Source organism: Pyrgilauda ruficollis, unplaced genomic scaffold, assembly GCF_017590135.1.
Source record: "Pyrgilauda ruficollis isolate IOZ18807 unplaced genomic scaffold, ASM1759013v1 scaffold11, whole genome shotgun sequence".
In the NCBI taxonomy this organism is placed as follows: domain Eukaryota; kingdom Metazoa; phylum Chordata; class Aves; order Passeriformes; family Passeridae; genus Pyrgilauda; species Pyrgilauda ruficollis.
This window is the reverse complement of record NW_024509210.1, coordinates 7,839,110-7,983,288: the sequence shown is the minus strand read 5'-3', so window position 1 is coordinate 7,983,288 and position 144,179 is coordinate 7,839,110. Positions and strand designations below refer to the sequence as shown.

At 38.2% G+C, this 144,179-nt stretch overlaps 1 protein-coding gene across 1 annotated transcript; it reads left to right on the top strand.

Moving 5' to 3' along the window:
• The first annotated feature begins 70,474 nt into the window (after positions 1-70,474).
• Positions 70,475-143,934, top strand: RET (ret proto-oncogene). Its single transcript, XM_041474661.1, has 20 exons — positions 70,475-70,731; positions 111,683-111,934; positions 113,529-113,822; positions 114,302-114,543; positions 115,582-115,783; positions 116,244-116,443; positions 120,636-120,894; positions 122,054-122,179; positions 122,958-123,068; positions 125,593-125,712; positions 126,337-126,593; positions 127,730-127,877; positions 131,056-131,163; positions 132,591-132,805; positions 132,906-133,028; positions 134,728-134,798; positions 138,689-138,826; positions 140,701-140,800; positions 141,743-141,890; positions 143,777-143,934. The coding sequence occupies exons 1-20, from the start codon at positions 70,686-70,688 to the stop codon at positions 143,932-143,934; spliced, it is 3,318 nt and encodes a 1,105-aa protein (XP_041330595.1). The 5' UTR covers positions 70,475-70,685.
• Positions 143,935-144,179: the final 245 nt, after the last annotated feature.

Below are 144,179 nucleotides of genomic sequence, written 5' to 3'. Positions count from 1 at the left end.
GGGAGTCCTCAGTTCAGTTAGGTGCTCTTCCTCAAGGCAAGCAGCCCAGCACAGCTCTCCTACTGTTGTGGGGGAAGATTTTAATCACAAAACACTTGATTTTACATCTGTCTCTCTAACAGATAGTTTTTGTTCTGTTTTTCTTGTTTGTGAATGGGAGGACCAAAAAAAAGTCCTTGGCCTTTTATGGTAGTGAGGTAGGGTGGGGTTTTTTGTTTATTTATTTATTAATCCATAAATACCAGCTTTTTTTCCTCCTATTCTCCTCCTAGTATAAAGGAATACATGGGGGTTCCCAGTGAAAGACCTTTACTTTAAGGGTAAAAAGACAAAAGATTAAGCCATGTCCATCTACTCCCCACAGAGGAAAGCCAAACTCTTGTTTCCAAGCTTTCATAAAAACACCTACAATGTCTTTATACAAAATGACTTTTTCATTGAGTTTGTATTGCTGTGACTCCACTAATGCCATTGAACAATTTTGTGTGTGTCCTCAGGTGATACATCCTTTAGAAAGGCAGTGGTAAAGATGAGTTAATATATCCTGTGACCTTTTGGTTTATCATTTCAAATGACCTGCAGCAGACTCTGCCTGAGGCGTGCAGTTGCTTTGTGGCACAGTGGCTCCAGATCTCAGTATCTGTTTTCATTCTGCGCCTATTTTGCATGTAGTAGTTTGTTAGCTTAGGTGAAGATGGGGAAGGCTGATGAGTACCTCGGGGGGATTGGATTTTAGGTGAGGCTAGCTAATGAAATAAATTGTATGGTGTTAATTGCTATGCAACACTATATATAATCTCTTCTATGGTGACTATAGGCAATGTCAAGGATACTATAGCAAAAATGACCCAGATTAATGAAAAATGAATGGGACAAGCCCAGCAGTGGTGGGACCAGAACCGGCTTCATGATGCAGCAACCCAAAACCACACCAATTTTTTCGCCCTGAACAACAATTATGACAGGTAGAACCCAAAGTCATGAAATAAATTAGCTCAATGGACTCTCACAGGAATGGCGCATAGCCTCAGGGAACGATACCTATATGTATATGTGTGTGTATATCAAAGGACCAAGAAGAATGATGGTAGCTAACTGGAGTGTGTTGCAAAATGTGGGACCTAGGCGTAGCATAAATGGTATGGAGCAAGGGGTGGATCCTGTCCTGGTTTTGGCTGGGATGAGATTAATTTTCTTCCTTGGAGCTGGTGCAGTGCTGTGTTTTGAATTAGTTATGAGAATAATATTGATAATGCATTGTTTTGGTAGTGGCTTAGCAGTGTTTATGTCAGGGACTTAGTTTCCCCTGCTCTGCCAGTGAGGAGGTGCACAGGAAGGTGGGAGGGAGGAAAGCCAGAACAGCTGTCCTGAGCAGTTCAAAGGGATATTCCACACCAGAGAGTGTCATGCCCAGTATGCAAACTGGGGGAATTGGCCTGAAAGTGCCAGTCAGTACTTGGGGAAGGACTGGGCATCAGTCAGCTGGCATGTACATTACCAGTTGTATTGTACTTAACTTGTCATTCTTAGGTTTTATTTCTCTCTCTCTCTCCTTTTAATTACTATTATTGTTATTGCATTTTACTTTATTTCAATTTTTCAACAATTCTTAACTTAAGGGTTTTACCTTTTTCCAATTCTACTCCCCATTCCCCTGGCTGAGAAATGAGGAGTGAGCGAGTGGCTACATGGTGCTTATTTGCCAATTGAGGTTAAACCACGAACTTAAAATGTGGAAATATTTATACTGGGTATTTTGGGTCTGCTTAATTGGTAATTTTCTGAAATCCTTTCATAATCACAAATGAGACTTGTTTGCTTTTTTGGTAGGGAAAATACTGTAAACTTTAAAAGGCTTTGGGGTTTTAATTTCTTTGCAGAAAAACCCTCAGAGTAGGTGAAAAGACTGTGTAACGTTCAGGGAAGGTCATTAAAGTTTTCAATTTAAATTGATTACAAGGAAATGATATGCCAGAGGAAAAAACAATAGATGAAAAGAAGTGTCCTGGATGGCAAGAGAAGATGAATGCTCTGTGTTTTCCCCACCTCAGATTGTCCATGACAAAGTATGATTGTCTAATATCTCAAGATGAGGAGGCTAATACAAGGCCATAAATCATAGTGAACAGCTTTTCAAATAATAAAGCAGTCTGCCTTCTTGCTAATAGGTCCCAAGGTAGGACCCTGAAATGTTGAAAAGAAGGCTAGCACTCACCTCCCTGTGGGTGACAATGACTTTTGCATAGCCTGTATTCACACATTGTCAGGGGAGACAGCTGAGAACTCAACATATTGAGAGTACAGCAGATTTGTAGCCTGCTTGTTAGTTACTTATATGTAAAGATTAATAGGAAAATTATGGAAGATGTGATGTTTTTGTATGGTTTAACTCACATCCATTATTTAGACTCATATAACCTACTTAAGTGTAGAACTGGGAATATTGTGTGTTGTATGGTTAGGTTTCCGTGCCTGCACAGAAAATTTAAAAGCTGGAGCTCATGCATGAGACATTGTTAGCGTGCCTCTCTCTTTCTCTTCTGACTCTTCCTTTGCCCAACCTCACTGACTAAGAAAATGTATTTTTTTCATATGAAAGCCTTGTACTGCATAAGATCACATATAAGCTGAAACAAAATATTCATTTAAGTCTTTCTTTCCATAGATAAAAGTTGAAAGAATCCAGACTGAGAACAGCACATTGAAAAGTGTGAGATAAATATATTTATAACCTATGGGCATTTTGAACTAGGAAGGAGATTAGGCTGTCTTATTCTCTCTAAAAGAATTACCTCAATGGTGGGAGAAAATGAATAGCCTTGTTTTAAGGAAAATCAAATATTTCATGTGATGACAATGTGCAAGTGTTTATGCAGAGCCATCACACTAATAGTTTCATTGATGGAAAGACAGAAGAGGTCCAAATATCAGATATTTGTTTTCTAATTAATTTTTTGTTGTTGTTTATTTCCATATAAACATCTAGTTAATAGGAAGCATCTTTGCTTTCTTTCAATTAGAGTAGACAACTGAGAAACAAAACATTTCCTTTTAATACAGGTTTATTTGTATACCTTTGTTTGCATTGGAACTAGAAGCTTGTGAAAAACTTGCTAAATATGGGATGATTTTTTTTTCAAATAGATTAAAAATACTGAAATATAGCAAACATAATTTGATTGTTTTTTTTTTAGTCACTGTATTTCTAAAGTTAAGAATTTGATTCAATTAAAAATGTTATTCTCCAAAAATCAATAAAAATGTTCACAGTTAAATAATACCAAGCAAAGGAGACAATTTACAGAAATCTGAAATTTTAGTACATCCTCACTGCAAGATTGAAAAAATGAAACACGTTACTGCAAACAAAACAAAAATGGAACTGAAACAAAGTGTCTTGGTGAATGTTGAACTTTACAGTAGTGTTGTCAGTTAAGATGCAAAACCTCTGAAATCTATCACTCGAACTGAAAAGTGTTTGATTCATACCAGTTGTTATCTTAGCAACTAACGACATTTGATTACTGTTAATTGGAATAATTTGGTGGACTAGTCAGTGGGATAATGGAGTCACTTGATTGTCTTTTGAGCCCTGCTCCTAAACTTCTTGGCTTTTAGTACTTTTGTTGCATCTAAAATAAATGGAATCTTCCCATCAAATCTGAGCTGAGATTAAAAAGCACAGTACTGAGAATTATTATTACTGAAAGATGCTAAGATATTACAAGAATAGATGAGCTTTTGTGCACCTCTTCAAGCCTCCTCACATGAATGAAAAAGTCTTCTTCATTTTTTCTACATTTATCTCTTAAATAAAACAACTCCCCCACACTTATTATAATTATTATAATTAAAATGAAAAAGAACACTGCATTTTGGCAGAGAAAGGAACTTAAGGGACCAGAGCTCTGAAGTCATATTTCCTTTGCACAGATTCTAAAACATGAGAAAAAGGAAATATGTACATAACTTTTTAACTTTCTCATGATTATCTTTTTATAGAAGAATTAAAACATAAATTTTGCCATTATATAGCTTTTGTGGTGCTTCAAAAATAATTTTTCACTCACTTTTCAACCTTAGAAACAGCATCAGCCTTTGGTCTCTGTTTCATGTCAAGAACATGAAAGCCAACTGTACAAACCCAAAACCTTTATCAGTGTAAATATGGAACAGTCTCACATAAAGTGAAACTACATTCAAAATAAGAACTTTATGCTAAAACTAGTTCAAAGAATTGACTCAATTGAGCTAAAACATTAGCTCTGTATTTCCCAGAGAAAGTAGCCTTAAACTTTATAACTGTCGTATAAACCAGAAAATCCCTATTGATTGTCTTGATCGATGGTGTCCTGAATTAAGAGGGAGTTCCACGTGTAGCTCACACAACATCAAAGGGAAAACTGTCTTTGCATGACATTTAAGTATCTCTGTCTTATCCTTGTGCTACAAGACAGAATCCTTTTCTTGTAAGAGGTACACAAGGGGATTAAGACAAAATGTCATTGATTCACAGCAGGTTAATCCTCCTACAAAGGAAGATTTATTTGGGTGTTGCTTTTTAATGTTGTTTCAGTTGGTTTGCCTTAAGTTTTAAAATGTTTCTCTGCTGGAGAAGCCCCTGTCTATCTTAAATGCAGGTTGTTCTGTAGACTTAGTTCTCTTACAACTAACACACTTAACAGGGTGCGGGCATCTTTCTGGAACAACTCCTATGCTCTACATGCACCAAAATACTCTCAATATTGACAGGATAATATAAGCTAAAATAGTATGGACCCCAAACCCACACCTTTGAACCACATTTGGTTTAGTACATGGAGTGAATCCCATTACAAACTATCAAATTCACTTCCAAATTTTAAATATTTTACTGAATCATAGGATTTGAGTTTATAAGAATTGGAAGAGGTTTCAAACTACAGAGGGGTAATTTAGAATGCAGTTTTCTCTAAGTCATCAAAGGAGAACCTGTGTGCCAATTATGTATAAAAAATAACTGTTTTCAGATATTTCCCAGTATAAAATTCATTTAAATTCATTTTTTGTCAGTGGCTAGCAGATAAAATTACTATTTTAGACTCTGTGGGAATGATATTACTTACAAAGTTTATTTAGGGTAGGAGAATAGGAGGACCAACTAGTTTTCACAGAATACTAGCTCCACTGAGAGCATGTGTAAAACAAGTATTGCTAGGACAAAACATTACTTTGTATTCTAATCATGTTCATATTTCCTGTTGTCAGTTGTACAAAAGCAGTGCATCAAACATCCAAATGAGTTGAGATGTGTTTTGCTGATTACTGGAGCAGATGGTACATCTCAATTAGGGAAAAATATTTTCTGTTGGCTTATTATACTTTTAAATTAAATTCAGTTGGAGTGGAAGATCAAACATAACAAAACAAAGGATTTTTTCTGATTCTTTTATTACCAGGCTGGGTATTGCACGAAATAGTAATGTATTACTATTAAGAAGTAACATGAATGGCAAACAAAGCTGCTTATTCTAATTCTTTCCCGCTGAAATATCAATATCATGATGTAACAGAATTGGTTAAGGATGGGAACTTGGCAAGTGAAATTAATTTAGTTTGATTTGCTCAGAAGTTACCCAGGATGATGGAAACAACATGGATTGTGCAGGAGAAGCAGCAGGTTGCAGGTGACAGTATCAGCCACTGCTTTGCATGAAGGGCAGCTGGTTGTAGAACGGATTATCGGAGTGTGAGCATTACAAGATGTGATTTATCTTGCCTCTAGTTTTTAAAAAACAACTTCTTCTTATAGTAAAACTTTTTAGGTCATTTACCAGATGTGCCAGGCACACTATCATGAAGAGAACAGTAATAAAATATGAAAATATTAACTTCTCATGTTTGCTTATTTTGCAAAAGAAATAGTACAAGGACCACAAAACTGAATAGAGGAGGTACACTTCCTTCTGTTGATCCAAAGCTGCTGTCATGTAGAATATAATTTTCCCTAAATTGCATTAAAAACTTTAGCTATAATAATGCAAAGTGAAGCAGTATTTTACTTTAAACTACAGTCTGGCAGAGAAAACAGAACACTAGGAATTCACTTGGCTAAGTCCTGTCAGGAAAGTAATTAAAGGATATAATGTTAACTGCTACAATTAGCACTGATTATACGTCAATGACTTGGATAGCCTTAGAGTTATAAGGAAAGGGTTTAAATTGTCTTTGATTTCACAGATCCAACTGAAGAAGTAGAAACACAAAAGTACTTGTGTTATTAATGCTGTGGTGTTTACTCAGAGAAATGTGTACTTTTGTGACAACCCTTTCCTTTGAAATAGATCCCTAATTAGTAAAATTGTAACACTACTGCTTCCATTTTTCTGTTTGGAAAGTTATTTTGTAATATTCTGAATTAAAAAGTAAAGGAGTTGAAGGGATTCTGAAGGAAATGGGTCACATTTATTCCTGATGCAATCGACCTCTTTGTCAATGGACAATGAATTATATAAAGAATGAGTCTTGCCTTACATTGAAAGAGAAGCTGACCTTCTTTTAAAAAAACCACTAATGGGCAAAAGTGGTTTTCTTAGTAATTTTCTACCTGAATGCTAAGTGTTTATTATGATAATTCATTTATCATTCTAAATATTTAATTGTAAGACAGTCCTTGAAGGTTTATACTTCCTGTTGCTATCAGGTCAAAGCGTTTCTGCCAGGTTCATTTGAAACAGGCAGTTTGACTTTTGTCTAATTTTTCATTGTCTTTTTTTTTTTTTTTGTATCAGAGTATCTTCCACTATCTTGCACAGGAATAATTATAAACAATTATTGGTCTCAACTAAGTTTGAGACTGTAAACATGGTTTCCTACAAAGTCTTCAGGTTGACCATGAAAATGACAGATTATTCTTTGCCCATTGTCCTTGGCTGTGAAAAATAGTAGTCTAAAGACTTCATATTTGCAGCTTTAATTATATTTTATTTGTTCAAAATAGTTAAATACTCAAATATTGTTGAAACTGAGATCATGGAATATTTTTCTTTAGGTAATTCAGCTGAAATTCCTTTGAGGTGCTTTTCAAAACAGCAAAAAACCCCGCTTTACTTGATCTGGTAAAAATATTTAAATTGTATCTGCAAGTGCTATGCAGTTGTGAGAACTGACTTTGGGGACACTGGCTGTAGTCATGGAAAACAGACTGTATTTTTCAGAAGCTTTACTGCACAATGTGGATATTTTGATGATAGTTAAAGGCTTTACTCAATATGCAGGTTTTTGCGAACCTTTGTGTATTAGCTGCTAGGCAAGAAGCACAAGGTTCAGACTGTGTAAGCAGCCAGCCTAGCGCTCATTTCTGGGAAACCTTGGCACTTCAGGTGGAGAAGTCAGTGCTTGAATGAGCTGGTGAAACTGAATTACTTCTGCAGTAGAGTTAAACTTTCTGGGTCAAGTTCAAAGAATGTTAGTATATCTAAATGATTTGCTTGTTTCTTGGAAAAGGAAAACACAATTTTTCATAATTACCTAAGTTTTACTATTTATTATCAGACAGTTCTGGTCACTCAGCTACTTTGTTTAGCATTGCAGGCAATGAATGCTGACTACAATGAAAGTAAACAAATTTTTGTCTTAGGGTACAAAGTAATTATAAGGTAAAATGTAGCAAGACTTTGCTTCTATAGAAATGGTTGTGTTGACAAACACAAGTTCTAGAAAAAGAGGTTATGAAAGTCACTAGTGGTTAGGACAGCAGCCAGAGCTTTTTCTCTCAACCATTTTCTTATGACAATATCAGTGGATTTATTTCATTTTCTTCCTAGCTTTTTTTTTTGGGAGATGAGAGCTGTTACTTTGTCATATTGTACTTAAAGGAAGCATAAAGGAATAGAAAAATCTAAAATGTAAAATTCAAAAGGCAATATTAATTTGCTCAACTATATATTTCTATGTATATATAAGAGTTATCTGCTATGTAAGAAGGATCAGAAAATTTCAGCAGACTTAGGTTAGCTGTAATCAATTCATGTTTAGTTTTATTTTTGATTTTATCAGGTGAAATTTTCCTTTTGCTTATTTTACTTAAAACTTTCCCTATATTTCAAGTACGTTTTTTTCACTTTACTCAGCTGGTCCCAGTTTAAATGATGTCAGCTAAGCCAGAGAATCTGAGTTCTGTCCTTTATGATGTCCTGTATTTTGGCCTTGATTAGTGGTGTTGCTTACACTGTCAATTATTAGTAGATACTGCTGGTGCTCTGCTCTTTGATCCTTTCAGCCTTTCATTCTGCCATGTCTGGTGAATAATGATGGTGGGGAGAGCAAGGTCTGCTTTGTTCAAGGATTGCAGGCCACTTGACATGCATTACTTCTTCAGCAGTGCTTTCTGATATTTACTGAGGTAAAGCCTGATTCCCAAGTAGCATAATGTCCAATGAATACAAATCCAGAAAGTACAATGGTGCTTGGAGCAGGCCTTTGTATCGTGTTCTCCAAAGCAAAAAATAACAGTGGATAACTTTTAACTGTGTACAATGATACTTTCAGTGCTGCAAGACTGGAAGCAAAGAATGGTCTTCCAGCTTTACTCAGCAGCCTACTGAGTTCAGTGAGCCATGAAGATGAATATTGATCAATAGACTGTGTCAAAAAGAAGGAAGAAACCCCAGAGTTAAGTCTTAATTACTATTGGATTTAGGGTTAAGCGTGGTTAGAGTTATTTTTCTGGCCCCTGCTTTGCTTTTCAGACATTTGTCTGAGAAAATTCTTGTGAGTGTGTTCTTATTTAAAAGGGGGAGTGGTAGTCACTGGTACACTAATAGCCAACAACACCAGTGAGCTTACTTGTCCCGAGAGGGAGAAATTTGGCCTGTGTCTGTCCTGCAAGTTTGTGAGCTCTTGCTGGCTGCCAGCTTGCCTTGCTTCTGAGGGTGCAGCTATACGATGGCCAGCATTCAGCCTTGGGCTGAGCTCTCCCAGAGACAGGGCAAAAAATGGGTCTCTACAGATCTGTTGTACAAAATACGGTAAATGTGGCCTTGGTGTTCCACTGCTGATTATCACTATTTTATCATGCTCATGTAATCTGGTAAGCAAACAATCCTATCCATTAAACATAACAATAACGGCACATTTTCTCCCATATTCAGCTAAAGATTGAACTTAAAATTTTAAATATATTTATATTATTGTATGAATTTCTCCATCACATATGTGGACATCACTAGATAATATGTATTCAGACTCTGAGGCATTTTCACCTGTCATTGAAACTAGTCTATTCTAAATTCACCTAAGCCTGATCCAAATTGGCTCTAGCTACTGCTCTAATAATTTGGCCTTTGAATTGACATGAGGGCTTTCAACCAAGGCTTATTAATTGCTGGTAAAAAGTTGATATATATGTGTGCAGAGAGTGCAGGAAGTGCGGAAGGTAAGTTGATATTTAAATATGTGTTCATGAAGTACAGAAGGTAGAAGAACTGGAAACTGATCAAATGCTTGCACATGCTTACTGTATCCTTTCTACAGCATAAATGCTTCTAACTGGCAAGAAAGTTAATGTTAGCTAAATGTAAATTAGAATGTGTTTGTGTCCCACTAAAATACTGAAAGTAGTGAAATCTCTGTGAGATAGAGTGAAGAAAAAGGAAAGGATATATTGAGGCAATGGTGTTATTAGAAAGAAACCTTAAATAATCTTCCATTTAGTCCTCCTCATTTTAAGTCTGTATGCAGATTTCACATGTAAAGGTGACCAAACTAAATATTTTCTATCATCTTTTGTCATTGTTTCAGATTTCAACTGCAAATTCATTGGTGTTTTGAATTAATGCAAGCAATGTGCCTTTTTTTTTTTTTTTTTTTTTTTTTTCTTTCTTCCTTATTGTGAGAACTGACTAGAACTACAGAGCCTTTTGACCCTGAAAGTGTTTTAGGTAGAGCCAAGTTATTTTCATTGCAGGTGAAGGAACCCGTTATGTTTCTCATTGTTGTTCCTATTCATAACCCTTTTTTAGGTAATCACAGTGATGCTTTTGCTTTCATTACTTCCATAGTTCTATATGCAATATGAAATTGCTATGTAATACTGGAAGTCTACTGGGAAATAAGGTAAAGATTTGGAAAACAGTCATAGGAAATGTTCAGTCATACTGAAAAACACTGATGGTCAAGTATCCTGTTTGCAGCATTAAAACAAAAAAAAAAAAAAAGTCCCACAGCCAGCCTGTAATGTATCTGGCCTGTAGAGGAAAGATCCTCTCCCTTTCCAGCTGGGTCAAACTTATTCCAAATTTTAGTCTATTGGTTTTCTGTGTGGCTATTACTGAGCAATAATAAATGCATACAGTTTCTACTGGTGTTTTTTCCCCCCTCATACTTTGTCTTGACTCTCACCAGATATATAAGAAGAAAAATATAAAAAAGCAAGGTATCTATTGGTCTCTTTTAAAGATATTAATGAAACTGGTGTAGAAAAATTGCTTTTCAAATTAAACACATTTTTATTTGCTGCTTCAAAATTATCTATCTCAACATGGGCCCAAATTATGTCAGGAATTAGGCACTTAAATATTGTGTTAGAATGTGATTTGAATGAATATTGGGGAAGAACATACCAAAATATAGAAATCTAGTCCCATGAAAACTTCACCTGCAGTGGTGGATCAGTTCTGAAAGATTTTCCATTAAGCCCGTGTTTGTGTGCTGGATTTTTAGCCCCTGCCAAGACTTGAATACATACTTGATACATTAATAATAGTTGTTTTCAGTGTTTATAAAGTGTACATACATGCAGCACGCTACAGGTATTTGTATTCCAGTTATGTCAGCAACACCTGGAAAGCTCAGAAGGACTAAAGACCGAAATGCTAGCAGGCAATTGTTATTTACGTCATCCACTGGAAGGGCCATTGTAATTCAATTATTGCTATAAACTAGGAGGAAGTTGAGTATATCTAAGGTTTAAAGCAGAATTGAGAAACCAGAATCCTGATAGAACAGCTGTGGATTTTTTTTTTATGTTTTCCAGCCAAACACCAATTTTTGCTTAAGGAACAAATAATATTATTTGGGGTAAAAGTAGTCTACAAGCCACCTGCTTACCTTCCCCCTTGTATGGGAGTCTCAGCATTAAATAATGTAATGTAATTTCAGGGACAGCAGAGAAAAAAATCTAGTGTTATATGTGATTTATGGGATCTGTATGTTTAAAGCTTGGCCGACTGACAGAGAGTTAAGAACATAATGGTTAATAACTTTCTGTGAAGGATAAACATTAAAAATTAAGAATAATTTATCTTCTTGCAGAAGAAGAACTTATAACATGGAATAATGTATTGCTGTTGAGAAAAGAGGAATTTAGGCTGAACATCAAGAAAAATTTCCTGACAGGAAGTTTTATTGGACAGTGGAACTGAATCTCAAGGGAAGACACAGGAACCCACTAGGTTCAGACATTTAAAACAGTGAGAAAAATGACAGAAAAATGGAAAGTCTACACAGGTATTGCACGGTTCGTTATTAACCTGATATGCCTCTTTCATTTTCACCTTTCGTAATTCCATGGTTCATTAGCCAGCAACCTCTTTCCTCTGCCCTCTGGTACATCCAGGACAACTTCCAGGCAATTTGTAAAAACACATTTCTTAAAAAAACATGTGTAGCTTTTGTTCTGTGGCAGAATATTCAACAGTGACCCTTCTCATGAGGTCACTTGTCTACCCAGACTTCTGCTGTTTCTGTTTTTTGGGGGTTTTTTTTGGGGTGTTTGTTTGTGGGTTTTTTTGGTTTTTTTTTTGTTTTTTTTTTTTTAATTTTAAAAGGTTCTGGCAACGATGCAGTTACTTTCAGTCTGTGAGAACTGGTTGGAGATATTTTTTATCAAAAAATATTCAACCCTAATTAAAATAATCCTAAAATGAGTAGGAGCTTTTAGAAGAAAAATGTGTGTGTTCATTCTGCTTTCAGGCATTTTAAGAGCTGAGCTGTTTAGCAGATGACTTGTTTATTGAGAATGGGAAACAAAAGACCTGTAACCTCTGTTGAAAAATTCAGAATAAGGATACAAAGTCTTAGAAAAGCTGTTTTAAGAAAACTTCTTGAGACCCTTACTCAAAGATGAGTTGCCAGCCAGCAGGACTCATAAGCTCCAAGTCTGTTCAACTTTTGGAGACTCTTGTTCATTTGTTTTGTAAGGACAGTTAATTTTCAGCCTTGTCTGAGGTGTCAGGGCTGTCTGCTGTGAGGAGGAGGATTAGCAAGCAAGTCAGAAAAAACCTTCTCCCCAGTGTGTCTCGTGTGTTGTCAGTGGCCTTTCAGCAGAGCTCCCTTCTGTACAGCTGCTGGGTGTGACATCATGGTGTGCTACAAATCCCTGCACACCACTGCTGGGTCATTTGCTGGGAAATTTTTCAGTCCAGCCTCATTTCAGCACTGCAGGTTTAACTATTTTATTGCTTTAAATACTAGCAAATGTTTAGAAACATGAAATATTGATTTAGTAGATGAAGAAACCTCTGAATGTAACATTTTTCCAAGCTGCTTCACCCAAGATACTCCAGCAGTATTTTATGTGAACCTGAGTTACTGGTTACTAGCAAACCACTGCTTCAATGGGAAGTTGAAGGAAATGTGGAACTGCAAGAACACAGTTCTTTATTAAATATGGCTTTTTTGGTTTTCTACTCTTCTGGAACGTGTATGTTTGATAATACAAGGTTTGCTACCTACAAAGAGATCAGCATAAGGATAGTTCACCTCTTCTTTCAGTCAGCTATTTAATAATGCTTACAGGTTACCGTGAGAATTGTCTGAGGACTGAGGCTAGCTTTGTGGCTTTTTCCCTGTGCCTGTGGAGGTTGGTTGGTTCATTGTATCTAAGTATTTCTTTGTTGATCAGTATCTGTGACAGCCAACAAATGGGAAGTCATAATGTCCGTGTTGTAGAAAATCAATTAAAAACCAACAGGTTCAACAAATTCCTTCATCCTCTAATCAATATTGAGATTAAAGTGTCTGATAAAATCCTTTGGGTAGTCGGTTGTACCTGAAGCTGAAGAAAAACACATAAGAATATTTTTTACTTTAAGGGTTTTCTCACAGCTTTTTACTGATACACAGTTAGGAGAAACAAGTCACTTACTAGAAATTAAACATTATTGCTGTCAAACTAAATTACCTTCTATATAAAATGTACATGGTAGTGCTCTAACAGGAATTCCAATGCTCTGAAGACTGAGTTATATGTAAGTTTTCTACTTTTATAGTGAAAAAAATTAGTATAAGCTGTAATTATTATTTTTTTAAAAGGCAAATTGATAATTCTGATTGTGTGCTATATCTGATCATATCCATATTAGAATGGTAAATAAAAATGGTGTAACATAGTTACTTCGTAATATGGACATTGAAATGGGAAAACTATTATGTTGCTCAAATAAAAGGACAATATTTTTTTTTCCTCAGTGCACTTACTGTTAATTTGCACCACTGAAATAAGAGTCAATCTGGCTGAGGTTTTGGAAACTGGAGGATAGTTTTAATGTCACTTTTAGATTTTGATTGTAGTGTTGAAGCTGCAAACTGCTGTAATGATGTGATGCAAACACCCTGCCTTTGTGCTTTAACTCCAAGGGGGAGGTGTGAAAGTTGTCCCTGCAGGTAGAGAGACTGCAGAGGAGACACTCTTAGGAAATACAAGAACAAAAAAAAGCAGCTCATAATCCCCGGTGACAGATGACTATTGAGAAAAAGATGCACATAGTGACTATATAGTTATTTAAAATGCTTCATGGGGCTCCAGAAAGTTCTGCTGCTGGGGAACTAGCTTGGGATAACAAGGAGCATCTTCCTGCTCCTTGTTATCCAAAGAAACTCGGCACAGCTTTTAAAAGATTGTGACTCCTAATTCCCATAGATGTCTCTCCAAATAGTTTAGGTTGGTCCCTGATTTGTAGGTAAATTTGAAAATGCAAAACTTTCAAATTCCTGTGCCAGAGTGTGTAAGTTATAAATTAATTTAGTGATTGGTGAAAGGTAAATCTTTACACTTAAACCAAAATACAGTCACCTTTCCTATTGTAGAAATTAATTAGTCTTTGACCAAAAATACAGCTCTCATCTTGGCTGTGAGATGTATTTTAACCATGACATCCATCTGGAAACAAAGGAGTCTGACTCTTCCCTGATGTCCTCCTCCCACAATTTTAATGATTCCTGTTTTATGAGAAAGATAAGACAATCCAGACCTTTGGCTCCATGCTTTACAATACACCTGAGACATTCATTAATGGTCCAGAAATTATTTGTGTGACATGTCTTATTGGTTAAATATCACTTACTTATTTATGGCTTCATGCTACTTCCCAGTGCTTTAGACATTTACACTAACCAGCAAGGGAAAGCTTAGTATAAGATTATTTGGACAAATCAGCTTTAAAGCGAGGCTATCCAGAAGCTCGCTCTAGTGACAGTCTGTCTACTCCCTACAACTCTTTTTCTTTTTTGGTGTTATATCTTCAGCCAAGTAGATTAATTCTTTAGAACTTATTTTAAATCAGTGTTTTCTCTCATTGATAAGTGTTGAAGGACCTGCCAGTGTTGTTAATATTTTTTTGTTTTTCTCCGCCTTCTATGGAAGAGCATTTCTATTTTGTAAGCTGAGGCTGGAGCACGATGGTTTAATGATAAACAGTTTAGCAGTGGCTCTGATACTGCTCAGCCTGAGCTGTTACTGGGAGATGAGACATTAAGCACCATTTGCCCTCTGCAGCTTACTGATAAGGGAACAGAGACAGACGTTTAAAACTAACTTTACACCCTACCGCAGGTGCTTGTCAGCATTGTTCATAGCCATTAGTAGTGCAGTACTAATTTTAGTACAGGACACAAGGAAGAATGCTCCTGTTTTGGAGCAGACAGGATTGATTCATGTGTATCTGCTCCATTTGACAAAACAGAGAGTCTGATCAGAGTCCCTAACTGCACACTATGGCATCACTAGGACAGAGATATGCCATAATTTTTTTGAGAATTTTAAAAGAAATTATTGAGAAATCTGTTTCTTCTACTGCTTTTATAAAACATTACACTCATGCAGTGACACTTTTTGGGACAATGCGGTTGTAAGTTATACAGAGGTGTTTGTCCACGCTCTGAATAGTTCATACTTTGAATTCCAGTAGAAGAGTGGTTTTTACTTTGTTTTCAATGAAAACATTTCAGAACTTTCAGTATACTCTACCAAGGAGATGAATTAGCTCCAAAGTGCTAAGTCTCTTGTTTGCGCATCTCCTTCATTTGAGAAAGCAAAATAACTTCTGAAACCTGTGAGCAGGAAAACTGTTTACCTTCCTTCAGAATATAAAAGCCCACAGTATTGCTGTTTCACTTTTTAAAGCAATGCTTATTTCAGCTTTTTGTTCCTAATATTGCTTGTTTATTCAAGTAGCTTCCTCTTTGATTGTGTCACTTTTCATGGTAAATATTTAAATGATTCATATATTTTTATCATTCTGAACTGTTTCTGCAACACTTCTTTTGATTTAACTTACTCCTTGCTAATGATTTGGCCAATTGGTTTAAAGTTTTAATTGCATAACACTGAATTTTAAATTAATTTAATTACATTTTACAAACTAATACTAATGTGATTTCAAATTGTTTTGTGGCTCCAGTTTTAAGAAATGATTCCATGTTCCAGTATATTTTAATGTTACCTTGTTTAGTCACAGCTGATTAAAAAAATCCCAAATGTATTTGGTTATATATATGAGCACTATAGTGTTGAGTGAGATTTTAGATTAGTTCAGTCTTTGTTACTGATTTTTGCTGCTCCAGTAGGAAGAACAGCTGATTGTCTACTGTCTTCACAGCATTTTTATAACCCAGTAGATGATTTGTTTTGAAATTTGTTATTGACATCAACATATGTGTAAAGCATTAGCCAGAGGGGTGGTTAGAATTTCCACTTAAATTGAAGCAGCAGTTTATGCCTTTGCCTTGTTTCCCTTGGACAGTGCTCAGCCTCATGGTGAGTGACTAAATAATAAATTATTAAGCTTTCTCCTAAAGTAATTCCACTGTGTACTTATTTCTTACTGGTTTTCAACTTGCTTGCTAGTCATTGCAACTGGCTCTGTTTTCCATTCCATCTGTACCAGATATATTTACAAGGTCTCGTCTCAAGAGTTTTAGGAAGGTATTTAGTCCTCTGAACCTCAGTCATCTGAAGTCTTTGAGTCATCAGGAACTTTGAGTCTGTACATGGTTCATATTTGTTCACATTTTTGTTCTCACAGTGATCTTTTTGTGTCCAATCTCTATTTTTGTGAAAACAATGTGTGTTCTCTTTTTATTGATATTTACTGATGCAAGGAAGAAATATCGGTAATTTACACTGCAAGCACACAGTATTTGAAAAGATGCAATTGAAAAACCTACCCTGTGTTTGGAGCACTGTGAAGCAACCTCCCTGGAAAAGCACAAATCTTCTGAAGACCCAAAAGCATAAACCATGTCCCTGTCATTTAAGTTACTTCCCAGATTTCTGAGCTGAGCCTACTCCTGCCCAGCTTGCTCAGTTTGTATCAGTGTCTGGCCAGTAGCCCTTCACCTGTTCTGCTGTTTAGAGCAAGTCTTTAAATCCTACCAACTGCTTCTCAACCAACATATTCACTTTGAAGATGGAAAACAGTGGATGCCCTCACTAGAAATTGAATGTTTTCCTTCAGTGTTACATGGAGGGCGCATAGAAACTGTAGAGCACTGGAAAAACAAACCTAGAGAGGATTAAAACAGTTTCCTTTTGCTGCCCACTGCTATGGATTTGATTTTGTGGTGATTTTCCCTTTACAATGTCAATGAGACAAAAATTATCGTGAGTTGTAAATGGAAAATCTGTTACCTAATATTGCAGAAAAGAGCCTGCAGGAGTAAGTTTTCTGCTGTTTAAATCAAAGCTGCCTCTTGCTTTCATTTTCTTGGAAGGATCAGTTTTGGTATATAGAGGTTTTGCCCTCCTGAATCAAATTATTGGAATGTTTGTTGGCAGTATTCAGGAATGTGTGCTTTAAAAGGGGTCAGGAGAATTAATCTGTAATCAATCTCTCAAAGATATTGCAAAGTTTAGAATACATTCAAGAAAGTGATCATTTGTGTTAAAAAAGAGCCATCCTAAACAAAAGCTGGTCTTGTAGGTGTATGTGTGGGGATGTTACATAGCTGGATTAAATGCCTTTGGTTATTATTGAAGGGGACTTTCAGGTGCTTGCCCAAATCTTGTTTTCATGCCCATATTCTGACTGTGACAGTGCAACCTCCTTAACACACAAATGCAATTTGCACACTTTTGATCTAATAATTCCACACACAGCTTCATTTAGTAGTTGTTTAGAATTAAAGAAGGAAGGGGAAAATGTTGCTTTTCAGGTTGGCATTAATTTCATGCCTTGGCAGTTTTGCAGGGACTTGGCAGGTAAAAAACAGAGGTGCTATTTTGAAGTCAGTGTCAGTGGTGGAATATCATCTACCAAGTGCTGAACCTTACTGTTTTCCTCTTTTTCTTCTGGTTCCTTTTTTCTAGGATGAGGGAAGTAGGGGAGCAGAGGTGAAAGCAGGCTGAAAACTGTCATTCAGCACACTTGTACTAAAAAGCCTATTAAACAGTGCCTAACAGCTGTATTGATTCCTGCTACAGTTTCACAGAGTGCCAAAAGGCTCCTGCCACTTGGTGGTTTGGCCTTCAGAGGAGCCCAGTACAGAGTGACAAACTGGTGCACGTGCTCCTGTGTCAGAGTGACAAACTGGTGCCTGGTGGGAGTGACAAGAGCCAGGTCACTGCATGCCGGACAGAGGTGAGTGATGCTGCAGTTCTGCCTGGTTGGCTCTAATGTAAGTTTTTCCAGAAATATGAATCTTGTTATTAATGTTTTGCATTGCTAACAGATAAGAAGGAAAAAACCCCAGAACTTTTCAAGTTATGCATTTTATCTATGTCAGTGTGGCACTGAATTATACTCTGCTTCAAGTCACAAACACTCAAGCTCCCATATATGTGTGTAAAAAGCCTTTCAATAGAAACTTTAGCATACTGACTTTCTCACCACATCTGAGACTATCCAAACAGAAATTCAGAAATGAAAGCCCTGGGCCAAAACTGCATTAATACTGAATGACTACCATACAGGCAGTTGGCAGCTCAGATGAGTAAAAATTAGCTGAGTACCACAACATTTCATTCAGTAATATTCACAAAACAACCAAACATTACTGCAATCATTTCTTCTATAAAGCCTGAGAGAACTGAACTGCTTTAAAGCTCTATATTGGTACTTCTGTTTCCATCCTCTTCTGCTTACACTAAACACACTAGCTGGGTGACTCTTCCTTTGCTTAGACTTTCCCCAGTTTATAGCAGGGCTGGTTTCATGACTGGATTCCCAGATTTTTGGTAACTCAAGCAGACATCTCTTAAAATGGTCATATTTCTTATTTTTTAACTTGGAAATTAGGTATTATATTCTGCATCAGTCATCCTCATTTCAATATGCTTCAATTTTGCAGGTTCTTTTCTTTAAATTTCTCTAGAATTTATAAGATTTATTCTCTTCCTGTTGAAGGTCCATGATAATTTCTATCCCAGTAAAAATTTCGTGATGGAATATCCTATTGTTTTTCAGTTGTTTCATTTGTTAAGAATAGAATCTTCTCAAATGTGACATTCTGTCTTTTCTCTGAATAAAAGTAACAAGAGTTCTTTATGCTTTTGAATCAACATTGCAAAAAATCTGATGCAGTTGGAAGCATTTCAGAAAAGCTTAATTTTTGAGTTTATTAACAAGTGAAGTAGAACATTTCTGGTGTATTAAAATATGTTCATAAGGAGACAGCTATAAATTTGTTTGTGAAATTCCCTCCACCTCTCCTCTGATCTTGTTGGATAAAATGTCCTTTTTTGTCTGCAAGTTTGTGTTCTCTAGAATTTTAGAGAATATGAGTAGAAATAAAGAAATAAATTAATATAGATTTTATCTTCTTTTAAAACTTATATAGGTTATTTACATTAATATCTGTACTTGGTGATTTTTCAGTAGGACTGGAAAATTTTAATGCTGTCTTGATTGCTTTCTATCCTGAGAGAACCATATTCTAAGATAAATTTGAGTTCATTTTTTGCCAAACACCATTTTCTGTAATTTTGTCTTGCAGAAATCTTGTCTAATTGCCATGTCCATGTTGTCCAATGACAGCTTCAAGCTGAGCTCATTAAATCTCAGAAATCTTCTTAAAAAGTCAGTTGGTGACAGGGTGTTGATTAAATTTATTAAATGTAGAAGTAAATTGACTCAGTTTTGGATTATGCAACCTGCAACTGAGCTTAGAGAGCTCATTTTCATTCCATTTCACTTTGTAGGGAAAATATTTTCTCTCTGTTTCCTGCTTCCCAGTAGATGTGGTTACCAAATGTTCAGGATGGTGTCTCAAGCAGTCAAAAGGTGAATGTCTCTATTTATACATATACATGTGTAAGAATATATTTTTTCTTGTGCACAGCTGCACTTTCTTTTAATACAGCTTTTTTTGGTCTATGTTTTCCCTGGGTTGTAAGTGGAAGAGGGAAAAGAAACACTATATGCCATGGGAAATGGATATCACCTGCTTGTATTAGCAAATATAAGGCAATTTTTATCACTGCCTTCTAAATAGCTCTTTTATTGCTTCTCAGTATTCTGTTCTGTCTACTGTGCCTCCTTATGTACCATCAGAGTCTTTGATAATACCAACTATTTCATTACTGAGAGTGCTCTGACATAAATTTTTTGTTACATGGAAAATCCAAATAACCTGCTGAATTGGTTTATGTCGCAAAATGATAGGTGGCATGTAACTGTCACAGGCAGCTTCTACAATCCTATAATTTGTGTAGATAAGAGGGCTTAATGCTGTAATTCTGACAAAAAAAAAAGCACAAGTAAGAATGAGGTCAATGCTTCAGTGTGCTTGTATTTTTCTTTATCACATTTAAAATGTAGTAAAGGCTTCTATTTTTATTCCTGTGAATGAAATTCTTCATGAAGTGTACCAGAGCAAAGATTACCACCTACCAAGTGACTGAAATCACCTTGCTCTTAAGGTATAAAGTTTTCAGTGTTTACATTAAAAGCCAAGCTTAAGCTTTGCATATCTGGTGAAATTTAAGCAATGAAAAAGCCTGGCAAATCGAGCAACTGAAAATTAGAGAAACTGAATCCTTATCTGAAGAACCCATCACCAATTCCAGTGTAGCAGTTCCTATGAAACTCCACATCTCTTCTTAAAAATGCATGTCTCTCTCCAAAGTTTGAGGCATAGAATAGAAGACTAGGGGAATTGTCTTCCATGCTGAACTCTGCTATGATCTTAAAATATTGGAGTTTTTCTTGATTTCCCTCAGTGACTCTGGGACGATGCTTAGTAATGCTTATTTCAGTTGCAGTATCCAAGAAAGCCAGGGTCACCAGACATCTGTGGACCCTAATCTGTTTATGTCAATCTATATATATTTAGGGTGCATCTGAAAGAAGAAAGCTTCTATTAAATTCTTAGAATTTTGGGAAAAAAAAAAAACCAAAAAAAAAAAACAACACAAAAAGCCTGAAAGTAGCTAGGCATAAAATTTTTATATTAACAGCATTTTTCTTGTTAGGAGCACAGTGCAAGCAGTACAGTGCAAATTACATTCTCAACTCTCTCTATCTGCAGAAAATGTCTCTTGGTGCTCTTGTGTGCAGAACACTTTGAATCCAAAACTGCATAACATGAAAAAAACATACTAGCAACCAGGACGAGGCTGCCAAAACTTGTGTTTTTCCAGGGCCTGGGCTCCAAAAAGGATATATGTTTTTAATTAGCTGTGTGATGACAAGATTAAGAAGGCAGGCACTTTTTTTACTTACCATAGTCCCACAGCTCTTTTGGGCAAAAGTGTAAAGCTGGGCTTTTTTGGGGGCAAAAAAAGGAGTGTAATACTTAGAACTGAATTCTCTTAGTTACAGCTAAATGGTATATGAGAATACTCAAGGCACGTTATTTGTGGGAATAAATTTATATAGATCCATTAGGTTAATTGAAGTTAAGGTAATTAAAACTTGCTGAGAATGTAACTCCTATGGTGAAAAACATGAAGGAAGGCAAACACAATTTTGTGTGATTCATTTCACTGGGGAAGGAATGATACCTTTGGGGTCTTTGATATGCAATGGGGCAAATCTGTGGCTATTTCCATGGCTATAAATTGCTCTAGGTTCCATTTAGGAGTGGACTAATATTGTGGAATACTCCTTTTACCCACTTTGGAGAAATAATCTTGGTTTGCCACAGTTATACATAATATGTAAAGAACTTGGGGATCACTGATTGAAAAGAGGTATGGAGAGGCAGATGATTTCACTTTAATATAAATATTGATATCATGTCAATTGCTGTTCTTACATGTTAGACTTTAGAAACTGAATCCTCTGTCTTTAACTGTGGAACAGGTCTAGATCTATTTCCCCCAGATAACTTTGGGTGGGTCTTTGAAACACCCATTCAAATATCTCATTATATGCTGACTACCCTGAAGTTCAGTTTCTACATCCTAGTGCTCTGCATGTACCCTTTTTACTTTCTTTTCTGCTGGGAAACTGTTGTAAATTATTTTCTTTGGCTGGGTCAGGAAGTATTTTTCCATTTGGCTACTCTTTATTCCTGCTTTTCATTTGCAGAGTAATTTCATAGTTAGACACTAGGCAGCTGGTCTTCTAATGTGTGGACTGGCTTAGCAAATAATTTTATTATGTCTACAGTGCACCAGGTTGCATTATAAAGTTTCAGACAAGGCTATCTCCTTCCTTTCTCATTCATAGCTTTTAGCTACGCCTATGCAATTAAATGAGGTAGCTGACTCTCTGCACATCTTAATAGATACAAAGAGGAATAGCCTCTTTAGGTTCTAAGGGTGTTGTTTCAAGATTAGTTTAAGCCAATCTAATTGCAGGCAGCTCCTGTTGACCCGCATTGTCCCTGCTTCTCTTCCTCCCCACCAACATTTTCAGCTGAATCAGGTTCTTGGCATGGTTATTCTTGTGTGCCAGTGGCAGCAAATGGGAAAAGTAGGAGGGAGGAGGAAATGACTGGCATAGTCAGGACCCAGTCACACCAAGCCAGGGCCAGAATGGTGCCCCCAGCAGTGCAGACTCACCAGGGTGATCGGTGAAATTTTGCTGTCGTTTGTGCAGGTGACGTTCAGCAGTGCTTTCATCTCCCATCCTCCAGTAGTGCACTGTTCATTAATGGCAGTGTTTGGTGTGCTTGTTCAGATTTGGAATCTTGTAAGATTCTGTAATATTTGAAAGGTGTGCTAAGGCAAAGGACACGCGTAGAGGTTTTTGTGATTTCCATGTTTATGCTGAGGACAGATTCAAGTGTTCCGTTTAAGATACAGTAGGTAATTTTTATCAAGTAGTATAGCAAATACATTTGTGATGCTACTTTTATTTTTGCAAATAGTGTAGATTTTGGACACCAGGATACAAAGACAAGACAAAGTAGTCATTATTATATTTCACGGCAAACTTTGCCTTGCGTTTAGAAAGGTCTGCTTCAGCATGTGTTTTCTCAGTGGCAGCACTATTTCAACAAGATAGTCATTTAGATTAAACAAATAAGCTTTAATTCTGTTAAGCAGACCTCAAACTCCAAGGCATGCAGATAGACCCATCAGATGTAAAGAAGCCAAATCCAATCTCCTCAGCATCAAAAGAAAACATTTTAGGCACATGTTCAGAGAAATCCTGCTCTTAGTCTTAGAGCCAATAGGAAACACTTGTCAAAGATATTTTGATTTATTTTCCACTTTATGAATGCCTCCTGATGACCCACTTGAAAGGATCCTTGCTAAGTATTTTTGGGCAATGCTGGAGAATAAACTGGAATTTGGTTTTTCTATCTTTGTCTTCAGTATGACTCCCATAACTGCATATATGTCTGAGCTGTCTATTAGTATAGGATTTGGGCAATATCTATGCAATTACTTTTACAAGAATGACCATTTCTGGCATATGTAATCTCAGCAAATTAAAATTTCCACTAATAAGAGCCAGAAAACAATTATAATAGCAGTCTGTTTATGAAGCTGAGACTTTCCATATCAAAGGGACAAATTGTGACTTTGTGAGGCTGATAATAGTGGAAAAAGTTTGGCTTTTTCTACTAGTGTAAGATAGGAAATTATGAGAAGCTGTTGCCATTTAGAAAAGTATTTCCTTTCTGTTCTTTACATGAAGAGCTGTAAGTAATCAGTATCTATAAAAATGGGCTTTCCTCTAGTTATTTGCCAAGGTGGTTCACTTGCATTGCTGTTGTACCTGCTCACTGTAGGTCTGTGAATACCCTTTCTGCAGCACCATTAGCAAAACATGCTTAACCCAATTAATTTAATCTATTTCCATCTGGAAAATAAGTAGATAGTGTGTGGAGGGAATGAACTTCTATCAAGGCATAATTGAGAAATGCCTAGCCATTTCCTCTGTCTATAATTCTATCACAAATTTGAAAAGACTGGTTTTGCCTTTTGTGCTAATAGAGACAGAACTAGTTGTCCCTGTGGGTTTGAGAAGTGCTTTGGGGTGTACACACAGTTGATGCATGTATGTTGTAGCATGTTCTGTTTGTCAGGACTTGTTTCAGAGTGCTGTTTGTCTGGTTGCACCTTGGGGAAGACCAGGTGTCCAGCTGAGCTTACACAGCCAGCTCCATCTGGTGTAGCTCTGTAGTGCCACACTCCATGTACAGTCTCTGTCACTGCCGGCTGCTCACCCTGCTCCTCCTGTGCTCTGGGTAAATGCCTGGGTCATCATGGCCTGAACGTAGAACAAGGGACCTCATTCAGCCTGAGAACTAATCCTTCTTACCTGGCCAGTTTGTGGTTGAATCAGGCTCCTGATCCAGCCATGTTATGGTGGTGTGGTCATCAGTGTCAGCCCAAGGTGGGAGCAAAGAACTGGGAACAGATGCTAAGGCCACATTCTGCATGGCAGCTTATAATGGTGTTTGAGTAAGATAACTTTATAATCAACTTCCTAATGATTAATTTTACACTTTCCTTAAATACTAACCATGTCGAGTACTCTGTCATTTTGCTTCCATCTTACAAAAGCATTTTATTATCTTTGTGTTAATGTGCATTTAATTAAAAATAATGATGCAGGTGATTGCTATGGAATTTACCATATGCTTCACTCTGCTTCACTTGAGTCATATGTTTCCTTCATGCTCTTTTCTTGCACTAGTGAGATTTGCTTTCTTCTGATGCTTAAATCCACATATTCAGATGGGTCTATTTCTTGCCCTCCCACCAATGTTATTTTAAATTTTTAATTCCACTGAGGCTGTTTGTGTTTATTCAGTGGTTATATCTGAAGTTACTGAATTTTTCCTTTATGAGTTCCAGTGCTCCGTTGTGAATCCCAGAAAGGAAGCAGGGATGGGCTGCCTCTATTCGGAACATACTGATTGTTTTTTAATACATTTTTCCCCGAGTGCTTTCCCTGTGATTCCATACAGAACACTCCAGCATTCAGCTGAAAAACAATTTCATATTTCCTTGCATTTCTCTGCCAGCACTACCCTGGACTCTGACTAATGCTAACCAGTGTAATTATCTGTGACTTTGCTCCTAAGCTTTCCATTTCCACTCAGGCCACAGAACGGTGTTCTCCAATCTACAGCAATTATGAGCGTGATATATGAGACAGCTGGAAGAGGGTATTGAGAATAAAAAAAATGAGATGGTAAACAACAACCACTGCTAAGCCAAATGCATAGCAAGTCTCAACTTACACTCTCTTTAAAACTGCTACCAAAATCATTGAGGATTCTGTTTGCATGCCCAGTGCTTTGATCTTTATTTTTTAGTTATTAATTCTGTGTTTGAACTTGGCCCACTCTGCTAAGATATTTGAAACACATAGTTCTGAGTTGTCTCTGCTCTTTTGCACATGACAACAAGGGCCAGCCTGGGTTTTTCCCCAACAGATGGAAACAAGGTCCATGTTTATATAAAGATGTGTGGAGAACCATGGGAAGGTTTTGTGTGAATATGTCCTGAAATAACATCCACATTTGATAACTGGGGATATAAGATAGAAGGGGTAGTGGATTTCTGCCAAGTCCCCAGGAAAACATGGTTTTGCACTTTTTAAAGAAGGAGGTCAGGAGTCTGAGTAGTTGGATGTCTCATGATACTGTGTTTGCTGGATGCGAAGTCATTTGAGAGCATCTCCTGCAGGTCCCCTTCAGCTCCTGCTGTTTCTAGCAAAGGATGTACAGATCCCAGAGGATTAATTACCAATCTCAGATAGTCAGTACTCCTTTTTGCTTCTGTTTGTGCTGAATTTTACAATTTTGCTTATCTATTTAATAGAAATATATAAGAAAGGTTTCTCAGTTTCTTTTGTTGGTCTCTGACCTTTGCTCTTGCTGTTACCTTTCCATGAGGAACCCACAGGTGGAAGGCAACACAACTGAGGTAAATAGGCTTATTTCCTGAAGAGATTGTGCATATACTGTATGTGCCAAACAGATGGGGTATAGTATTTGCTGATTTTATAGAAATACTGGAATTATAAGATATACACATTGAAAGAATAGTAGCAAGTTATGGTGAAACAAGTAATGCAAAGGCCACTGTTTATTGAAATAAATATGATTTGCATTATTATTTGGATATTTGTGTTGCTGTGGGAAATACAAAAAAAAGAAATGTGAGAAAAGTTGTATATTGAACAGTCAAGTTTGAGGTTTTCTTTTTTTTCTTAATTTCTTATGCAAAGCTTTACATTTTGATACTAATTTTGGTTTCTTTTACCTTTTTATTGCATTGAAATAGAAAGGGCTGCAGTAATTTAATTGTACTAATCCCTTAATTAAGCAACCTCATACTCAGTTTAGCTGCATATCTTCTTGATCCAGGCATACAAATATGCCCCTGAAAAATAAGATCTCTGTATTTTTGGCTGTTGAAGTAAGAGCATGATTTTCAGATTTTTTAGGTATGCTCTGCTATTATCATAAAAAACCTTAGAAGGAAAAAATATGATAAAAAGAGTAAACCTACAAACTCATTCTAGTTAAGAAATACAACTTTTAAAAAACCCAAATCCTAAAATATTTTTTAGAGTAATTTGTGGAAAGACCTGAAGCTGGTAGAAATATTCTGAATAAATAAGAGTGGTATCTCAAAATTATAAAAAAAAAAACCAAAAAACAAAACAAAAAAAAAAAACATCTGTTTTGCAGTACATTTTGGGGATTTGATTTTGCCATTTAAATTCCAAAAATAAATGGTATCTAGTATCAATGGCATTATTTTATATAATGTTCCAAAACATGAGTATATATGTGAGAGAAATTATCTTTTTGTATTTCTATTCTCAATTCCTTTTGAAACAAGTTTAAAAAAATTCAGACTTAGATTTTTTACACAAAATACAGGTTCTGTTTCTTCAATGTTTTTAATTTAAATCTTATTATTCACCCTAAGTCTGCAAGTAATATCTGCTACAACAGTGTCTGCCAGTTTGGACTACCTTCTAAGTTCTGCTGCAACAGAATCAAGTTTTTGGGAAACATTTAGGGAAATAATGAGTGGTTTCCATGGGCTTAAACTGTGACTCGCTATGATCATCAATTTAAATAGCTCCTTTTTTAGTGTCTAGGTGACACTGGTCACCTTTGTGATTCAAAGGAGATTTGAGGATGCTTATAGTGAGGTCAAGAGATACAGGATACAAAAAAATATTGATACTTTAAGCTCTTCACCCCAGCCCCCTCTGTGCACACACAAGTGAGTATTTCACCTCTAATTCTGTAAGTGTGCCCCCAGTCTCAGTGGAGAAAGATGTGACTTGAGAGCTGGTGATGGAGTGAGCACAAATGAGCTGTTGAGTGAGGCTCTCGAGTTGGAGGGGACCTATTCCCAGTTTTCCAGGAGGCTACTGATTTTGTTTGCCTGCAGAAACAGGAAGATTGCACAATATTTAGTCATGTTCTGAAAGTTGTTTTGCAAATGTTAAACCTAGGAACCAAAATTCTGCTGCCCTGTTTGTCGTGTAAGGAATTAAGTGTTAGTGAGCTGCAAAAACATCTACTGCTCAGAGACAGTATGAGAGTGTAACAGCAATAAAATTGAATTCTGTGTTTAATAGTTTTGGAGAGACAAAGGACCTACTGTGTTATAGTCCTAGTTTAGACCTATGTTCAAGTTCCACTTTTTAGCACCCTGTGAGAATTCTAACCCTGTGAGTTAGAATAATGTTGCCAGTTCCACTGAAGCTGAAGGTAGCTTTTGTGGGTTTTACGTGGAATTAATAGGGCACACAGAATGTCAGCATATGCAACATTCTGCTCTACATTTTATTATATGAAGAAATAAGAGTTTCTGCAAAGAAAAAAGAAAAGAAAATTAATCTTACAGCACTTTATTCAGTTACCTCATGTTTTCTTGTGTGAAGAAAAATAGAGCATACTTTTATGTCGATTATCAATTAGTTAACCCTTACTTTTTCTTGAATCATGTCCACTAATGTCTGCTTTAGACTTCTGATTTTATTTATTTATTTCCAGGCTGAAAAGGTTATCCTGCTGCATTGTAAACAACCACTGAACCTTCAGAAGAGATTTCTCATCTGGGCTGTTTTGCTGGTGAGTTGCTTGAAGCCTGATGCTATAAAGATAATAGAATTAGGAGACCTAGCAGGCCTCATTATTTTTAATTACTATTGCTGCTGCTCACACACTACATGTAATTCAGTAAAGCTGGAGTGGAGTGAGGGGGGGACGCAACAACTCTGCATTTCAAAATGGGCCATCAGAAGCAGCAGTTGTCAAATCTTTCTGTGAATTATGTGTTTTTCAGATGTATTTTTGTAATAATATTTTGAACAAATCTCAGAAATTCAGTAAAGCAAATAAGAACAGGGAATGTGGGCCTTAAATAGGTCAGAACCTAAGTACCTTCAGCTTGCTTTTTGGTTCATTTATCAAACCAAATCAATTGTTATTATTAGCCTATTATCATCATCCTTCCAGTGAGCTGGTTTCATTTCAATCAATATTTCTAATTAAATTACATCAAATGTGGTTTTAAATTGTAGCAACCTAGCATCATGTTGGCTAAATTTGTATGCATATCTTTATCCATTATTTTAATTCTCTCTTTATTAATAAGGTATTTCTTTACAAATAAGCAATAAGCAGCTGTGTTGAAACAGCTATACATCAGAGTTGATAGTAGACCACCTGCTATGCTGAAATTCTATTTGTCTTTTATTTGTATGGACTATATGCTTTAAATAGCTCTGAAACTGCCATTGAATTTTCCAGTCACAACCCAGTGAGTCTGAGGACCAGTGCTCTGGGCCATGGTTTTCACTGGCTCCTCTTGGCTTCTAAACTCATCATTTATGGACATGGATACAAATGATACAAATACCCTTCCTTGGTAGTTTTTTTCATCCTGCAAGTATCTGCTCTGCTCCTTCAGCTTCCCAGCTGTGTGTGCCTCAGTGCTCTGGTTTCCCGCGGTTTGGTACTGCTGCTTTGTGAATGCAGCTTCGTGAGTGCTTTGTGAGTGATGAAAGCAAAAGTGGAGTTAGTCTTGCTTTTGTATCTTGCAGTGTCCAGAGCAGGAATTTTACAGCTTTTGAGAGAATAACAAAAATGCACTTACTTAATTTGTTGGGGTATTTTTTATTATGGCTGCCCATTAGAAGGCTCTGTGCATTGTCCTCTTCTTCCCTCCCATTAATACAAATACAGTAACTGTGCTATGGTTGAGAATAATTGTTTTGCTTCCCTGCAGGGATTTAGACACTAGTTAATCATGCAATAGCAGTTTCCATAAGATGTACTTTCCAGGATGATAATGTGGTTCTAGTTCAAGCATTCATGCCTTGGAAGTATTCAGTAGCTATGTGTCTGTGCTAGTTTAAATCAGCAAGGGAAGTCTTAGTTTCATAATGTTTTTCATAAACACATGTGTGTGTGGATGGGTGTTTGCACACTTGTTTATGCATCTGAGTGTTTGCATATAAAAATCAGAAGCCTTTCTTTGGTGGCCAGTGGAGAGATTACTGGGAGAAGCCTAATCTTGTTGCCAGTGTATGGAAGTCAATCTGAACAGTGAGGTCTGCAAGGGCACACTCAATACTACATCTTTGCAAATAATTCTGTTGTAGTTAAATTGATATGACTCTAAGGCCATGTTTTGTATTTGAATATAATTCTAATCCTTAACTCTTTTACTTATGTAGCTGGTCATCCAAACATTCCTCTTAGCAACAAATGTTTAAACTTAGAACAATCTAACTCCTCGGCTCTGGTCTCCTGATGACATTCGTGCATACCATTTCTTAAATATGCAGTTTCTGTTTTTTTCAATTGACAGGCTATTTTGTCAGTTTTGAGTTTCATATTTCCTCAAATGTATATTCTGAAGGCAGATGCAGTTTTCAATAATACTCTTATTATAAGGGAACTTACATAAAAAACATAAAACCAAAGTGACCATTACCCTAATGGGAACTGAAGTGCAAGTAACTATATCACAATGTTATTATGCTTACTTCTGTGCCAGTCATATGCGTGGTCAGTGTATGTGTGTGGAGTGCAAAGGAGAAAGTAGTTTTAGAAGCAAAATATGCAGAATCTCTAAATCTTTCAAGACACATTCAATTCCTTCTTCACAAAGTTTCTCCACTCTCTTTCTTCTTAGGTTAATGTGCAATCTAAGATACCCACAGCCTGAACTAGGCAGGTCTCAAGAAGGAAAACGTATGGAAAGCTCCTGCTCCTGTTCCTCCCACCACCTCCTTTTGTGGAATGTTTTAAAGGATTTATAAAATTCTTAAGAATGCTTTCCTACGTGGTATAAAACAGTCCTTGCAATAATAACTTTGCCAGTGCCTACAGTTACTCTGCTATCACAGATGTTACAGGTGTTTGCTAAGGATTGATTCCTGTCATAAGAATTTTAGTGTTGTATGTATTTTAGAGTACTTTTTTCATCCATAGACATGAAATAATGGCACTTTCTCATCTGATTGTGCTCTGTAATTTAGAAAATTATGGTTATTTGTGTGTGAATTAATCTTAACATGCAATACTCTAAAACCAGAATAATCAAGTGTGCTAAGTGAAACACTTTCCCTTTAAAACTTGATTAATGATTTTATCTAAGCTGTTTAAACACATATTTTGCATATTCCAAACATATTCCTTATACTGTCTGCTATATTTAATTCAGCTGTTGCTGATATATTGCGTACACACCAAAATTCATCAAAATACATCAAAATCCTTCCAAAATATTTGGCAGGGTGGGGGGGAGGGGGTGTGGAAGGGATGAAGGCTCTATGAGGATGGAGAGAGTATATGATGAATACTTCAAGATATAATGAGTAGAATGCTCAAACCATAACCTTTTAGTCCTGATTTCAATTGTTGCTCCCCCTCATTTCTCCCTTTACTCTGCAGATGGAGTATGAGGTGACTTCTGTGATAGAGGAAACCTATGAGGCTTCTAATAAGTGTAAAACCAGAGTCTTCTCTACAGTGATAGCCCAGGAGAGTAGCACTTCACCTGCAGATCAAAAGAAGTATTTTGCCACTGGAAGTCAGTGGTGTTTTCTGCAATAGCTGATCCCTCTGACTCATGGCTCTCGATCAGGTACATGTTGTCCAGGTGACTGAATCAAATGGAGTCAACACAAAAACCAGTATTTGCTCACTGAGCAATTTTTTTTTTTTTTTTGTGAGTATTGTAGCTGTGCAAGATAAATACTTGATATTTTTAAAAATTAATTTTTGGTATATAGATCTTAAAGCACATTCAGAAGAAGAGTTAATATAACTTTTCCTGACTGATGTACTTACAGAGAGGTCATGGCACTGGGCAGATGTGGCAATGAAGACAGCAATATAAGCACCCTTGAAGTATAGGTTTGGCGTAGGACAAAGGACATGTTGAATCAATCTTTGTCCAGTTAACCATGTGGTGAAACTGGTGGCCTGTTGATGTACTTGTCACAGTATTCAAGGCTAGATGTGTCATTTGCTGTCCTGCACTTCACAGTGCACAGGCATGCTCCTGTGAGCACAACTGAAATCCTGCATTTGTAAGGCTGGTGATATGGAATATGGACTGGAGTTCATTTATGTGGTAAAGGGAGGTGTAGAGAGAGTAACTAAAATTGTAGTATTTCATGTGATGCATCTTTCTGGAAAATAGCCACACAGTGACTTCTGCAGCATTCCCATTCATATCACAGCTGAATAAAATCATGGCAAGGTGAAGTTTTATAAAATTTTTTCTGTATTGTAAACAGAATAAAATACTAGAAAAGAGTAGAGACAAAAATGAATATTAATCAGAAAAAGGATGTTCAGTACATGACAGTTTTCTCATTCCTTTGCTTCTGCATTTTTTTCCTTCCAGGCTTTCAGATGCTGAGGTGATTTTAGGTGCATCTTTATTTCAGAAGCAATTTAAATACAGATTTGCATGTTTATTTGTGGCTCAGGTTAATGAAAGGTCAATATTTTGGGAGGGATTAAGGGGTACGTGCAGTTTCCATGGGATAAACCTCAAAAAGATACCAGTGATTTATCTATCCATATGTGTGTGTATGCATATAAGGTATGGTACTTAAACATCTATTACAGAAAACAGCACCTTGGGGACTTGGGTAATAGATCATTTTAATGTATGAATAGGTTACATCCCTAACTACTAGCTGGGAAGGGTTACTTCTTATGGGAAGGGGGCTAAAGTAAATGGCCAAGAAAATTTATAGTGTTGCAATTCAACAAAAATATTGATTAGAAGATGAGGAACTCCATTTTTATAAACTTAATCAACACTGATTGTTTGATTTCAGCTAGTAGTCTGTCAGGGAGAAATAAGAGCTTTGAGCTTGGACTGGTGCAGGGGGGGAAAGGAGCTGGCAATATTCTAGGGAAAAAAAGTACCAAAAAGCCTAAATCCAGAAGCACTAATGTAACTTTCCAGAAGATTCAAAGACTAAATATTTAAAAGGGAATAGAAACAGCCTAGGTTTTGTTTTGTTTGCACTGCCATATATTTCCCTGACTGGAAATTATATTTCAACAAGCAACTGCTGTATTTATTGGCTTATATTTTATTTTGCTAATATTCTGCTAGTGTCCTGTATTTCCATAGTAATCATGTAATAATCTGTTCCACAGAATAGTAGGTTGCCAAGATCCATTTGGAGCTGTGAGTGCTGTGGCCAAAGGTCAGTGCCGGGGGAGCTCTGCTCCTCAGTGTGCAGGTGCCACTTGCATCACAGCCATTAAGCATGAAACTAAAATCAATTTCACTGCATCTTTGCAAGCTGGCAAAAGTAGGAGTCACCTCCACAGAAAGAAACCTGACCCAACTGGCACACATGGTGTGTCTTTATAAAGAGCTAGACAGGACCTGAAGGAAGTTTTGAAGAGCCTGTAACTCTGGTTGTACTGTCTCTGCTGCCACCATTCAGGTCTTGTCTGCTGCATTTTTATACTGTGTTGGAAGAGACTTGCCAACAACAGTTTGATTAATGCAGAGGTTTGCAGTGGTATCAGAAAGTGTCTCAGAGGGTGGGCTCCTGATCCTGGATTTAAAATTGCAACATGTGCCTCCTCCTCAGTATGTGATCCACTATGATTGTATGCTTTCACTGCCATGCTAGAGATTCTGCTCTACCTCCTTGCTGAAAAATTGACTTTTGCTCCTTCACTGGTGTCAGAGAGAAGACAAACTTTTAAGAAGCTTTTCCTCCTGAACTTGAGATGATTTATGAGAAGATGACAATGCCTTTCAGGTAATTTAGTGAAAGGACACCCAATTAATCGATAGCAGTTTTGAAAAATCAGTTGAATACCAATCATTTGCTGTAACAGTCTTGGTTACTTTAAAGTCAAAGTCTAATTCTTGGTGAATTTAACAATAGGGAATAAAAATCCTAAACCTGTTTGGCCCATGGGTACAGTTTTAATTACTATTTAAGGTTAAGTTGTGTTTGGTTCTTTATATGAATTAGGTTTTTTGGGGTTTTTTTCATAAAATTTTAGCCTTATTGCTTCCATTCATCAGTGATTTACAAGCACAGTGGTATAAGGTTCTGAAGTACCCGTGAATGGCTCAGCCTTCCAAGGTTCCGTCATACATGTCATAAGTACTCATCTTTTACCTGAGAGCCTCATGTGCTTTGAGGGCCCCAGACTGAAGGCTTCCTGCCTTGGCACAGCAATCTGGAGCAAGAAGGAAGCTGTAATTTTGCCTGGATGTCCTCTCCCTTTAAAATAGTCCTTGGCCTGGGGAGTGATCCATGGCTCCAAAGAGCAGTGAGCAGCTGCTGCTGAGGGGCACCCTGTAGGACAAGGGCACTCTAGGCTGTCCCTCACCCACCCTGGCTGCCAGGAAAGCTGCTCCCTGCTCTCATGGGCTTTCTCAGTTCCGGGGTCACTCCTAGATCACTTCAGTTTCTGTTTCCTTCAAACTTCTCTTGGGCAAGATGACCAATACAGAGTGCTTTTAATTTGACATTTTCTTTAGAAGCTATCAACATCCCTGGGAATAACATCTGTCAGGGAGGTGGCAAGCTGGGAATTGGGTGCCTGCCCAGCCATAGCATAACAAGGCTACAGGGCACAATTGACTGCGGTGAACAAGGAAATTTCTGAGCCATTGATCCACAAGCCCATATAATGTGTCAAATTGGAAATGTAGCCTGTCAGAAGAAGCTAGCCATATATTTTTAGATTATCTTAAAAAACCAGTACCCTTAACCATTGCTTGGTAGAAAAGAGTCTTTGTTTATTTTTTCTGAAGACCATTTTGAGGGGAGTTTTGGTTGGTTGTTGTCATTTGGGGGGATTGTTTGTTTTGGTGGGGTTTTTTTTTGTTTGTTATTTTGATTTTTTAAATTATTTTCTACTGGTAATAATTGCATGATTTCCTTTCAAAATCACTTTAGTAGACCAGCTTCCCTTTCATATCACATAGCTTTGTGTGAGCACATATACATACATAGTTAACATAAGTGGTTTTCAGAGGCCAGCACTAAGAAACATTTTCCATTATATTTCTGGATGGTAGAACCGAATACCTGGCAGGACAAGAAAGAGTGCTGAGACCTATTTAACTTGCAATGTCACCAAGATAAATGAATGTGTAACTGCATCCTTAGGAGAAGTCTAATCTCTTCCTACTTACTTTCTTACCTATGCTTGCAAGTATCTCTTGGCTTCAGTGAAATCATTTCTGATTAGCATATATGTGAAACCATCCTAGAGTCTTTTGTCAGTTTTTCCTCTTTTTGAAGGGTTATTACTGCACCAGTTCTGTAATTCCTAAAAGAGTTTTCCTAGTGGCTGTGAAAATTTTGTTGGAATCTGCAGCATGCCTGATTGAAGTAGTTTCTATTTTGGTAAGAATTAAAAAGTGCAGCAGCTCATAAGTGTATATAGATTTTTCTATCATCTCTTATGAGTTTCCCTTCTTTTGGTCTCTGAGGGCAAATGTTTTTAACTGGTAGTCCTGTAAATACTCTGTATTCTTGGTAGCAAACTAATTAACTAGAAAAATCTAGAAAGTTATGACCTCATGTCCCACTTTATTGCTTATCCAAAGCATATTAAAACCAGTTTCACAAGAATTAGACCAATCTAATTTGTGTGTAAAGTTTGCTCTGAAGAGCAAATACTACTGTTAATTAAAGTTAGTAAATTTATTAAAAAAAGAGAAGAAAAATATCTATGAGATAGCCTCCAAATACACTTATTCATTCAAATAGTGAACTTGTAATATATATTAAATCAAGGATAAATAATAGGAGAAAGAACCTTTGGCGAGAAAAGTTTTGACATTTTGCTCATTGTGTACCAGCAGTACTCATACTCCCTAGCACATGGAGGGAGAAAAGCTATGCTTCCAAACATAAAGATATTTACTGCAATTATAATCTAGATAGAAAATCAACAGGACACCAATGGAGTTGCTTGTAATTTTATTTAAACTTTATCTTCTAACATTTTTTAATATATGCAGCCAAGCTGAAGCTTATTTGTGCACATATCTACCCCACAGCCTTCAGTATTTCTATAAATGTTAATTTTAATACTATCTCAGTGTTTCCAGTATTGCTGGTTCTCGTAGCAAATTATGTTCTTCATAAATTACATCATTTTTGTTATTAGCCTTGTATAAATAAGTAGATTTGCCTGGATTTTAAGATGTTCAGTTTTGCTTGAGAAGTTAAGCGATAATAATAATTTTTATTATTTATCCCTTTTCCAATAACATATCAGACATTTTGCAGATGCAGAGCAAAACTGCTCCTTGCCTCAAATACTTTATAACTTAGGCTCCATTATTTTCAATGTTAAGCTTCTCAGAAAATATTGAAGTAATTTTTCTACAATAAAACATTTCAAACTTGTTTCACAAATTCAGCTAAAGACTGTGTCAGAGCTAGCTGAGTTCTGATAGTAAGATTATTTCTAGCAGGAGTTCAAACAAAAATGGTGATGCACAGGGCCATATGCAGTTTTTGTCGTTATCATTATCCATTGGCATTTTATTCAGGTGGTCAACAGGGCCCGTTGAGCCTTTTCTGATGCTTTTATACATACATTTATTGTTTCATCCTTATAATCCATAAGTTTCCTCTTTGAAGGACAGAGAGTCAAATTCCAACAGCCTTACAGGAAGACCATCTAATATATGTCAGATAGAAAAGTATGTGGACCCTGGCTAGGATATTAATTTACTGTTGTTACTATGATTCATCATACTGTCTGATCTTGCCCTCTTAGAGTCCATGTCATTAATGAACATTGGCATGACACAAAATCAAAACTAATTTCATTTTGTAAGGGACACCCACAGCTGTGACTCTTGCTGTAAATATGATCGTGTTGTTTTTCTGTCACAATGATGAGTAGATGTATGTAATGTTAATAAGATAGCCTTTCTAGCAGTGATGGGGGAGAAAGAGTTCAAACTGTATTGTGTAAAGCTTGGAGTTTATATGCATAAAGAGAGAGCTTTCTAGCTATTCATCATATTAAGATAGTTCACAAATCAGGTGGACTGTTCTTTGCTCAATTTGAAACTGTTGGATTAGGTATTTAAAAACCTAAAATCAATATTTTGAATCACAAAGGAAGCCTACTATAAAGCTTTTCTACACCAGAGTAGGAGGACAGCTCTGAAACTAAAATCATGTGCAGGATTTATCAGTTCCCTTCAGTTATTTTTTTCAATACTTTTGTAAAAGAAAGACAGAGAGCTCTATGATTACCCTGTGTCAGAATGGCAACACAAGCATCTGAAAGGTTTAAAGAGAAAGATGTCATATCCCCTTTGATAAAATCATCGTTGAAATGTGATGAAGGGAATGTATCGCTCAGTTCTCGAGGTAGTGTATTAATTTATGAAATCTCCTATCATCAGTGGTTGAATTACTATGTAATAGTATAGAGAGGGACAGAAAGTTAAAAATGAGCAGCCTCTCCCCTGATCCCACAATCAGCTGGCCATCAACTTTTCTTCTTTTCAGGGATTAATCTACATGGGACAGACTTGCTTTTTCTGTGCAAAACTTGCTCTCACATGCTGCATGACAGTTGTGTTAGCATTAAGCACTTCAGATAATGTAATCAAATTAAATCTGACTCTCCCTGTTTTTCACTGGTGCTTTTTGAGGACTGGTCTTGAACTCAAACCTAAATTAGGCTGCTTGGATTGTTTTCTAGTGGAAACAGATCAATTTTGGCTACTTCTTTACTCTTGAATATGATGTAGTATTATTTTTGGTTCATTTTGGGGTTTTGTTTATTTTTTATACTTCTGACCCTAACATGGAATGGTTTGGCACATAAATAGATCAGCTGACATACAGAAAACACACATAGAAGAAGGCAAGCAAAAACTCCAACAAGCAAGCAAACAAAAAAAAAAAAACCCCAAACTAATTTCCTAAAAACAGAAGAAGGCAAGCAAACAAAAAAAAAAAAAAAAAAAAAAAAAAAAAAACAAAACCAAGAAAAGCACCCCATCAAAAAACCTACAAACAAACAACCCCCCCACCCCCAAAACAAACACCCAATATCAACTCAACAGCAACAAAGCCCCTAATTTTTCCTCTTCATTAAATTAGTGACCTCTGTATCCCATTCTTGTGCTCATTCTCATTTGCGGTTTGTGGCTGATATGAACTGTTGGAAGCAATTGCTTCTCTTCATTCTGATTACAGCATTTCCATTCTTTCTCTCTGTTGTACCTCAACCAAAGGTTGGATTTCAAAACTTTTCTAACTGTTATCGAAAATGAAAGGGCATAATTTTGACAGGTCAGAATGAACTATTTCAGTCCCAACCCCTTCTTGTTTTCAGGTTATTGCTGCAAACAAAAACTAGCATTAGCCTCAACCCTCTATGAAAAAAAGAAAAGAAAAAATTCTGGGAAGGAAAATTTTACTGTTTTGTTCTAGAACTCATAAAGTTTAGAATTCTCTTATAGAAGCAACCCTCAAGGCATTTTATCTAGACCATGAAAAAGGTGCTCTTGTTAAGCACTTTCATCTTCTCTTCAATGTACTATGGTCTTTCAAACTGATTACATAGTTGATTACTATGATTAAGACAAACAAAACACCTCTTTAGCTTCTAATATAAACAATAATTACCTAGTAAGTCTGAGATCCGAAAATTGATACTAAAGAAAATGTTCTGGATTTGTAGTTTGTAGTTCTGGCGTTGTAATGATAGTGTTCATTAAAAGTCATTCTTGATCTTTAAGTGTTTAAGGATTGATTTTCTAAGTTTAAGCTTTCAAATATGCTTAATAACTGAGTAGGAAGACAGAATGGAAATTGAAATGGCGTAATGGCCTACGGAGTCCTAAAACTTTCAGAATAAACTTTAAGAGTATGATAGGAGAGGAAATGTGAAGGTAGAGTAACATCACGTAACTTGTTCAGTTCTGTACTGGCCCTGTTCTATTACACTGGCTTCTGGAAACCCTTAAACTTTCAGCCTGATTCTGGTCATAAGTGTTCACCTCAGGACAGATGCATTACTTCTCTTTCCAGGCTTCTGTTTTTGTGAACATTATGACTGCAGGTTGGGAAACTGGGAAGCGCTACGTAGTCCCTGTGCCCAGGCACCTTGGTGGGGAAAGAAACACCCATCTCTTCCCCCTGCAGCTAAAGCTGTGCCCATGCCCATCAGCACCAGCAAGGAGTGCTCTCAGTAAAACGGGGGAGTTTTCTCTGTCTTTAGTAGTTACTGTTTGGGCAAATGTTCCTGAGCCTGTTTAATATATTAACCACTGTTAATCCGCATTTCTAAGGTCAGTTTTGAGTGAGAAGGGGAGATTAATCCCAATCTTCTAGTGGTTTTAGCCTGTGCTCCACAGGAATCATTCTCATTTTTTGGACCATGGTACATAGGCATTTTTCAGATTCCCATGTCTTCCTCTCCCATCTCATTCATGCTTTCAAAATTACCTTTGCTATTCATGAAAGCTTCATACAATTTTGAGAGAGAATTTTAAAAAAACAAACAACAACAACAACAACAAAAAAAAAAAAAACAACAAACAAAAAACCCCAAACAAAACAACATAAACTCGTATCCAGCAATATGGAAAGATTTGCATTGTGTTTGGTATGCTTTTGGGTGAGACTATAAGTCACTGCAAGGGAATCCTATTTGATTCTTCAGCCTTGCTGTCCCCTGCCAGGACAGGGAATGACACTCACGCTTGTTTCCTTTGATGAGGCAAGTCCATTGCTCTGCACTGTCTCTTTTTAACCGGAGAACCTGAAGATGAAAACCAAGACCAAGAGCTGCATAGCACCCTCCTGTTCTCCCATGTCACTGTGTCGTGACACAGAGGATAAAGGGCAGAGCAAAGTCTGGCAGTTTGCAGCAGGCAGCTCCCCAGGCACTAAATCCACTTGCATGGGCCCATGGCTGAGGTGGTCAGCCTGCTCTGGGACCTCCACCTTACACACAGCTATAAATTGTTCCAAAAGCAATTTCTAAGTCACTTTTGTTTCTATTTGGGACATCTTGACTGTTTGAAAATATTTTTATTTCATATTTTTTTCCTTCCTCCTTGATCCCTTTGAAAGGTGTAAAGGTGAATTAAGAATATAAAGCTCTAGCCAGACAGTTTTCTGTTTGAGGAGCTGCTTGTCGTGAGAAAAATCCAGATTGCTTGTTAATACTGAAGCTTGAACTTCAGAGGAAACAATTACCCTTGTTAAAAGAACTCTGTTTAATGTACAATGCATAATGAGAGGACAACAGGGAGGATCATTTCACTACTTAATGGACTACAATTAAACTTAAAGCAAACTTTTGTCCTCATTTTCTCCAGTGTAACTCAGGCCAGGATTCTCCTCCTATGACTGAACAAAATATGAAAGGTATAGTTCTGCAGCTGCTTTGTTTCTATGGAAAGTTTCCTGACAGTGAAGTACTGTGCAAGAAGCAGCTGCAGAATCAGGCCCTTTGTACACATGCACTTGTAGTAATCTTTAAAGAAATAGAATGGGACCAGCTATATGGCACTTCAGCTCAAAGAAAAATCCAACGTCTTCCATCTGCTCCCTGATCTTGCAGCTGCATTGAATTATGATGTGCTGTCACATTTATAGGGTGATTTCATCAACTGATTTATTTAATTAATTTAGATTTAACATTGTACAAAGGGTATGTGATAAAGTGGTGTAACTCTTTCCTCAGCCACTGCACCAGCCAAGATTTATTTTGAGTATACTCTGCCTCACTGTGTCCTGCCTTGTGCTTTTCAAGCTGCAGCCAAGGGAGAGTTCAAAATAGCTGGTTGGACCTAAAGCTGTTTAACTAACAGTGCTGCCATGGAGCAGAACTGGCAACTTGAATCTTGTGCTGTGATGTTAGAGTTAAAACATCCATATAGTCTCTCCACCAAAAAATATCACCCTGGTGTATCCCTAGTGACTCCTGAATGTGCACAGTGTTTCATGAAGGAGAACGAATGCACCTGGGGCCAGGTGCATCCTTGGGGTGTTAACAATTTTAGGATATGATTCTTTAATACCCTTCTTGGATATAATCTTGAAATGGCATAGACTGTACTTTGTTACTTTGTTTCTATAGAATAATGAAATCGGTAGGTGCTAATAGATAAAATCAGTAGCATTATAAATACACAGTTGTGATTTGGTGACATGCTGGTTGCAAAAATAAAGGACTCTTTCCTGTGATGATTTCAATAATCCTAGTACATTTATAGAATGCTACTATATAATGCAGATATGGGGGAATCAGGGCACAGGTTTTGGCAACAGCTGTATGCAGACTCTGGAAGTCATGGTCTCTGTGCTGAAAAAAATAGTATCAAATAGGTGAGATAATAGAACAGAAGTATTTCTAATTGAATACGCTCTGGTATACATTTATATCTGTGTGTGTGTGTGCATGAGAGTGAGAAACAGGTGTTTAATTACGCTTCTTGTCTGGGTGGACACAACTCTGAGAAACCAGAGGAAGTCACAGTTTCAATTTTTTTTTGTCTTAATATTTGTCCAGTGCTCACTTTGAATGAGGGCAAGGGCTATGCTGAGTAAAACCCAGAAAAATACCAAGAATGGTTTAACTGAGTCAATGCAAAATATCTACATTTTTAACACTTATTTTGTAGTATTGATCATGCTACAGTTATGAGCCATAAGAATCCAATTATTCTCATATATAGGAAAATAAAATCAATTATTTTTCATGGATGAGAGAGTGAAAACAATCAAAAAGGGACTGGATATTTATTACAATGTGTACAGAGAAGTGGTCTGGGCATCTTTTTTGTACCCCTGCTTTATGAAGCCAGAGATGATGGAATTATCTTCTGTGTTTCATTTTCATTTGTTGTGCTTTGTTTTTCATAGTCCTGAAAAATATTCAGCCTTTTACACTGTATTTTGCTGGTTTATTTTCCTATAAATGAATATTTACTAAAAACATAAATTATTTCTACGGAATGAGACCACAGAAATAAAATGGTTTTTCGCTAGTAGCAAAACTGTAAAATAAAAGCTCAGTTAACATGCATGTGCTTCATCTGAAAAGCTTCAAAGTTCTGTTGGCTGTTCTAATTTCACAATATTGGATAAAATGAGCACAAAGGGAAAAGGATTATTACAAAAACTAGGCTTGTTTCCACAATGCTGCAATTAGGATTGTGACCCTAGAACTCTAAGCGGCATTCAGCAAATAAAATTGAGGAATACCCCAATAGTTTCTTGTGTTAGATAATCGTAAAAGGAGTCATCATGTGGTAGTTTGAAAAAAAAAAAAAGTCAAAACAATGTAAGAACTATATCTTAATTTCAGAAATGATCAGAGTAATTAGAAGTTGAGAATGTCATTGAGATAACTCAGACTTTTTGGAAGTTTATTAATTGAAAGGTGGAGATGAGAGGGAGAAAACAGCACAGCATGTTCAGTAGTACAGAATCATGGGCTACAAGTAAATTACACAGAAGATCTATTTTTGTAATAATACCTATTTCTAATTATTTTTTATCTTGTGTCTACAGCTAAAAGTGGGTGTTTGTGTTGCAATCAAATCAGATTTGCTTTCTCTGTCAGTACAGTTTATCTGAGTTAATAAAATTCTTCTTCCCCCTTCCCCCACCAAGAGTTTGTGTAATTCTCATGTTGCAACAGGCCCGTGTTTAAAATCAGAGTTGGTTCTCTGTACTACTGCACAGATTAACTGCTGTTCTTATTGAGCAATTCACCTTTTGGTTCTCCAATCAATACAAACAGCTTGGCATGGATGCTGCTGCCTCCCTCCATTGCTCTCTTTGTTTTCTGTGATTTCTACAGTAGATATTGCTTGTCATGGATCCATGTCCTGGTTCCTCTCACTGAGGGGATTATTTAGGCTGCTCTAGCTGAATACATGTACAATCAAGGATTCCTCCTTGTAAAAGAAATCTCTGCCAAGTGCTTTCAAATCTGAAGCAGCATCATGTGAGGTGGTAGTTATGGGGAAATATAGTAGAAAATACTGTGTTTAGCCAGAAATTTTACTTACTATTTTTAAATGAGGTGTTGACTTTTATGAACATATCATGTTTGGCAGATTCCTTCAGGACTGTGTTTAAAATTTTTGTAATTCTTTACTTTTTCCTTTTCTTCTTCCTCTTAATGTTCAACTTGAAAACTATCACCACTTGCATCATTTCCAGACTGAGCTGTGGTTTGTCTAGGAAGTGAAAATGAAATGCTTCTCAATCAGAAGTCTGATCTCCATATGGTTTCTCTCAACATTAATAAGAAGCTAACAAAAAATCATCCCCTTTTGTCAAATGCAGAATGTTTGACTTTCATATCCACTTTTTAATTAGAGAAACATGTCTAAACCTGGGAGATCAAGCAGTTCACAGATAACAAGTTAATCCATCACAAGTCTAACAAATTTGCATCTAAAAATAGTCTCAATGCTATCCCTTGGTCAGTAACAAGCATTATATTGTTATTACTTTATTATTAATGTTCTTTTCCCAGTAGTAGTCATCTGAGATGTCTTCATCAAACTGGACATGACTTGGTTAATGAAGCAATGGTAGGTAATATAATATTAGCCCTAGCCAGCAGAAGAGAGAAGTAACAAAGAAAAGTTTTATTTATCTTTGCTTACATTAGACAAAATAATGTTGAGACATTTTGTGAACAAATCAAAATGTTCTCTTTTAGACACGTTTACAGATTCAATTTTTTTACCCTAAACCACTAGAGAAGCTTACAGAGAAAAAAACTTGTTCAAAGATTTCTTTATTGGGTTTGTTGCTTGCTGTTTGCTTGGAAAGAAATAATAGATTGCTCCCACTTCAAAAAAGAATATTAGTCTGCTGAGATAGTCTTCTGCTATCCGAGCAGAAGAGTAGAGCATAGCTAAGAAGAATTTCTAGAATCAGTGCAGTGAATATTAGTGAGAAAAATAATTAGTGAGAAGCAGAAAATATTTGAAATCACTGCTCATTCATGAGAGTTAGCATCTCATTAGATAGCAGGTTAAGACCTTGGTCACAGTAATACTTTCCAAGATGAAGTAAATGACACAGTGTGTGCATACTGGGCAACTTCTTGCCAGACTCATGTGAAAACAAGCTAAGATCATTATCTGAGCTCTCTAGTGTGCCTTTTCTAGCAGCATTTATCTCTTTCCAGGCACCATTTTTGAACATCCTCACCACCCAGGTAGATTACTTTTTCCACTCCTAGAATTTTCATGACTCTCATACTCTTTATGGCTGTCTTCTGACTCCTCCTGCATTTCATGCCCTACATCCTTTCTCTTCAGTGTTTGGCTCTGCACTGTGTGGTCACATTTTTGTTCTGCATTCAAAAATCTCATCTCCTGTGTCAGGCTTTCTAATTCCACAGCTGTTTACATACCAGTGGTGAAGGGGCCATCGTATTTCCTGAGAAAAGTACACCTTTAATGGTCTGTAGCCATGTGAAATAGTAAAATCCTTCTTGTGTGCTTGTCTAGGCTGTAAGCATGCTGCACTTAAGCAAAAGGACTCCAGGCATCACATCAATAACAAGAAGAATGCAGTGAGTATTTTGGTTATTTGAAGCACATGAACAGATTATGAGAACAAACACCCTCTAACCAAAATCAAGAGTAAATGCTGTGAAAATTGTGAACCACAGAATGTTGGCAACTCTTGAATATTACAGTTTTGTGAATCTTTCTACTTGTTTGTAAGAAACACCACCACTATATCTCCAGAGATTTATGTGATCTCTTGTCTCTTTTTACTCTTACTGGCTTTTCTTTGTCTTTCATATTTGAGCCTTCAGAAGAGTACATAATAAAATTCATCCCAAATTGCTAAGATTTGCTTGGTTTCACATTAAATGACACAAAACCTCTGTGTTCAGCATGATTTCAACCTGAAATCATAAATCTGCTCACAGTCACTCAGCCTAGGATCATGGAGAAAATTTTAAAGGGCCCAAACGGAGGTTTCATAATTAACCTGTCAGCAGGTTTGGATTTCATTACAAACATTCGAACAGTTCTTTTAAAAAAGCATGCATGAGCAACTGGCCAAAGACTAATCACAACTGAGTCATACTGTCACCAGAAGACATGAATTTTGTCTACTGATAATGGAACAAAATGCTAGTAATATTCACCACAGGTCTTCTTTTTTGGACAGAAAAAGTCATTTTAGTGGTGCTCAAGGTTAGGATTTTGGCAACTAGAGTAAAAACTTGCAGAAACTTAACCAGACACAGCACGGATCTTACACTATATAAAGGCCCATGAGAAGGTAATAAATGCACCATAAGCTATCAAACCATGAGCAGCTGTCTGTGAACCTAAAGAAGACAGCAGGTTAATGTCATGTGTTGAGAACTGCCTCCTAGAGAATTAGCAGAAGCCATAAAGGCTGGAGCTCCTCTGTCCGAACGTTCATGGCTTTTTGATCGGTAATGAGAGGAGCATTAAAGAAAGAATAATTCTAAAGACTTTTCTCTGTTAAGAGCTATGCTGCCATTTTTTAAAATTAACTTTTTAAGAAAATGACAGGACTGTGAAGGCCAAAATAGCTGATATCATTTAAAAATGGGGAGATTATTAAACCCATGAATAGAATTTGAGAAATTGTCATGAAACTGCAGCATTCTTGCAGACATATTGTCCATGCTCAAGATATATGATAGGACTCTGGGCACCTATGTGTAATATATCTTAAATGACTTCCTAGAAAGGTCTTGCTAAAAATACTGCTGTCTGTCTTCATAATTGAATGGCTCTAATATGTGCCTTTTAAAATGCTTATGCCCAGAAATTGTACTAAGGCTACTATAGTTCCAGAAGTTTCTTACATGTGAAAAAAAATCAACTGTTTTAATGTGATATTGATTATAACATGATATATTAATTCACAATGTCCTTATGAATTTTTATTTCTTTAATGAATAAAGGGAATTTAATTTAAGATATTTAATTTCTTTTATGCTTTTCATGAAACGCAAGGAAATGTATTTCTCTCAATTGAGCATTAAGTATTCTTAAGACTTTATGAGCTTCTTTGAAATATCCATGTACTGTTTTCCAATCCTTTGCACTGGGTATTTAAGTAAAATATTGGAAGAAGGCGTGATGGTTTTAAAGGAGAAGGAAAAATCAATAGGCAGCTACTTAGAGTATTGCAGTATGCAGATAAGCAGCTTTGCTAAGTCTGAACTTTGCACAGCAACATCAATACAACTTGTAGAACAATGAACTTCAATACAAATGCTGTGGAGGGAGAGTGGGGAAATGTCTCTTATAAACAGAGCTGTAAATGGTGTTAATGCATGTTGACAAGAGCCTGCTTGAGTAATTTACTGTGTTCAAATACTTCGCAAACCAATTCTTAGCAATAACTGCTTCAGAAAAAAGTCATGGAACTGATGTGGCCTATTTGTGTGAAATGCAGCCTTCTACCGCTGCAAAACTGACATGTTTAGAAAAGCTTCATTTCTACAAGGTATAATAAGAGAACTGGGCTTTTTCTTAAAATTGTGTAGAATCTAAATGTCTGTATAAAAAAAAATATTTCACAGGTTGTAAATATTTTAGTATAATGATTTGAAGTATTTTGTGAATCATAGCTTCTTAAGTGTATGCTACAAGGATTATACTGGCATGTGTCCTGGATAACTGCATTACACTTATGAGTGGTGAAGGCATGACTAAGTTATTGATTACACTAAAGAAAGGATGTGGTGAGTGTAAGAGTTTTAAGTACCTACTCCTTATACCTCAAAAAATAATTCATTGCATACCTGGCTATTCATTCAGCTTTCTGAAATGCAGTAGTGACAATGATCTAGCCTTCAGGCTTTCCAAGCACTGAGTGGGGCTGAAACAGTAATTCCAGATGTAAAAGACAAATACTTCTGTCAAATTTCTAGGTTTGTTGGGAAGGCTGGCTTCTAAGAAGTTCTCAGGCAGCCCTTTGGAGAACTTCAAGGGATCATTTGTCCTCACACTTATGTCTGGAAGGTAGAATTAATGCTTTGCCAAAGTCCTGGTTTCTTATTTCTGGGGAACATCTCGTAGTTGTCTTACTGAGTTTTTCCTGTCTTTTCCTATGTGTACAGAGGATCAATGCAGTGCTGGAGACTGGCTGGTTTGGGTCAGTCAAACAAATTGTTAACATAATCACTGGTCCCTGAACTAGTTGCTAGAAATTGGCTTCAGAAAGCTCTTAGAGTCCCCATAGCTGCTGCCCCCTTCTCTGTAACTTGGAGTGCATGTCTGTTGCTGGGTGGCAATTGGGTGGACAATTGTTTTTCCTTGCCCTTGTTTTCTTACTCCTCAAGTCCACTTGCAAAATCAGATGAGAAATCAACCTCTGGTTGTAATACCAAGAATGAATTTTTATTGAAGGAAATCCTGGATATTCTGGTAATGTCAATATTTTTATTTAAAATGCATAGCTAGAAAATCTAAGGAAAAATATTATAATTAGGGTTAAAAACCAAACAGTGTAAGTATGGGAAGCAGTGATCTCAAGAGTATGCATCTTGTTTTGAATCCTAGAGAAGTACATCCCAGCAGAACCTTCTGACTGTTAATTAGATGAATTATAAGTGGAAAAAGTAAATATGTGCACTTTTATGAAAATGTACCTGCTAAATATTTTTTCTGTTTACCTATGTCTACATTTTATAACTATGAATATCGCAGTAGTGGGAAAAAGTGGAACTGAATGTCATTTTAATTAAAAAAATAATGAAAATTGACACTTCATTGCAACATAAGCAATTTCAGCTACTCTGATTTAAATGTTCAGAACAGTTTTAATATCTCATTTGTAGATAATTGTAACTTTCTAAAGATTGCATGATTTCATACATTGATCTTGACCCAGAAAAAAACCCACCAACTTTTAGCAAGCAGCCTTCAGTGTACAAAGGAAAAGAAAGGCTATGGTGATGTAAGATGCCTGAGATCAGATCCAGGAACACACTTTGGTAGTTTTTTCAATCCTTGCAGGTCATTTATTGCACCATGACCTCAGGGAGCACTAAAGATTACAGTTTTTCTGGCCTGATGTCTCCCAAATATCACTCAAAAGTTGTGCTGTTCCAGAGCACTTTTATTATGCAAGCCCCAACTCAAAATGCTGGAGATTTTTGTTTATTTGTTGGGGTGGTTTGTTGTTTCTGTTTAGTTTTGGTTGTTTTTTTTTAAATGTATTGTTGAGAACAATTTATCATAAGACCTTTTAAACTGCGATGATGGTATTACAGAATGGCCAGCTACAATTTCAGCTCTGTCTTTCCTATACTGTGATACCTCTGAGTCAAACATATTAAACCTACATGACAGTCAGGAAGTATCAAACTGTTCTTGTTGCCCTCTGTCTTTGCTGGATACTTAAAAGTCTATCCAAACTTTAATGCACTGAAATATTTACTGTGATATTTCTTCATGGACTTACCAAGAGCTGAAAGAGCTGGTATGTTAGAAATACACACTAAAATGGGCAAGATGCTTTTTGCAACGTTTGGAACCCTTTGTATCACTTTCTTTTGGGGATCTGAATTATGGGGATCTTTCTTTTGGGGATCTGAATTATATAATTAAATTATTATATCATTTAAGAGAATTTTAAAATATTTTAGTATTTCTGCTTCTAGTAATGTTGTATGAATATTTTTTGCTCATGGTATCTCTGTTAGCATGGAAAATGTCTAACTTCTCTTGCCTCAACATAATTTTTTCAGCTAGCTGCCTGAATTTTGGTACTTATATTTGCCTCACTGGTCTTTGTTAATGGCACAAGTTAAAGCTGACTGTATACTTTTTCCCTAAAGGTGAAGCATTCAGCTGCAAGGAAAACTTAGTTGTGTGGGAAAGCCACACAAGTCTATTTGCCCAACTGCAGCAATGCTGTGGTACTTCTGCTCAAAATTCCACTTCCATGCATTTTGCAGGTCTTTTCAATGACAATGGACCAAGATATTGTTGCTGTGCACTTTGATTGTTTCCTGCACTCTTCTCTCCTCTAGTGGGAGGTGTAAATCTAAATGTGACTGTCAACATTCCCCACTCTGTCTGAAGGGGATTTTTTATTTGTCACATCTCTGCCCTCTGTGACTACAGTGATTTGTTTCTTTTCTGTCCTTCTGAGACTAATGTTATGTGATGTTGATTTGAAGAACTGGCAGAGAGGCCAGTCGTCCATTTATCTCAGGGAGGACATTGGAACTAAATCATTACTCAGCTGCTGAAGTAAAGGAATTGTGCAGGAGCTGATCAGCAGGGAGGACTGTAAGCTTGTTCCCAAAACAGCCTGTCTTACTGAAAAGTAACTGCTGTGTGAATGAGGCCCTGTTCATCATCCAAATAAGTGAAAAGACTGTTCTCTGATGCATCTTAAGTGCTTACTAACATGAACCACTCAGAAAATAGGGTGTATATTTCCAAGGGAAATCAGGGATCATTTCTGATTATCATTTTTTCTTAATTCACAATCTCTGGACACATTTGGAAAAGCTCTACTTCATGGATATCAATTTGCAGTTTATGAAGCTGTGATGCCAAATGTACTGTTTCTGCAGTAGGTCATAATTCAACATTCTGAGTACACAGCAGCGTGCTGTTGATGCTCAGCCCCAAGAGAGGGGGTGGGCAAAATACGTGAATCTGATTTCCAGGACTGACTTCAGCAAAGGAAAATGTAAATAAACTGTGAGCTTTTATATCTTACACAACAAGGGTTGCTTCCCTCTTTATTCCTCTTCTTCTGTATGGGATATAGGGCTTCTTCTGCATATTGCTGCATGCCATCCTTTCATGTTTCCACTTCTAAAGATTTTTTTCTTCCAGATTTTTCATCTATTAGGTTTGCATATGCAGTATTATTTAATCCCAAGAAAGAGAAAAGTGTTTGATTTTCATAGTTTTGAGTTATGAGTGTTGTCATTTTGGGGCATCTACTTCCCTTTTGACTAGGAAATGAAATTTCCAAAGTTTACATGTTAAGTTCTTCTTTGCAAACCTACTGGGTACATCTATCTCAGATGCAGTTATATTTTGAAGAACTACTTTTTCATATACAGGAGAATAAACAGCAAATAGCCAATTATTTATTTTGCCTCTTGAGCTTCAGTACTTGAAGATATTTTTTATCTGGGAACAATGACTCAGGTAATGTAACTGGAATTATTAATGACTTATGGATGATGTTAAGCTCTTTCTATTCTGTATTAATAAGAAATAAAATGACCAATGAGACCTTTAACAACTGTATAAGCATAAGCTTAATTCCCTGAACTTCATGTGAATGAACAGTCATTCACAATTAACATATGACAAAAACATTGAAATTTGGAGTTCTAATGTTACAAGATTAAAAATAATGTTTCTGATAACATAATATCTCTTCAGCAGTTTGGAAAATGGACATGTAAACATGCTAAACATATTTAAAAGATGTGAGGCCAAAGGGTTATGATGAAATGCAAACCTAATGCACAGGCTTGGTTCACCAGCATTGGCTTTTGTATGTATCAGCAAGCTGAGTCAGATTTTGGAGACATTTAACTTTGTTTATTCTCTTGAGGTTTTGAGGGCTGGTTTTGGGAAAAGAGTGAAAATCTTCTTTTTAAATGTGGTCTCAGTACTTAAATTTTGTAGGATATAGTTATTTTAATTTTACCATCCACATGGTTCAGTAGTGTTTTCCATACTGAGTTTGCTAAGCAAATTCTACGTGTGATAAATGTAAGCAGTGAGGGATGGAAAAATATTCAGAATTTGAAACTTGTTCTGCAATGATTTCCCACCTAATCATCATTATGTTTTTTTGAGAACTGTCTCTGAAATGGAACTCCCTATACAGGCAGTCACTTATATGCATTTCTAACTCATGTTACTTGATTTTTGTGATTTTTTTCCCAAGATAAGAAATTGGGGCAGGAACATTGCTGCTCAAATTTTATTCAAACTAATCAATCAGAACAGAAAATGAAGACATTATTAACATTCAAACTGCATTTTCACATCCCACAGACATGTTTTTATTATTATGACTAACTGTGTCAGCAGTCAGACTAGACATAGACTCATTGCCAATTAATATAAAAATTCCTTTCTTTGATTTACTGGGAGAGACTGAAGGGACAGAATTGTTTTATTTTAGTTCATGCATTTCCTTTCCCCAGGCTTCACCTGATTGAGGTATTTGCTCTCTGTGGGTCAGTGTATTTTAAAGTTATTAATTACTTCACTCCAATCTATGATACTTAATTAAGGCTTTAAACAAAAATAAATTGGTTGTGTTTGGTGAAAGTGTTGTCAGTCAGATGGGATTTTAGCACCATAATAGAGCCGATACATTTGTTTTGTTTATAGCGATACTGGATGACCTTGAAGTGTTCATCTGGCCAATGTGGACTCTTTAAGATAAGAACCCAATTTCTTTTCTTCTCTTTACCTGGGTTAGGATTAACAGTCTGCATTATCAAAAGGATATTAGTACATGACAAGCCTACAGATATTTCTTGCTTTACTTTGCTTGCTGTCACTTAGAGCCAGCATGAAGGCACTGTTAACAGAACTCATGTATTTGACTGCAGCTCTGGCTGAACAAAGATGGTAGCTTTAATATTCACCCTTCAAGGTCTGTTATTGCATTTCTTAAAGTTTCATTGTGTGACTGACCGAAAAAATGTTGTTGTTCTGTTGCTCTGAGAGGCAGAATTCTGAAATGAAAAAGTTATTAGATTGAAAAAGACATTTCCCTGCATCCTTAGAACAGAGAGCAACCAGATTAAGAGTTAGGTATTAAGCTCTTCCAACCCTCTCTCCTTTGCTGCAATGATTAAAGTCCAGAGGACTTTGTAGCTGGTATCATGTAAAACCAGCTGGGCAAGTAAAGCATTTTCAACATGCCACAAAATATTCTGCCCTTTTCTAGACATCAGTGATAGCTACTCTATTTCTATACTTTTCAGTTGCCAGCCAGGACTAGGAACACATTCTTTCTGTAATAAAAATAGAAACATTTCAGTAAATAACTCTATTATAAACTACATTTTTATCCTAAATTCCACATTTAGGCAACATACCATGATGTCCTAGTTTTCATCCAGCTGTTTCTCTAAGGTTAAGTCCCTGTGAACAGAACTTGCTTTTGATATTCTAGAGAGACTTTTATACCTTTTGAAAAACATAGATGCTCTGTTTTCTTTGGAATAACTACTATGGTCTTGTATTGGAGGTGCTTCCTCCAATATTCTTCCCTTCTGTAGTACAAATGCACTCCTTTAAAGGCAGCATCTGGGCCAAAGTTTTCTCCTGCATATATAAAACCAAATGCTAAAAATGAATTTTAAAAAGGTCATTGTTTGGGCTATGAGTGCCAATCTGATATAGATGTTACTCAAAACTGAACACAGGCGAATGCCCTTTTGGCCAAGATCAAATTTAGCTCTGGTTTAGTATCTGATTTATCTTACATTTAGCATTTTCTAGGTTAAAGCTTTAAAAAATGGTACGTAATTTTCAGTAACTTTTTTTTGTGCTGTGTGCTCTTGAAGATCTGGGCACCAGCTTTTGAGATGTTGTTAGGTCTGTGTATTCACTGTAAGTTGAAAACTCACAACACTGAACAACCCCAACATTCACTAATCTGTAAAAAATTGTACGGTGCCGCAGCTTGCTATCCTGCTGATCCTGAAAGACAAACCTTCTCCTTATACCCTGATATTTTCTATGTGTATGATCTTCACACTCGGAACACTCTGGAGGTTCAGATTGTCAATATGTACCTTGCTGTTAGAAAATGCTGTCTCCAGGCTCCCGGGACTGCTAATGCTCAGGAAGCAGGCTGAGCTGAAGCACTCACAGGCACAGAGGAAATACAAGGCAAGGAGCTAAAAGAGGAAATGGAGAGACAGAAAATGCATGAAAATATTACCCTCCAAGTCATGTGTCATGTGGAGCCCTTTCTGCACACATTTGGCAGGCCCTTTAGTGGAACCTATAGCTCTCTGGCAAGAGGAGAGGCATAATGTCAATTTTTCTGAGTCAAAGAGCCAGTTTAGTGGAGCATGAATTTGCAGTGTACCTGAAAGGGTAGGCATGGATATACAGGCAGAATTTCTTGTTTGTATTCCCATTGCGTAAAAGAGATTTTCATAGAGATTTTGTTGCATTCAGCAGAGATTCCGAACACAGGAAAGTCTTGCACAAGGTATGCAAGTCCATGGCTTCATTGTATACCTGGCTGAGTTACTGAATATTAAATCTTGTGGAAGCACCAAGAAAAGATGCACAGAGACGCATAAAACTAGGTATGTGTCTCTGCATCTGCAAATTTTTCTTCGGTGTTGAGAATATAGTCTGCTTTATTTTGTCAGACAATATAGGAAGTTGGAAAATAATATAAGCACCATACACCAAGGAAAAGCAGGCAGTATGCAGCCAGTCCAGAAAAATGAAACTTCTTACTGTGAGAACTTTTTTAAATTGTGAGATATTTGTAGTTGATTCAGCCTGTGCAAAACAGATCAATAAATTGAAAAGCTGTTGTTCAGCAAAAGCTTGATCAGTTCAGGTTTGCAATTATCTTTGATTTAGTAATTACATAACTCTGGATCCTTTCTACCTGTCACATCCTCTGACAATTACTTTTTATCCCTTAGTGTCACAACGTCATAAATTAGTTGATAATGACTTTGCTAGGGTCCTACCTGGCATTTTATAACCTGCTTCCTATTTTGTATCTCTAGTGTGGACCTCATGACAGTGTGTAATGTTAATAAACTCCCTTCAAATTTAGAATCTCTACCTGTTTGATATATAACAGTGGCATTTGGGTGTTTATGAACATCATAACCCAAGTGACATGTAACAGGGAAACATAACTGAGGCTGTAAAAAATTTGGTTTCATTAAATATCTTAGATATCACTGGGACTTTTTATTATTTGATGCAAGACCTTCAGATGGCCTAATTTAAACTGCACCTAGGTAAATTTTCTTAGTCTTATTCATTTTCCCCATGTCCATGCAGTCAATGCTTTACCTTTTCAAGACTCTCAAACCAGGGAAAGAGTGATGAGCTTATGAAGATTAATAGCCTCAGCATATCTGAGAGAGTCACATGCAGAGGGTCTCAGTTATTTTAAGTCCATACTTTTGTCTAGAAGTAGTAAACCTACTGTGAGGAAGTTGATTATTATGGGAAGTGGATGCCAGTGGACAACAATGTGGGTAAAGGTGTTAGCAGAGCAGCATGGCCGGGTATTTTCTCCATTCCCAAGGTGCAGGAGCAGCACAGTTGCTGGCCAAAGGCTCAGGTGAACTCTCTGGTGTTAACCATATTCTCGTTGCTGACTTTACAAATCCCACTGTGTTGACAGAGGGGTCAGTCCTCTGAAGGTGCTGACATATGATAGGGGATGCTGACATTACCAGTGCTCCCCTAACAGAAGGCAATATGTGGGTGTGAAGTGGGCTTAGAGAACATAAGCTCTGTACAAACACCGTGCGCTTTCTGCAGGTTAATCAGGTCTTTAATAAAAGACCATGAAAATGTCAGCAGTCTGAACAAATAAACCAGAATTGTAACTGAGTGTTCATTCAAACAAAGAAATAGAAACCCTTTTTTTATTAATGTTCTTTGCACGGAAAGAAAATGGATTACAATTCTACTTAGAAAATTTATATTTTAGAAATATTATCTATAAATTTCATAACAAAACAGAATATATATTACACATTAATCTTAAAGAGATAATCACACTTTAAGCCTGCAGTACTAATTTTTTAATGAAAATTTTTTCTTAGCAAACAGATTAAGTAAATAGAAGCATTAACTAATTAAGCAATGCTTGGTATAGGATTAATTGAGAAAAGGTAATGACAGGAGAGAAAAGATGATAATTTTTTGTATAAAGCAAAAAGCCAATAATTTATACTTTTGGTCAAAAATATCAAATGCTCTTTAGCCAACCTTTTCTTGCAGGTAGTGGTGAAATACAGAAATTCAGAAATATTTTTCTGAATACTGGATGATGAAACTGAATGGTGACTGGCCTTAAAAGATCCTACTATTTTATCCTGAATTCTATATTAGATATAACTAATTATCTTTCCAGTCAATATAATCTCCATGATAGTGTTCTTGAAGGAGCTGGGGGAGGTTAATGTGTGTTGTTTTTTTGTGAAGGTTATTTTTTAAATAATATGGAAACCAGCTGACAAGCCAGTTTGTTTCCTTGCTCTTCTTATAATGCTTCTCTCACTATTTTTAAAATACTGTAGTAAAATTTCCTTGTGCTTGATTACCTCTAAAATAAGGTTAATATAATGACATATAAGCATTGGAAAGTAAATTGAAAAGCAGGAAAACTATACACTTTGTACACTGCAGATAGGTGGAAATACAGTTGGTAAAGCAAGATGGATTAAATTGCAGTGAGGAAAATTTGCATTTAGTATAAGGAAAACATCCACTCTTTAATATGGAGGAGATGAAGCATTGGAACAGAAAGCCTAGCCAGACCTTGTAATTTTTTTTTTTTTTTCAAGAATTGGTAAGACAAATATTAGAAATGACAGTCATGTCTGATCTTTCTCTGGAACTGGGGATCGACTGTGTAACCTTTGTACAAGAATGAGTGTGGAAGGAATCATGCATCACCTATCTAAAAAGACAGATGAGAAAGTCAGTATGCACTTCATCATTTTTCACTGTATAAAATGGTTTCTGCCTTTTTTTTTTTTCTTTCTTTCCATTGTTTCCAGATGAAATGGAACTGGGTTTCCTAGATTCTATCATTCTATGGATGTTGTCAAAGTGATCACACCTGCAGAACCATGACCACATCTTCTGGATCCCCCATGTGCTCTCAGATTTGCCTCTATTTGCATTGTTCAGCTGGAGATAAGGTTAAAAAGAAGATTTATACTTAGTAATGCAAGGTTAAGTCTAACTGACATCTTACTTTGGCAAGGCTTCTCCTCTTTTACATGCTCAGCTCTAAACTCTGTTTGTTTTGGTGTTTTTTGACACAGGTGTGGTGTAGTGCCATCGTGTGGATTCAGGATGGGTGGAGGCAGAAAATTGGCTTGAAAGACCAAAGCAGATGTGGGGTGAGTGTGCAGGTAGTTTGAATCACCACAGCCAAAGAAATGACAGTATTATTCTAGATTATTGAGTTCTGAATAGCCAGTTCTCCAAGATTTCTTGAATAGTGAGCATCATTCAATCTAGTAAACTGTAGAAGTAACAAAATGCATAATAGTAATCCAGAATTTGTCACAAGCAAAACTACAGGGTAATAAGAATTCTTTGTAAGTGCTCTTCTCCTTTCCTAAACGTCTTTTTTGTGTATATCTATTATGCTTATTGCATAATCAGTATAAGTTGGTATACTTGCAAAAAAGTTTTGTTCTTTGCATGTAAGTCTCCTAATTAAGCTCAGCAGCATAAATAGTGTTTGATTATGCCAGGACAGTGGAGTCCAGAATGGGACAGAAAAAAGAGATACACAGAACAATTGTAATGGAGACTATCAACTGCTTTTTACATGGAAGCAACTAAGTCTGGAATGGGGCTGGACCATATTTTGCAGAATCTATTAAAGAAAAAGACATAGAAGAGATCACCAAATAGGATGTGAATTAACATATAATGTGATACATTGTGTTGTAATTGCCCATGGAAGACAAATGCTTTATTTTTTGCCATGTAGAAAATAGCAATGAATATTTTGAAACTTTGTAATGAGTTAAAATAACAGTCTGGAATTCATGTAATGACAGCTTAAAACCCTTTAATGCCTACATGGTTAGATGGGTAAACTGCTGTTGTGTAGCTAATTCAGCTTGCTGAGTTTGGACCAAAGCATAAGAAAGTTTTCATCATCATTAGTCTTTGCAGAAAGGTGTTTGAGTGTCTAACAGAGTTCCTGTTGGGTACTGTCACTGTCATTGAACATATTATCCAGACATTAATGTTGATAGCTTTGCCAGTGTGTTTATGAGAAAGGCCAAAATCTGAAGAGGCACAGACTAAACTAAGTCCTTCCTTCCTTCCTTGTTATGGCCTTGATACTGTACGTGAATAGGAAACCTATTATTACCTCTGCAGTGCCTGTCTTATGGATTAATAGCAGAATTTAGCCTCCCTGCATGTTAACATGCACTACTCTCTCAGCAGCAATAAATTCACACAAAGGTACTAGCGGTTCACCAAAAAGATTGAGTCCTGTGCTCTTTTGTTTCACCTGAGGTGCACTATGCCTGAGATTTCATAGGAGTGAGTCTCTTGATGACTAGTACATGAGAGAAGCCACATTACTGCTTTAATTACTTATAATGAAGGATCACGGGATGGTGATGTCATCATTTTAAGGCTGCCTATGTCTAAGTGCACTGCCAGGAAGAGGAAAGTTGAATGATGATTTATGTACCTTGGACAAAATTCAGGTAAAAACCACTTCAAAAATGTTAATTATTTGAGGTCATTTTCTATTATATAGGATCTGTTCTTTAGAATTTCTTCCAGGTTAATAGTGTTCAGCCTGGTTTCACAAGAAAAAGCATCAACTGTGTGGGGGGAGGGAAAAGAAAGAGACAAAGGGTGTGATTTATTGATGTGCACTTTGCTATTTGTGACTAACAAAGAGATGGTTCACAAATGTCTCAGACTCAAAGCTGTGATCTGTCAGAACTGCTGAGCTGGGGAAATACTACCACTAAGTAAAAATAGATTGGTCAGCAGTTGCAGACTTATCTGTAAGCAGGTCATCCCATACTATCTGCATGTGCAGCAGGCAGACCATTTTTCTGGGTTAGGAGTAAGGTAACTTTGTTGCTGTGTTGTGCTTATCAATTAATGGTTTTAATTAGTTGACTAATAAAAACCCTCTCTGATTAATTGATTTTTTTTTTCTGATTTGGCTTACACTTGCTTTACTATGAGATGATTTTTCATTTGAAATAAATACTTTATTATCAAAGTGCAGAAGGTTTTTGTTGCTTCTGAGGGAGTGGAGGAGTAAAAGTGTGCAGAGGCGAAGGAATACTGACATCTGTCTGGAAAAAAAGATATTAAAGGTACTACTGATCAGTGTTAGTCCGATAAAAAACATTTGAAGGCTCTGTGAAATAGTTGTGAGAGTCCCCACATTTTTTGAAGTCTACTGCCACTTGCAAAAAAGCAACCTTTTTCAATGATGAAAGTGATTTGGTTTAATATTATAAATATTTAACACTTCTCCTATGCTTTGTGATGATGTTGATTGCATAATCTGTAAATACTCTTATATTTACTAAACAATAAATCTAATGCTTATTTGCAGTTTTCTTAACACCTCAACTCCAATACAGTTATATAAACATCATGGAATCAGAGACTATTCTGAATTGGAAGGAACCCACTCTTAGCCCTACACAGTACCATCCCTAAGAGTCACACCATGTGCCTGAGAGCATCAACCAAATGCTACTTGAACTCTTGAAAAAGCAAACTGTTATCACAGGAAACAAGTGATGGCATTGACTTGGCTCATGAGATTCTAATCCACACATGTATGTCATTATAGCTCATGGTAGTATCTCTGGAGTGGTAAATACACTGCACGTGTCACAGAAATGAGCTTGTAGAATGTCTGGAAACACTGGAAGAGCATCTTGAGTGAGTTGACCAAGACTTGCAGGGGAAATGGACTGAGTTGTATAGTACATGTTGGGCTGTGGGACTTTGGAATGCTAGGCTGGAAAGCATGAGCCTTGAATAAGAGTCTAAGCAAAGCAATTTCTCCTGGCATATGGACTAGGATCTAGTTTTATTTTTCTTCATCTCAGTGGCTTTATACTGTTCTAGCATTGAATAGCTTTATGTTCCAGCATCTGTCATTGACCATGTTGACTGTTTCCCTTGATTGAGAAAATGCTCCTGCTTGCTTCTGTCTTGAGAAAAACATTTTATTAGACCAGTGACCCAGAGTGCCAACACAGTAATGTGACTGAAGCTCTCCAATGACTATTGTGGGTTCATCTGCAGGCCTAGAAGTCTGACTAACACCTGCAGGATCAGAGTGAATTACACATTTGTGATTTTCAGAGAATAGAGATTTAATGAGAAAACATCAAACTGCCTTAAGATGTAACAGCCCGGTAACTGATTGTCAACCAGGCCATGCAGTGGGTGTTTAGTGGTGACTGTACATAGCAGGGAATGAGGAATGTACACAGCTAAGCTTAACTAGGGCTCCCTGCCAACTTCCAGCAGACAGGTAAAACTTTCCTTTGTCTCCTTCTGCCTGTCAAATACTGTGGTCCTGGTCTGTATTTACTGACTCTGAACTCTGCTCCCAGCTAGTGACTCTGGACACTCACTTTGTATCACAGATCACCTTTGGGGTCTCTAATTGCAAATGTGTTTTTCAATGACTCCCTTTTGAGAAGAATAATAATAATGATAATGGAGAGCATGTGGTTAATGTTCATGCAACACTAAGAGAAACAGACATGAGTTATTTCCATGAACAACTCTGTATTTCTGTCACAGAAAGATAAATCACAAGCTTATTTTGCGCTGGAGCAACAAAAGCAAACTATGAACTATTATGCTCAAAAAGACTATTATGTTCTTCTAATACTTGCAGTGAACTTTTTTTCTGGCATCTAGATAGAAAGTAGTTGAAGTGCTCTTGCTGCAGCAACTATGCAAATAAGAAATACTCCATGCCTGCTAAGATCATAGCTCAGCTTGTTGGTACCTGATGGTTTAAATGCCTATTGTTAGCCAAAGGTTCTTGAGCCAGTAGCTAATGAATTGCTTTCTGCAAAGGAAGAGCATTACAGTAATTCTAATACGTGTGCAATATTTCCAGCTAAGAGTCTTTGCTAAGCTTTAGATCACCCTTATGCAAAAGCAGTGAAGCAGGTGATGTGCAAAAGGGAAAACTGTCACTGCCAGATCCTGTGCTTCAGAGCATGTCCACTCACACACTGGAGACACTGCCTCAGCCAGACTCTGAGCTAAACTGGCTGGTGACAAAATCACTGGGTTTATTCACTGGAACCCAGCTCATGAAACCCTCTCCTACTAGCTGTGGAGTCAGCATTTTTACACTATTTAAGGGGAAAAACATTGAACAGGAGGCACATTCTATTTGGGGAAAACAATTTACTCTGTTGCCTTTGCCTTTAAACTCGGTCAAGAGTCCTGTCCCAAATGTTGCAAGCTCTGACACCTGGGACTGGCTTTAGATGCTGACTAAGGAGATTGCAGGCTGAGCCATATGTGAGCTGCTTGCTGATTTGTACTGTGTCATGGATGGTAGCAAAGCAACTTTCCCAGGTTCATTGCCCAGCTTGGAGCAATAAGGCCACTCCTGTGGGCTCTTATCAACAGCAGTTCTGGGCCACTGTGTCTGCCACTCTGCTCTGTGATTTGTAGCCAGTCTGTAGCAGCCAGTACCAAAGTCTAGATGTAATGTGGGCCTGGGACCCTAATTTCCTCAGAAAGCAAATCCTGGTGAGCCCTATGCACGTAAGACATCTTAAGTCAATCCTGACATTTCACTCCACATTTGTGCTGGAAAGGTGGCTCTTGGACAGGACACTGACAAGGAGTGAGCTTGTCCTGCCCTGAGGGTGTCCTCCTGAAGAGCATTCACTGCTCCCATGCAGTGATGCATGTCCTTTGTTCAGGTCCCTTCACTGTGCCTCATGCAAGCCCTTGTGCTTTTATGTCTGTGTTACACAGTCTTCAGGGAAGCACTTGAACACTTGGCTGCAAAAGGCTCATTAGCAGACAGAGAAATTACACAGAGAAGTATAACAAGATGTAGACAAGAAGAATGTGAACCTCAAAGTTCAGGGAGGAAGTTGGAAGTACAAACAAAAAAAAGTTCAGAGGACAAACCTTTAGTGTGATCTCATAGTGGAGATGTTTTGAATTCCGACTCATGAAGGATTGTGTAGTGACATTAAGTCACCCTGCTTAAGTTAAGTTCTGAGTCATCTTTATGAAGTCACTGAAGGTTTCTTATGGCAATAATCAATAAAAACTTCTTTACAGTCTTATTTCAAGCATTTTCTGGAGGGAAAACCATTTTCAGGGTTTCTCTCTCATGGGTTATGACAGGAAGTTTGAAGAGGATAGGTGTATTGCTGAGGCAGGTACAATGGCATTTCAGATGTATTTAAAAAGATTGGATTAGATTCACAACGAGTGCACACAGCAAATTAACTTTGTCTGAAAGCATCCAGCAAAAAGAGTTTGATTAATATTGTAGAGCAAGTGTCCTATGCTAACAGCCACAAATTTGGGATCTGTGGGACACTTAGGTAAGGTTAAATCTTTGACAGCCAAAATGGAAGCTGTTGAAGGCAGTAGGTGCTTTAAGATTACTTCTGGGTTGTGATTTGAGATTTTTTGTTTAATAGCTTAGAAGAAGCTATTACTCTTAACTTCACGCTCTGATAATGTGGTTCCAGTTGGTTTGTGCTAGAGCCTCCTGTCATTCTCTGTCTATTTAAGTTTCAAGTTCCCAGTGACTTGGAAATCAGTTCTGACAGAGCAGGCATTCTTGTTTCCCGTCTTCTACAGAACAAGATGTCAGCAGGTGACAACCAGTGTTTCCTTAATATAGTTAACAAGGTTCAAAGGAACCATGGCCCTTTCTTGTGAATGTCTTACTATTCTGACACTGTTTCCCACTAGCATCTTAGGCAGTGGGTATTGAGGACTGTCAGCTTAATGTCTGACATTGTACTTCAATGTAGACTGCTTAATTTCATGTCCTCTAATCTGTGGAATCTTGTTAAGAATTATTGTGTTAGGCATGCAAAATAAAGTAGATTCACCAAAGGCAGTACCCGCTTAGCTTCTTGGAAGACTCTATTGAGCCAGTCTCAAGTACTTTTAACCAGTGCTTGTCTCTTGTTTCCTGGCCAGTGGCATAGAAAGCTATGTATGCTTTGTTTCAAACAGGCAATTTTTTGTTTAATTTGATTTGACATTAAGCATCTTTTTTATGTAGATAAACAGCAGCCTCTGAAAACAGTGCACGCAACACCTCTACAACAGACTCCAACACACCTGGGATTGTGGTCAGTAAAGATAAATTCCCTACAAAATAATGTGTAAGTAGCTACTATTACATAGTGGGGACAAACAAAAAATGTTTTATACATTATCCCTTATCACTTTAGGCTATTTCTGTGACACTCCCACAAGTTGTGGGGGCATCTTCAGGAGACCCAGCTTGCCAGTGTGGCTGGGGACTGCACTGGCTGCACATGCCAACACCTTGTATGTCCACAGCCCTACAACTCTGCTCTAGAACCTTACTTCTTACAGTCTCCATGATTGTTAGTTAGAGGCATTGCTGTTTTTTAATGTACCAGACATCCCTTTCATTCAGAGATGCCTTATGCAAAGCATTTGCTGAGGAATCAGTATAAAAAACTTAAGACAAAACCACCTTCCCCACGGGAGCACTTCCTCAGTACATGTTGATGAAATATGTCAAGACTCTCTAAATTGACTTCTTAGGTTCACTGAACGGTTTCTCTTTCAATCACAATCTTTTGTCCTGTCTGTGCCTTAGTTGTATATATTTTGTTACTCCTTCAATGGTTGATTTATTGGTGGAGAGACCAGCTGTGCCTAGTTTACATGAGCTGTGATATAGGAGGCCTGAAAAGGTCTGGTTTAACTTAGAAATATTGGAGCTGTAAAATTGATGATTGCAGGTTGATCGAGTACTGATTTACCTGAGTTCTGTTTACCTGGATCAGTGAAACCAGTTTCTCTCAGGTGTTAACTGACCAGTATAGAAAGTGTAATGGAAAAAAAAAGGCCATTTCAAGTTGCATCTCATGAATTTTGTTTGTCAGAATCTAAGGGACAAAGGCAAATATTTCCAAGTTTTCTCTTCCAATTATTTAGTGGTGAGCCTGCTCCACAACTATTGCCCTGCATCAAACACCACTTTGTGTGGCCTTGCTTGTACTCACTGAGCTCTTAGTTTTAGTTAAATGCTGCTGTATGTGCTAACAAAACTGGAACAGCTGTGTTGAATTGCTCTGAGTTGTAGTGGTTAGAAACAATAACTGTTTCCATCATATGTGCAGCTCCAGAGAAACTCCAAGAAAGACAAATATCTCTGAGCTAAAATACAGGATGCTCTGCAGCCCAAACAAATAGCAACAGACTCTGAGTAGCTGAACTGACCATGATGACTTAGAAAAGAAACTGCCTAGCTGTTGGTAATAGGAGATATACAGACTGTCAGCTCATCTTGTAATACACATAAATTAAAAATATGATGGTAACCTACTTTTGCTTAGCTGCTTTAGGTACTTAAAGTTTCTCTTGTCTTTCTCCCCTGGGTTCTGATTCCTGCTCTTTAAGTTCATGGAAGTCATGGCACAAAGGAATAGTAGAATCAGCTTCTAAGGGTTTATATTATTTCTATGTAACGGTAAGCATAATTTCACTGAAACAGAAATCTATCATTCCTTCTATCTGAAAATGAGAACAATAAATATGAAACTGTCCTCAGTGATTTGATTGCAACACTAAAACAAAAAAAACCCTGTTACTTTTATAATCTTTGAAATACATGTTTTACACTGGTAAAAGTTCCATTTATTGTTATCTTATACTATTGTTGCTGTTTTTATTAGGGAAAGTTCAAGTCAGAGCCTTGTGCTGTGTAATGGGTAACTGGGCATAGACCCTGTCTCTCCTACTTAAATAAACCTTATGTAAGATTTTGCACTTTGATATAGGTAAGTGTGTCTTGTAGAAAAGAAGTGGTGTCAGTGTATACTATGGAAAGCTGTCGTGACCTGGCATTTTGAACAAGGACCTCAGGGAAGAGAGGCTTGTTCCCATTTCCTTGAAAAATCAATCCACATCTGCCTGTGCATTAAGCCTCTAACTTAAAGAACTTGCACCCTCAGCACTTTCTGAAGACTTTCTGCTAAATCTCCAGTGGTCCCTTTGACCAATGTGTCCTCCACTGTACAGAGCCTTAGAGCCATGCAGGATGTTAGAGGGTCAGGGACCTTGTACTACAGGGTGAATCCCTACAGGGCTGGCCAAGACTTAGCACTCCTCATTTTGCTTTCTGTTTGCCACGATGATTTTGAGAAATTTCTAATCCTTTTCAGGTTCAAATTGTGATCAAATTGCAAAGTTAAAGAACAGATATGAGTTATGGCATTTTTTTTTTTGTTGTGTGTTATTCTTGTTTTGTGGCTTGTCTTCTGTTTTTTGCTTTTTTAGGAAAACCAGGTTGTACTAATATGCTTGGCATCTTGGTCATAGTTACCTATTGCAATGAGTACAAAAGATTCTTTTCCTTTTAAATAGTTGTTTTCGGCCATTTAAAATCTTCTTGCAACTTATGCAGCACTCAGTGTGTGGCTCCATGTGGTATAATTCTGAAATTTTAATGTTAAAAAGTTTCAGGAAATTACATACTGGAAAAGCCTACATTAAAGAACAGTATCATAGTATTAGGCACTCAAAACATGAACAAGGTTTACCTTTTCAATCTGAATTCACCCCCTTTGTTCAGAGTGATTGTACATGTAATTGTATATTCTTGCATTTACTGGACTCTGGGCTTACTCAGTGCACAGGAAAAACAAGAATTCTTTCTGAGTCTCAGGTATGTTATTTTGAGGTTATATCTTTGGGTTGAATCCTAGAAATTTACAAGTTCCAGCACTAGTTCTGACACATTCCTAGCTATTCCTGAATGAGACTTGTAAGGCATATCAGTGAGCAAATAAAAAATGCATGGGGCAATCTCAGTCCTAACATTTCCTCACAGGCAAGCTCTTGATTTCATTTTTAATGTAATGTTCTTTAAACGTAGAGACCGTGTGCATGTGTAATAGAAAAACACATCCTGTTAGATCGATGGAATACAGGGGCAAACGTGCCTCTATAAACCATGGCACAAATGAAGATGTGTGACCTGACTATCTGAGTGCTCTCTTTTATGGCCATGATACCATATATTTAAAGTTACAGTACAGTGGGAATCCAGATCTCTGGAATTACCCTAGGATCATATTTCCTGGTTTCTAGTGATTACGATTTAGTAACATATGGTGCTGAAAGTAAATCAGATTATGTAGATCATTTAACCCAATACAGGTTAACTTAGAGGTGAAGTCCCTTATAAGTCCTGATTCTGATATTTTTATACTAATTCCTATAATGACAAAATTAATTGTTATTCCATTGAATGTGATCTTCTCTTCATTAACTTGGGTGTGCCTTCATGCTTATAACTGAATAATGGTCATGATTTTGTCGGTTCTTCCCTGACAGAATTTGACCTGATGATTTTGGAGACTGAAAACTCTTAAGTCACCATTTCCCCTGATGGCACTGAGGCTAACCCACCAGTAACACCAGTTATAGTGCCTCTATTCTGAACCTATGAAAGTTGGAAAAAAGTGAGGCCCTCTCGTTGTCACTACGGCATGTGCTGAACCTTGCTGTGGCTGGCGGGAAGAGTAGCACTGCTGGGAAGCTCTTGGCTCCCTCATGCAGAGACACTGGCACTGGCTGTGCCTCTTCTCAGGAGCACTGAGACACAGTTAAACCTGATAAGATTTTGGAGCTTAGTTGTTAACTTAAAGCATAGGAGATTTGATACTGCTCAAGAAAGATATACTTTTTTCAGTCCAATTTAACTGCTTTTCATACTGAAACCCAAATGTTTACATATTTTGAGTTAGTTTCTCCACCTTATTAGTTATTTCTAAAATGATGATATTTGAAATGTCTTTTCTACATTTGCTTTTTAGGTTTGAAACCTCTAGGGTGAAGTGTGGTTATGTTTTCAAGTTCTCTGCAGCCAAGAGTAATAAGGAATGAAAAAATAAAGTGAAGGCTTAGCTTCACAAATATTTACTGGTCATTTAGCATGTATCACAGCTTTATCTGGTTGTTATTTTTTTTTATTAAGTTGGTAATGGAGTGTTTTTTAAGGTCACCTGCAAACTTCAGAAATAGTTGTAGTGAGTAAATCTGACTGTACCTTGGACAGAATCACTCTCCAACACATTGACCTCCCCCAGGTCACTGTAGGGGTACTGCAGCTGGCAGGGAGCAGGAAGCTTGTCTTGGTCATAACCCAGGCTGGAACTTCATGAACTTTATGAACAAGTAGGGAATTGAGGTTACACATCTCTCATGTGGGCTGTTTTATATGACACCAAATTCCAAGAAACTAGGATGAAAATAATCTTTTATTGTTATGATCACAGTAGTGTATTATCTGCTGGAAATGGACCTGGAGAAGAGTCAACAAAGGATGTTTTCTATTTTGTTAGCTGGTTTTAATTTATCAGCTGCCAGTTTCAATATATTTCTCTAACTAGTTGTTGGAAAAGTATCTACCCCCTACCATTCAGATTCTGATGGAGGATGTGTGAATATCCTTGGGCGTGATCATAACATTTCCAGGCAGATCCCAAATATTTGTTTAAAAGCTAGAAAAATCCAGCCTTCAAAGTTCAGAAGAACTTTACTGCTCATACTGATGCGAAGAGATTTATCGTGCCAATATCTGTTAATATCTTGGGGAAATTAATGCCTCTTGAGTAATGGGATAAATGTTGAGCTTCAATGCCAAGGCGCCTGTGGGTTACAACTGTTGGGTTTATGTTATAGCATGGTTCCAGGCAAAAAGGATTGTCTCTGCAAATGAGATAACCATGAGTCATCAGCCCTGCTGATGTCCCCGATGCTAGCTGGGGATATTCCTGCGGTGGCGGAACGACAGCTGTGGCACAGCTCTGCTGGATGCCCTGCTACAGGCACACCAGGGCTGCAGGCTCTCTCACACGGGGCAGTGCTCATCATCATAGCCAGAGGTTTGCATCCTCATGCACTCACACTCCTGTAATCCTGCTGCTCCAAGAGAGTACAGAAATCACAACTTTGGATTTCACTGAGTTTGGAACTTACATTACTGAAAGTACAACAGTGTGTATCATGCTGACCTTCACTCCAGATGCCCTTTTCTGACATAATAGCTGCATCCATGGCACTTCCAGGACAATCTTTAGAACAATGACATGAAAACTGAGCTTGTATTTCCTGTCAGTTTTAGAGGGCTTCTGTAACAAGACAGATGACATGAGATTCTGAATAGAATTGAGACAAAAAAGCACCTGTTGTTTGCAAATATTGGGAGAATTTGTTTCCTCTCTGCATGGAAATGCTCCAGCATAGTCATCCTCTGCTTCATGGAAACCTGCAGCAACAAAGGCAAGCATTTGAAAATTTCAGATAAACGCTTAGAGACTTATTTTGGTACTGACTTCTGATGGCACCAGACTGTGATTGTGATTTATGATTTCATGATAGTTTTGACAGTTAAGTTTATACTTTCAGTGAAACAATCTGATGGCCAGGAAGCACGCAATTTTTGTGGATTAATGTATATTCAAAAAGGCTTTATATTACATTTACAGTGATATAAACTACTGTTGTTGGAGGAACTTACAATTTTATTGCCAAGAAGCAGCAGTGAGTTCAGATGAGGGCAGTCCTGGTGCAGCCAGCTCTCAGGAGGGACAGCTTTGTCAGGTCACCAGAGGACACTGGTTCTTCCTGGTCATGGTCCTGGCACAGGCTCATGGTCTGTTCTGCTTTCCCTCATACAGCATCTTCACTTATGCAGTCCCTTGTCACTTTTTTCAGAAGAATCCTGGTTTTGCCTTGAAATCTATTTCTTGGACAATCCTAAGCTCTTGCTTAAACTTCTTGTTACCAGGAAAGTCTATGGCACTTTCTCCACAAGAATGATTTCTTTCCCCTTGACTTGAAAAAAATAGCTTCTTGGTTTCCTTCTCTAGGTGCCAAGATGGAGACATCTCTTAGCACAGGTTTGCTGCTTCTTCATGGTAGTCAGTGTTTCTGACCGATTCATAGCACTTTTGGGTGAGTGTTTTGGGAAAACACACTGCTTTTAGCTCTTCGAATGCTCTCAAGTGGACAAAAATTAAATAGATAATGTGGATACTGTGCAGTTTATATGTTAGCAATATCTAACAAATAGAAAATAAAGAAATTGACACAAGGATAGGAAAATAAAGCCTAGGGATTGTGGAAAAACATGTATATAAGAACTTTAATTAAGTATGACATGCAGATAAATTCTTTGTCACTGTCAGGATCAAAATTTGATCTGTCCTTTTACTATTAAATCTACCTCAGGAAGAATATCTGTTCAGTGCCACTGTAGTTCTAATTGTATGAAAGACTTGACAGTTTGATCACAAAATAGCATTGACTGTTAATAAACCATTTTTGTAGTTTTAAAATATTTTTTTCTATATAATCAACAGCAGCACCTCAGACTGAGTTTCTACAGTAACCAACCTCATAGCATGGGGGAAAAAAGTATTTAAGTCCTGAACTGATCAAGAATTGGATTTTAAATACAATATTCTAGGAAGAGTTTTACCTGAAAATATTTTAGTGTTCATGCCTGAGTGTTTGGAAAACATGGAAAGGTGGAACAGTCCTCAAGTGTCCTGCCCTCATGCTAAATGAACATGATCTAAGACTTGTGATGAAACCAAGAAACAGTTATCAATCAGCATCAGTTTCAGGAAGCATTATTGTATCGAGACATCTCAGGGTGCCTTTATAAAAGAAAAACCTACAGTAATTTAATAGCTCAGCCTGCTGTGCCAAATAAATGAGTCAAAGTCGGGGAGGGGGGTGGGGAAGGGAAGGATTATGAGCCATAGTTCCACAATTGCACTAGCCTGCAGGAAAGTGTTGATTTACATCCAAAGTATTTCTGCTAGGAGAATGATGGGAGATGTCATTGCAAATCTTGAGCTTTTCTGGAAAACTAAGGACACCTTGCTTCTTTATATTCCCCATTTACAAGCACTGATTTTCATTCAGTTTTCAAAAGGCCTTCAGACAAAGAAACCAAGTGAATGACGTGAAAGTGTATTTTATGCATAGTGGAGCAGAAGTTAGCTGTTGGAAAGAGATGGTTGCTATAGGCTCGTATGGCTCATGTAAACTCAAGGGCAGATGGTTCACAGCCTGTGTTGGGCCTCTTCAGGGATGTGGAAACCAGGCTGGGCAGGAAGGGTTTAAGATTTTTCTCCTGAAGTTTGAATTTCAAGTGGAAAATTTTAAATGCCTCCATTTTGATAGGCTTTTGCATGGTTTGAGAGATGCTGCAGTTATGTTATTTTTGTCTTCTGTATGGCAGGCTATGTTTCCTGGATGTTTCCTCAATATACCATTGCTGACCATAAAGGACAACAGCTTCAGGAAGAATGGTCGCTACATTAACATGAGAGACATGATCACAGTAGCTGGAACACAGAAGACACCTGTGTTTAGTCCTGTTTTCATCCACGTTGGCCAGTTTTTTCCAGGTGTGTTGTGTGTAAGCTACAGTCTTCTGAAAACACATAAAACTGCTTAGCTTAAAAGCCTAGAAATCAAATGAAGAAATTATTCTGGTGAGACCTTACTTCTGTTCCTTGCATGACGAACATGATGGCATCTAAAACCAGTTTTAGTGTGCTGGAGCAGAGCCTGAAGCTGGCAGAAGAGTACAGCTTTGGCTTCAGTTGCTGAGATGCCAGAAGAGATTGTAAGTCCTTGAAATTCTTCCAAGAAGTCACTTTGTCCTGGATGAAAACTGGCATTTATCAGTGCAGATGATAGTGGTGTATTTTAGATGGCATCAATATTGATTTGTATACTGCACGAGCTTTTAAATATGATTTAAGATAAAGCTTAGCTTAACGTAAGACATTTCTCCACAAAGCATTGATTTAATGTTAATGTTTTATGTGTTGCTTTCTTTGGTATAGACTTTCCTTTGCTTCACAGAGACTTCCCAAGTAACCTTCTCAGTTCCCTCTTTCAGGCACTTGCAAAACCCCCACAAACACTTGACACGTAAGTACTCAAAAGTTTAATTTATACTATCTGACAGGCAGCTTTAAAAGCAATTAATTAAGGGTGGTCATTATTGTTGATCTCAAATTCATTATTGCCCTTCTAGTTGCTTTCACTTGGCTTATTGGTTTTCCAAGCCTTATGAAGACCATGGAAGATCTAACTTGATGAAGATCTAACAGAAAAGTTAAAATAGGTTAGTTCTTTTACCATTCCTATAGGGTAATTTCTTGTACTTTGCCTCCTAAAGAGCTAGGTATTGTAAGCAGAGTCCTTACTAATCTAGAGAGAGGATTTCCTATTTGACTTCTGTTTAAATAATCTATAGCAATTCTTGCTAGGTGCAACGGCACTGAGTGTCAATCTCCTCTGTGTGTCTGTTTGACCTTGCTTGGGCGTTTGAGAGTGTGAAGGCTGGGGAAGCCGAACGCTGTAGCTGCTGATCTGTGTCTGAATCCTGACGACCAGATCTGTGGAGCAGCGCGGCTGTGTGGAAGCAGCACCAGCTCCCGGGAGAGGAGTAGCAAATATCTCCTCGGCAGGTTGAAGATGCCCTGACAGGAGAGGCGCTGGGAGAGGGGCAGGGTTTGTATCAGCTGGCAGCCGCTGTGGCCCCTCCAGAGCCTGCGCGGGCGCGGTGCCCGCGGGTGCCGGGAGGCTGTGCCCGCCCCATCCCGGGGCTGCCCGCGGCTCCGGTGCGGCTGCGGCAGCCGGGGCAGGGCGCGGGCGGGCCGGGCGCTGCGGCGGGGCGGCAGCGGCGCAGCGGGGGGCTCTGGGCGGTGTTTGTGAGCGGCGGCTTTTTCGGAGTGCTTGTCTCGGCGAGCCCGACCTGTTAAAGCGTATTTCAGCTTTGGCTCGGTTAGATTTCCCACCCCCCTCCCGCCTGCGGTTTAAAAGTGGCGTTTCGCCGCTCAGCGGGACGCGTGCGTTCCGGGTTACTTTGGTTGCCTGCCAGGTAGTGCACATCTTCTACAGCATCCTCCAACCATCAAGCAAAAATTGTCTCCTCTCCTAAGGATTAATTATTCAACACGTTTAATGTGTTTCGGCTGACGGCGAAGACGGCCACTCGGGTACATCCTGGTGCCGCAGCGCCTGTCCCCGCTTTGTCTCGCACCTGGTGTGTTTGCGCGGCTCGCCTGTCTTCCTCCCCCCACGCCGCCGCCTCCCGCTCCTCCCGCCCAAGCCCCGCTCCTGCCCGCGGGGCCGGGGGACGCGGGCCGGTGCTCCGGGACGCCGCGCTGCCGCCGCCCGGCCCCGCACCTTGCCCGCGGGGATGCGCGGGGCGGGGCCGGTGACTTCGCTTCTCCCCGCAGAGCCCGAGAGGAGCGGCACAGCTGAGGGAACGAGGCGCTTTCTTCCCGGCCGGTGGCGGCGGGGCGGCACCGGACCCAGGAGGAGCGAGGGTAGCACCGGCGGAGAAGCATCCCGCCGCGGGCCGTCCCGTCCCGTCCCTGCCCGGCTCCGTGCGCCCCATCGCGGCCCGCCGCCGCCCGCCCGGGCCATGGGCCGGCCCGACTGAGAGCCCTTGGACCGTCCGGCAGCCCTGCCGGCGCTGCCCGGAGCGCCGAGGCGGGGCCGCAGCAGCGCGGGGAAGATGCGCTCGGCGGCGCGGACAGCCGCGTTCCTCCTGCTCTGCGGGGGTAAGTACCGCCGAGCCCGGCCCCCGGGAACTTTGCGGAGCTGAGGTGCCACCAGCGGCTCGGTCCGGTTCCGAAAATCTTGCCACAAATACAGACAAGATAAAAATAATCCTGATACGTTTTCTTCGTTTTTTAAAAGCTAAGTTAGAACAGATGTGAGTTTGCTTTTCTCTGAATTTATGATGTGTATGGGAAAATATTAAAGTATATTACCATTTTAAGTTTTTAAAACACGATTTCTTCTCTGCTATCCCACTCCCAGAGCTTTTTGTATCATCACATAAAATGCGTTTTGGATTGGTAGATGAAAATGACCAGAATATGAATAGTGATTGGATTGTAACTTAGATGATGCTATCCACAGATGTCAAGTTTCTAAAGCAAACAGAAAATCCATTATATCTCTTTTTCTTCCATATGGCTTTGTTTGCTGATGGATTTCTGACGTTTACATGAATAAATCAAAGTTGTATGCTAGAGAATGCAGTACAACCTTGCACATTAAAAATGCATTTATGAAAACTAAAGCCCAAACTAGTTCACTAGTTGGTCTAACAGTAAGTAGAGTGCAATATTAATTCTGCCGTTGTGATTCCCCATGACCATGTGATGTTTTCCTTCTTGTTATTAATTCAGATTAACTGTATTAATTTGCACCATTTTAAACTACTTTCTGTACTTGCAGAGATTACAAAGCTCCTATTTAATTTTAAAATTATTTTTCTTTGCTATGTTGTTAATATTTTTTTCTCTTCCTAATATGTTGTTGTTAAGGCCTGGTCTTTGTAAAATCTCACTACTATTGAAGTCTCGGATATAAGGGGATAAAATGTGTAGCATATACTGCATCTAAACACACACATCTAGTAAAAAAAATAAAGTGGGTTGTATCCCAAGACATTTCACTGTCAGGAAGAATTAGCCTTACTTGTATTGCTAATGGATGATCTATCATGCCTACTTTGCTTTTATCTTTGGCAAATCCATTTTCTTTAATGTTTTTGGCAGAATTAGGAGAAATGTAATTTACGTAAGTTATTCAGCTTGAGGGGTATGTTTTCATTAGCCAAAATGATTCACATGCATTTGCTTGAAGATGACTTCCAGTGATTTCTGTTTAAGCTGGACAGATGAGCTTTCGTCGATTCATGCTGTGCTACCCCAGATTATTGCACATCCTGAGCTAGCTGGTGTTAGGAACTCCGGAGCTGCTCTCTCAAATGGCTTTTTTTGTTCTTTTTTTTTTTTTTTTTTTTCCCAGCATTTCCCTTTCAGTTGGACCACCATTTGATTTTACTTTTAGTTGTATAACTTTACATGAATTTCATTCTGAAACTCTCAGGTGGGACAGGGGTTCCTTCTATTGAAGACAGATATCTAAACCTTTCTAAATATCAGACCTCAGCAGTTGGAAATAGTTTGAAAGACTTTTTATTATTAACTGTAGCCATAAATTGTTAACTTTTGGATCTGCCAAAAATATATTTGGAGGAATATTACAGGAGCTAATTTATTTGAGTAGAGTAGGCTGCCAAGTAGATTTTTTTTGTATACTGCTTGCTTGTACTTAAAGTCGCAAATATTTTGCTTGTGCTCTCAGCTTTGACTGCTGAGGCTTAATACTTGATTCCCCTTAGTTTCTACTAAAACTATGGGGAAGAAAAGTTGTGTACATTTATGCCCACACTTTATGGTAATTGTATTCATAGTTATTTCAAGAAGTCCAGCGTATCAGCGATGTTCTATGGGTGTCTGTTGATAGAGAAACATTGCTTCACATCGTTTAGATGTGTGACACAGCTTTTATGCAGTAAGAGCTGAGTTTACAGCAGGGGTAAGATGAAGTGTTGTGTCTTGGAGGTACTAGCAAAACCCCTGCATGCATAGAGTTCCAGTTTAGAAATACAGCTGTCTTAGCAGTGATGATGCATTCCCCTCGTGGGGAACGCAGTGAAACTTCAGTGGGCTCCATCCTGGGGGAAAGCCAGGGACTCTTCAGGGGTAACTGACATGCTCTTGCCAGGTGTTGTGAAGAAATCTCTTTCAGATGTGCAAGACCTCATCACAGAGGATTGCCACCCAAAGTTAACCTGCAGGGATACCCTTGCACTCAGTTGCTATTGGTACATCTTTGATTTATCTAAAGGTTTTGGAAAGCTTAAAACTGCCATAGTTCATAAAACATGTGCTCGCAACAAACCCAAAGGTATTTTACTGAGTGAGCTGGCGTAGTCAATCTGGTGAGTGTGCTGTTAGTTGAAAGGATTAGATTTGGTTATTTTGTGTTGGCGGGCTTCAGAAAACACACTGGACCATTTGTTCTGAAGCAGAAAGGCGCAGCCTTGGTGCTTTTGCACCGCAGGCAACATGTGGGTCTCCTGCAGGCACCGTCCTTAACGTGCAGTAGCCTAGAAATGGAAAAAATAAAAGGAATGTTTCTTCCCAAACTAAGTCTTCTGTCTCTTTTACCAGTTAAAAGAAATGCAGGATTTTATTATGGAGTGTGCACGTGTCTTTTTCAAAAGTTTTACATCTTGTCAGTTGTAGGACTTGAGGGTGTTTACTTGCCTGTCACACTGCCTGGCTGTTTGGTGCTGGAGTTTGGATTCTGAAAGCTCATTGATATCAGAGGAGGACCTTGTTCAGTTAAATGTAGAAAAGAATACCCGTGGGAAAGACTTGGTAGGATTGTCTTGTCTGGAAAGCAATTTTTGTTACTAAAGGGAATGCTTTTGATGAGAATTTCTTTTCAGTGAATAAAACACAGTTTGTAAGCATTACACTGCAATTTTTTTTAAAATTGGAAGGGAAACCTGCCCGTGGAAATAATAGGGATCCTACTTCAACAATGTGCTCTTGAATGCAGATTATTCAAACTTTTTTCCTATTTTATTGACTATGATATAAAACTTCTGGTGAATGTACTAATTCTGGTACTCGTTTATGGACTGTTTGGGATCGATTCTTAGAGTGCATTTCCCTGCTGCTAGGATTGCTGCTAATGTTTTGACTGGTTACAGTTTAGAGCAAGCCCAGGCTCAACTCATGCATCCAGATCAAGGACACACCAACTTCAGAAACCAACTGCGGATACTGACATTCTTCTCCCCCAAGTGTGGATTATTTCACATATTTGTATTTCATGATAGAAAATGGGTGCTTTCTCTAGGAAAAGAATACCTATGTGATTCTGTCAAATAAAAATCTCCTGTGCACTCATGCTTTTAGATCAAACCAGTGCTGATCAGGTCAAATGGTGGAGCACAGACCATTAATTGACTTGTGTCAGGAATTGGCTAAGACGGACATAATTTGTGTTTTGTTTTTTTTTTTTTTTTTTTAACAGCCATGTCTCAGATAATATATGATCAGGATTTTACATTTTAAAGTACATTTTAAAGTTGTTTTATTACAACCCTGACTGTGGGCAAAGGGAATCTGTGGAGGACCACGAGAGGCACTTCATTAGATCTTGGATGTCTTAATCAGGAAAGATCAGCGTTATGTGGGAATTTCAAACCTTGCTGCTCTTTTTGGTTCCTTCCTTCTTTGTTGTTTTTCTCTGCCCAGAGGTTCATCATCTTACCTTCTGGCTCCTCCCCAGGTGGCACTTGTCCTGTCTCTGGTCACCTGCTGCTGCCTGCATTGGACTGTGAAAGTGCTGCTTCACTCGCACAGCGCTCACCGGGGTTCATCCCAGCGCTCCTACCAGGGAAGGAGCCTGGCCTCTCTGTGTCCGTCTAGGCTTCATGTCTCCACTCATTTTACTCCTATTATCAGGTCCTTCACCTTCTAGTTTCTTCACAAATGAGATTTTGCAGTGAAGTTCCCCTCCTGCAGCGTTTTCCCTTTCATAGAAAGTAATTTACTGTGTTGGGTTTTTAAAATTCATGCTAATTGGATCCATATTTCTGTTATATTTAGTTCCCTTCTCATTGTTATGTGCTGCCTTCTCAAGGTGTCAGTCAGGGCAATATGTGCTATTGGCTTGATTATTTCTGCCAGTTACTTGCAGTCTTGGTCCTTGACTTCATTCAAGGATTTTGTTACTGTCATAGAGACAGTATGAAGGAAATGAATACGAAGATAACAAAAAGCCAGCATTTTGATGCTTAGCTCATTTGTTAGTCTTTGATTAACAGACAAGATTTCTCATAGCATTAACATCAGCAGTCAGTCTGTATGACAGTGTGGGTTCAGCACCTGAATGCAAGATGCACATTCAGTAGCATGCCCACCATCAGTTTTCAATCTGTATGTCATGCCATAGTCTCTTACATTTTTGTTTTTCTAACTGAAGTGACAGACACGGCTGATGCAAGCACATGTATTTTGTTAATTTTAATTTCTTCCCTTTTCCCCAGTTTGGCCCCTGGCAGGAGGGAGAGGATTTGTTCACTTGTTGCTGTACTTTCATGATTTGCTTGGCACTGCTGGTCCTGCTCCTCCAGGCTGCTTTCTCTCCCATAAAGCAACCTAGCAAACACAGATATGCCATGGGTTGGAAGAAATCCATACTGAAGAAGCTTGGTGTTTTCTGGAGAGCCTTGTTGTGTAAAGGTCATTTAGAGCCTGTCTGCGGTGAGGAGAGTGTTGCTTTGTTCAGACATTGGCATCCTTCAGCTTTCCGGCAGAGCTGGAAGTGGTGCCAGCTGGTGATGGACTGTAATTATCTCTTGGTTTTGAAATGTAAAAATTGTCTGGCAGTGCTTATTGAGCGTGGGTATTTGTTTCAGGAGCATTGCAAAACTTACCTGAAGGCAGGTGGTGGTTCCCTGTGGGAGCAGGGTGGAAGTTAAGAGCATCTTCTTCCAGGATTGAGGCACGTTCATGCTGCGGTCTGTTCTTAGCTCTTGCTTTCTCCTTTTGTTTGGTTTGGCAGAAGCAAAGCTTAAAAATTCACCAAAATGTTCTAAAGAAACTTTGGAATCGTTTATTCTCCACATGATTTTTTTTTTTTTTTTTGTAACTGTCTTATATTTTGGAAAGCAAGCAACTGAAGCATTGCAAGGATAAATACAGCAATTACTGCGGGAGGACAGATTTGAGGTTTGCATATTAGTTTGGTTAGATCAGGGTTCAAATTCAATTGACAGCTGTGCCACACATTTGCTCGCTGTCTCACACTCTCTCTCTTAGTTTTCTGTAAAGTACCACCACCAGTTACTTTATCCTTAGAATATCATGTGCATTGTTGATTGACTAATGCAGTTCCAAAACGGGTGATACTGGAGCTGATGCAAGGTAGGGAATACACAATGGGAAACCTTACAGAATCTCTAGTGATAATGCATCAATGAAAAATAGCATTGGAGAAGATGTAGAATGAAATCTATTCAAAGGCTTTATTTTTACAGTGTGTTTTTTTCTTTTATCAGTGAAATATACTGAGATAATCCACAATGTTTTGGCGAAGTCATTATGAGCCTTTTAAGAAGTTTTCATGTAGATATGTTGCTAATTAATAAAGTTATTAAGAAAGTTTTTGTTAACAAAACAGTAAGTCAGCTGAGGTGTGAAAAAACAGATGGATTTTGATCCTTTGGGAGCTCAGGATTTTTTCTAAATCTGTCTAAAGCCATCTCATTTTTCCCCACATAAGGAGAACACAAAGCTGGTTTTCTTAGAGATTACTTCATAAAAATGGCTAAATAGTTTCAGATTTCTGGATCTTGAAATGAGACCATAAACATACTAGGAACATTTTAACCTAAGAGATGCTCTGTAAATCTGCTGAAACGAAGATGATCATCAGCGCTTTAGAGCCTAAGGGAAAATTACAGCAATCACAGTCAAAAAAGGGAATTGGAAACTTTACTGGGGTAGTAGTGCCAGAAATGTTGTTTGACTGAATTAGTTTAGAAATTTGGCTGATTCTAAATCAGGTGATTGTAAAAAGAAAATGGATGTCTTACTCTTAATGGCTGTCTAATGGCTTTTCAGTGTGTGCATTTAGAAAACTAATTAAACAATATATTTAACTGATATAACAAAGTTGCTTGTGTTGCTGTAATGGGTGGTTGGGTTTTCGTTGTTTTTTTTTTTTTTAATGTCCATTATGGCTTTTTTCTAAGTGAGACAAATTTCAATCTCAGATAATAAAATTAAATCTAGCTTTTTCTCCTAATTCAAAGGCACCAAGTTTTCTGATACGGACAATTCCATTATCTGTTCTTTTCACTTGTGAAATGGAAAGACTCATTTTGACGTGAGTAGACCAGAATTTCATATATCTCCAAAGCCCCTTCAAGGCTAGTTTTGCCACTGAATTAAAGCAGGCATCCTGTGGTCCTGTCAGTGCCATTCTGAGGGTGTCTTGGAGATGAGACCTAAATCTCCCAGTGGCTTCAAGGCACAAGTAATGGTTTCTCTGGATTTGGGAGGAGTAGAAGCGTTACTGCAGGTAGTTCTTTATCATTCCTGCATAAAGAGCTGATGCTTTCAGTTTGGCCCCTGACAAGGATGATGCAGAGCAGCTTCCTTTGACTCCCTTAAGAGGTGGTACTTCTACACTGGTTGACTTCTGGAGATTTTTTGTCTTTGTTGTTGATGAGGTGCCCTTCCATACCCTATTATCTTAGACACCAAAAACTATTTCTGTGCAAAAAGAAGTAAGGATGCAGAAAATATCAGTGGTTCACAAGACTTTGAGAATGGATTTGATTCTCTAGGTTCTCTTTCCACCCCTGCCACTGTGTTGCTTGAAACTTGTCTCTTGTGTTAAAAGTAGCTCTGTGTGCTGCTGCATTTGGGAGGAAGGCACTGACCGCCAGTGTTCCAGCTTTTTGGTCAAGAAGTAATAATTTGCATTAATGCAAATAAAATGCAACAGAAAGTCAAAGAAAAGCTATTGTTTACTGAAATTTAGCCCATAACAATTTATGACTTTAAAAAGCTGATTAAAAAAGTTAGATTAATTATGTCTATTTGGCTGGGAATTGCCAGTATAGCATGATTAATACATACATTTATGGCAGTCAGTCATCTCAGAGGACCAGAGGGTTTGAAATGTATATGTACTCTAGGGCAGCAATCAGGCTTTCTTTTACACAGCATAAAAGTAGACCCTAGAAAATTATATGAACACATTTATATTGCCAGATTGTGGTGTGCAAGACTGTAAGTCAAAAGTGTGGTGTTCATGAAATCTGAATAACAGAGAGAGGAAAGGAAAGAATCCAAAGAATTCTCATCAAGAAAAGGCCTAAAGTTTTTATTTTAATAGGAAAAGAAGTTTGTTTTTCAGAGGAAAAAGACCCAGAAAAATTAAAAGAGAGTGGATTTGGGTCGCGGGCATTGGCTGCCATGTGAAATTTGCACTGTGATGACTGGGAAGTTCTGACGGGACCTTTGGAGAAAGTATCCAGCGCTGTTTTTTAACAAAACAGGGTGCTGCTTTGGCCCCTGCAGTGAAGTCATAATTCTGTAAAACAGTTCAGTGGAGCCTTCTTACATCTCTGAAGTATTTAGGCATATTTAGTTTTATCCTGCATCAGCAAGGCATTTTAGAGTGGGACAGCTGCATCAAAGTGCTGTCAAGGATTGCGCAGTTCCCAAAGTTAACTCTCTGGCAGTACATTCAGGGGCCAGATTTCTCTTTGCTCCCATTTCACGTCATGTCCCCCTTTTGTGGTGTGTGCTGTCTAACCATTGAAATGGCTCTGAGGTGCAGGATTTCCTGTTGTGGGACCAACATCCTGACAGTCAAAATAACATCTCCAATTATTTTGCTGCATGGACAATACAAAGATTCATCTAGTTTGGAGACTGCTGCATGTGTTACTGCTCAGGCATGTAAGTGAGGTTGGCTTGCGCAGAACTCTCTTTTGCCTTGGTTTACAATATCAGGGCTAGTTTGTTTCGGGCTGGATGTCTTTGTCCTCCCTTGTCACCTGAGGTTTAGGTACAATGTTCTTGACCACTTGGTCGGTATGGTTGGGCTGAGATAGACATCTGAGATACTTTTCGCTGACAGCATGAACCAAGTTCTGTGTGTATAGCAAGGGTGACTCTTTTGGTTGGATAGTTTTAGTGAGCAGCCTTAATAGTCTGACTTTCCTCAGTTAGACCAGGGGAGATGCCCTTAAGCCTTTCTGGCTTTCAGGGACTGTTGTTTCCCTGGGCTGTAGATTTTTGACAACAATTTCTGGTGCTACCTCGGCTTGCTTCTGCTACCTTTGAACTGTGCGTTATGTGTTGGGTGCCCCATTTGTATTTTGATAGTCACAGTGTCTTTGGAGAGGAATACAGAAACAAATATATATACTTAAAAAAAAAAAAAAAAGATGATTGCCTGTTACTGCTTTTCAGCAATTCTGGGTAAAGCTTTCTCTAGCTGAGCTCGTGGATGCCAGTGAAGTACAAAGGACTGAGGAAGATGATTCATGTAAAATGGCTCATCCCAATTGCTATTATGAAACAAAAAAAGGCAATGGGAATGTTTAGATTTTGGGTTTGAACATACATGTTTTAAAGTAATGAAGGGGAAATAATATGGCTGTAATATAAATTTTATTGCACATTTCAATTCAGCATTGCTGACATGCTCTAGATGAGAAGGCATTTTAAACAATTTTATTGCTTTGGTAAACTTTTGCCTTTGTGAAGATTAGAAAAGTTGTCTTAAATTGCTTTGCTGGGGACTTTCTGGCTAGTGAGAGGGTTTATAATATGTATTTTGCAGAGAATAAAAAGGAGACAAAACCCAAACCTTTAAAACTTAGTTTCTCTAGATTTAAAAACAAACAGGATCATCTTAAGAGACTGTGATAGATCACCCTTAGAAGCTCTTTGAAAACCAGATAATTTATAAAATTATTGTTTCTTACTGAGGCACTGATGTGAGCCTGTTGTTGGAAAAAGGGTGTTTTTTGACTGTTTATTTTCTTAGAGTCTAGTCTAATAACATTTGAAATGAAAGTTGGACTGAAGGTTTTAGGGCAGTAAATGTCTGAAGAAAATAAGCAGTAATAGCCCAAGGTTTTACTTATCTTTTTGATGCTACCCCCCACCTTTTTTTTTTTTCAATCTAGCTGCCATAGACTATTTTTATTTGTGTTTTTATAATTTTTCCAATGATTTCTTAAATCCTTGTTTTCCTGGCATCATGCAGTTGTGTGTCAGTTTTTTAGTTTATTGGGAAAATTTTATCCTCTGTCTTTACACAGGCAATTTTGGCATCATGGCAGAGCCATCCTTAGTACCTGGCAATTAGAAAGCAAAGGGGATGAATCTGTGCAAGTCTCTACTTTGGCCTTTCAGAATATGTTTGTCCTAAATACATCTTCCAGGAGACAATAAAGGGAATGTACATTATTTGTATATTTAGATTGGTCATCAAAAACTGAGTTTAGATTGATTATAGTAGTTACATTTGTCAGTGTAATAATATTGGTAGCAAGGACTTTTACTTATTTTATAAAATTCTGTTCTGTTGCTAAAGAATCCTTACGACAGAAGATTTTTTTTCTGCTTTCTCTGGTAGATCTTGGTAATGGTATGTAAGATAATGTAAGTATTACTACAGAGAGTCATACCTGACACAATAATTTATTTCCTGATGATGCCTGGAAATGTCCAGTTTTGAATGGTGCATTTTGGTCTTCATACTTCTTGAAATGCAAAGGATAACAACAAGAAATTTAGGAAATGCTGTTTTTGAAGAAAAATATAAATGAGTGGCAATATTTATTTACAAAGACAACTGAGAAAGCACAGAGTTCACATTTTTCAGTTTAAGCTGAAGTATTACAAAGGTGGAAGTGCTGGTGGAAATTGAGTAACAGTGCAAACTAAAACTTGGGACATAGCAAGGGATATAAGGGAAACATTTTGGTAGCAGGGAGCTGCAAGGGTTTTTGTCTGCAGTCATTGTGGGGTTTCTTTTAATTGGCAATATCTTAATAACAGGTGGGACAGCAGTGTGTTCATATTGGTTATATATAATCAAATCTACCTTGGATGAGTTAGATGTTGTCTCTTGGAAACTTTTGACTTCGTTTTCTTACAGTGCTCGGGGTGTTAAAAACAGGACAAATGCAGCCTTTGTATGGCTGCTGAAGCCGATGTCTGGTGTTTGGTCAATCAGGGATCCTTATGAGATCATGATAACTTAGTCTGCAGTTAATGTAACTTGAGAGTTAATATCAAAATACTTATATTGTTAATCATCAACAGCTGAATAGACAGGAGTTAGATGCCTTTGATGTCAAGATGAGTTTCTGAAGTTTCTGGTTTTCAGAATATCCCCAGGGATGTATTTGATATATGGTGGTCTTTGTCTTCTCAAAAATCAATTTCTAATTCCATGCTCAGCATTCTCAAATCCCAGGCAGTGAGTTGGGGACCTCACACTGCCACTGAGCATTTCCAATTAAGACCTTGAAAAAGGCTGTATACATATGGCCTAACCTTGTCACTGAGAAAAGAGTGCTGTTCTCTTCTGATAAAAAATGAAATGCATTGGAGTGATGATGTTTGTTGAAGTAGACACAGGATTTGAGGATCCATTTTCTCAAGAGTTAAACTGGATTTATGATTTGGTAGGCAGTTCTTGTTAAACGAGAATTTAATGAGAGCAGAGAGACCATGAGAAAAATTAACACTGGGATTATAAGTGTACTGTCAATATTTTCCACCCTGAATCCTAAATTGCCATTGCCTGGACCATTTACCTGTCTTTGACATCAACTGCTTAGAGCTCTCTCTTTTATCATTGCAATGCTTTGTTAGATTTTGATCTTTGAAGAACTACAGCTTGTATTTTTCTACTGTTGGTTCTGCTTCATAGTTAGCATCTTCCACTGCATCCATTATAGTTTCACATTTTCAGTTTAAATGTTTGTTTAAATATGCTTCATTTAAAATGGGATTTGGGACATGAGCTACTTTACTAGTGTTGGTTGGCAGCACTGGTCTCATGGAAGGAGCTGGTGATAAGGTGTTTTACAAAACTCCAGGGGAATATGGTACAATCCTATAATATTACCCTACTTCCCATTCCTAGAAGATTTTTGTTTACACTATACCTGCCAGCATGACATTATGCTGCTCTGAATGCTAGAAAGACAGAGGAGGTCACTATGAAGAAGAAAAAGACTATTGTTCCTCCTTTCCAAAGACTAAACTCAATCCTAGTTAGTCTTGATTTGAAGCAGAATTGTTACCTTGTCACCTTTTCTGGCATTTGGACAGTGAGCTACAAATGTGTGGAACTGCCGTTGAAAAAGAAATTGCCCTGGATGTGTAATTACCTTTCCAAATGTCCTGATAGAGAGTGCAGACACTGTCACAGCATCTGCAATTGTTTAGACATGTGATTTTGTCTGGGAGGAATGTTTTATTTGGATTTTTTTCCACTTTTAACTTTTGAATAGCTTGTGAGTCCAATCTGTCTCGCCACAGAATGAAAACATTAAACCTTAGCTCTTTTTGCATTTATTAAGATGATAGGAAGGAGCATTATCATGGCAAAGGTGATTCAGAGAAACTGCAGAACCTCATTTTTGCCTTTTCACACTAGATACCTCTTTCTAACAGCTTTAATTATGACTGCCCTTAGATACTGCCAGATAGTGGGTGTAGATATACCCCTGGATCAGGGAGTATATTGACAAAATGGTAACAGCACTGAAGCCTTTTGTGCAAAGACCTGCCTGCATCTTTTTTTGTTAAATGTCCACATGGATTTAGGATTGACCAGAATTCCAAAATGTAACCCTATGTAGAAAGAATGAGCTTTAGATTTGTCAATGAGATAAGAAATTAAAATAATGAAAAAACACAATGAAATTAATTCAGCTGCTACATTCCAGTTCTGTACCTGTTTTGTTTGCCTGGGGAAATTTCAGCAAAGTGAGTGTTAAAATGCTTGTTTGTTTTCTGTTCCTTATACCAGTTTTACTGGATGAGGGGAAACAGACTGAAGCTTAGGAAAAACCAGGAAACTGTTAATGCAAAAGTACTGTCAAAAGCAGAATGGGCAAGATTTTCTGATAATGGTTGGCTTCTATGTTTAGTGTGGTCATAGTTTTTTCTAGCATTACTTAATGAAGATGGATTTCTCACCTAGATTTCAGGTAACCTGGGGACTGTAAAATAATTAAAACAAGAATACAATTGTCACTGTTATTAATAGTGGGTTTTTTTTTCATTTAAAGATGCTATATTTGCTTCTGGAGAGCACAGTGGGTCTTGGTTTCTATTCCTTTTGCCATGGTGATTTTTCCCAACATGAAGTTACGAAAAACACACTTGGCGACAACTTCCAGAGTTTGCAACTCACTTTGGAAGAAACACTGTAGGAGTGAGGGATTGTTGCATTTATCTCAATGAGACATTAACACTGAAATCTTAAAGTCATTTAAGTGTGATCTTTGGCAGCTTTCTCACTGCTCATGTTTTTGTAGATCTCTCTGGGTAAACGATTTTGGATTGTTGTGGGAACAAATGACCAGTGATGGGCCATAGTGATCTCTGCCAGAGTTAGGTCAATATTTAACAAGGTCTTCAAGCCCTAGTTAAAAATCACCTGGCAATCCTACCAATGGAGTATCACACAGAAATATTGCATGGGCTCCTTGTTTTAAGTATCTATGCATATTTTTTTTTATAACAAGATGTTGATATGGTGATATATGAAGTGTGAAGTTGCAGAGTGACATAAAGTGAGTACCCTGGAAATTAAATAATCCACATGGACTGTTTTGCTGATTTTTATCTCCCTAAATAGTGTTCCTGTTATTTTGCAAATGCTGGTCAAGAATCAGGTGCATTTAAGGCACTTTGCATTTTCAGGAGTATGTGTTTCTCATTATGAAATTAAGAGCCTACTTACCGTCAAGTACACAGATAAATATACACAAGTTTATGTGGGTTTATTCTTTCTAGAGTGGTTCTTCTCAGACTATGGTTTCCTTCAGTACATGGCTGACATATGGTGGTGGTCTTTGTCTCAATGTCATTGTTTCTGTGTTGTGCCTCTGGCAGCTGAATATCCATGGGAAAATGTCTTACCTTTTGATCACTGGTTTTTGAGCTGTAGGTTTCTGATGGACAGCCGTGGTAGAGATCTAAGATGCCTTATTAAACAGCTGTTTCAGTAGTGCTTGCAATTAAAGCCTTGATGATAAACGTGTATTTGGTCATAAGAAGGGAACGAAGATTGAGAGACATACAGTGATACAAAATGCTGGGAACCCCTCTTGTGACAATCTTCCATAACAAAATTTTTCTTAAACAGTTCTGAATTTTGAATACACAACTGTTCCTTCCTTTTTTGTTTTTTTGAGAGGGTTTTCATTTTTTGTGGAAAAAACTCAATTATACATACATATTTATATGTATATGTGCATGTGTAAAAATAACAAGTTGAAGAAAAAAGTAAAAGCAAAAAACTTCTGACTGTCAAGTTAGCTGGAGGGCATTTCTTTAAGCACAGAAAAGGACTTGTAACTTTCTGCAACAATGGACATTTTCATTATAGGAGGCTAAAAAATATGCTCAAAAATAAGCTTAGAATCAAGCTTTTGTCAGAATATATCCTGTCTGCAGCTGTTAGGTTACTTGGTTTGTTTAAATAGGAAAGTTGTAAAGTCAGGATTATTCTGCTGGATCTGTAAGGTAAGGATTTCCTCTTCATACACTTAGGCCTGTCAGATCTGGTCTGGGCACTGATGTCATACTTAATATATTATATTTTAGCAGTGGTTGATGAACACCAATTCCTGTCAGCAGAGCTGGATGCATTTGTCAAGGGAGAAAGTGAGAAACTGCCGTTTTGCATCACACTGTCACATCTCCCAGCACTTGTGGTATTAAGCCCTGCTTCCCTCACGCTCAGTATGCAGAATGAATGAGGCTGTTTTAGTATGACTTCTGTTTTTATAGTTAGCTGAACTTTGAAATTGTCTCCTAAATCATCCTTGCCAATAGCATTAACTACCCCTTTGCTGGTAGTCAGAGATTATTCTGCAGTAAGTTAAAGGGTAACTCATCTTCTTTTGTGATGACAGGAAACATGGAGGGATGTAAAAGATAATGGCTAATTCAAAGCAGAGCACTCCACTCTGCTTCTGGAAATCCATCAACTCCATTCAAACACAGATCTGAAATTTTGCAACAAACTTGGAAATCTCTTTTCTTTTTGCTGCTCCAGTAAATTGTTATTTGGGGGAGGATGATGCAGATGCCTGTGAATTATGATGCCTTTCATTACAGGGGGGTGAATTGCACATTAGCCTGGCATTCAGAAACCTGGAGGTTTCAGCCACTGTGCTTTTGCTGTTTCAAAAAAGGTAAAAGTGTGATGCAAAGTAGAAGAATTATATAGTATTAAAGAAAGGTCTTTATCCTTCCTTCTCCTTTTGCAGCACCAAAGCCCTGAAAATAGATCATTTAGAAACGTTCTCGTGCAGAGATGAGTCAGCCCAGCTGCACGGCTGGGCCAGGTAGTGAGCGACAGGGCCAGGTGGAGCAGAGCAACAGCAGGTGAATTGATCCTTGGGTAAACACCTGTGTTTGCCTTTTTTAAATTTTCTTGTTAAAGACAGCTGCAGCAAGGGAACAAGAAAAATCTAATGTAATAACAAGCCATGGAAGGATATTTCAGAGAGTTACTTTTTTTTTCAGAAACAAACTGCATCTGTCTGGCTCTCTTCACATGGCAGTTCCATCCATGCTTCCTGTTCGTTACCTGGGGTTGCTTCTGCTAAGTAAAATCTTGCTGTTGTGGTTGACAGACAGATTGTTGTTCCTGTTATTAGCTGCTTCCAAGAAATTACATTATTTTCTGCAGATGGAGGAGTGGGATTGAGAAAACATTCCTGCTAAGTCAAGAGCATTACCTTTTCATTTACTGTGTTCTCCTGGAACAAGGCATCTTGTAAGACCTTGAGCAAAACACATGAAAATTCTGGATCGGTCTGTTTGCTCATGAGGAAACATGGACAGTGAAAAGACTGGGTGGAAACAGGAGCAACCCACTTTTTAAATGTTCTAAAAAACCTTAGGAGAAACACTGTGCCCAAGACAGATTTAAAGACAACCCTGTGTTCTGGGAGCTTTGGAGATGAAGGAAAAAAACCAGATTCTTCTGTTACAGCCACTCGTAATCCTTGAGTGTAGAAATAATTTACTTAGGCAGCATTTAGGTATGGCAGTCAAAAGCACTGTAAAAAATTATGAAGTAGATTGGTTTTGTTAGACTGTGATTATACTTATTCACAGCTCTTGATAGGTGTCATGTACTGTGAAGCATTTTTAATTTCCTGAGAACAATGTAACTTAAGATATCTTTCTTCACCGGGCCAGTTGATTTATTAGAAAACTGTGAGATCCATGTAGTGCAGGCTCTGGTAGTGATTGTTGTGTACCATTCCCACTGTGAAAAAGTGGAAGCATGGTAGCTTGCATGTGTCAAATTGATGCATGTTTTAACATGCTGCGTACAGTATATCTTATACATGCTACATACATTATCTATTTCTATATAAGGTCTGTCAGACGTAAAGGAAACAAATATTCAGTGCTATCCCTCCACAGTCATTGTAAAGGAGAGTAGGAGTTGCCTTACTGAAGAGGTTTTTCTTCCTACGCTGCCACATGCAAAAGAGATTTATGGAAAATAGAGAAAAAAACACTGATGAGAGAAACAGATTTACAGTGAAATCCACTATCACAATATAGCTGCACTGTTTAGCAAACACCTTATGGAAGACAATACCATGTGCCAGCAAGACTGCTTTTATTTTGCAGTATTTCTTTACAAGGTAATAGTGTGCTTGATAAAATTAATCTTGTTATGATAGATGTATTGTCATTACAAGTAAGTTTTACTAAATGAATTAATTAGTTTCATTTACTCCTTAAAAAATCAATATGTTACTGGAGAATTAAGCAGTTCTTTGCTGTCAATGTGTTAAATTCTTAAGGGGAGGGGAAGTAAATAAATGAGTGAACTAGTAGGAGATAAGATAAGCATCCACCAAAAAGTTTAAATTTTGTCCAAACATTGACAAGCACTGCTGCGTTCAGAGGGCTTGGATCAATCCTTATCATTCATACCCTTAAGAAAAAAGAATAAAATTTAAAATATCTGAATGTTTTAATTCACGAGCTTATTCATGATAAATCAGGGAAGGATATTTTGCACAAAATCAGCTATTGTCTGAAAGGTTTATAGCTGTTTAATAAAACAAGTAATTGGTATTATTTTGTTGCAAGGATGCACTTTTTTTTTTACAGATAGTAGGCTTGCATGATTCTGACTTGTATGGTTCAGGTGCTTTTATTGGCAGCTTTCATGATTTATGGCTTGCTGAGTGACATTTTATTTCCTATTCAAGGTAGTAACAGCTTAGAGTCTTCAATTAATCACTTTTATAAGTAAAACTGCACTGGGTATTGCTAGAGCAATGTTCAGGCCAGGTTCCTTGAGAGATCCAAATTGCCAAGAAAGCCATGTGGATGATCACAGCCTAGTGCATGCACATATATGTGAGCCAGAGAGGATTAAAGAAGGAGGCTGTGGCTGTAATGTCTAGACTAGCATTTGTGACTGCTAATACACTGCTAATATGGGTCTGTTTTTTCAAACAGAGGTGTTCAGAGGGAGCTTAAGGTCCATTATGGGTTTTCCTCCTGTGATAGAAGTGAAATAACTTTGGGTAGGATCAAGCTTTGTGGATTTCAGCTGCAAAACTCTCATTAAGTTTCATTTCACCTTTTGTGTTGGTTTTGAGACCCTGTCAGAATTGCATTTGGCACAGAGAGAGCAGTGAGTTCATTGTAGAAATACAGTTTTAAAAAGCATGATTGCTTTTACAGTCTCATGGTGTGTAGCCTGGCAGGACAAGTGTCTGTGCCCAGACACTCTGTAGTTCATATCCCTGTATTGATGATTAGATTTAATTTCTTAATAAAAACATTAACTGTGGTTTAGGGAAAACATTGCAATGACATGATTAGTGGGGGAAGGAAAAGACATGCTCTTACTGGAATTCAAGTGCCTTCCTCTGATTTTAAGGCACAAAGTGATGAATATGATGCTGCTAATGTGTGTTTTTCACTCTTAGCCTTAGAAGTCGAGGAACACTGAAGAGGGGTGAGTATAAAAGCCTGAGGAACTAAACTGGTGTAGATACCTGAAGGGAGGTTTGTTCATACTTGGGGGAATAATGGCAAGTTGAATGAACAGGTTATTGTCAGAACTTCTGCATTTGAGGATTCTTTATGTGGAAAAGAATAACTTCCATGATCTCATGGGATTTTGGCTTCTGAGAGGGCAACACACTGGCTTATCAAGAAGAGCTTAACAAGGCTGCAGAGGACAAAATGTCAGATGAGGAGTTAGGAAAAATGGTTTCCTTTTCATTTCAGTTCTTGGCCAAATTTCTTCCACTTTACCCGTTATTTCCTCCCCCGATTTATGGCGATGGAGATCCAGTATTGTAAAAGCTCTTTGTGGTTTGTGAATGGAAAAGTACTCTTAGTTCTAGTGACTAAATATTACAGTCTTCTTGTTTGCTAGTCTCAAGTATCGCTGTAATTTTTTAACTATCTCAGTATAAAGGTTAGTGAAAAAGGCTATCTTTGTTTCTTCAAAGAGATACTGCTGATCAGTTTCATCATGTGAGGCACTGCAACACTGAGGGAATGGTGGAAAAGGATAACTGCTGTTAATCCAGTCTTTTGTTGGTTTAAGTAGGATTCTCTCGTGTGTATTGCCTCCATTTGGAAGAATCAGGCAGTACTTTTTTTTATTGTAATATGGTGTTTGTTTAAAGGCAGGATTCCAAATATATTTGTTGGCTTTTCTCCTGAATCATGACTGTAACAGGGACATGGATACCTTAGAGAGCTAAATATCCTGAAGTCTGGTTTGCTACTGATGTGCATGCATAATTTCTACTGACAGTAATGGGAGTTACATGTGTATAGAAAACAAAACAGACCCCTTAAAAATGTTGGTCAAGTAATAAAAACTAGTCTAAAGAAAGGCTGGAAGTATAGAGTGGGAGGGAGACTTTTTTCTTTTTCCAACTTGCTTTGTCTTTAACTTAGCTTCACCCCACTCATGTTAGCTTAATATTATTTTTATGGATTCCATCCTGATCTAATATGGCAGGATGGGTAAGACAACATCCATGTGAAATAGGTAAGCAGATTTTAAAATACCTTTACTCCCTTTCCCAACTCCTATCCATAGGAGTGAGAAGTTTCCCTGTGTAGTGGTGGTGCCACAGAAGAGCCTGCCCTACCTATGTGCTGCTGAAACTCTTCTTTCTTATGCAGGAAATTGTAGCGGTGCCCCCGCAGCGAGGACAGGGCTGCAGAGCCCCCCACCACTGAGTGAGCACACCCCAGCAGCATCCAGCATCCCACTAAACACACTGGCATAGCCACACTGGCTGTCCCAGTGTGTTCATTGGGAACTCTGCTGCCCTTTGCATGCTCTGTGTTATTTGGAACTCTGGAAACGGGAAACGTAAATTCTTTGGAGGCTGTCAGGACTTTGAGTGTTTTCTGTGTGCTTCATTGAGAAGGGAGAAGCAAATTCCTGGACAGTTAGACCCACTGTTCTGCAGTCTATCCCTTAATTAAATTCTCTGCAACCTGTGTGTTTTCATTGTTAATCAATGGACATTTGTCCTTAGAAGTAACTAACTCTGGGGAGTGTAAGAAAGAAAAAAACTGTTCAAAACCCCAAATGTCACACAAAGGGCATAAAAATAAAATTATCCTTTTCCAAAATAGCTGAGCATTATGGCATCTTGATAAAGGGTGTGCTAGAATATGTCCTGCTAATAAACCTCAGTAAAACCTCTAAAAATAACTACACAGATATATTCTAAGTTGATTACCAGTAATTGAACTGACTTAATGTAGTTGGATGATGTCATGTAAAATATTCCTCTAAAGTAATTTCTGTAGACAAGCCATTTGAAGTCCTCTTGCAGGCAGCATAAACATCTTCATGTTGCTAAACTGAGCACTCGGACTAAAGCACTCAGCGGGAGAGCTCTGACATCTCTGTTTTATCTCCTTCCTTTGAGCCACTCTGGCTTGCTTCTTAGAGGCAGCTTTGCAATGACAAATGTCTCGTCCTTGTTTTAGTGAAAACCTGGAAACTCTGTAACAGTTTAGACCTGGTAGTTGTAGAATTAAGAGAGGCTAAAGGTGGAAAGGACTTTGGAAGTGTCTGGCTTCCAAGTTTCCCTGCAGTATGCATTTCCAGTGTTCTGTCCAACTTCAGCCTGCCCGAGCAATGGAGACTGTTCCATGGCCTAATTCATCTCATGAGAAGGAAGCTTGGAAAATGATTTTCCAAGGTTTTGGTCTTGTTTTTGCATTTGCTTATACATTTCCTTGTATGTTGCCCTTGTATTTTTATAGCCTTTTAAAGCTTTGTAGCTAGTTAATGCAGATAATCTTCCAAAATTTGTTTAGCTTGGGTTATTACTTTTGTGGAAGTGGTTAAGTAGCATGGGGTTTTTTAGTGTGTTTATTTTTTTCCTTTTATTATCTCTTTTATTGTCTGTTTCTTTATTTGTTTCTTTATTTGTTCGTTTTTGTTTGTATTTGGGTTTTTTGAGGGATTTTGGTGTAATTTTTTTGGTCGGCTGTTTGGGTATTTTGTGTTTTGATTCTCTGGGGGCCAAGACATCCATGACTGATTCAAGTGTTCAGGGTGCAAATGTAGATTCTACAGAAATAAAGTGCTGTGTCCCTGCTCTGAGATTTTTCTATTTACTGATCTAGCTTGGTTTTATGTAGGAGCACCTCAGAGTTTTTCTTCATCAGCTCTCTGTATTACTGACAATTTCCTTCTTCATGCCCTGAGGTACTGGCGTATCAGTAACTCTTGGGCAGTTTTGTTTACTGGGGCACAAGTACATCACTTACTGAGTAATCATTTTGCTGATACAATGGAGAAATTCAGTCCAAGGTTTGCAGATGCTGCTCAGCTCTTTACCACATCTGGAACAATACCCTGTGAGAAAATGTCATAATTTTCTGGCTTTTTTCCTAAGGCCACAAGTTGTTTTTCTCTCTCTCTATTTTTTGGTCCAGAAAGGTTTGTCAGTGTGGCTGCCCTTAATCAAGAGGCCTGGCAAGGCCAGAGCTGTGGCTTCTGTTCTTGTATTATTAAATATCAACAGCTAATAGCATGCTTAGTTAGTACTAGTTGATTCTTTGAATGATAGCTTATGGGGGAAGAGCACATCCTGTGTATGAGGGGAAGAGTCATTAACTTCCCCTTGAATAATGACATTTAGGAGCAGGCTTCAACATGCCCATGTTTTGCCCCTTCCCCTGTTAGCCTTTGAAGAGGCGATTTCCTCCTTCTCTCGTACATTGTTTTGCCAAGTGTCCTGGCTTGCCTGCCTGGAGCATTGAGTTCTTTTTCCCCAGAGGCCTTGTGACATGTTTTCCTGCTGGAGCATGAACCTAGCTGGCTGAATGAGTATCCTTTTTAAAACCTCTGTTCTCTGTGCACTGAAGGGACATGTCTGTTGTAACCTTTTGCAGAATCAGATGCTTGCCTTGCAGGTTTGAGAGTTGCTGGTGAAAGCTATTATCTTCCTAGGCATGGAACACCAGCAGGACATGAACTGACAGATTTTGGAGTCTTTCTGTCGCTTAAAGACAAGTCTTAGTCATTCAGCTCAGGATTGAACCTATAGTGTTTTGAGAGAGGCTGACAATGCCATTTTTATGTGCAACAGTGCACTCTCTATTCATCAAGGAAATGACCGCAGAAATGTGTACCCAGCTGTCTCTGTATCAGTAGCATCTATGCATAGCAGCTGCTGATGTTTGTGATCATTTCCTATCAGGCCCTTCTTATTTTGGTGGATAAGCCTCAAAATAATCAGTTGAAATCTTGGAACTCAAAGACACCTAAGAGCCAAAATCAAAGCCATTTCAGTAACACTACTGTTGCATTGCCGTAATCCGGTAAATTTAAGCCGACGTTGAAAGATGTTCTCTCAGGGAGTTTGTGGCAGTATTCCCTGCAGTCCTTGTCCTTGAGTATCCCCGCTGCAGCCCTGGTCTCATGCCTCTCAGCCCAGAGGAGCCTCTGGAGTCCCACAGCACCCTCAGACCCGGGTTAGCTCCATGTGCTGCGTGGGTGTCGGGTGCTCACATCTCCAGCTGCTCAGGACATGCCTGCGGCGCTGGATGCGGAGCATGCCTTGGCCATCAGCAGATACTATCTGAGCCAAGTCCTAGTCTAACACTTTGATTTCTTCTTGTCATTTTAAAATCTTTGTAGCTGTCTCTTGTTCATAAAGAGACCTTCTGGCCCTTCTAAAGTTGTTTTTAAAAGTTCTTTTTGTACAATTTTACCAAGAATCACAGTAAGAAAAGAGATTCTATCATGGCCAGGGCTTTAATCTATTATTTATTAGACTTCAGTTAAATGAGGTGCCTGTGACAAAGCAGGGTGCATGGTTTTGGTTAAGTCCTCTGGGTCCCTTGGTATGCAGTGCATCAGAACTGTCAATGCAAAGCACTCTTGGAGAGGAACTTTCTATTTGGACATAACCCCCTTACTACTTCCAGCTTCTCCTTGCAAAGGAAATTGTGTCCTTAAAAGCAGATTGTAGGTGGATTAGGTCTGGACTGGAGACACATCTGTGTTAGAGACTTTACCTGATGGACATAGTTTTGCCATTTAGATATATCCTTAACCTTTCTATGCCCCAGTTCCCCAGGTGTAAAACAGGGATAAGATTCTTGACAACTCAGAGAAGTGGAAATACATTAAGCATTGTGAGACCACTTAGTACTACAGTGATGGGGAAGAATTCTCTAATGAGGAGATACAATTTCACATTTATGTTTTTAAGGGCTTGGCAATACTTATCGACATAGCAACTATACCGCAAATTTGTGTCCATTATTCTGTGAAAAGCTGCTGCAAAGAGATAATCTTTTGCATCTTAGAATAGCTTAGAGCTGTTGTAGACCTGTGCATTCAAGCTGTCCTGTGATTTTCTGTTTGGGCCAGTAAATACTTCTCACCCTAGTGCTGGAACTTCTTTTTCTTGTCCTAAGTCAGATACTGTGAAAAGAGGGTAAGGTCTGTGGAAAGGATAGAAGAAATACACTGGTGATGCAAAAATTTTGTTTCTACCAGCAAACAAGCAGGAGTGTGTAAACAAACATGACTTCTTTTTTTCTTCCTGTTGATGTGATTTTAAACCAAATGAATACTTACCCATTCAGTACAAAAAGTATTCCATGACTTTGTGCTGTTGTGGTTTGGGCAGGAGGAGATGTGGACTGTGAGACTTTGGACATTGGGATTCTTTGTGGATATTTTGTTCCTCAGAGTAGCAGTCCCCATCAGACACTTCTCAACAGCCTTAGTTTTTCAGTGACCTTAATCATCTTTCAATGGATGTTACTTTGAGAGCAGAACTAACACACTGAGTACTTACAGGGGATGGAATGACATTTAAGATTGGGTTTGCCTTTTTTCCAACCCCTTGACAGTGTACACAGAGCTGATGTAGCTGACAGTGGTGTGATCCAGGATGCCACTCTAAGTGGCTGCTTTTCAACCACTTGTTAGAGCTCTCAGTCTAGGCTTTGCTTCCTGAGCCATTGAAGCCTTCTCTGTCAGATCAGTGACTTGGAACAGTGATCAGTGCAGCAGGTTTCTCATTTTGCATGGTTTCCTGACAGGAGGTAGACTTCTTTTATTTGCAAGAGTTGATAAAATCAGAACTCAGTTGCAAGGCTCCCGGTCTACATCCATGTCAGCTGTGTATTAGCAGGATACCTTTGTTTTCTAAGGTGTGTAGATTGATCCTAGACATCCCCAGTGCACCTCACATATTGTACTGACAACAGTTCTAATGAACTGCTCATTTACTTTGACTTTTTTTTTTCTCATGAGTAATACCAAGCCAATACCAACACAGTGCCTGAATGAATACTTCAGTTTCATGGTTGGTTGCTCTTGTTAAGAAGGTTTTCCCTCTAGTTCTTTGAACAGTTGTAGTAGTTGTCTTTACATGGAAAACAGGCAAATCTGTAGTCATTACAAATAGCTCAGAGAGCAGACCCTAATAAAAGGGAGGATTTCAGCAGTATGCTTCTCATGTTTTAAGAATGTGTAGAAAAATACAGACAAAAGACTCAGGGACAAGTTATACCCAAGTAGTGTATGCTGCTAAGACAGAGGCACTTTTCTATGCAGGCATACTCATTGATAATTTGTGTATGTGGCCACCTGACTATACATCAGTATCTTTTGGATGACACACTGTACTCCTTGCAATTACCCACAAGTTTTAAGAAAAATAAAACCCAGTTGAGTAGAATAGTGTGCAGAATATAGCGTTTTCCTGCTCTAACTGGTGTTTTTACTATCAATGAAGATTGATTTAATGGTATTTTCCTCATAAGAAGAGTCCAGAACACCAGTTTCCCATTTTTTCCGAGTATGTTATCCAGGAAAACAGAATTGGAGTGAATTCTGTTAAAGTTACTGGAAAAGTCATGGAGGCTCTCCTCCTGGAAAGAATAATGGCAAATTTCACTGGGACATCTGTTTGGTTATTTGAAAAAAAAAAAAAATTGGCATGATGTTAGCTTGACTTTTTTCAGAGTGGTTACTTCAAATATTATTTGGCTGGAAGTGAGTATTTTGGATTTTAGTTAAAGGTATATCCAGTGCTTTTCTGGGTGCACATGTTTATATACATGCCGAGAAATAACAATCAGTGTCTTATTTAGCTGCTCCTTTCTGACACAGTTTTCTTCCATTCATGGAAGAACAAGTAGAGAAAATGTAATAATAAACTTTATTGGGGTTAATGCCTTAAAGATTGGAAATCATCTGGAATCTGTGATCAAATTACCAGCTATTATTATTTTAAGTACCCATTTTCTGTTTCCATCTAAATAATGATGACTAGTAGGGAGCTGCTACATTGCTTAGCATGTTCATTAGCAATTTTTCCTTTTGAAGGGGCTTACAAAAAAGAAAGAGGGAGAGGTGGGAGCTGAGTCTGAAGGTAATGCTGATTTGGATTAAGTTAATAATGGTATTTCCATTTGGAATGTTCAGAGGAGCAAAATACAAACCCAAATTAAACTGTATGTGAATTCAACAGTTTTCAAGGCTGAAGCAAAACAGAAGTTAAGTTGGGGGTTTTTTTGTGTCTCTCTATTGAATTGTGATAATTTCATGAAATTACTCTGCAGCTGATCTGGGCAGGAAACCAAACTTCTCAGTCCAAAGTCTGATTCAGATCTGTAACTCTGAGAGCAAATTTATGAACATGGAACTCAGTATCACCTCTTCGCTCATTCAAAAAAATTTTAATTAAGACATCTTTTTTGGCTCACTTGTAATTTCAGAAGCTTATTCCCACTAGTTTGCTCATCTGCCTGTGTATCTTACTTTTACCAGATCTATGTAGCCAATTATGCTCAATATAAAGATACATTAAATCATTTAAATTATTATAGAATTCACATGGTCTGACCAGCCAGAATGTTTTTTAGATACTTAGAATGTGTTTTCCAAAAGTACTTCATAAAAATAATCTAACAATCTCCAAACTCATGCTACCTTGGAGAAGGAGATCTCTGTGTTTTCTGGAGTCAATGTTACTAAAACGTAATGCAGATAAAGGGATGAAACTTGTAGGAGTGCAGTCAGCTACTGAAATGCTCTGTGAATTCATCCTTAGATATTTGCTGAAAACTGCTACCTTAAGGTGAGAAAGGTGTGAGGTAGCTGTGTAGACTGAAATTTGAACAGCCTGTAGATGCACTTTCCCTGATTCAGTTTCTGCCTCTCAAGGTCTGTTGCCGTGGTGGAGTTCATTTTCGAAGAGCAACTACTTTAGTTGTTAAAACATGATGGAGAAGTCTTTATGCATTATATCCAGATGATGTTTTCGATTGTTTGTGCTAAAAATCTGTTTTACTAGTTGTGCCCACCCAGTTGTTGAATGTGCTTAACTTGGTTTACTAGTTTACAATATTTTGTTTTGCATGGTTTTCTTTATGTGTTTGACATAAAAGCACATTCATAAATTTTTTCAGTGCAACTGCCTGGTTAAATGTTTCCTCCATGTGCGATTTTGTAGTTATCCAAATGCACTGTAGAGGATTTGGGTATTTTTTCTGTTGTTTGAAGTATAAGAGATGTAGCTTGTTCATTAGGAGCATGAGTTTCAGGGTTGCAGATTAACCAGCTGCACTGCCTGCATTCATGTGGTCACAACCTTCCAAATTTACCCCATCATGAAAGGAAGAATTAATTATACTCCTAATTGACTGTTTCCTTGGATGTAAGCAGGAAGGAACTGCTAGGAGGCAAAGTGATTAATCAGTTAAGCTAGTTATATCAATCAAATGTGTGAGAAAGTTCATCATCCCAAAGGCAGAGTAAAGTAATGCCAAAATACAAAAGCCATCAACTCGTTTATTGGGGCTTTGCTGTGTTTCTTTTGTCAGTTTTCAGAGGAATTGCAAAAAAAAAAAAAAGAATAAATAAAACCACATGGTGATTGACCCAGTCTGCTTGACAATCTGTCTGGATTATGGTGGAAGAGGTAAAGCAGCAATCTGTTCTCTTATCAGAAATTGCATGTAGTCCTCATTAAAAGACCTTAGCATACGTTTTTCATGCAGATGGACAAGTCACACGTGTCTCCCAAACAAATAACTCGGTGCCACTATCTCACAAATCCTGTCAGTTGTGCCAGTGGAGTCTCTTGGTTGCAGTCTCGGTGAGGCACTACCCACAGAGCTTGATCTAGTGAAAGCCTAAAGCTTTAACTCTCAGTTGACAATGCTTCATAGTGTTCTCCCTGTGTCCCCTGGCTGCCAGCCCTTCCTCCCCTGGGGAACATGTGGGACCTTGAGGGCAAGTGAAAAAATTCTGGAAAATCCCTTTGAAGCATTTTCATCCTCAAGTAAGGATATTTTGAATAATTGTAATCGACTGGATTGTAAACAGCAGCTTTTAAAGAACAGTTAAGTCTTCCTTGCTTTGGCTGACAACCTCTGTCAGAAGGGAAGGGAGAAGGAATGGGAACCACGCTTCTCCTTTGTTCTGGAGAGCTTTTGGATCGGCGAGGCCCCATGCGCGTCCTTGTCTGTACGTCCTTCCTTCTGGGCACAGTTGGTTTAAGCCCAGTTTGCTCCTTTAGTCACACACAGTTCCACAGTGGGAGTCACATCTGAGGCAATGGGGTTGGAGAGGAAGAGACAAAACGTGGCTGAGAACAGCTGGCCTTGCCAGTGACAGCAAAGGTTGTGGCACGGAGGTCCCAGAGCCTCCAGGCACAGGCTCAGCACAGACTGCGTGGGTGCCTTTGCTTCACAGGAACCACTTGTGTGCTCATACAGCCACATGAACTGAACTTCCAGGACTGGAAACTTCATTGTCATGCACTGTTTTAGGAGACAATCCAGTTTCACTCCCTTTTCTCTGTCTATAGGTAGAAGCTGATAAATAGAAGGCTTTCAGTTTGCCAGAGCTCTGGAGAGCTGTGGGTGCCAATCGTGCGATGATTGAAGGAAAACTTGGGAAACAGAGCTGTGCAGGAGGTTAGGAGGGGTATGAAACTGTAAGAACAAACAGGCTTCTGTAAGTTAACATTGGAAAAACTCATTACAATTCTGTAAGGTTTACTGGAAGTAGTAATGTATTCAGATATAAAATTTGTACACAATATCCTATCTAGAAGAAGAGCATATGAGCATTTATGCTGAACAGTTCTTGATTGTCTAAAAGATTAGGGTTCAATGTGTGTGTGTGTATCTGTATTACTACTTTCATTAGATTTTCACAGATATGTATTTAGCTTATGAATGGGCATATACTAGTGCATAGTGTAGTTTGTGCATAACCAATATGAAACTCAAGTGTTGATACATAACTTGTTTAAATCAGAAGAGAAATATGAGCAGTATTAATCTTGATCTTGCTTTGTTTCTGTATTTGAAACATTGAACTTAGTAATAATGATGTGCTGAATGTTAGCTAACAGCTTCATTTATGAGCTTTCTAGGGTAAATTAATTGTTTTAGAACTAAAAGAGGGTTTTCTCCATACTTAAAAAGAGACAGATTTAATCCAAATTGCACCAGAAGAAAACCATGATTACTGGTTAAAGAAGCTATTTGAATTCTTTTTTGCGATTATAATTAAGGTCTAGGCAGTGCAGTTTTTATTAGCATATATATTTATTAAGGGTGGGTTCTATGTATATTGATTTTGTTTGCTTTTATAAATATCAAACCCATAACAACTTTTTAATGCAGCTGCTTTCAATCTTTTATCATTGTGCTAAATCCTTGGCAGATGGCTCTTACTTTGTAAAAGGAAAGGTTTCTAGGAAGGTCATCTTTCGCTTGTGTACAGCTTAATTTTCTTGAATCAAAGGTGAAGTGTATGAAGTGCTATTGTGACTGTAAATGCCTCAGTGTGATCAAAATGTCTTCTGGCTAGCGTACTTCTGGGCTTGGCATAAAAAAGGTTATCTTGAGTAATAGGAAAAGTGTTGCTTGAGTAGGAGCATTGGACCAGATGATCACCAGAGGTCCCTGCCAACCTCAAGCATTCTGTGACTCTGTGATACCTTGTTTTTAAGAAATCTATAGCACAAGACCACTGTTTCTAATCAAATACCATCTATTTGTGCCTTCTCAATTTTTCTTTAGAAGTGGAAAAGGTGCTGGTCACTGTATATGCTTCAGAGATGGCCAGGGTGTCTCAAAAATGAACTAACCTCCCATGATTAGGGTAGTGCTGAGGAAATGGAAATGCTGTCTGCAGGTGAGCAGGTGAATCCAATTTACAATGGATCCAGGACATACGGCCATGGAGGCTGCCCAGTCCATTCTGGACTTCAGCCTTACAACCCCAGGGGCCTGATAACTCTACTCTCTGTCTTCTGCTCCAGAAGAGAGTTATATTTTGCTCATACAGCTGTATAAGTGGATTTGCTCTGCCTTTTTTTTCAGAGAAAAGTGGATTAAACCCGTAATGAATAAATCTAATTTTAAAATTACATTGTTGATCTTCACTGCAGCAACATGTGAGATCCTTTCTGAGGTTTGCCAATCAAATGTGCAAAGACAAAACAAAATAATATATCTGAAGCTGGCATTCCCATTTGCAGAGTCAGAGCAATGTGATCTTTGTAAAAAGTCGTATTTCAGCAAAAATTGGGTCAGCCAAAAAGCTTTGAGTAGGTCCACAAAGTCCTTATGGCATCCAATAAAAAATAGTGGGCTTAATGATATATAGACTGACTGACTCCACTGGGCTTTTTGGTAAAGTAGCATTCATTCAAATGGATGGGGATCATTGAAAAATTACAATTGATGTGCTGCATTAATTTTGGTTTGAAAGGAAATATTGTCCAACCTTAAAAACAAAATATTGCTGAATTAGGGCTACAGAAAACCACATTAAACTCTTAGAATAGTGCTAATTGTCCAAATACTATTTTGAACCTAAATTCTGGACAAAGAAGTTTAAAATAACATATGCCATTACCCAGGGAATTGTAGATGAGACTTTTAAATATGTTTTCCTTAGCATAAGTTCTTAAAATGTAGCATTTTCTCATTCTTTTTGACAAAACATTTTTATGCAGTAGTCCCTAAGCATGCATCTTTCTCTCCTTAGGTGTAACCCATACTCTCACACATTTATGTTGCTGTGTATGATAAAATTTGTCTTCTTACCCTGTCAGCAAGCATTTGCAAAATGTTGCCTGTAGTCTCAAAGCTGGTGAAGTCTTACAGGGTTCTTGACCTCAGTAAGTTTGTGTGAGGCAGTGATTGTATTAAAAACAGGTATTTTTGTGAGATGTACCTGCAGCTGTCAGTTGTTCTGAGCCAGCAGCCTGGTGCAGGCTCAGCACTGCTTAGGCAGTAGCGTGAGCTGCTGTTCAGGAGCAGGAGCCGCATTAAAGCACGTGGTGTGTGTGCTCTGAATGTGTGCTCTCTGGGGAGAGCTGGAGCTCTGCACGGCCAGGTGCTGCTCTGTGAGTGTGGGCAGGCTTGGCACAGTGGTGCCAGCTGGGCTATCACAGGGCTGGTGGGGCTGGAAGGGACCTCTGGCCATCATCCAGTCCCGGCCTCCTGCCAAGGCAAGGTCACCTGGAGCAGGTGGCACAGAGACATGTCCAGGTGGGTTTGGAATATCTCTAGAGAAGGAGGCTCCATGATGCCCCTGGGTTACCTGTTGCAGTGCTCAATGGAAAGAATCTCTTCCTCGTGTTGAGGCGAAACTTCCAGCCATTTTACCTGTATCTCCTGCCCAGCTCTTCCCAGCTTCTTTTCAATCTAAGACACAAGACTGATGAAAAATACCTGGCCCTTAAAACTTTGAAGCATTTAAGGAAACTTTTGAGCCCACTGTCCATTGTTAAGTGAGACATAGTTGTCAGTCTGTGGTTTTTAAGATTCTTCCGTTTCAGAAGGACCAGTCAGTTGGTGAGCTTGAGCGTTGGTCAGAAGTGTTGGCAAGTAGTAGGTCTTTTTCTAATTGATATGTTGAGGTACTTGGAGGCAGATCTATGCAGAGAACCTCCCAAGGAATGTTCAAAGTGGCATGAGGCGGCCAGGCTTCACTGGAAGTCCTTTGTACCATAAACACAGCTGGAGTTTTGTTTTTGCTTGTTTGTTTATTTTGATTTTTAGGGGTTTTGTTTTTAATTCTACAGTGTGCTCCAAATGCACAAGCAATTGTATTAGCTAGCTGGGCAAAGTCTTCTCCAGTGCATGGAAAAATATGGAAGGTCAGGCCCTTTCTAATAACATATAAAAACTAGGGAATAGTCACTGGGACCAGCCTTGCCTTCAGAATGATTAATGTAAGCCCAAAGCGAGAATCTTCTCTTTCCTTGAAACCAGTGTTTATTAAATTGATAATTGCTTTTAATTGGAGAAATATGGAAAGGAATGACATTTATTTTCCTTCCAACTGCTTTCATCTCTGCCAGCCAGTGTGTGGGAACTCCCAGGGAGGGCCAGCAGAACTTGTCAATGTTCATTCCAGAGCAGAGCAGTTGGAAAGCCACAAAATACTTCTAAGCAACCCTGTCCTCACTTTTCTCAGAATGAAGTCTGGTTAGCAAAGTGAGCAGTTGCCCAATGGATTTTGCTGTGCTCAGAAAAATATTAGCACATCAGCAAAAGAAATGTGTGCCAAAAATATAAAAACATACACCTGTGGTTGGGTAATGCTCTTGGAAGCGGCTTTAATGGTCATCAGGGGACTTCTGTGACCTGAAGGTTGATTTATACCCTGGACCTTTTATTCTGTAGCCTGAAACTATTCCCAAAATTTCCTAGGTATCTGGCTTGGTTGTGATGTGCATATCTACCACATAGTGGTAGAATCTACAATCAATGTGGATTCGTGTTAAAACTGAAACAGAGTTTTTGAATATAAAGATTTATACAGATAATGTTTTGTTACGGACATTTAATTATATTATAGAGATCATGCTGCATTTCCTTCTTCTCTTTCTCAATTTTTCTAATTGCACCAGCAGGTTGGAACTTGATCTGAAATTTCCTAAACCAGTTCTTTTTAATCCCATGCAGCGTGAGAATCCCAGTTTAGTAGTCCAATAGATTCGGGGGGTTTTTTCCCATTTCTTGTCTTTTTGTCACACTGACTTCACCAATTCTAGGAACATTTAGCTTCAGCCTTGAGTCCTGAACCTGTTGTCAGAGGAGACTTATGAAAGGAAGAGTCCACTTTTCTGTGAGAGTATTCATGGTAGCTGTGGCATAGAAAGAAATCTGGAAGTTGTGAAGATTTGTATATTGTCATCTCCTTTTGGCATGAAACTTAACAGGTGTCATTAATGATAAAATGGGAATAGGTAAGTGTATGCTGTAAACTTAAGCCTTGTGAAGTTTTTCTAATAAAAAACATCAAGCCAGGCAGCTTTTTATTCCTCATGCGGGGAAACTGTTTCATGAGAAGCATTCACAGAGAAGTCAGTGCATCTGAGTCACGTACCATGACTTTAAAACCCAGCTTAGTTTGTTGATGACAATGTTTGTAGTGTGTGTGGGGGGGTTTTAAGGCACAGGTGAAGAAAGGCACATCTTAATGGAGTCACCCAAGTTTTTAATTTGCATTTCTGTGGTATTCAGTTGAAATCTGAACTTGTGTTTTCATTATATGTTACAGTCCACTAGCCTGTGAATATTGCTGCCTTGATCAGGAAAGAGGGGAAGCAGAGGAAATGAGGTTTTTTACTGACACTTAAATTTAAAACATGAGCTCTTGATGAAATAGTGCAACAAGCACCTTTGCAGAAGACTTGTAAAATCAAAATGCCTTGATAAAGTGTGTGTGGAGATACTGTGCTGTACCGAAACCTGATCACTTCTTTGTGACGGGAGATGCCCCTGGAGGTATTTTCAGCTCATGGACAGAGCAGAAAGCATCAGTTTCACCATCTGAGAAAAATGTAAATGTATAAACTTTGTGTTTCAATATTCTTTTTGGGTCGGGCTGCCTTGGAGCTAATTGCTGAAGGATGATAGCCCTTCTGTGTCTCTGGGTCTGTCACTTACAGTTTGTTTGTACATCAAAAACATGTAATCAGAATGACTGCTCTGGTAGTCTGAGTTCAGAAAAATGTCAGCATCAAGGACTATCTGTGTGCATCAGTGCAAACCAGGACTTGGTGCAGACCTTGATGTAGAAGAAATAGCTAATAATTAAAAACAGTAAGAAGTTACCTGACAGAGAAACTGCAGCCTAGCAGCATTGGCAAAATTATTATCAAAAGTGACTCTATGTATCAGAGAGAAAAAGAACTGTTGGCAGTGGAGGGTGTTAAACATGGGGCAAAGTTTTAGCTGTTACAGTAAAAATGTTTGTAAAGTAAAAAAGGCATTGAAATAGTTATGAAATATGTTAAGCAAATTCAGTCTTTAATAATCAGATGAGGATTGTTTTGTGTGTGTGCTTGCTTGGCAGTCCTCTAGCAAGGGACTGGGCTGGAACCCAGAAGTTCACTTAAAGGAAAATAAAGCTCTTGTAAAATCCTGTAAAGGCCCCTGCTATTCCAGATTTTACTGCTGCTTTTACTATTGTTTCTTTTAGACTTCTCTAGTTGATTCCTGTCCTTGTCAATGCTGTGATGTAGTTTGTGACTGTCTCAAAGGCAGTAGAGAAGAGCTGTCTAGAACAGGCAGCAGTGCCCAGCACATATCATTAGTGGTCTGTCGGCCCCTTTCCAAGCCTTGTCAATACAATTCTGCCCTTCTGCTGACAACATTTATGCTTTAAGACAACAGCATAATGAGTAGCTACTGTGTGGTAATGACTGAAAGTCCCCAAAGGAGAAGTTCTGTTTTATTAAACAGAGATGTTCACAGTTGGGAATGTATTTGCCAGAGTGTCTTAAGGAATTAAGAGATTCAAGTGAAGGTGTGTCTTAACAGTACTTTAGTTCTTATATGTATATGCATTAGAATGAGATAATAAAGTAAAAAAAAAAAAAATACAATAGCATAAGAGCTTATGTTCTGCATTTGATTTCACAGATTGCCTAAAATATAGTCATCTTAACCTAAAATACAGTGATTAAACCAAAATGCTCTGTTAATTCAAGACAAAACTAAATAAATCAATAAACAAATAAGCTTGCAATTGCAGTGAGATTTCACTTCCTGGACTGAAAAATTGAACTGTAGGCTCATAGCTCCCTTGAGTGTTTGGAAAGAGAATAGCAGCTCTTAATAACAGAGCACTTTGCTGTGAGGGTGGACGTTCATGTTGTTACCATTTTTCTGGCAACTTTTCAACCACCAGCAGCAAAAGTTTTCATTGATTGCCTCCTGCTGTAAGGCAGTAATTATACTGCTCTGTCTCTCTTCCATGAGCTGCAGGAATTGGAGAAAATAAGGGAAGCTAGAGATATTAGCTATGGATAAAACACAATTCAGGCTGAGCTATTTCCTATTTTACTGCATGGGGTCAAGCAGGCTAATTTTTACACATCTGCACTAAATACAGAAAATAGGTTTTCCAGTGCAACAGTGGAGAATCTGAAGTAAAAATTCGATCCATATGCTGTAAAGTCATCCACTCCCTAAAAAATGAGAAGGTATTGCATGCAACTTTTCTCTGAAAATCAGACTCCTCTGGCCACAACCCAGGGTCACTGGTGTTGATCAAGAACAATTAAACGTTGTGCAATTATCCCAGATTGGTCCTGTTACATTTGGCCAAGGTTCTTTTAATTGTTGCAGTCCAGTGATGCTGAGGAGAAAGAAGCTATTTGTGAGAAATATTGCTACTTGTTTCACCTGAGCATGTTTTCTCTCTGAAGGTGGCTTAGGGAGAGGAAATGGATGGAGGTGTTTGTGAACTGCACTGAGCTGTCAGAAAGTGATCCCTTATGTCTGACTTCATCTATTTATAATTGACAGGAAGACTTGTGTTCATTTTGGTGATGCAGAATCAAGTGCAGCTGGAGGAAGAGAAATGGGGAAATTTGAGCTTAAGTAGTAATGGAATGCAGGAGTTTGTGCATATACAAATCTTTGTCATAAATCAACAGTTAATAGGTTGTCCTTCATTTTCATGACTTGAGATTGTGAAAATGTAGTACTCTATATTTATTAAGGAATCAGCACAGTGATCTAGATCTGTATCTTAATGTAGGAAGTGTATTGTGATGCTGATATCCTTTTAACTAAGATAATTAATTTAAACTTATTTGTCTTTGCCTTTAAGGATCTTTTCATCTTATCAAGTATGCTGAACAATTTCTGCAGATAAGTGTCCTGTGATTTATTTTTATGTTTTATGAAACAAATCTATTTGGTTGCCAGTACTTTGTTCTCCAAATTGCTACTATAATGTTTACCTTCTGTGTGAGCTCAGCATTGTTAGAGTAAATACATGTGAAAGCTAATTAAAGTATAACAAGGATTTAGAGCATTTGTGTGTCACTACATTATTAAATGAGGATTTTATGGTTTTGATACAAGTAGTGTGTCAGTTTTAGCACAGAACAATGAGACACATGCCACCGGTCTTCTCTAGCTTCTCATTATAGCAATGTTTACATACGCATAGTACATAAACACGTTCTAGAAGGCACATGAGATCATACAGAGAGTAAATAAATTCTATTAAGTGTTCATTCATATAATTTGTGCTGCAATACAGTTATTTCCTTGTCTTACATTTCAGCTCTGTACTCCTACAGAGCAAAATTACATCCAGATAGTCTCTAACAATTAAGCCATACTGTAAAGAAGAAGTATTTAATCACACAAATGAGGAGAAGTGGCAGAATCAGGATTCAAAGAATTTTCAGAAACCCCTGCCATCTCTCACAAGAAGCTTTCCATGCATATTAATTTCTACAAGGGATATTTTAAGTTCTACTAACCACTGGTATTTAGAACAATGAAGCATCGAAAATTTGTCTTTTTGCTAAAGTGATAAAATACCCTAAAACAAACAAGATTTTGTAAGAATGCAAGGGGAAGGAAGCTTCTAGCCTTTGTGGCATTGAAAGAGGAATTTTTTCAAACTTATATAGAGGTACAGGCTCTGGAAGGAAACTGTAGGCGCAGGTTTGACCTCAATCTGATCTCACAAGTGAAGCTTCAGTAGAGGTGCTGTCCTGTTCTCTGGTAGGTCCTGAGCTGCACAGATTTTCCAGTCTTGAATTGAGACATAAATGAAAATCTTGGCAGTTCTCACAAATCAAAATTAATTTCTTTTTGATAAATTTAGGGTCTGTCTTTGGTCTGGACATTTTTTGTATTTTTGTTCAATATGCCTGATACAGGAAACAAACTTTTTGTCAGATCCATCTTTCTGCTTCACCATGTCTGTCTTATTTTCCTATACCAGAAAATGTTTGTCATTTTGCTGACTAGGGGAGTATTTACTACTATATCTAGTATAATTATATGTTGTATAATACTATATTTGATACAATATTTGATATAATATTTCTTTCTAATTAATTTCTATATTTTCAGTCTAAAATTCGGGGTTATTTTCAATATGAGTGTGGGAATCTGGTGAGAAAAATCACAAGAGAGGCAATTAAGTTAAAGCAGAGCAGTTTAACAGATCTGGAGCATATTCCAGCTAAGGACTGTTTCTGCTTACCATCACTTCATACGGACCTATTTTCCCTGGAGGTACCGTGTTCTGTAGAGCACATGTGTTTCACTGAGGCTGCTGGTACTGAAATTTATTCTGTTGTTCTCCAACTATTGTGCTACATGCAAATGTACACAACAGGTGACATTCAGCAATTATCCAGCTCCCTAAGTTTGACTACGAGCACTGTAAGAAAATTCTGGTATGAATCCCTACAGTGATCTTTCCCCAGTCCACTCTAACCTAAGCTCCAGATGCGAAGCTTTGTGAAAAGAAGGAAAAAAATTCATTTTCACTTTAATACAGTTTTGTTGTTCTTGGGTTCATACCACATCTCTTCCAATTTCTGTAGCGATCAGATAAAAAAAGACACATCTAAAAGTAAATGATGTCACACAGCTGAGCTGTGTAAATGGCTTGCTCGTCAATTGGGAGAATGCCACTTGCTCTCTGTCACTGTTGCAGTGACTCTCAGACCCATCAGGAGTTACAGCCGGGCAGGAACGCTGCAGCCTCAACAGCTGGTGGCAGAATTTGACTGAAGTTTTTGTATAAAACCAGGAGAAGTTCTGTGACTTGTGCTTGTGTCAGAAGCAGCATGCCCTGTGTGGTGTCTGGGAGCCTGGCTCACCCTGGGGCCTGGCTGGGCAGGCAAAGGCATCTCCAGATCCCAGTGCCCCCAGCTGACCATTGAATCCAAAGTGGTGTTTCTAGCTCTGCTGTTCCATACTGCTTTTCCTAAATTACAGATTTTTTGGTTTATGAGGGCGAGTTTATTTCCTAATTGCTTAGAAGGGAATTAAGTGGGCAAGTCCTTTAATTTAAAATATGAAAGTAAGTTTATTTCCTAATTGCTTAGAGACTAGAAGGGAATTAAGTGGGCAAGTCCTTTAATTTAAAATATGGAAGTGTATTACGGGCCTTGTTCTCTGGTGAATCGAACATTGGGTATATTAATACTAGTGATGGAACATAATGGCTACTTGTCAGAAGTAAAGATAATTATTTCAGGAACACAAAACTAACCTTGACAGATAATTGCCTGTTGAAATCTGATGCTGTGCACAAATGGAGGTTTATTAACAACAGACTCCCATGTTCATCTGTTGTATCTTTAAATCCTGTATGTTACATTGGCAGGGCTATCATTGCATTAAAAGCATCTCCCTCTTCTTGGAGATGCATGTCAATTCTGGATTAAAGATTTTGATTGCCTGGGGCTGTTCAGTTCTAAATAAACTATTTTGTTGTCCTCCAAAATGCTGAGAAGCTCTGAGTAAATTTTGTCAGATGTGGGTTATATAGATGTGTACTACTTGCTGAATGAAAAACAACCGTCATTTCCATTTTGCTGATTTTTTTTTCCTTTTTTCCTTTTAAAAAAACCAAACTGCTGCTATTGTTTTTAAATGTGTATTTATCCAGCAGACACCTTGAGATCTGTGAAGATTTTTATTTACTGGAAAAAGTATACTAACATGCACTAGTGACAAGAAGTTTGAAGGTAACAGACACTTGGGCTCGAGATAGTTTTCAATTGCATCAGTAATGAAACCCAAAATAACTTAGCGAGTAATGTTGTATTTCAGCCATTTGAAATTTTTAAGTCAAGAGTAAACTTATTGTTCAAATGCATCATGTAACCTAAACCAAGCAATGGTCACTCAAACTTTGAAGTTTGACTGTGAACTTCATAAGACATCTGCTAGTTCAAAACTATTTGTTTGAAGTCTGTAGTTGTACCTTGAAAAATGGTTACAGAAATTGTTTGGGAGAATGCCTTACAGTCAAGTCTTCTTCTATATCTAATAAAAATTTCCTGCTCCTTCTTTTTGTGGCTAAATGTTAAACAGTATTCTCTGTAATCAAGGTTGGTATTAAGAATATAATGTTGCTGTAGTCACTTTTACAGTTTTCATCAAGAGCCGTTCCCTAAATGCTACTGAAGACAATAGTGGCAAGTATAAAAAGCACTATAAACGTATAAAGTTTTGTAAAGCAAATTGTGTTCAGAAAAAAATCAATTTGTATCAAAAAAGGCATTATTTACCTAACCATTCATGACTGGAAAAAAGCCACATGAAAAATTGCCTTATTTCAAAAGGCAATCATGAAGGCTTCAAAGTACATATAATCTCATTTCTCTACTCTCATTTTACCTGCTTTCTCTCCCTGAACTAGAAAACTGCTGTCATAACTGTATCTATTTCCTGCAGGAGCTATTAGTTAGTAGCATTACATCCGCTTAAACGTGATCACTTTTCTCTTCTGTGTGTTACTGATATGCTATTATTATCCCATAATATTGCGCATCCATCAGAGCTTGCCATGTTTCCTGTGTAGTATGGAGAGCTGAAGTTCCTCTAAAAAAATATTCAGAGATGCCACAATATTTTAATGATTCTCTGATGCTACAGAGCACAACATTCTTGTGGTGCATTTCAGGCTTATAACTGAAAATTTTTCTCTGCTTTTAATTCCTAAGCAAAAGCACTTTAACCATCAGTTTTGAATGTAATCATCTCAATTCCTCTTCATTTAAATGGCAGATTCATTAAAAACTCCATCTGGCTTCCATAGGAAGTTTGCACAAGTCCTTGGAAATGGATTTTTTTTTTTTTTCAGGACACAAGGAGCTGTGGCCAGGATTAGAACCTCTTCCTCCACTTGCCAGATGGCAAGTTTATTGAATCTGGTTTTAACTCACTAGGGCCTAAAGGAATGAGCACACCTCTGAGAAGTGGGTGCTACATTTCTACTTCAAAGGTCTCCTTTAAAATTAGCCTCCAAAGATTTATATGCACAGAGTAGTTGTGACCTGGGCAGTCTGCTGCATATCTCTCATCTCTTTCAGTGCTGAGTCAGAGTGACACAAACCACTTTACAAAATCCCAGACATTTCACAACACTGTGTGAATCTTGCTACATCAAATTTTTATATAAATATATATATTTATATCTATAATTATTTATTTTACAGTGTTGTAAAGACTCTTACTTCAAATACTTGTTTTCTACGTAAAACATGAAAATTTGACGTACACACTGGTGTCACTTAAAACTGGCCTTGGGTATTGTCCTCAATATGGAAGTCTGCTTTGTACTAAAAACTAACACTTTTAATTGACATAATTTAGTTTAATCAGTTTTAGGTTTGAATTGAATGGAAAAAGAGCATGTGTCTATTTAAATATCTTACAGCAGCTTTTTCTAATTTCTTGAAGTGGCTTTGAAACTTGTGAAATACATTTTCAGCTAATTAGTGTGTAAGTGCTAAATTATTTTGTTAAGGAATCCTCCTCTCTTCAAAATATAAAACGTTGTTTTGCATTCCTGTTATATACAGAGAAATCAGATTTTTTTATATTGCAGCATTTTTTCCCTTTCTTTCTGACAATGGAGAAGACTTCTCCTGTGAACTGATGCCAAAGAACTTCAGAGTCTGCAGCATCAATATTAGCCTTTTCTTTCAAAAGCAGAGCAGTGGGGATGCTGACTGTGCTGAGATGTAGTTGTGTGCCAGGTTTCAGGCATTTAAGTGGCCATGTCTGTCATAATTACTTATGTGCTTGGTCGAACACGACTGTACCTGCGTGCAGGGTGAGCCCTCATTTGTAGATCAAAGCATATAAAGATTAGCACACTTGTTTAAGGTAAGGAAGCACATAATTGCGGCTCAAAATTCTCCATTTTTCTCCCTTTCCACTTCCCATGATACACATTGATATTGTGTATGTATACTCTGTATTTGCTCCTTCTGCTGGAGGTGATTTCGTATCTCTGCAGTGGTGCTGGTTCTTGTACTGCATGATGCGAGCACACAGGACTGTTCACCCCAGTCTTGGAAATAAGGAAGTAACAGCTGCTGTTGTGTAAGCCTCATTTGTATGCATTTGTGAGTTGAAAGTAATTTTTGTAGTCTTCAGTAGTGAATTTTCAGTGTTGAATTTTTCATGAAGAAATTTTCATTGTTTTAAAATCAAGTTTTTACACAAAATACCTCAGGGGTGTCTATTTACTTGCACTGGGACTGGGCTTTTTATTTGGATAGCACCTTACTCCTCTTGTTACTGTACCCATTTGTTAGGAGTTGTAGCAGCACATATTCCCCAGGTTTTCCTGCACTTCAAAAAAGACAGAGGGACTGAAAAGAATATTTGTAATTTAATACAAATATTCAGGAATCTTACTTACAAAGAAGAGAGGGTGATAGCGCCAGAATCAAAAGTAATAATTTTTTTCTGGATGGAGAATGTCAAGAATTAATGCTTTTCTAAAACTCTCAAAAAGACTTTGGTTTCGTTCTCTTTGAATTAATTCCTTTGGATCAAATTCGCCTACCATATTACTTTAACACTTTATTCATATATTGCAAAATATATGTAGAAACAAATAATGGGCCTCTGAAAACCTGATGGATGTAATTGCATCCAGGGGTACTGATGATGTCTGAATCATTGCAAGGTACAATGGTTTCTGTGGTATTTCTAAATGAAATTAGAGGTCTCTTGTTTACAGTTTGTTTGTGGTGCACTCCATTCAGTAGAACAGTGTATGGATCCAATACTAACGCAGAATAAATGTGTGCTACAGCCTGATGGTATTTTGAAGATGTTTTTATATCCCTGATTTTACTTGTGCTTACCATAATTTCCAGTTGTATCTGGCTTGATTTAAGCTGAGAGAGCTTCGTATTAGTAACATATGGAAGTTGTTATTGTTTACATTTGTTCAGCAGATGTGTGAGCTTTTTATATGCCTGACTCCTTATCAATTGGATTAAGTGATGCATGATTCTGCAGTATTCAAGTTGGATGAGAGCAAGCACTGACTGTCAGTGCACGTAAAGTCCAGGAGTGACAGTTCCAGTATTTCAGTCTGTGCGAACATCACTTTTTCCCCTCCTTGCAAATCAAGTGTTCCCCTGTAACCACATTTGCAAGAAGTGAAATTGGAAAGGAATCACTGCAAACAGGTAGAGAGGCCATTGCACAGTGACCTGGTGGGGTGAGATCAGCTGAAGAAACCAGCACCGAGGGGCAGTTGAGCCCTCCTAAATGTAAATGCCTTCAGTGCCAGCGTGGGAAATGATTGGGTCAGTCACAGTCATTGTACTAAAAAAGAAATGTACGTTTCCATTCTCCCTCACTTCTCAGCTTTCCCATCTGTCATATTTAAAATACTTAAAATGCTTTCAGTATTTTTTAAAGGACTACCATTTTCTGTACCAAAAGTATCATGCCTGTTTAGAAAGGGGGGAGCCAAAAAGACTCTACAAGAGGGGTTTTGTGTAACCTCAGGAAAAGTGTGCAAGCTGTTGATAAATTTTTTTGTTTTCTCTCAACAGAGAACATGTTTAAAGGCTTCTAAAGTGTGTGATTTCATCTAAGGTTTTTTTTCCCTTCTTTGAATATCATCTGTGAGGTGATGGAGTTACAACTGAGAGCACCAGATAGGAACTTAAATAGAATTTGTCAAGCAGAGCTTCCTTAAGTGTTCATCTAAAACTGGGCCTTGTCTACAACAAAGCAGTTTTGCTTTCAAAAAGCAGTTAATATTGTAATTGAGCATAAACAATAGGCCATATTTTTGGTGGCTATGTCCTTGGCTTTAGTGAAGTAAAACTGTATTTATTTACAGCAGATGAGGATCTGCCTTTTTCCACATATTTTTTTAACGGTTCTTTACTTCTTAGAGAGTGAAACCTTTGTTTCTTTGGAAACACATCTATTAAGAAAACACCAGTGCAAAAATCATTTAACTGGACCTGCCTCTTCCCTCGTGTGCCTTCCTTTGCAGTGGCCTTGGGTCTCTACTTCCCCAGGAAGGAGTACTTGGAGAATGTCTACATTGACGAGCCAGCGGGAACGCCGCTCCTGCGCATCCATGCCTTGAGGGATTCACGTGAGGAAGTGGCCCACTTTCATCTGTGCCAGAATCTCATAGTTCCTCGAGCAAGACCACAAGAAAATAATTTGTTCCAAATTAGAGAAGAAACAGGACTTCTCTACCTCAGCAAAAGCCTGGATGGAGAGGACTTTAACATGCTGTGTAAGTATGAGAAAGCCAGCTTTTCTTCTTGAGGTATCTGTTCTTAAAGAAAAATACATTCAGACAATGAGATCTCTCCATTGGAGTATGAGCATCAAATTCGAAAAAAACATATCTGACCTTTTAAAATGAGGAACCAGACCCAGAGAAATCCACAGCAGTATGCCAAAGCAGATGCTGACCTGGGACAGATCCCATTGCTCACACTGGGAACTCCAATAGGGTGGGACAGTTGCATTGCTGGAAATATTTTTTTCTGTGTTTCACATCTGTATAGGTCACAGCTTTACGCTGAAATTTACAGTTTGTTCATTTGCTGATGAAAGTTAGACCAGCTCCATTGTGTTAGGGATTCCAAAACAAATGCTGTGAGAGTGACTCAGATTCTTACGTAAAAGGTCCTTGAATTCTGGTGACTTGGTTCACAAATTACATTTGCATATAACACCAAAGAGCTCTTAGAAGAAATGGTTAATTGTACCTCTCTCCCTCTCTTAAGATTTGGTTTTGTTAGAGAAGCTTACTGTTGAACTACAAAAATTCATTATCTCAGGGTTTTTTTCTCTTCTTTTATGCTCTAGCAGCAAATTGGTTTTGGTGATTGTGATCTATGAGGAAATCAGTTATCATTAGATGGTAAAGGAGGAAATGGATGAGGAGTTAATGGCATACCACTGTGATCAGTTGCAGAAATTTTACTGTTGAAGAGAGTCTGTAGTAACTGTCTTCAGTTTGTAAGATCCATATATCAATACTACCTTCAGACTTAGGTACCTTGATGTTGGAATTTTCAACTTCAGACACTTAATGCTTTATTTTTTAAGTGCTGAGTGTTTGATATTTCATCCATTTTTGGTGCTTGGCATTCATGTATATCAAATATTTTGCTGAACAAAGGAGGAATAGCTACTTAACACCTGAGAGCCTTGTTTTGTTCATACAGATCAAAGTGGCCTAGAACTTCTTTTCAAGTGAGTTAGATCTCTGACAGAAATATTACTGTGCTGTCTGTAGTCAAGCCAAGGGAATCAAAACAAGGCTTGAGGATGTATTAGTAGATGCCACAGGTTGATTTTAACTTTGATTTTATCTTTTGTCCACCTCTTCATATTTGAAAATGATGAAGCAGTCTGTTCTCTGAACTTAGACAATTTGGTCCATACTGTTGGAATGCTGTGACTGAAATGTTCGTCCTGATATGGATTTGTCCTGAGTATCTGTTGCTGTCTCATGCCTTATTTTTCTTGTTTTCCACCCTGCTCTGCTCTAGTCTCTTCAAAAAGCAGTCCTATCAAAGAGCTGATTACTGACAGTGACGTGTTTTTATGTCAGTGTCTTACAGACAGAATGCTGATACTGGTTTTGAGAGTCTATAATGCAGAATTGGTGCCAAGCCCTACAGTTTTAGGCTTATTTGGATTATTAAGGTATAAGGTCTTCTCACCATTCATCTGGCATATTGAACAGCTGCTTTGCCACATAATAGGATTAAACAATCATTTATAGAATAATGGACTAGGGTAGACTATAAGAAAAAGAAATGTTGGCTTGTCTTCTGTAAAATATTTCTTATGGTGATTTCTTCCTCCTGAAGCTGTAGGAAATTGGATGCCATTATCCAAGGTGATGCTGTATGTCTTCCTTTCATCCCACCCTTTCCAAGAGAAGGAATGTGACTCTGCTACACGTGCCACGGTTCTCCTCTCTTTGATCAATGCCACTGCACCAGCTTGCAGTTCCCTGACAGCAAGGCAGCTTTGCTTCACAGAAATGGATCTCTCCTTTCAAATCAAGGAGAATAAACCACCTGGTACATTTCATCAGCTCCGGTTACCCTCAGTTCATCATCTCTGTCAGAATCTCAGCATTTCCTACAAATTGCTTGCAGGTAAAACTAGATCTGAGCTGCTCACGTACTAGCAGTAGGTTCAAACAGCTGCACTGTTAAAAGATCTCTTCTGTAGTAGATCATCTAGATTTGATTCTATAAAGGAAGTTCCTTTACAAACCTAAACTGAGCCTGAAGATTTGCCTTTGAGATATATAGAGGAAATGGGAAGGAGGACTATCCTCTTCCCTAAAGAAAAGATCAGTTTTAGAATTTTATATCTGCTAAAAGTAGACTGAGAATATCCTGAGCTTTAAATTGTGCTACTTCTAAACTGTAGAATCTTCCCATATATTCCGTGCTTTCTCCCTATGCTAATATAACCACACAAGTTCCTTCTTGTTTCACTTCTGAATCTGTCTTTTATTGTGCAGTCATGCTGTCCAAATGGGTTTACTGAACTGCAGAAAAGTATTAAGGCCATCAGAGCCCTATACTGGGAGGTGACTGTGGCTGTGTATGTTGTGGCTGTTTTGCAGCTGAAGGAGCTCCCTTTCGGTACAACGAGAACACCACCAGCGTGCGGGTGACGCAGCGCCTGGACCGGGAGGAGAGGGAGAGATACGAGCTCATTGCCAAGTGCACCGTCAGAGAGGGGCTCAGGGAAATGCAGGTTGAGGTGCCTTTCCTGGTGAATGTGTTAGATGAAGATGACTCTCCTCCCTTCCTTCCCAATGGCACTGATACTGCAGATGCTGTTGTGGAGTTCAACAGGAAAGAGGTAATGTTGGTAATGTTCTCCTTTACCTAGTCCCTGAAATGTGAGCACAGCAGTGGGAGGCAGGACTCCTGGGAAGCATCATGTTCTGCCTGGGTAATGGAGCTTGGCAACAAGCCCATCGCCATACCATGCTCTGCAGATCTGTGATTGTAAAATCCTGTTTGTAGGATTCCTTTGCCCCAACTTATGTCTTACTCAGATCCCAAAGAAAGAGGAGTTTGGGTTAGTGATTAAAGAGCGTGAAGAAATTTGAGGAGTTTCCAAGGTCAGGATGGACATTTGTTGAGTCTGTGATCAGTCTGGGTTTCTCCTTACTGAGCTGTGCTCTGTTTGTTATGGGGTTGCTTCCCCCAGGGGATTAAAATTGTGTTGTTAGAGCAAGTGTATGTGCATGCCTGTTTCATACTTACAAATCTATGTAATGTATCAGGACTATGTTCTGAACATTTATTAGGATGCTGTAGAAGTAGTGGTTGACTTCTACAGACAAACCGCTGTACCTGTGTAGTTTCCAGGCTGTTAATGAGAGCTCCAAGATCTTGGTTTAATGGTGTCCTCCCATTTTTCCCTCGCTGTGCCAAGCTGATCTGTCAAGAAGTCTGAATCTCTGGGTGTCTTTGGTGCCCCTGCACACACACAGCCTTTGCTTCAGTAGAGAAGTACAGATGTGGGCTCTTTGGCTCTTCAGAGGAACAGTGACCCTTTTTAAGTCAATGGTATAGAGAAGACTCTTTGTGGGGGGCATAAATGATGTGTGTTTCATGAGAGAACTTCTGTTTCCTAACAACAAGATCTTTTGGTAGTCAATTTTCCCTTCAAAGTACATTTTGAACGTATTTGTGTCTGGAAGGGACTGATTTTAGGAGTTTGCTGCCATCTCCTGACTAGAACAAGTCTTGACGAGACACTTATGAATATATTATCCTGGGTTTCATTGAAAGTTGTAAGGTCTTGTTTGACCAGTATTTCAATCTCCAAAACAGTTATCAGAAGAAAGCTTCAGGTCATTCAGCAGTGCCATTTATTGTTTCCTACCAGGGCACTGTTCTTTCCACGCTGACTGTGTATGATGCAGACACCACACCTATTTATCCCCTTGAAAGCAGCAGAAAGAAATACACAGGAACCATCATTACTGACGATCCCTGGATAAGTGAAACATTTCGTGTAGAGCACATCTTTGATGAAATCCACTTCAGCCCAAATGGCAGCCAAGTGAGGGGAACTCGGCACGAGTACAGTAAGGACTCTTTCTTCAAATAAAGGAGAAGTTGCTTTTTAGTAGTTGACCAATAAGCTCTTGAATTTTTCTGAGCATTTTGTAAGTATTGAGACAAAGCTGAGATATTTCATGTAAAGAAAACACTGAGTTTTAAATACGTACTGGAAAAGTGGAACTTGCGCATCTCTGCAATAGGGAGTGTATGGGACGATGATGATGATGTTTAAACTGATAAGCAAGAGGTTTCAATTGTAGGATTCTTGTCTTGGTAAATAGAAGGGAAGAAGGCCTCCCAAATATCTTGAATGACAGAGAGCATAAAAACATATTTCATATTTAACTTGCCTTCTATTTCCTATTAGGAAACTTGGATATGTATAATTAAATTTGGTACATCTATTTTTGTTGGGCTTGCAGTATTAAAAGATGCATTTGCAGATAATGTGGGTTGCTAATAAACAAATCTTTTCCTTTACAGAACTGGTACTGAATAAAAGCATTTCAGTCACAGAGCATCGTTCATTCCAGCTGGATGTTTTGGTGAATGACACAGAATTTCATGGCCCAGAAAGATCAGTGATGCTTCATTTCAATGTCTCCATCCTCCCTGTCAGCATTCAGTTTTCAAACATAACTTACCAGTTTACAGTGAACAGAAATGCTGAACGTTTTGCACAAGTAAGAACCATGTTAATTATACACCCCCTTTCTGATGGAGCTTATGAGCTGGATCACTGGGGCTAAATGTGTTACCTTGGTTTTAACTGTTTTAAGCAGAATCACTGAAAAATCTGTTATCATTGTGATTGTTGCTGGATGTAGGAGGTAGTAGTTAGGCTGGGCACTACCTCTCCCACCACATAATAACAGAGGAGGAGCCACACATGGAAGGACTAATGGAGAGAAATAACACGTTGTGGACAGGAGGACTTGCAGCCATGAGTGGCAAGGGCAACAAAAAAGGAATTTGTCCAGCTATTGGAGTCTCAGTATGTTAATGGCTTTTCTTTAGTAATGGCTAGTTAGTAATTCATGTGTTTCCTAATTTAACCCTTGTTTTAGCTTAATCACCACCATTGCCATTAATAATGCTTTCCAGAGACACTTTCTAACAGGTTGACATTAGTCAGGTGAAAATTACGATGTAATTCCTATGAAACATGTATATTAATAAGGAACTAGTTCAATGCAATTAATATTATGAAAGTAAATATTAAAAACATCAGTGATGAACCCTTTTGGGAGAGCTGCTGGAAAGCATGCCTTGTAAGTATTGTAGAAGAGAGGAGGACTGAGATTAAAATATGGTCATCCCAATTGCAGAGAAAACCAAATCATTAGAAGAATTTTTAAGGAAGAATTAAGCTTTATGAATCTTTAAGCCTCTGGCTAATTTTAAAAAAGAAAGAAAAAGGGAAGTTAGATACATTGCATGTTATTATATCTAATCTGATGAAGTGCATTGCAGCTTGATAGCTCTTCAGAGTACAGAACAAGCTGTTCTCTGACAAGGGACGTTTTGTCCATAGTCTGCACTGAATATACTAAATAAGAAAAAGGTACCACATGTGCTCATGTAGAGGCCTCACTACAAAAGCTACTCCTTTATGACACTTCATGATGCCTTGTGGCTGAAATTTTTCAATTTGCAGTCGGTTAGAAACTTCAGAGGATAGTCTGTTCCTTTTGTGCAGATCAAATTATTTCTGATGTTAGGTTTGAGGCTTTTGTAGCACCAGGCTGTGGAAGCTTTACCCTCGCCTGTTGCCTGGGGATAGGGTGAAACCTGGGTTTCCCCCAAAAGAAATAATAGCACAGGTGTGTAAGACACTCATAGTCTAACCCTTGCATCTAGAACTCTTGTATCTGTGTCACAGCATGACTGCAATTGAAAGAAATGTGGACACTTACCTGTGAGGTGTGTATGAATTTAGATTAATGAGTTGGTTGGGTTGTTTTCTGTGTGCATGTTTTTATATATAGGTGTATGCATACAATATTACCGTGAATGAATGAGTTCCAGATTAAATTTGGACAACCATGGTTATCTATGCGTACCCTGGATTGCTCAAATACTTCAGTTTTAAAATCTGGGAGTATGTGGATTTTTAAAGTTTTAAGGTGCAAAACCAAAAAAAGCCAGTTGAATTTTAAAGCTACTGGTGTGGAACATTGTTGTGAGAGTCAAACATCTGAAAAGGAATTTTAGGATCTTCGAAAACAGTTGCATTTCACACTAATTGTGCAGTTTCACTGGGTGGCAGTAGTAGCAGGGGTGAAACTGTTCCTGGCAAGAGCTCCAAGTCTCCGGGAGGAGATCTTTTTCTTTGTGCTGCTTAAGCACAAATTCACAAAGAGATTTTGTTCTGATTCTTGAGCAGTGAAGTGCAAAACTCATCCTGGCTCTGGAGGTGGTGTTCTCAGTTGGTTAAAGTGTCATCCACTTACTTCTGAAACTGGGTTTGAATTTACAGTGTGCTCAGCTTGGAGCACAAGTCAGTGTAAGCAGCTTAGTCCCCAGCACTTCACATTATTAAAGTTGGCTGCATAATTAGCCTTGATGTGCCAGAGCAGTCAGGGGAAGTACTGGGCCAAATCAATATGAAGGCTGAACTGTCTCTTGCCCTAAGGAAAACACAGGAGCGTGAAGGAATTATTAACTGCTGGGCTGATGCCATTTGTCTATTTGAGCAGCTAAATGAATTGAATAACAGAAGCACGGCCTGACAGTGCAGGCTTGCCCAGTGGCATTTAACTTATCAAAGGACTTAAAGCTCTATTGACATTTACTGAGACAAATGATGAATAACATTGGCTGAGATTTTTAGAGAGGTTATATGTCCAAATGTTCCTGGAATTCAGTGAAGAGGAACAGTATCATTATCCAGACTTTATTAAACATTGGAACTTGAAATATGGATTTTTCTGTTCTTATTTCTAATGGTATTTTCTGTGTTAACTATTGAGAGTCTTGCAAATTTGTAGGTTCCTCCCCTGTAAGCTGATGTTACATCTGACTGCCTTTTACCCTGGTTACTTGTTTTTTTCACCCTCATGGGAAGGGGGAAGTAGCTGCTTTTATCTTTTTCCTCTGGAGTTGTGCTCTGCTGCACCTGAGAGCTGAGCTGGCTCCAGAACTTGTGGAGCAGAGCAAAGTTAGGAGGTTGGGCTTTCCTCAGCAGAATCAGGCAAAAAGAGAAAGTCTATCTTCCTCATAGAAATTTCTTGAGGGAGGCCTTTATAGCTTCTTCTCTAATTATATGGAGGAAGCAAAACTGGCCAATGTGCTATTCTAAGGAATAAACTGGCTGATCTGCTCTTCAGATTTTATGGGGTCATCTGAATTTGTGGGGTCTTCTCCAACCCCAGTGAAGGAAATTGCTGTGATCAAAAAGGTGTCTGGAAAGAGCAGTTATGGCAGAGTAGGCAGAAAGGGCAGTTTAATGTGGTCTGTGCAAAGGTTAGTGCCATGGATCATCGCTGTGTTCTCCTCCTCAAAGGAGCACCATCTGAGCAGTAGCAGAGCACTGCCAGTTGCAGTGCAGCACCAGAGCTGTGCTGACGTGCTTCTGGAAGGGACATGTCTAGACCTTGTGTCTAGACAGAGTTTATGAACAGTGGAAATCTTGTCGTCTTCTTCTTCCTGCCAGTCCCAGCATGTTGTACAGAGGAGACAGCCAGAAAGAAATGTCCTTGCTTTTGATGGCTTTCATAGTCATTCTGTGTTATCCTGCCACCTAAAATCCCAACAGGAATGGTGCCAAATGACCCATCAGTGATGTGAATGGCAATAAGTTAGATGAAGTGGGATTATCCTATAACAAAGTATGCTTCTAGAACTGCAAAGGCTTCTTCTCTGACTTTCAATAGTCCAGGTTCATGGGAAGAGGTCTTAGTACACAAAAACGTCTTTGTTTTATAACATTCTTCAGTAAGAATGCTGGAACCAAGATGTACAGATATGCTTTTACCAGCAGTGGTGTTTCTTGAAAACATTTCTTAACTGCAGCATTTGAAAATAATCCATCACCAAGTTCCTTTCAATAACACCCCACCCTTCACATTGTGGTTTTCCCTGCAAAGAAAGCCAATGCCTCTGGGCCTGATTGAAATCCCACTCTTGTAAATGGAAAAACCAAAGTGAGCTTTGGATCAGTTCCTACAGGAGCTGGACAGGAGATGGAGCTTTACATTCCTATGCTTCTTAGATGATGTGTTTTAGACTGAGGAGTGTTCTAGCCTAGGTTTTCTGGCACAGAGAAGTTCAAATGTGGCAAACCAACATATTTTCATTTTTAGATTAAAATGTTTTAAAATTACAAATGAGAAACAATGAGGTTCTTATTCCTTTTAAGGCCTTCACAGAGCTCTTCTGGCCAGAAATTTTTGACTGTAATATTATAAATATTACGTAATAGCAATTTCTACGTTATTTGGAGAGAGTCTCAGCTTTGTTCATGCTGAGCTCTTTGATTTCTCAAGGATGACAAAAGTTTTTTTCAACGATCAGCCTGGGACAGAGCAAAGATTGAATTCAGAATTTCCCAAATCTCAGGGTCTTGTTCTCACTGAACACTGCTGCCCATCAGCAGTAGGCACCAAATACCACTGAGTATGTGTCAAGGCTTTTTGCATTTTCACTGCTAGTTAATGATTTACATCTTGTTTTTACTGAGAATAAATCACATTTAAAGGATTTACATACTGCATTTGTAGGAAAATAACAAATCTGTAAACCCCAAATAAACACTGAATTTGGCAAGGTTATAGTATGTTCCATTTTATTTCAGATATTTTTGAGAAGCACCAAATATTTTTTCTGTAGAGTTTTGTTCCTGTCTGCAATTTCTTTGTTGGTGTTTGAGCCTAGGTAGGAAAGATCTGCATTGAAAACTGCATGAAATTCCGTGGTGTAAACATCACCTACAAGTTGCTGTCCCCCAACTCGAGCTGCTATCCTGTCAACATACTACAAGGCCGAGAGGACAAATTTGGGAGCCTCTATGTGAACGATTCCTCTGTGCTGCGCAGACCTGAATGCAAGGAAATACAGTACACTGTTCAAGCTACAGACAAGCAGAGCAGGAAACACACCAAAACCCTCCTCACTGTTGTCCTGGAAGGGACTCGTAAGTACCCCAATCAGAACAATTGTTTTATTTATTTATTAGCAAGCGTTACTGGTAGGAGGTGATGCATTAGCAGGCTGATCTGTAAAATGATGGCATTAACAATGAAAACGAGTCTGAGCTACAAGGTAATGGATCACAGAGTTTGGATTTTGAATTTTGATTTGTGCCTTCCTGTAGTAGCTATTTGTTTGAAGAACTAATGCACAGAAAAGGGAGATATCATATGCAATTCATGATGACCTTTGATTAAGAAGAATCTTCAGTGTGTGTGTCTCTATGTGTGACCTTTATTTTGTATTTCACATATTCCTGTGGAAGAAGAAAAAGGGTCTATAGGTGTATGTGTGTATATCTATCTAATTGAAGAAAGAACTATATGACCTAAGTATGTTTGTTCACTGATTTTTCTCCTCCCTTCTCTCTAAAATTTTTTAATAGTTTTCTTAGTATTCTTGTAGCAATCACACTGAATTCAAGTTCTTAAGGGCAGTGTGATGACCCACCCTTATTGGGAAGGAAGTTAAAAGTATCCTGTAACACCCACAGAGGAGGATTTCACTGGAAACATACTCATTTCTCTGCAAACTATATTTCATTTTATGCAAAATCATACAATTGTACCTAATTAACACCTCTGTTACACTTTATCAGTTCAGAACTCCTATGCCAAGAGCAAATGGGTTGAACAAAAAGAAACAAAAGCATGCAGTGGACTTTTCTTTTTGTACAAGCACCTCATATTGTATGAAAACACATAATTCCAGCTGGTGCTCTTTGGGTTACTACTGTGTTAGCCCAAGAACGAAGTATTTTCTCCTAATTAAACATTCTGTATGAAGATGTAAGTATTTGTGCTCTCCATTCTTCTGTTATCAGTATGTTTGCACATATCTGTAGTTCTAGGCAATGACAGTGTGCTGTGAAGCAGACACAGCCATGCCTTCATGATCTTGCTGTTCATCTTTTATTTCACAGAGAAGGAGCACCTGGGGTTTTCTTTAATTGTTCCCTAAATTTACTGATAATTGGGTCAGTCAGTTTTCAGTCTTTCACTGCTTTCTTCATCTGTCCTTCCTCTTTATCCCTAAAATGTTTTCCTGTTTTGAGCTGACCTGCTTGTGTGTTCATTTCCCTTGTCCTGAATTTTTTCCAACAGTTTTAAAAAAAGAAGAGGACTGCCCTGACTCTTGTGCTATAAGTAAGCACCGTGCTGAATGTGAAGAGTGTGGTGGCCTGGGAGTGCTAACAGGAAGATGCCAGTGGAGACAGGGGAGTGGGAAAGGTACATTTATGTTGTGTGAAGTCAAACTTCTGTTTAGTTGTAATGGTGCATTTGGGTTCCATAGATACAAATTGATTTATTCTGGCTGGAAAACATGGTATGGTAAACTACACAGAAGTTGGGGCTAAAAAAACACTCATAATACTCATATGAAGTATGCACTAAAAAGGAAAATCAGGTGAAGTTAGAAGGGCCATTCTTCACCTTGTCCCTGGTGATGCTGAACATGATACATAAACCAGCAGGAAGTGAACTGACCTTGCAGCAGTGTGGCTGGAGCAGGTGCACCCAGCAGAGAGTGAGTGTCTCTTTCTGTGGTCTGGAGCACAGATCTGACGGGTGACAGCACTTGTCTCTTCCAGAACAACAATTCTGTGTCGGTGCTTGATCCCTTCAAACTGCGTTAGTGTCGTACATTCTGTGCAACCACTTGTAACCCTCGGATTCAAGTGGGTGAAATTGTGTAGAGAAATCCTCAGATGGGAAAGCTGTTCTTCAGTCTCAAAGTGGTCAGCCAGCTCTTTTTCAAGCAGTGTTCACAGTAACTGCAAGTGACATGACCAGAGGGCTGTCAAAATCAGAAAATATAGCAAAAAAATAGTTTCTTCCATTTGCCTTTATTTGCTGTCTTGCGTGTTACTTTAGCAGGTATTTGTAGTCATAGATGTTCATTTTAAAAGGCACCATAACCTGTGGTTTGGAGTGTTAGTGTGCCCTGAGAAAATGCAATGAACTTTCCTTCTTTGTGGTATTAGTGCAGCTGTTTCTCTGTTAACAGGGATCACCACAAACTACTCCACGTGCACCCCGAGCATCAAGACTTGTCCGGATGGCATCTGTGATGTGGTGGAGGGCAAAGACCCGGCTGTGTGTCCCCAAGACTGCACAAGTAGGGAATGTTTTAGGATGGGCTTTTCTGTTACACCTCTGATGGCTTCTCAAATGTCGCTTTCCCAAGCGCAGATACTTTCACAAGCTTAGCATCTCTGCATTGTCACACTTGCATTTGAATCATACAATCAAGTTAAGGTTATGGGGACTAATCTTGACCTTTTTTGAGCCAGGCAGGTGACACCCATTGGCCGACTGATGGAGGGATAAGGTGTTCTCAGCAATTCCCATTCTGCTGCCTGGTCATTCACAGGTGGTGATTTTCAGTGGAGGTACTTGCTGAAGAGGTGTAGGTTCTAGGCACGTTAATGCCCCACTTCCCAGCTCAAGTATAGTGTGACAGGAGCCAGGCCTATTTGAGCTCCTGGTAAATAAGTGAGAAGAAACAAATTTAAAATAAATGTGTTTAGGAAAGAGCATCTGGGGAAATGTACCTGCCCTTTTTTGACAGGTGGCCATCAGAATGATCCAATGCCTTACCTATTTGAAGATCCAGGCAGATATCCATATGAGGAGAATTTATGAAGGAAGAATTGAAATGCATTTGTGTTGGATCTTTTTACTTGAGCATATATTTCTACACTCCACTCATATACCTGTGAATACCTGCAAGTTCACAACTCACTCTGAAGATATACAGGGTAGAAAAAACAGTGTAATTCTCTTGAGCAATTTCTATCTTCTGTGAGATGATAATTTTTAAGTGGATCTTTTTTATCTGACAGTCTAATTCAGGAATAAAGACACATTTCTTGAATGTTTCTTCTGACTCTGACATCATATACTTCAAGCTGAGGTTTTAAAATGGAGTGTTAGAAGAACTAGCATTGTCTTAAAGCCTGGAACTTAATGTTCTTCTATAAAGTTAATTACTAAAGAGGCTTCTTAGTATTTTACATACAAGAATGGATTGTGTATTGTAAATTAGTGTTATCAGAAAGATAATTATTTCATCAGAGTGTATAGGAACAATCCCTTAAGTGGGAGAAATGCTTGAAGGAAGTGCAAGTAACTTCTTTAATCATCTGAAAAGAATTCTTTATTGGTAATAATTGCAATAATTTGTCGTTTTAAAAGTGGAAATATTTGTGCCAGGGGCTACAATACCAAAATATGTACAACATATGCAACATCACATGTTTTGCTCAAAAGAATTATAGTCTTTCTGGATAATAAGCAGGCGAGTAGGACAAGTTTTCAGGATGTTATGCAAGCCCTTTTAACGCCTAAGTTGAATAATTGTGTACATGACTTGACACAATTGAGAACCTGGGCTGATGCCCAAAAGCAGTATACTCGCAGACAAAAAAATGAGTGTGTTCTGGGAGCTCAGAGCTCCAGGGGCACCATTTTATCAGCTTTTACTGGCACAGGACATTTCTTTGGAAATGGCAAACAATAAATAGGCCAAGATGTGTTAAGATCAAGGATGTTCTTTAGGTTGTGAAAATACTTATTTCTGTAATTCATTTGTCATTATGATGGCTATGTCCTTGAGTCCCAAAATTGCTTTCTCACAGTAACACTTTTAATATTACATTCAAGGGCACTCAGCTGAAGCAGCTGGTGCTGTGGCAGTGCCTATAGAATAGATAATTGCATTCTTACCAAGAGACTTTCAGTAAGCAACTGCTCAAGAACAGGTTAGGTAGGACTGGCTCATTCCCTGCTTCCATCTGCTGCCGGGTTGTCAAACATAGGCAGATATAGATAAATGCATATGATTTTCTGTGGCAAATGGAAACTTTATTTCATCACCTCTTCATGATGGAGGAAGTTGGCTGGAGAGAGGCAGGGAGGATAATGAGGAATTTTTGGGAATACCAGTGCTTTTAAGTGTCAGCTCAGAGGGCCGTGACTCAGCAGAGTCTCTTCCAAAATTAACCACCTGAGCTGCCTGTAAAATGCTCTTTGTGATTAAGGCAGTTTAGAGATGAAAATGTCACTGCTAACAGTCATTTTTATAACATACACAGAAAAAAAAATTATTTGGAAATGGAGTTGCTGTTACTCTACATGAAGAACCACTTGAAATCAAGAGCATGAGTTTCTGCAATTCTTTTAGTAATATTAAATAACGCATTTTTAGATAATGCAGTTCATTTTTTTAGAACTTGCACTAGGCTTTTACTCTTAGTGCTTTGACTAGACTGTCCTGTGACGTTTTGCAGAGGTGGTTAAGTGTTGTTATCTCCATGTGACAGTGGAACCAATGATACCTAGAACAGTATGCTGACTTTTCCAAGGTGTGGGGAAATCGGCATCAGAAGCAGGAACAGAACTCAAGAACAGCTAATGAGGACTAATGTTTAAGCAGTGCAAGGTCCTCCCATTTCTGGATCTCAGAAATTTCAGAATTTAGAGTCTTCTATCTCCCTCAGGAGTCCTTGTCATTATCCCTGCACTGTTCTCCCTGGTTAAATTTCAGATTCATACTGGGGTAAACCCATGGAAAACTGAGTCTTTTTATTTTCCCTTTACCTGCTTGTAAGAATCTTAGCCTGTTGTCTGTATTTGATTAGGTGGAAACATTATTGGTGGCCATGGGAAGGGCATTGGAAATCTTGGAATTAAGTCAGGACATGGGATTTGTTACTGCTTCCCAAGACAGAACTGTTATTGTGAGAAAGATGATATCAAAGGTAAGTCCATCTGCTGTTCTGATAGTAATTTTTTTCTCTGTATACATCATGTGTACATATAGAGTTGTCTACACTTGTGGCCATGTTAATAAGCCATATGTTTGGTCAAAGACTGCTAATAAAAAACTAGTGGGGAACTGGCACCTTAACATCCACTATGGAGCCTGACAATTTCCAAAATGGGTTACTTATAGCCTTGGCTAAGGAGTTTTTTATTCATTACTACTTGACAAACAAGTCAGTCATCCTTTGATTTCCAGCAGCATTTGCATTTCAGTGAGACTTACCTGATATTTGCAGAGGCAGCTAGGAGAATTAGAATAATGATTTCTATTACTTTCAAGTAATTCCAGCTCCCTGATAATTTCTGAAAAATCTCAGCTTCAAAATGTCAGAGATAACCATCACCCATGGTGTCAGGAGGATGAGTGCATTTTTTTTTTCCTTTGTTTAAACAGAAAAGCTTTGTGTGGCTGTTTCAAACCGAAAATGGATATTTAAAATAATTTTTACTTTGGCTAATAATAAACATAGCATGAAATAGTTTGCATCTTTAAAACTGAATTATTATGCAGAAGTAAGAGGCCACAAGGACGGTACTAAGAAGCTCTTCTTGGTCCACAGAGCAACTGTGTGATGACTTGTGCAAGACGGTGATCACAGGAGCAGTGGTGCTGTGCTTCGTCATCTCCGTGCTGGTTTCCTTCTACTGCATCCACCGGTACCACAAGAACTCCCCGAAGCCGCCCATCGCCTCCGCCGAGATGACGTTCCGGCGCCCCGCGCAGTCCTACCCCATCAGCTACTCCTCCAGCAACGTCCGCCGGCCCTCCCTGGACTCCATGGAGAACCAGGTGTCTGTGGACACCTTCAAAATACCAGTAAGCCTGATGCCATTTTGCTCTGTTTGAGTGTCAGCCTCGTTTGTGCATGCAGACAATGCTACAGGAATGCAGTCCATTCATGGAAACACCATTACCTTCAATACACCCATTACCTTCACTTTCATTGGAAATCATATCCACTGAAGATATTTCATGAGTAGTTGGGTAAACATTTTAATTTGCTGTATAAGGCCTGTATGTTCTTCCTTTTTTATGCTTTAATACATTGCAGCATTTTAGGTTAATTTAAGCCAGTGATTTTTACTGATGTAACTGCATCTTACAGTACTGTGGTTTTACTTTTAACGTTGTCCAGTAAAGCACCAATGATCAGCAGGTTTGTACTCTCTATGATGTGCCAAAGTACTACAACAAAGCTAAGTTTCACACATTACCAAAAAATCCCTCCTGAGATCTCTTCCTGATTTCTGATATACACACTGTAGATATCAGTTGATGTGGGAGTTTTACCCACATTTAAGGACTTTTGCCCAGTCATGCTGTAATACCTTTACTCTCCTTTTCCTGCTTTGAATTACACACTACCCAGGATTTCTGTGAGATGGGGTGTTTTCATGAGCCAGCGTGGTAGAGAAACGCTGCTGCTTTACTATGGCAACATCAGATCTGTTTGAGTGTTAGGCAATGAGGTTTTCACAGACCTTGTGCTCTGTTCGCTTTAGTTTCTTGTCTGGTTTGTACATCTGTCATAATTTTGCAACCTTAAAGCATATTAGCACTAATTTTCTAAGAGGATGATTGTTGTCTCTGATCAGTTCTTAAGGGAAAGCCTTATTCTGTGAGTAAAACTTCTCCATGAAAGTCACATGTTCATAGTTATTCTGAAAGCAAGCGTTTATCCATTATCACTTCATTTTTCATTTGTACCCAATTTCCCAGACCTGTAAATATAATCCATTATCCATAGACTACCTGTACAGCCTGTTTTGAAGGAGTTTTTTTCAGGTAAGGGAAAATACATTTGCAAAATATCTCAATACCCAGAAGCTTTTATAAGAACTCATTGATACTGATAAAAAGAGCAACCAAACACTGCACACTGAAGTGCACCTGTTCCTGGGAAAAGCTCCTTTCCTTGCCTCATCTCACAGGGTTTCTTTTCTCTCCTGCAGGAAGATCCAAAGTGGGAATTCCCTCGGAAGAACCTAGTTCTGGGCAAGACTCTTGGAGAAGGAGAATTCGGAAAGGTCGTCAAGGCGACAGCGTTCCGACTTAAGGGAAGGGCTGGCTATACCACAGTGGCAGTGAAAATGTTGAAAGGTACCTTCCCATCAGGGCTTGAAATGACTTGCAAACTATTTGTGGTAACCTCTGAATAGATTTGAAGAGGGGCTTATGTGAAAGCAAAAGGTCAGCAGTGAAAGCTAAAAACACAGCAGTGTCACAGCCTTTCTTTCTTCCAGTATTCTAATACTTTCTAGCAATCACAATCTGCAGATTTGTGACTTTAGCAGTTAGCATCACATTGATCCAAGTAAGTAATTCTAAATCATGATGTGCAAGGAGCCTCTGTCTTAACAAAGCAAATGTATTCAATTCTGTTTGGCATTGATGGGAATATTGCAAGGGTTTGTTAAAGCTTTCTGATTCTTTTCCTCTATCCAGTTCCCTTGGACAAAACCTTTTAAATAAATCATGTGATAATCATATGAAGAGATAGAACAGACCTGTTAACTTCCTCTCCTGATTGAGAATTTTGTCTAGTTTTATACTTTGTGATCTGCTTTTCAATCACTAGGATCTCTGTCAAAATGGCTTGAATAACCCAGTGCTGTCTCCTGCTGCCTTCAGTTTACCCTAAAACTTTAAACCTGTGGGGAACAAAGTATGCCTAGATAATGTTAAGATGATAATATGAGACCTTGCACTGAACCATTCACTGCTGCTTACGAGTAAAAGCTTGTCATTACGGGAAAATGATATTCTTCTTATTACCATTTCTGTTATATTCAAAGCACATTTGCTACTCCTTGAGAGGAAAGATGTTGCATATCCCACCCCTTTACCTAAGAAGTAAATGCATTATGCAGTGCATGCTTTCATTGCAAGAGGTTCAGGTCACATGGAGGAAGTCTAGGAACTAAGATTTTTTGGAAGTGAAGATTAATTAACTGTTACTTGTAATACTCAAGAAATTACCTGTATTGTATTACGTTGTCAGTACAGTAGGCACTAGTTCATCTCATGTTTATTTGTGTGCTCAGTGGCATTGCTTTTTCTAGCACATTTCATCAACATGTGACTGAGTTTAGACTCTAAGTCATAGTGGTAAAAATGTTGCTTTTACTTGCTGATGGTTTGACATTCAGTTTTTCCTATCTATGATGAAGGAAAGAATTGACCAAATTGACAATGGGAAGGAGTAAACCTTTATTTTAAGCACCTTATTTTAATAAATTGATCTGACATTTACAGTAATACTTTAGGCTCTAATGAATCCCTCTGTAATGTAAATTAAATTGCAGATAGTCACCTGAAATTCCATTTTCCAGCTTGGCTGTGGAGAGCATTTGTCATTCTGCAAATATTTATATGTTATTATTGGCTTAACTTTACTGTTCACACATGACAATTGAAGCATAAGGACGAGTGCATTAGCTTCAGTGGCCTTTGCAATGCTGCCAGGAAGGACAAAGGGCAGTTATTTTGGATCAGGCCAGCACCTCCCATTCTTTCCCTGTACCAGATGCAGAGCAGGTCATTTGTCCAAGTGTTGGGGACTGTTACACACTGAGTGATCTTTAAAGGGCAGTGCTAGGCTCACCTGTATGTTATTGCCTCTTACTGCACGAAAGAGATCTCCTGCCTGAGCTGGGTAGATGGGCACAGTCTGGCACAGTTGTGACAACTTGGTGTTAGGTACTGTGGAGGGATCAGGGAGCAATGAGCTGAGCCAGAATAGTCTTGGAGCTATGGATGGAGGTTTAAAGGAACAGATTGATAATTTTTTTTCAGCCCATTATTACCCCTTTTCTCATATGAATTAAATTTGATCTCCTGCCTGATATGAATGCCCTCATTACAATAAAATTAAAGGCGAAAACACCAACCAATACATAAATACAAATTATTTACAGTTTGTTAAAATGAGTGGCCTAAAGCTTTAGAGCTAAATGTCTCCATTTGAAGTTAGGTTTTTTTTGGTAGACAGACAGGCATGGTACATGGTTAACTTTGCTCTGTTCTGTTTGTTCACATCACACAGCTCCAGAGCTACAAAAATAAGACTTTTCTTACAAGCATTAAGCTGACATTCTTGATTTTTGCTTTCATAAATATGTACTTTTTGTAGTCTTTACCAGTATTGAGAGACCAGCTGATATTGTTCTCCCTGCAGTGGAAGATTCTGTACTCCGAGTGCAGATTCAGACAACAGGATAATATGAGGCAGATACAAACATGTAGCTCTGATACAAACATAACAGTAGAACAGAATAACTGTTTTTGTACGGAGGGCAAACTGGTCACACGTGAATGGGCAAATAAATCCTTTGGTGATCACAGCCTTTATGAAAAAAGCACACAGTACAGTACCAAAGAGCAGAAGCCAGGCTTGTTTTTATTATCCTTAAATCAGGATGAACACATCCTTGTCAATGCCCAGTAATGACACTGGAGGAACTCTCCACGCCAGTTCTGTGTGTCAGAGAGATTAAGGATGAGGAAGAAGAAGGTTTGTCTCTGACCTATGGTGTGTTTATGACTAGGGATCTCCTTCAAGCCCCAGTGCCCTCAAAGAGGAAGTTTGTCAGTCTGAAGAATTCTGCAAAAAGGCAAAACACTTGAAAGGCTAAGAAAGCCTGCTGGGGCCATATGTTGCCACATGATTCTCACTGACATCAGTGAAGTCCTGCATACGTGTCCCCCAGTAAAATCCGTTTGTACTGTACATTTAACTTCTGAACTCTAAATCTGGATGCGTGCTACAAGAGTAAGCCAGTAGATTAGTGGATTTTTACTCTGTTGGAAAAGGTATTTAGGAGAAGAAGTGAGTGAGTCTATTTTTGTTTGATCTGCGTGAGAGCTTGGCTTTCATATGCTTCTGGAGCTTTTATTGCACTGATTTACCCTAAGAAGTTGCTTTAGAACACCAGAAAAGGTCTGTAATAATTTCATGGCATCTTTAAGACATTACAGACTCTGCTCCTGATTCTTGCCTGACCTCCTTGTTGTGCAGTCATTAGTATCAGGGCAGAGCAATGCCTAGAGCAGGCTGCTACCAAGCCAGAGCAGCAGCAGTCACGTTCACTTGGTTCTGATGTGAATGGCTGCAGGACACCGGAGATGGGAAAATTTCTCTCCTGTGGGGAAGTACAGAGTTTTCCAACCTCTTGCTAACTCCGGGAGAGATGGCAGATCTCATATTTCAGACTGTACATAGAGAACTCTTGAGTGATGCTTTCCTAACCAAAACTGTGTGTTTGGTCACTTCCTGCAGAAAATGCTTCCCAGAGTGAGCTGCGAGATCTCCTGTCAGAGTTCAACCTTCTGAAACAAGTCAACCATCCTCATGTCATCAAACTTTATGGAGCCTGCAGTCAAGATGGTAAATACTAAAAGCTTGTTACTAAGAGGAAACCATCCAGAAAGGAAATAAAATGCAGTTTGTTGCTGGATTTCAGCAACTGCTTGATAATTGCTGAGCATCCTTTAAATTTGCTGTTGGATGAAAAAAGAGGGATATATTAAAAAAGTACTTGAAAGAAAAGGGAAATACTAATTCAGTGTAACTAAAAATTCTTCCTGGGGTTTTCATCAATGCACATTTTGATTCTGAAGCTATTTTAAATTAACAAGTCTCCTACAAATTCTCTTCCAATCAATATATACTTTTATATTATGTTAATAATCAGGGTTATCAAATATGAGTTATATGTCAAGTTTAATTGAGTTTTCATTATTGTTGTTATTATTTATCCTAAAACAATGTAAATAGACAACTACAACCATATGTAGACAAAGATAGCTGCATAGTTAGGTTGATATCGAGTTTTCTTCCACTGTCTCAAAACTGTTGAAAACTCCCTCTGGCTATTATTTCAAGGGGTAAAATCTGCAGACACATGTATTATAAATTGCCAGTGAAGCGAAATTTGTTGTGCATAGGAATTGCTCATTTTAAGTGAAGTGGCACGGCTACATTCTCTTCCTTTGCATCTGCAGTTGTGCAGCCTAAAATCACAGCATGGATTCTGCTACCTTGGACAAAGCCTTGCCTTCTTTGCCAACCCAGTTCTGTAGCAAATGTCACTTTTTAGTTGTAGACAGAGAATGTAATTCAGGAGTGAGTCATCTCTGAGTCTTAGTAAGGTAATGAACCAGTGGGGCGGGTTAGTTTTTTTTTCTTTTCAGTACAATGTATTTTTCATCCCAAAGGAAGTGAAATGTTTATGAGTCACAGGCTTTTAATGAATATCAAGTTAATTCATTAGTGTATGAGGTAGGAGCACTTTGATACAGCAAACAAATGTATTTATCTTTAGGTAGGTATTATTGAGTAGGTATTATTCATGTGGGTAATGGGGAGGAGAAATTAATGGATTGTAATGCCAGAATGTTTCTAAGTTTTATCAAAAGGCACCTTAAACACAGTGCTGGAATTAGCAGGTGATTTGAGATCAGTATCACAAGCTCAATAAGATTATTTTAATTTTTAAGTTTCTCTAAATTAGGCTGTTTTACAGATCGAGTTTGTATGAAGGTTGTCTGGTTTTTTGGTCTCAGACTATCTAGATGAGGGATTACAGGCAAGAGCCAGCATTCTGCTTTGATTTAGCCTGAAACTCATTCTCTTTGCATAGAGGATCTAAGCTAAAAATACTCTTATTTCATGGCTGACTCAGTGCTTTTTACGTAAAGGGCAGAGGTGTCTGGAGCCTCTGACTGTTCAAAACAGTGTGCTGATTAGAAGAGACTTGTTTGAAAAAAAACCCAAATGAATTGTTTATTGACCTGTGCATTTGTTTATTTCAGGCCCTCTGTATTTAATTGTGGAATATGCCAAATACGGCTCCTTGCGCAGTTTCCTCAGGGAAAGTCGAAAAGTTGGCCCGAGCTACGTGGGCAGTGATGGCAACAGAAATTCCAGTTACTTGGATAACCCTGATGAGAGAGCCTTAACCATGGGAGACCTGATATCATTTGCGTGGCAGATCTCCCGAGGGATGCAGTACCTTGCAGAAATGAAGGTAGGGCAGGCAGGGGTGATCTCAGTGTGTGACAGATGTGGAGCAAGGAGCTGGTTCCTCCACCAGAAGCATAAACACTCCTGTTGTTTCCTTCCAAAAGCTGGTGCATCGGGATTTAGCAGCCAGGAACGTGTTGGTGGCAGAAGGACGTAAAATGAAGATTTCTGATTTTGGCCTCTCACGTGATGTGTATGAAGAAGATTCCTATGTAAAGAGGAGCAAGGTACAGTGTGTTTTAAAAGCAGTAGTGGAAATTATTGCCTGATCAAGGAAATTAATTTATACTGTGGCACTTGAGCATGGATAAAAAGGAAAGTGGCTTATTTTTATTAAGATAATTATTTTAAGGAAATAAAAATGACAGTGGAGCAAAATCATGAGCTTAACCAGTGGGATAGAAATACTTACATATATGTAAAATATGTATCATCTTTAAGTAACTATTGCCTCTTCCACTCCTCATTTATCCAGTCCTCTCATTCCACTCCTTATTTATCCAGTTCCTTATCAAACTGCATGAGAACACAAACAAAAAAAACCCATCTTTTTTCTTTCATCCAGTCCTTATCAAACTGCATGAGAACACAAAAAAAAACCCCATCTTTTTTCTTTCTCTCTTCCTATTTATAATTTTAAAAATCAACTAAAAATATGAAAGAGCTGAAGAATATATAGACAACTTAGATCAAGTTCCACACAACTTCCACAAGTCAGTCCTGGGCTAGACTGTGATGTTCGTGAGCACAGCTTCCCACTGACTGTGTCAAATGAGCAGTGGTGGTTCAGTTCCATCTCTTGCTTAATATGAAGGAGCTGCCAAGAGAATTTTTTTGCATGTGAAAATGTTAAAATTTTATGAGAAGATTTCCATAAATACTGTGAATTTTTAGTTTAGCTTTCTCTGTTTTTAAGGGCCAGTTTGTGTGAATGTTGCGTAAGTCAAAATGAGTTGTGAAGGAAAAAAAAACTTCTAGAAGGCCTGATATTATGTAAAAGGGCATTGCCATATTCATTTAGCTGTCTTGTGATGGCTGTGTTTTTACATTAATTTGTTGCTCTGTATTTTAAGAGTAATGCATTTACATAAAGGCAGTTTGGCAATTTAGTTTTGTTTGGTGGAGCATGATGTACTGAGAGTGGATATTTGCTCTCTACTTCTGAGACACTCATCACTGTAGTATTATTCTGAGCCTAACAAGCATCTGTCTGCTTGGGTGAGGAGACAGGGAAGAGAAGAATTTGAGAAGGAAGAGGAAGTTTCAAATCCTGCAGAAATACTTTTTACATCGATATATATGGATTTCATGAGAATGAGAAAGCATAGGAATGCTAATCATACTGTGAAGGTTATGAAACGTCTTGGAAATTTTGCATACCTAGACTTTCATGAATATTTGGGGTGGATTACTCAGATTTTCCCAGTGAATTTCTGCCAGTGAAAAATAGCAACTTGTAGATACCACTTAGAAACTTGTAACCAAATATGATTGTCCAGGTTCAGTTCTGAAACCAGAGGTATCTGTAACATTCAGGTGCTTCTATTTATGCATCATCCCTGGTATAAATGAAATAGTTCTTCCTCTTTAACCGTCATTCCTTATCACTTTTGCATCTGCACATTTTCAAAGCTCTTTGTTAAGAGTTGAGTTTATCTGAATTAGACTGGTGACCACCTGCAAAAAGCCACACCAGTTCATTGCACATAATTGGATTGCTAAGTGTGTGAGAAGACATGAACTAGTTTGTTTAAAAACTCTTAAAATTATTCTCCTCACTGTTTTTCTTATGAAATGCCAAATCATAAGTGCATTGGCAAGTGCTGTAGTATGGACAGACTCTGTCTTACTATTTTGAAAAGAAATGCCATGTTTTTTCACTTGGAAACTTATTTTTCTGACCATTACTGCTTTTTTACCTCCTAGGGTCGGATCCCTGTGAAATGGATGGCCATAGAGTCACTGTTTGACCATATCTACACAACACAAAGTGATGTGTAAGTGTAAATTCTTGAGTGCTTTCTGGTTTGTGTGCTTGTTTACGGACCTGGGGAGGGAGCACAGCAGGATGTGTAGGAGCCAAAGCCATTACTCTTGCAAAGAAATATGAAGGAAGTCTGGATGGCACCATCAACTGGCAGTGATGCCCAAGATTTTTGCTGTTGAATTAAATCTGAATAAAATATTAACAGAACTATTTATGTACATAATTCTTGTTGAAATCAGCAAGGGTTGGAGCTGTTCATGTGACATGATTGACTTTGTATATAGACATGAGTTAGTAGAGTTTGCTGCAGATAATGGTCATACCTGAACCTCTCTATTCTGTTCATCACTTGTTTGTAACACTAAGTGGCAGGTGAGGGATGGAGTGGAGGAAAGGAAGGGGAATTTAATGCCTGACCTCTCTCCTGTTGAAATCAATGACAGAACTCCAGTCAGCTCAGTCCAGTTTCAGTGCCAAGATACAAGCTTAATTTCATGATTAGGGAAACAGAGACCCTGAAGATGGATATGCTGGAATCTCCATCTGTGATGAAGAGGAGGCAAAGCAACCACAGCTAAATTATCCCTATGTCTGATAAGCTTGGGCCAGGCAGAAGAGTGTTTGTAGACATTTTTAATTCAGGATCAGATGCTTTTCATTTCTTTCTCTGTGGGGTGAATGATGCTTGTGACTAGTCACCAGGCAGACTCTAAAGCTAAAGATTATTTATTTAGGAGAAAAACCTCTTAAGGATTGTAAAAGCAGCAGTACATAGGCCTGATTTTCTGCTAGGTAGCATCTTGATACTTTCTAAGTTTGCCTTGAAAGAGAGCATCTGACCAAAGTAATGTTTGGGTTACACTCAAATGAAGTAACACGCCAGTTTGGATGGCATTGCACTTTGAGGGGAAAAACATTTTGATAATAGCAGGATGTCAAAATATACACCTTTAGATTTGTACTTCTAAAATTCTTACCATTCACTTTTTATTCTTCTCTCTGCAGATCAGAGCAGTTTTAGTGAAATAAAATACTTTGCGTGCCTTGGAAATTCCTTACAAAGTGAATTTCCAAAGTATTTTCCTTTACTTTGTATCCATTGGAGTAAGAAAAGGAAAGAGTAGGGATAATTCTTGAGAGAATGTCACTTTTACTTAGGTCAGCATTCAGGTTTTTCTGGGTCTCTTTTAATCCTCCTCAGAGCACCCGTTGTGCTGACTTGCTTCTCTAAAATTACTTTTCCCAAAGAATCGTTAAAATTCCTTTAAAAACTTCTAAGCGTATTTTTAATTTCTTCAGTTTTGTCACTGTGGTTTGGGTCCAGAACAGATTGTGTTGTCATGTAACTGCCTCTTCTTTGATTGCTGATGGATCATCTGGATCCAATAGCATTCCTCCCATTCCGTTTTCCTGATGGGTGCTATTAAGTAAGCCCAGGAGCGTGTTTCCTGTCAGTGGGATCCAGCACCATGCAGAGATCACCCAGCTGGCATCAAGCAAGCCAGCTCAGAGCCCTGTGCAGCACAATGGGCTAGTGCTGTGTCGCTTCCCTGCTTCCCAGGGCTGGCTTAGGATCTCCATGCAGAGCTGTGCTGGTTGCCCAGCTTTCCTGGAGGTGCCTCAGCAGCACAGCGTTGTGCTGTGCGCCTCTGCTCCCATGTGGTGCCTGAAAGGCTCCAGGTGTCTGCTGTGCTTACACTGTGCCTTTGTCTCACTGTTGGCTCACCTTTGCTGTGTCATTGTACATGAAATAATCCAGGAGTGCTGTACAGCAGCTCCTAATTTAGCCAGGTTCCTGCAGAGCAGAACCGAGACACACACCACACACCCAGAGCTGCAGAGCAAGTCCTCTCCAGCACCAGGTTCCATGATGGCATTTCAGAGCAGCAGACTGATCAGTGAAGTACTCCTTTTGCTACATTGATTGATGCTTTAGATAATTGCACTCACTGAAAATACTATTTTATGGATATTCTCTGTTGTTTGTGGTGATGCAGTTATATTTTATGTGAACATATTACTCTACAACCATTCCAATATTCCCTTTTTTCTGATACTCTGTTTCTATTTTCCACCCTGTTCCTTCTCAAGCTGTTCTGTATAGTTAGTGGTTAGCAGAGTTTAATAACAGTACCACTTGCCAGCATTTACAAAAACTCCATTTTTGCTTCAGAGGTCTATGACATCAGTGGAAAGCTAACCTACTATCTTCTTCTTCACATACTTTTCTTTCCTGGCTTTTTGTGATCATGTTTTTATTCCGTAATAAACCTTACACAGTGGGAAATTCTCCATCTCTCATTTCTCCTCCTGTAGTACTTAATGTAGTACTTAACAGTCTGAAAGTACTGCAGCATTCTACAGTATTCTATTCTAATATGTTCACTTACTGAACAGCTTCAGTTAAGAAATTGTTCATCTGATCCCTCCTTCCATATTCTGGAAAATTCCTCCTGAGCAGAAGTGGATTTTAGAAATAAAATCTGCCATGCTCCAAAGTTTATTTGAATTAATCATGGACAGAATTGTAACCTGATGGCAGAGTGTAATTGGCTTCAAAAAGGGTATGAGGAGAAATATTAATAAAGTATATGAAAATGCTATAAATATTCATAAGCTTTCAAGAATGTGCAAAGTGATTAAAAATTAATTCAGTGAATGGCATTAGGCAGAAGAATGGCAGCATACCACCTGGGACCATGTGAGAGTCACTTTGACTTCTCTGACAATTTGGGAAGTTTTATTTCTGTACCTTTGGGGTTACTTTTGTTCTTTAAAATGTGAGAAGCGCAGGTGGAAGGGAGTCAGACAGGAGGTGAGGTATTTGTTTAACATTTGGAGATGGAATTTTCATAGGGAATTAGACATGATTGTTTGGTTTGGCAGTAGGTGTCTAACACTTCTTAAAATTTTCTTTAAAATGGAGTTTACAGAGCAATTGCCCAAAGCTAGCATTTTCATAAATTGTATGCAATTTTGCTTCCAGATGCATCCCATTGAGCAGCCCCAGTGTTGGCTGGTCTCCTTCCTTTCAAACATCCAGATTTTGTCAGTTGTCAGTTGAGCAGATTCAGGGTGAATTGTAGCTTCTTTGTGTCTCAAAAAGCCTTTCAGTAAGAAAAGAAAAACATTCTTGCCTCCTTTCTTCTGGCTTGCTCTCCAGAAATGGACTAATTTATCTAAATATTTCTCACCCATTATGCAAGGTCTTTTTGTTTGAGCTCAGCAGTAAAGTAGGTTTAAAAATTCACTATTTCTTCTGTTTATTTCAGAAAATGGTTTCTTCTGTTCTGTGTCAAAGTTCATTTTAGGCATTTGGTATTTCCAGAGGAAATTCTTTCCTCTTCTTTCATCAACTCTAAGAAGACAGTTAAGTCCTGAATCACTGAAATGGCCCAAGAGACCAGCTGAAATCAAAGGTGTTACTTACGATTTAAATAAACACATTGTGTTGTCTCATAGTCAAGACAGCAAACCAGTCCTGGGGTAACTCTGTAAATTGAATTTAGAGTTATTTCTGAATACAAGAGCTAATTAGGGAGGTTAGACTGCTGCAGGAGCCCTGTGCAGCAGAGGAGCAAGTCTTTGGGCTGGGCCACCAGGGGAAGGACTTCCTCTTTCTGCTGTCTAGAGAAGATGGATCTTCCCAGGGTATAATTAGCTTTTGTCAATGGATAAAAGAGGTAACTGTTTTCTCTGCTGTCTTGGTTGCTAACCTTTTCAATGAACAGTATTTGGGAACACAGATGGCCCTGCTTGCATCTAAGCAACTGCTCTGGCGTGAGGTGTCTTGAGTTTTGTTGGGTTCTGAAAATACTAGAAGGAGATTTGTTGTGTAAATGCCACACTAAGCTGGTGAAACCTACCACTCTATATAAAAGCTCATTTTGTCTTTTTCAGATGGTCATTTGGAGTTCTGCTGTGGGAGATTGTTACTTTAGGAGGCAATCCTTACCCAGGCATTGCTCCTGAAAGACTCTTTAACCTTCTAAAAACAGGCTATAGAATGGAGAGACCAGAAAACTGCAGTGAAGAAATGTGAGTAACTCTTGATCTGATTAGATTCAGAAAACATTAGTAAATATACTTGAAAAAAAAAGATTTAAATAAATACCTCTTAAATACTATTCTGTATTTCATAGAGATATAGTCAAAATATGTAGTGCTTTAAAGAATGTCATGAAATTAGTGAACAGTAAAGTGAGGGAGAAAAATTGACCACAGAATGCCTACAGCTATATCCAAACCATTTGTAGGGTATTGAGTAACATGCTTGCAAACAATTAGAGTTTGTACATACAAAACTTCTGAGGGTGGGGGAAGGAGGAAACTTCCATAAAGCACAGTGGTAGCTGAAATATTCAAGAAAATGTCATAGTACTTTCTGCAACTGAAACAGATATTCCATGCACAGTCATTATCTATAAGTTGTGGCATTCCAGAAGAAAAATGGTATCTTGGCCCAGAGATCTACACCCTTGAAGATAAAAATTTCCTGTGACTTGATAAGCCCATGGCTTTGGAGACAGTTCATAATTTGTTAGCTGATTTATTAAAACACAGTCAATGTGAAGTATCTGTTGTCTGTGATCTTCCATGGCATTTGGAGATGATTTTATGTTCAGCCTGCAAATCTGATGTTGCAGTCTTTTGAAAGTTCCCAAGCTTTAATCATTGTGACCACTCTTTTGACTGATTCTCAGTTGGAAGGGTGCTTTGACCACATCTGGGCTGAGAAAAAAAGGTTTAAATAAATAATAGTTTAAATAATAGTTTTTTTAACATACAGAATAAAACATTAAGTATTTCCAAATTTAGGGCAGTGTAGCAGTTTACAAGAATGATTGGCAAATATCATCTAAGGAATGTATAATACTAATTCTTTATTTGTTTCATCTCAGTGAGGAATACTCATTCCACAAACATGTTATGTCATTGATAATTATTAGTTTAGGCAAGCTGACCACATCTGAGTTTCTGGGATTTTTTAATTGAAGCGAAATCATGGTTTTCTGACTTTTTTTGGATTTTCTTCTGTTTTACGCTGAAATTTTTCTGACAGCTTGTGAAAGCCCACTTTAAGGACCATTTTTCTCAAATTGCATTCTCTCTTGTATGCAGTCAAGTATGAGAGGGATCATGGATGAAGGCATAAAATGCAGTGCTTTTCAGTAGCTTCCTGTAGTTCTCATAAGCCACTGTTTCCACCATTAGAGCACTTATGTGGACAGATCACTCAGTCCTGAGAACAGCTGAGCTAGAAAAACAACGTGAGTGGCACAGGTTGGAGAGTCAGGCTTCCAGAACTTGCCAATGTCCATCTGGTAGTCACTCAGCTATAAAACTTGAATTTTTTTCCCTTTCCTTTCCACACTCTATGCTATAGAAGGCAGTTAAAGAAAGAATAAATACAGGTTTAATCAAAAGAACAATAATAGAAGTAATCAAAAGAACATTAGTTACTGCAAATAGTCTTATGCTAGGCTTTGCTTTAAAGAGAAGTTTACAGAAACTTAAGAATTTGAACAAATGAAAACCAAAATTCTGCTTTTTGATATAACAGCAGAGTTTTTCAGTTTGACACACAAATTTCTTCAGTGTCATATACAAAGTGAACTAGCAGTCTGGCATGCTGCCCTACATTTGAGAAAGTGAAACCTGAGACTCTAGTCCTTCAAGGACAGCCAAGTGCATCATCATTTAAACTCATGGAGACTCTTGAACATAAAAGCCCATTGTTGTGAGTGTCAGTTGTTAATTCCAGGGAACATTTAGCAGCACTCACAACAGAGATTGATGTACTTGTGGATGGCCTTCATGCCACAGTTAAGTTCAGTGCTGTAAATCATTAGAGCAGAAGCATGGCCCATTTCTAACAGTTTGGGGTTTTTTCACCCTGTGATGGGTCCCAGGTACAACCTCATGTTGCGCTGTTGGAAGCAAGAAGCTGATAAAAGACCAACATTTACTGAGATCAGCAAGGAACTAGAGAAGATGATGGTGAAGAGTAGGGTAAGTGTGGAAAGCATGGATTTTGAAAGTTTTTGTGGTCTTCTGAGTTTGAATATACAGAAATAATTACTTTTTAGTTTTATTTTAAAGCAGGGTAACTTACTTTTCATCAAATCTTGAAGCATTTACATATCTGCTTTCTTCCACATGCATGTAGCTTTTTGAAAGCAGTATTACCTCTTCTAATAGCTTTGGTGACCTCAACTCAAAATATGGATGGATTATTCTTAACGTATTTACTTTAAATAATAGTAATGTTTTAAAAACTATTGTGATAAGTTGCTCCTAAATAAATAACTTTAGAGAGCCAGAACTAGACGAATGTGATACTTCATACATTTTAAATTAGCTGAAAATGCTTCACATTCTTTTTTTTTTTTTTTTGCTTCAAAGCAATTCAACAACACAACTAAAACCCAACGAATTCTTATTGGTAACCTAAATATTTAGTTTTAGAACAGCAACCAAAGCTTTATTTGGCAATATTTACATAGGTATTTTATGCATTGTTATGTAATAGCTTTTGTAAAATGATTGAGATCTGAGTACCTTGTCCTTTAAACATGCATATGTATCTCCATATATATATATATGTATATATTTCAGGCATACATATGGAGCAGGCGTACCAGCAGATGAAGGTCAAACAAAGCAGTTAGGACAGCTTTTCATTTTGTTGGGTGTTTTGCTGATGTGCAGAATTAAGTAGGGGAAGTGTTCATATGTCTCTAGCAGGGGCAGTGTTCAGGCAAATCAGCTTCCAGGGCTGCTGTGGCTGCTGGAAAGCAGAGCCTCCTCAGGTGCAGAGCCTCTAGAGAAAGGTGAATGCAATGGGCCTGTAGTTCCTTGTTGTAAAGAAAGCAGGTGCACATTTATGCTTTTTAGCCAAACAGCAACACTGCCACGTGCATTAATGCAGCTTTTTGTGTATTCATTTCTCAGGACTACTTAGACCTTGCAGCTTCCACGCCCTCTGATTCCTTACTGTACGATGATGGCCTCTCAGAAGAGGAGACTCCTCTCGTGGACTGTAATAATGCTCCCCTCCCTCGAACCCTCCCTTCCACATGGATTGAAAACAAACTCTATGGTAGAATTTCACATGCATTTACTAGATTCTAGCAACACACAAAAAAAGTTGATTTTTCTTCTGCACTGTTCTCAGACTCTGTAACCCCATTACAGTGTTTCTTGTCTGAATGAAGCCAATCAAAATTTGCTTGGAAGCTTTTTTTGGGTTGTTTTTTTTGTTTGTTTGTTTGTTTTTTCTTTTGGTAAATGTCAAAGTTTGCATCAGGATCATCCTTTAGTCATTTTGCAGCTGTGTCTAAAATAAACGTTTTAAAAGGATGTGAAAATAAGTAAAATTACTAGATATCATACAGTAAAAGCAAAAAAAAAAAGATCAGGGAAGTATTCTCAGGGGAAATACAAAATGCTAATGAGTATCTAATTCAACTGTCCTGTTGGGGGAGACTACAACATTTAAAATAGGTTAGATTCTGCACCTCTAATTTAAGCAATAGACTTTTTTTTAATACTGTTTTTTGCCGTAACTCAGTGATAAGACTCATCTGCAACATTTTTCATTTATTCAGACGGATGTCTAAATTTCAGCTGCTATTAGTACATTTTGGATCTATAAGCTGAAATGTATTTAATGTATCATAGGATGAAAACAGATTATTATATACAGAAGGTAGAAATACTGTATATAAATATTATATACAGACTAAACTGACATGTAAAATCCTTTGAAAACTTAATTAACAATGGGCATTTTGAAAATATCAGCTGTTTTCACGTCCTTTGATTTGTTATGAACATGTTAGTACTAAACCTTGACTCAATGATGTAGCAAGTGTTTTTAAAAAGAACATATGCTTTCATATTGTGATGGTGAGATGGACAGTAAAAATGGTTCTTGCCAAAACTCCTACATTTTGTCTTCTGATTAAATATTCTACATGGTTTTAGATACTTCCTAACATCAGATACTTTTTTCATTCTTCAAGCAGTATGACTTTTGAAAAGTTGGATCTTTTAGTTTAAAAGTTGCCATTAATACATGGCTTTGGGTCTATTTTTGATCTGTACCTTAGCTATTATTTTCTTCATTAGGTTTTCTCAACTCATGTTGATTTTGGGGCACTTAGTGAAGTAGCAGAAAAAAAGTTGCCACAAGGTTGGTGGCAGATGCTGAATTGCTTAATAAGCAACAGAATCAGATTTCTGTTTTTGAAAGTCTCAACCCTGCTATGGTTCTGTGCTTGCACAGCTGAATCAACATGGTGCTAAGCACTCTGCATCCATTTTGGTTATCACTTGTGCCTGAACACAGAAACAGTTACTGCACTCAATGCAAATAATTACAGGCCTGAAATACAACTTTAAATGCTGAATCAAGACAGGAGTGCTCAGCACTTTGTTGGACTTTACTCAGTTGCACTCCTGGGATTTCCTGAAATTAAGCAGGGGATCCTGGTGGGGGTGTGAAAATGTCCCCAGAACCTCACTGAAGCCAAAGGAAAAGCGCCCATTTAAGTAAATGGAAATATTCTATCATTGAAATGGACTTTGGATCCTGTCCCAAATAGGTTTATTAATTCTTGGAGCATTTCCTGTACAGCAAGAACTTTCTCTTGCAAAGCAATATATTGCTACATGATTGTTAAAATACAAAATTATGGAAAGTTGGAGGCTTATGAGAAGAACAATTCTTAGCTTTTTATTATGCACATGTGCATGCATGCACACAATTTTTTATTGAGTAAGCACTTTAATTTATCCAGGTTTTTTGCCTGCATCTGAATTTCTGCTTCAGGGATTTCAAAACATCATTTCTATGAATTGATTTGGGACAAAATCCAGTGGACTGGCTTAAATTATTGAAGGGAGTTTTGCCAAGGGCCTTACTGTCTGCACATGAAGTTATGGTTCTTCAGTGCAGAAAAAATTATCTGTTTTCATTTTTAGGCATGTCATACCCGAACTGGCCTGAGGAGAGTCCCGTTCCACTCACAAGATTCGATGGCACTAACTCTGTGTTTTCAAGATATGCAAATGATAGTGTATATGCTAACTGGATGGTTTCACACTCAGCGGCAAAATTTATGGACAAGTTTGATAGCTAAAATTTTCTTTGTGAAAGGTAATGGACTCCTGAGGAAAGCAAGGAGGCAAAGAGTGGGAAGTCCACTGACTTGTTCTTTGTACAATCAACAATTAACTTTAAAATTGGCAAATCCCTTTACTGGTAGTTTTTCAAGTGTGTTATTTATGCTGAAGACTATAATTGGTACTTTCCCCTTTCAGAAAACATATCAAGCTGGATAAGAGTTGTAGTTCTGGTACTTCTTTCCAAGTTGCCAGTTTGCAT

Excerpts from the sequence above, each read along its gene's own strand:
- RET (XM_041474661.1), top strand. The coding sequence starts at position 70,686 with ATGCGCTCGGCGGCGCGGACAGCCGCGTTCCTCCTGCTCTGCGGGG. Across the intron at positions 111,935-113,528 it reads AGAGGACTTTAACATGCTGT|CTGTAGGAAATTGGATGCCA; the intron begins GTAAGTATGAGA and ends TTCCTCCTGAAG. Across the intron at positions 131,164-132,590 it reads TGGAGCCTGCAGTCAAGATG|GCCCTCTGTATTTAATTGTG; the intron begins GTAAATACTAAA and ends TGTTTATTTCAG.